Genomic DNA, 144179 nt, shown 5'->3' on the forward strand with positions numbered 1-144179 from the left:
AAAGAGTTGCTACATGTTGCAGATAGGAGAAGCCATTTGGATAAGATGAAATTATTTTGGTCCTTTCTGAAACTTTTCTGAATCTTAAAGAGAAAGGCGTGGGATATTTAAGCATTGGGAAAGTTAACTCTTATAGTCCTTTTTTCAGAATTCTACATTCCAATCAAGAGTAGGGGGAAAAAACCTACTGTTTGTGGGAGACCATACAGTATAACTATCTATATGATGGGTTTTGGCTCAAAATCCTCAGGAAATGACTCTCCCTTATGTGGGACATTTTGCCTTTTGAGGATGGCTTGTTCAAGTTTTATAAATAGGAGCAGTCACGGTGATTTTCCAAGTAGATGCCAATTTACTTTAAATTGCATATGCTAATTTAGATGCAAATATCCCCCTCTTGGATGCACACCTTAACATAGTGTGTGAGAGGGTTGACATGTCAGATGTCAAAAGCAATGCCACGAGGAAGCCAGACTTTCTCATTAGTTTGGTGTCCTAGCAGTGGCTGTGAAAGCTGGACCATAAGGAAGGCTGAGCGCAAAAGGATTGAGGCCTTTGAACTGTGGTGCTGGAGGAGACTCCTGCGAGTCCCTTGGACTGCAAGGTGATCAAACCGGTCAGTCCTAGAGGAGATCAACCCTGACTGCTCTTTAGAAGGCCAGATACTGAAGATGAAACTCAAATACTTTGGCCACCTAATGAGAAGGAAGGACTTCCTGGAGAGGAGCCTAATGCTGGGAACAATAGGTGGCAAAAGAAGAAGGGGATGGCAGAGAATGGGGTGGCTAGATGGAGTCACTGAAGCAGTCGGTGTGAGCTTGAGTGGACTCTGGGGATGGTGGACAGGAAGGCCTGGAGGAATGTTGTCCATGGGGTCATGATGGGTCAGACATGACTTCGCGACTAAGAACAACAAGCAGTGTCACCAAAGAAAGAATGGTCAGAGCTGAGATGGAACATAACAACAATGGGTGCAAATTTAGGTGTTTGTTGTTACATGCTATTGGGCCATCTAGGAACTGGGGTGACCTATGAATGAGCACTCTCCAAAATGTTCTCATGTAAACTCAAGGCTGTGGCTTCCTTTATGGATCCAGTCCATCTCATAGTTGGTCTTCCTTTTCTTCTGCCTTCATCTTTTCCTAACATGATTGTCTTCTCCAGTGAGTCTTGCTTTCTCATGATGTTTCTGAAGTACGACAGCCTTAGTTACATCACTTTGGCTTCCAAAGAAAGTTCTGGCTTAATTTGATCTAGGACTTCTTGTTTGTCTTTCTAGCGTCCAGGGTTTTAGCAAAGCACTTCTCCCCAGTACCATGCTTAAATGCATCAATTCTTCTTGTCAGTTTCTTTACTGTCCGGCTTTCCAACCATGCAAAGTGATCTGGGAATACAATAGTGTGGGTGTTCTTGCCTTGGACTCCAATGAAGCAACTTGCTGACCTTTCTAGTTGCTTCATTGCTGCCTTTTCAAGTCTCAGATTTCTAATTTATTGGCTGCAGTTCTCATTTGAATTGATTAAGCCAAGGTATGCAAAATCTTTCACAATTTCAGTTTCTTCATTGTTGACTTTAAAGTTGTGTAATTCTTTTACAGTCATGATTTTTGTTTTCTTAATGTCCAACTGCAGTTCTGTTTTTGCACTTTCACTTTCCTTGGGAGTCATTTCAGTTCATCTCTGCTTTCTGTCAGTAGTATGGTATTATCTGCATATCTTCATTCTACAATTTTCACCCTTTCTTCCTCCAATCTTAATCCATCTTTCCCTACAATACATTCTAAGGGCAGATTGAACAGATAGGAAGATCTTATGGGCACCTTATCTGATGCCTTTGTCTGTAGGAAACAGTTCTGTTTCTCCATATTCTGTGCTAACAGTAACTTTTCATCCACAATACAGGTTACGCAACAGGACAACCAAGTGCTGAGGCACAAACGTTTCTTTCTGGGCAAGCCATAGTCAAGGGCTTTACTGTAGTCAATAAAGCACAGAGATCTTCTTGGCACACTTTTGTGGCATCTATATTTGTGATATGATCTTGAGTGCCTCTTATTTTTGAGAATCCAGCTTAAATGCCAGGCATCTCTTACTCCATATAGGGTAAAATTCTTTGATGCAAGACCTTGAGCATTACCTTGCTTGCACTGGAAATTAGTACAATGGTGCTAGAGCTGCTGTATTCCTTAACATCTCCTTTCTTGGGGACCAGCATGTATAACGAATATTCCAATCTGTGGCCATTGTTTTGTTTTCCAGATTTGTTGGCATATTCTTGTTAAGATTTGGACTACTTCAGATTCTACTTTCAATCAGTACCCTATTGGTACGCCCTTGCATCTTCTTGCTTAGGGATTGGGAAGCATATTGAAAGTTCCCGGTCTGTGGGCCACTTTTTCCATATTATAATTTTTATATAATTATTAAAATTATATAATTAATATAATTAATATAATTATACATATAGTGAAAATTTCCATAGTGTGAATGATGGTGTCTAGGTGATTTGCTCATTCTGTCCAATGTAGTTGATAGACAACTTCAAGACCCAGCTCTTTCTTCTGATGATTCATTAAGTGGACTTGGACTGGAAATCAGTTCAAACAGAGGACACCTTCCAAGGACAGACTGCTAGAAATCCTTCAAATAGAGGGATGGCCTCTGTAGAAGACTTGACCAACCTAGAGGTAAAATTCTAGAAAAGTTAGTGAACCCCACTGGCCTGCATTTGTAGTCAGAGTGTATTTGCCCTCTTAGGATGAATGGAATCTTTCACTGCCATGAACAAAAATCCACTGAGAATTCCTATTGGGATGGGGATAGGTTCTAGTTACTGTGAATTGACTCTGGTCCTACTTGAAAAGCAGTGCCCAAACAAGCTGGAATAGGATTAATTTCTTCAACTGCTACTCTGTTTATTTGGGGTTTTATGCCACTCCTATTTTCAAAATATTTGAACGCAAAACAAAAAATGGGGCCCAATTGCCTGAGCATCATACCGATTTCAAAATCCTAATATTCCAGAAATTTTTCTGCCCAGTTCATTGTATCTTGACATTCTGATCACATTCCAGCCCTCAGAAATATCAGGAGTGACTTAGATTCCCAAACCCTAATAACCCCAGATTTCCACCCAAACCCTAAAATAGGGACCAATTAGCCATGTGTCGGACCAAATTTGATAATCCCCCACTTTGCAGAGGTTTCTCTGCCAAGCTCATTGTATCTTGCCATTTTGATCTCATTCTTGCCCTCAGAAACAGCAGGAGCACATTAGTTTTCTAAAGCCGAACCCTACCCTGGATTTCTACTCTAACCCTAAAAGAGGGCCCAATTGCCCATGCGTCGTACCAATTTCAAAATCCTAATTTCCTGGAGGTTTTTCTGTGTAGCTCATTGTATCTCACCAATTCGAAGGACTTGCAGCACTCTGAAATATCAGACACACCTTAGTTTCCTGAAGATTAACCCTACCCTGGATTTCCAGCCTACTTATAAAATAGGGCACAATTACATTTGTGCTGCACAGATTGCAAAATCCTCATGATCCAGAGGTTTTTATGCCCAGCTCATTGTATATTGTCATTTTGATCATGTTCCGGCACTCAGAAACATCAGGAGAACCTTAGTTTTCCAAATCCTAACCCTACCTGGATTTCCACCCAAACCCTAAAATTCAGTTGCCTATCCCATGCATCATACCAATTTTAAAAATTCTCATTTCCTGGAGGTTTTCCTGCCCGGCTCATTGTATCTTGACCTTTGCAACCCATTCCAACCCTCAGAAACATCAGGAGCACCGTAGATTATCGAAACCTAACCCTTCCATGGATTTCCACCCTAACCCAAAATTAGGGCTCAATTACCCATGCACCGTACGGATTTCTAAAATCCTCATTTCCCAGAGGTATTTCAGCCTGGCTCACTGTATGTTGCCATTCTGAACCACATCCAGCCCTCAGAAACATCAGGAGAACCTTAGTTTTCCGAACCCTGCCCCTATCCTGGATTTCCACCCTAGCCCTAAAATATGGCTCAATTACACGTGTATTGTACTGATTTCAAAATACTCATATTCCAGAGGTTTTTCTGTGTAGCTCATTGTATCAGGTGTTCTGATCATATTCCATCCCTTAGAAACATCAGGAGCACCTTAGAGTTCCGAACCCTAACCCTACCCTGGATCTCCCCCCTAACCATGTAATACAGCCCACTAACGCATGCTTCATTTCGATTTCAAAATCCTCATATCACAGAGGCTTTTCTTTCCAGCTCATTGTATGTCACCATTTCAAATGTTTTCCAGCCCTCTGAAACATCAGGATCACCTTCATTTTCCAGACTAGAACCCTACCTAACCCTAACCCTAAAATATGGCCCAGTTACCCATGCCTCGTACCTATTTCTGAGGGCTGGAATGCATTCGGAAGGGCATTTTCCTTGTGAGTTTGTGGGTTCAATTTCATGGACACCTAGAGAGAGGTAGTAAATGAAATCACGTAATGGTGTCAATATCTCATCAAACTGAAGAAACTTTATAACATTCTGAAGCAAAGAAGATTAAAGTTAGACATCCTTCATTTACCAATTGTTGGACTAGAATACCTCCATGGTGTCTTCCAACTGTATGAAATAAAATTGATATTTTTTCTTTGCCCACCTTTTCTGCATGGCATTTCATTTTATTTTGAAATACAGTGAAAATCTAGGCAACACAAACACACACACACAGAGCTACAAATCAATAATATGGGGAAAATCCCTCACTAATTATAATGCTTGGAAATTCATATTTATGGTTCTAGTAGAGTAAAACAGTCGAAGAAGCAGCTCACTAACCAGTGAAACAGTGGATTTCCATCTTTGTCTCCTTCACCATATCTGTCTCTCCAAAAATCTTTCTGGAGGGGACCAAGCTGAAATCTGAAAACTGGCCTTCAACATCTTACTGATACAACTTTTCAAAGGCATCTCCCAAAAGCATAATGGGGAAACAGTGGTGATGACCAGTGTCCCACATTCCCCGATGCCGGCAGAATAGCTTTTAGCTCAGTCGGAACTTCTCCTTCCTGAAGTGTTGGAAAATGAGCAGCCACACTAGTTTCTGGAACTGGTTGAGTCAGCAGAGTTCTCAGAAAGTTGCTCTGCTGACTTCTCTTGTTCTGGGCTGGACATTTCTGTTCATTTCTGGGGTTATTTCAGAAACATGTACTTGTGTTTGCATGAGTGGCCTTTTCTGCAGAGGCCTGGCGAAGGTCTAGTGACAATGTGGGATACTGCCCCACATACTACCAGGCATAGGGCACTGCCCAGATGGTAGGAATGAAGGTTTTAAATTCCAGTGCTTTTCGTGGGAAAGGTTTAAGCACTTACCTCTGAAATTAGATGTCAGTGGAATAGTTAAGGCAGTGAGAGAGTCAAGTCCCTGATCTGTTTGTTTTTATTAGTTTATGGAGATATATGTACCCCAAATTTCAGCCCAGAAAGGGAGCCTGAGGCTGCTCACAATTGTAAAATAACTTAGTACTAGAATCAAATGAAACCCGATCAAATGGGGCAGAAATCACAGCTAATGCCTAACAAAATAAAACATGTGCTTACTGCATATCGAACTCTCAAACCTTTCCCACTGAAATCCCAGTGAAAAATGACTGCAGTGCACTCTGGCTTTAATGAGACAACATTGTGCAAGCAGAAATGAAGAGCTTCATGCTGGTCTCATCAAATGGCTAGCTTGCTTGTGGAGAACCAGAGAAATGTAAAAGATCCACTCTGAGGTTGTTCCTGATCCAGGCATGTCAATACATGGAGGAAGCATCTGTGCACTGCTAGGGGCTGGGTGGGACACATCTGTCATCAGGGTCCACAGAAGGATTATACTGCTTTGTGAGATGCTGACCAGTTGCGAGTCTACCTGGTATAGCAAGGGATGTAAACTTGGAATGAATAGATTCCCTGCCTGGAGATCTTGCATCTCAGTTCTACAGCCGAGCAATACCAGTTTCATTTTCAGTGGATGAATAGCAAAAGAACATCAGGTGACAATGTGAAGGCACATTGTTCAGTGGAAGAAGCCTGTTTTGCATGCAGAAGGTTCAGTCTTTGGCCTTTCCAGTTAGTGCCAGGAAAGGATCCTGCCTGAAACCCCAGTGAGCTGATACTGGCCTGGGTTGACCACACTTGGCTTAGATGGACCAGTGGCTTGTTCCATCCTAAAGCAGCTCCCTGTATTCCTATGGCATCTCTTACTTCCATGCCCCTTTTTAGTTTGCCATATGAATGATGTCTTCAAGCTAGTGCTTTCCTGGATCTTAGGATTTTATGGCATAAAGTGGCACCATTCAATTCTCCACATGAGCTTATCTGAAAAGTGGACAGCCGTTGAGGGTGTGTGTCCAAGTTTTCAAAACAAGGCAAACAGGTGAGCTGTGACCCACAAGCAAAGAATCATAGCGCTGGGGCATCCAGTACAGCGAGCACAGGCTCTGCTCCTATTTCAAGACTTCCTTCACTTATTTCTTGCACCTTGACCACATTGGTGCAACACAAGCAAAACTGCTGTCATCCAAATTTTAACAAACATGACCAGGTGGTCTTGCTGCTTTCAAACTTCATTAGGCACCTCATCACCTTTTCTGGGATATTGGTCAGGTCAGCACAAAACTTTGCTCAGCTTTGCAGGCTGAACACCAGGAGGGAAAACAAACCAACAATCAACCCCTCCCCAAATTCAAACACACCAGCTGGGGTTGTGCGGCTTTCCTTTCTTCTAAGTTGCTAAGGCTTTAGTCACTTAGATTTTCCAATCTGCTCAGTGCTCTAACAGCACTTGTACACTTAATTCTGGGAGACTGGATGGCTCGGGGGATTTGTAATGGGATATGGCACACTTCCTTTCTGTGTTGCTGCCTTGCATTTGACCCCAGGTTGTAATGATGGAAAACTATTACCGGTAATGGCTGTGTAACTTTTTTTTAGATAGGAGCACATGCATGGTGGTCTTAGCCTTGTTCCCTGCAGAAAGGTAACCGACTTCATATCACAAAACAGTCACAACCATTGAAATTGACTAGTAGTCTCAACAGATCTGGAGGGCAAAACGAGAAGGCAATCTGAACTACCATCTCCGCCATCCACCCAATGGCCCGCTCTGCCTCCAACAGTGTTTTTGGGAAACAAAGTAGAAAAGCATGAATGCACTGCTAGCTCTGCAAATGACAACAGCGTGCTGATTTACTCTCAGCATTAGCAGATATCACCCACCCTGTTTGTAGCAGAGAGGACAACAAAGCAGCAAGGGAAAGTGATGCATCATGCCCAAAGGCAAGGTGGGCAGAAGGTAGACTGGATCTGGGTATAGCACTTAGGGATTGAAAGTAGACCAGCAAACAACTTCTGGTTGTTTGCAATTGCAACAACTAAAGGTTCCCCCCCTCCAAAAAAACAAAACAAAACAAGCCCCCAAACAAACACCTGGTGAAATGAAGCTGGCATAACCAGGATTGCAAAATGTGACCTTGGTCCAGCTTAAGCACTCACTGTAATTTCCTGGGCTGAGATTTCTTTACCTGTAAGTATTTCTTCTGGATGGGGTCAGGTTCCACCTGAAATATTTGCTTTTGGATCCTACCCTGTTCCTAGATCCTGTGGACCAGCTTCGCACAACAAGCTGCAGTTCCTGAGCCACTGTGATCTAGCAACTGTTTTCTGCATCTTGCTTATTTCTTGGTTAGACATTGCATGCAGCTACCCTTGAAAAACATCTGAAAGCGGCATTTAGTTCCAAATGCAGCAGCTAAGCTGGTGATCAACATGTTCTTGTCACTAGAAGACTGAAAGATCCACACTGATTTCTGATCTTCAAGGCTGTAAAATGTAAAGCTCCGATGGGCTTAGGGCTGCCTATCTCAGTGTGAACCTGCTTTTTTAACAAGCTCAACAGGAAAGGCCTGTTTAGAGCAGCTGCTTCATCAGCATCTGGAAAAGGTCTTGCCTGGGTTACTTCCAGGCTCTGGACTGAGCAACAATTGGCCCCTCAATCTTTTTGCATTCTGGTAGAAAGGCAAGATAAATCTTTTAGTTTGGCCTTCAAAATTGCCCTTATGGTTTTCAAGGTTGATTTAAATGTTTTACTATGTCTTTATTTGTGCATGACTTTTGTATTCTGATTTATTTGTGGGGGGAAGAGACAGGGAGTACATGGCTCTGACTGAGTTTTCCAGAAAGGCAATATAGGAACATTGCACATACATAAAAAAAGTGTGTCTTGTGCACAAGGCTTTGGTTGGTTAATCTCACAGTTTTAACAGAAAAAGAAAGTAGTTCCCAAAACTTCTGAGGTCTGCCCACCCTTGACCTAAGAACACCTTGGATAATCAAACACTAAAGAATATTGAAATATTTTATTTGAAAATGAAAAGCATTGAGCATGTTTGCATGTGATGCCTATCCAGCTGGAAATAAGCCACGGGAGGTGTGTTGTGGTGACACAACCTGTGGTGAACCTGACCAATGATGAGCCCACAACCTCACATTGCTGGACTTTATCTATTAAAGTTTTTCCTATACCATCATCCATTAAAAATCTCACGGTGGTTTACAAAACCTTCTCTCCTCATCATTCTTCTGGGTATACCAAGAGATAACCCAGGAGGAACAATCTTTTTCCCTGTTCCCCACCATGATCACAAGCTGTTTGGTCTCACCATAGCCTTTTTACCCTTTTGCTCTCAGAGGCTGAGAAAGCCACTGTTGTGTGCATGCTTGGATAAGATTCCTGGGTGCACATGAGAGATGGAGGGCTCTGGTGGGAATGGTGGCTTAGACTCAGAGGAGGGGGAGTTGATCGTTGGCCCAGGAGTGGCTCAGAGCTCTCACTCGGATGTTGGAGTTGTTGAGGCTAGTGAGGCCCAGTTGCCCAAACCCTCCCAGTGAGCCAGCGCTGGATCAAAGCACTTCAAGGACAACCACTGAGTGCCCTCCCACTCCTGATTGTGAGAAAGAAGCCAGAGGAGAACAGGCTGGGGAGGCGTTCTCAGGAGAACTTGACATCCGTGGAGATGTGGACGCGTGGACCTGTTGACGCACTAACCGGCTGGACCAATTAGAAACTTGATGGGGAGAACGTCAGCGTGCCCACTTCCACAGCGCACCCCCTCCAGAGAAGAGCCCCGAAGGGTTCATAAACAGAGCTTTGGGTAAATGGGCTCAGAGCAAGAGGTCGACTTTCCACCTGGAATGTATGCTACAGAGTTTGTGAGTACTTTGATGCTGTATGAAATGAAGACTCTTTTAAATTGCTGAAGTGCTTGTCTCATTTGGGAGGGGATGCCTGCCTCATGACAGCCGCTTGTCAAGCCAGCTTTCCCAATCCCATGGATCCCTGGAGGGGATGCCCACGGCAGTCCAGGCTTATTTTTCCCAATTTTGTTTGCAGAAAAAATATGCACAGAAGCTAACTGATATTTTGTAAGGTTCTCAAGCCACAACTGTGCCAGTGCAAATGATCGCAGTTCATAGATGGCCTGCTGCCCAGGATCAGCAGATGTCAACCCTTGACATTGCCCAGCAAAGACTCCAAATGCATTTGGCAAGCTACTGTGGGTAGAAGAGCCCCTCAAACAAGCCACGGGTTCTTGGGGTGGTTTGTTACCCATGCGCAAGCCACCCTTGGGAAATCAGTCCCGGATCATACGGCACGGCAACTCACATGATGTGTTGTCAGATTCTGCGAACCAAGTCCTTGTGTGAAACGTAAAAAGACATTTCGGTGGGACTGCAGGCTGTGCAAAAGGGCGCACAGTGGTCCTGCTGGGACGGAAAGAAATGCCAGTGATGAGAACTGCAGGAATATTCCGTGCTGTCTAAGAGACTATAATGGCAAAGACTATACACCTCCGTTGTTCCCAATCAAACATGCTGATCTCAAGGTAAGTTGTGCCAAATAAGTCCTAGGAGCCTGAAAAATGTCAAGTCAGCAGGAAGAGCTAAAGAAATGAACGACCAAAATTGCAGAAGATTGGTGCAGTTTGGGAATAATTGGTTTTTGTGTTAGTGATGGTGCTTGCCTCAGGTTTTTAAAGGGAGTTGTCAGCTATGACTCATACTCCATAGGTATGCCAAAGTCTTCCCCTCAGTGGGGAGAGTAAACAGAGGAAGCGATTTAACAGTCTTCTATTGCATGATCCTTTTCTTTCTTCTTCTCTCTCCAACATCTGGTTGTTTTAATAGTTTGTAGCATCCAACACCATTGCATGATATCTTTACATGTTCCCCTTTGCTCCTGTGAGATTTGGCATTAAAAGATGTAACAAGAGTCCATCTCCAATCTAACAGTAAAGACATGACTTAGGTAATGGTCTCTGATCCCATCAATAAGATCCTTCTGGAAGTGGGTTTGCAGTGGGAATAATAAAACTAGGAGACACAACCTGAAAATAGCTGTGCATGATACGGGTGTATGAGGCAAAGGTGAGCCGGGCCAACACTGTGCTCAGTCCATCTTCAGCCCTGTGAAGCCATCTTCAGATGCAGCACTCCATGTAGCGCAGGGGCCTCCTGACCCTTCCCAGGGGAGTGGCAATATGTGATATGGATTTGAGCCTCCTTCATATTTGGAATAGTGACCTAAAAGATGCCAGATGAGGTATTCAGTCTGTCCACCACTAACCAGTTTCTGCCCAGAAAAGGAATCCATAGAAAGCCCAGCCAAACCAGCCGATAAAGCCTCCTTCCATCACCAGAAAGATAGGTGGATCAGGCAACACTTTCTACAGCAGGGTTGTTTACTAGTCTGAGCAACGAGGATACCTGCTCTGGGATAACACAGAATGTCTTTAGGGATTATAAAAGGTAAAGGCAACGGTTCCACTGCATGTGTGTTAGCTGTGTCCAACTAACAGGTGGGGCTCGTGCTCATCTCCATTTGTGAGCTGAAGAGCCAGCATTGTCTGAAGATGCTTCCCTGGTCACGTGGGCAGCATGACTAAATGCCAAGGGGCACAGAATGCAGTTGCCTTTCCCACTGAAGTGGCATCTATTTATCTACTTGCATTTGGATGCTTTCGAATTGCTAGGTGGGCAGAAGCAGAGACAAAGCTGTGGGTGCTCACCCTGCCACGTGGATTCGAACTGCCAACCTTCTGATCAACAACCCAGCAGCTCAGCCATTTAACCTGCAGTGCCATGAGTGTCCCTTTGGGAATTTAGCTCATGCTAAAACCTGTGCATGACATGCAAATGGTCCTAGGTCCTCTTTCAGTCAAATATCAAGTGGTGGAAATACCTGAACTTGTTGTAGACTGGGAGATGCCTGAACCTGTTGCATTAACTTGCGGTATTGTATTTTTGTATGTTACTGTCTTGCATGAGTTGTTCCCCACTCAGAGAGCTTCAACTATAGTTGGGTGCTATAGAATGTGTTGATAGTTGTTTCTCCTGATGTCTTTATTATTTTTCTAGCTCATCTTTTTTATTTCAAGGAACAGAGGTGGCTTACACAATTCTTTTCCTCCTCTCAATCTTATCCTCACAAGAGCCCTGAGGACTGATCATTCGTGACTGGCCCAAAGTCACCCAGTGAGCTCCATGGCAAAGTGGGACTAGAACCTGGATCTTCAGAGACCAAGCTCAACAGTCTTAACTACAACACCACACTAGCTTTAACATCCTCTGATGCCTTTAACATCTTCTACTTTTCTATAAAGTAGTTGTAAATAGAAGATACATAGACACTCCTTAGATTTATCCGTTCTTTTTTCAGTGAGGTCACTATGTATAAGTTTCTCAAGTGGTGTTCAGGCAAATACCAAGCACTGCTGACCTTCAATAAGACTGCTGTGACTTGGGCCCTGGAATTATGAGAGCCCCTATAGCTTGGCTCAGACGCATATTAAGAAGAAAGGGAACAAAGTCCATACATGTTACAATCAATTTCCAACTGTAGAATGCAGCAACTAGACTGTCGGCAGAAGATGTCGGTTTGGTCACATAATGCTATTATTTTATCAGTTCCACTGGCTACTGCCTTTGAGGTTCAGTTCAAAGGTGATAGTTATCACCCCTGTGGTTTTAACAGTTTGGGATCTGGTTATCTAAATGATTGTCTCTTCCCATACAAATATGTTGACTTGTTATTAGGAAGTTTCTGATCTGTGTTCATTCATTGTGCACTGAGTGGTAGGTGGAGATGTTGGGAAGACCTTTATCATCAATGACTGCCAGGCTAGGCAGTGCTTTGTCCCATGGCTGTCCCCTAATGATTTCTCCTGTTATGTCCAGGAGTCATGCCCAGATCATTATCTGGACCTATGATCTATGAGAATGTTAAACCTAAATGCTTGTATTGATGGTGAATGACTTCAGACCCTCCAGATGGTTCATGCTACATCTTCCATCAGATATATAATAGAATAGACAGTGGCGCAGAATCATGGGAGTTGTGGACCCCAAAATTCTATAGGGCCACAAGTTGTCCATTCTTGGCATACTCCTTCACTACACAGGGCCCTTTCTATTTTCTTTCATTTATCATACAGTATAGTTTCAGGGTAGTTAAACAAAGATTTAAAAAACCACACATCCCATTCATTCTCTATTCCCAGATTTGTATTAGTTTTTATTATTTAAATATACATGTTGTTCAGTCTTATTTTTTCCATTACAAAAAAACATGAGCAGGACAATAATCTGCTTTTCTTTTCTTTAGACTGTCTCATATTTATGACTGAGACAGAAAAATAAAGCACAGCTACCCAGGGACTTTCTGGCATGACCCCTTTTGAAATGAATGGGAGCTGCGCAGGAGCTCAGATTCATTTTGGTCAGTATTATGCCCAAGAAGGTCCTTTGGGTCATGCCTGAGTGCTGGCAGAGGAGCCTGCCCTGGGAAGCCCAATCGCAGCATAATTTTGCCACAACAGGGACCAAGGCATGTCGGTTGCGCAGGGCCTTTCGCAGCTTTTGTCTGTTTGTATCAGTGTTTCCCAACAGGATGCCCTCCGGGTGTTTTGGACTCCAAATCCCATTGCTCCAGTTGCAGAGCCTGTTGGCTGGGGACGATGGGCTTTGCATCTGCAAAACATCTGCAGTGTGCCAGCTTAGAGGTTGTGGGGAGGCTGGTTTTATATAAAACCTCAGGTTTTACCAAAATGGCAGCAAGCCCTCCTGCCATGAATGCTTTCAGCAAAATTCCACTTAAAACAACATGTGAAACAGATGTAATTGTTTCTCGCTCAAGTGAAGCATCTGAGGCATTTCAAATGGAAGCCAAAATAGTTTCATTTTTAAAAAATAAACATTTATCAGGGATTTTACTGTCTGCACATGCCAGAATTGTTTTCAGAGTTCACCTAGAGCAACATTCAAATTGAATATGGAGGTTTCCTTCTCCAGTGAACCATCAGATGGGTTTTGGGGGTGGGGGGGATAAAAAGTTTTGGAAGTGTAGGAAATTCTTTCAGTCCCCCCCCCCCTTTAGCCCACCTCTGTTTACCCTCAGTCAGGTGGGTGGGTGGGGGTTATATTTTTCACTTTCAGCCTCTGTGAGCAGCAGTAGGTTTTTGCAAGAAGCTTTTCTAAGCATTCTGAAATCCCATAATTATGAATGTTTATAAATCCCCCTCCCCTGCCGGACCCCAAAGCAATGCTAACGGTTTTGTGACATGAGAACCTTATTTGTGCCATAGATGCTGTTAAGAAGAGTGGTCATCCAATCCTTTATTTGCCAACGAAACATTTAATTTTTGTTGCGGGTGGTCCATCATGCCTTGTCAGATGCAATTATCACTTTGAAAAAACAAAACAAAACAAAACAAATGCAACACAAGGAAAGTTCCTTCCTAATATGACAACAAGCATTTTGCTATTCAGTCTCAAGACACCGTATTTGTTTTCAACACTGAAAAACCCATGGTTGGTAGTTTTACATGATTTTAAAAAACATTTTGTTCATCCACAAGAAAAATTAACAATATATGTTATCCATATCCCATCGCATTGCATCTTCCATGTCACTGGACCGAACTGACTGGAATGCTCTCCTGGCCATGCTCTGATGAAATGAAGGGAGCTGCACAAGAATGATTCTCCCACACAGCGCAGTAGGGCTAGCGCAGGAGAACACCTTAGCAGATCATGTCCTCTTAGGTGAAATCAGGCCTTATTGATTTATTCATGGGTTAGCAAATACAGTCTGAATATTCTGTTCTTTGAGGAGGAAAGATTGGGCAAACAACAAGCAAAGCAGACCTGACATCAAGTTCAGCAGAGCCCTCCTGGCCTTCCTCTCAAGCAACCTGGAGCAATCCTTGCACCCAGATGAAAGAGAGGTTGGGTGTGTATGGCAAGATGAGCAGCTGGGTTCTGCTAGCTCAGCCTGGAGCCCTGCAAACTCAGCAAGCCACGTTTCCTTTCATCACCAGCCAGCAGAGTAACTGGGGAACCAGCTGGGGATGGTGGGAGTTGTAGTACAGCACACTTTCAGGGCACAACCAATCTCTCCCATGCTGTGAAAAAGGATATTCATTCCTTTTTCCTTTCTTCACAAGCCTGACTATGAAGCGCTTGTGAATTCTATGGGGTTTTGTAGGGATTCAAATAAATTAAAACAGATCACAAAATCTGTTTTGTAGAAGTTACATGGAGGTGCATTTTTTAAAAGGGATCTAATTTGCAACATTGCTGTACCAAAGTACTATTTCCAAACCATTATATTTCCAAATATATTTCTGTTGTGACAAAAAAGATCAGAGGCAAATCTGCAGCATCAATACAATCCCTTAAAGTATTTTGAACAAAATTAAAATCAACACAACTACTTCTGTTTCCGGCTACAGACACTGCAAAGAAGACATACTCATTTATTTATTTATTTAGTGGAATACAATGTGAAGAGAGTGGTACATGTTGGTTTGATGTACAGTTTTCTACTTAACTTGCGCTAACAAAATGAATCTCATTATGGTTATACTGATGAACTATCCACAGCTTTCTAATGTTAAAGAGGAAAAAAAGCAAAACAAAAACAATATAGGTTTTCTTCCTTCAGATTGAACAAAGTTGATAGTATGTTTAACTTAAGACTGCATTTATTCAGTGTAAGCTGTGAAAATAGGAGCGCTCTCTTTAAAATGTGCCAATATTGCATTTTGGAGCCATTGTATATACTGTGATAAATGAAGAAAGATGTTGCTTTTAGATTGGCTCTCGAAGGTTATATACACAAAAGAGTAATAGTGGCTGTGAACCTCAAGCCACTGACTTCAGAGTACATCTGTTCCTCCAGTGTGATTATTCTAGATAGAGCTGGAGTGAGCCATGACGGCACGGCAGAGCGTGTCTACCTTGCCTGTGAGGGGGTCATAAAACATTCATCTCAGGAAGACAGAAGGCATCGTTTCGTTTCTACTGGGCCTCATGCCTAACTTTACACGGACAGCAGATCATGTTGTAAAACTGTTTCCGGACTCTTCTGCCTCAGACCATAGATAGGAAATTGCTTGTCTGAACACTCTCCTATGGAAAAAAGCAAACAACCCCTGTGCATTAAAAGCCAAGAGGGGTGATTGTAGGCAGAACCTGTCTCCCTGGCATTTAGAATTTTCTAAACAGAATTTTTTTTTAAATGCTGGCAAGTGCTCACATATAGTCTGAATTCCACAGAAGAAGCATTTTCAGTGTCCCATTTTTGAGTTTTAAGTTCAGTGTGATCAAATACTTAAAAATATATAAGTCTAAAAATTGCGTGGAAATTTGTATGAAAACTTCTCTGCTTTATTCCTGATACATGTATTTTAAATGTGATTTTGCCTAATAGGAACACTTTTTCTTGATATCATGTGTTGTGATTGCTATTTTCACTGATAAGTATGTACATTACTTTAATATACATGTTTGGATTTATTCTTTGACTGGAGAAGTCGATTGCAAAGATGTGAAAATCTCAAAGGATAATCAAGTTTTTGGTTTCTGTATGAATGAATTGAAAACATTGAATGAACTTGTTTCCCATCCCTACTACTGTCCAGGAATAGTTTTATTACATGATCTGCTGTTTATATAAACTACATGTGATTTCACTATTCTGTTTATTTCTGAAACAGCTGAGAATAAGCTTTGCCATTCCTTCATGTTAAGGCATAATCAGTTAAGCAAAATGGAGCAGGCACTGTCTCTTATCAGATTATAGAACTCCCATCTGTGTAGTGTACATTATATTGCTATCGTGTTTTTTTTTTAAATTACAAAAATCCTTTCCAGTGAAATAGGGGAAAAGATAAAACATTCCAAAGGTATAAAGCAGATAGAGTACTCTTGCTTTATCCTGTCTGAGAAGCAAAACTAAGACTTCCAGCTAGTGCTGCTTTAGCAGAAAAACAACCCTTGCTTTAGCTAGTAGAACCCTGGTGTTTTTAGAAGGTGTTGCTCATTTTGCATCAAAACTTTGTCGGCTGACCACTCCCCAGACATCTTTAGCTCTGACGGGTGCAAGCATGCGTTTGTTGTTCAATGTGCTCGTGCGATGGGAAATACATGTATCTGATGCTTAGCCCAGTCCAGTATCTTCTGCAAATGTTCTCAGTTGTAACTGTAGGGTTGTAGTGCAATCTAGTGCCAAGTCTGCCATGTAGCAACAATGGTACTTGTACTTCAGCCTGAGCTGTTACTATGAAGAGCTTTAGGGAATTCCCAAACACTATATAGGGACACTATATAGGGTGTATCCAGACGTGTGTTCTTTGTGGGGATGTACTTATGTTCTCCACAGTGAGACTTGTAAGCTGGACCCAATAGGAAACACATACATTTGTCCAGGTGGAAATGTAAAAGTTCCAGGTCTGGATGTGACAGTGGAATATAATTTTATTCTTATTTATTTATTTGAAAGATGTATAGGCCAACGTTTGGGGAAATCATTCCCTCAGCTCCTATGTAACACTTGAAATTGTTGCAAATTAAAGCTAAAGGGTTTTCAGGTCAAGGTTACAGTTTTCAACACAAATTGAAATACGCCATAGCTAATTTGAAGTTATTTGACCAGAATCAGAAAAATGGAAGCATTTAGTTCTTTTGGGTCTTACTTAGCAGGTGGTGGTGGAGCATTCATGTTAACACTGCAGATTTAATTCAGCTTTGTTCTGAAACAATATGATCCCACCAGTATAAGATACGCTTGGAAGCATGGGTTTGTTGCATTTAACTGAAATAAGCTGGAGATGACCACACATTTGAGTATCAGTTCAACTCTGTCCATATCAAAACAGCAGCAAGACTTTTCAGATGATGCATCATGGGAAGTTTATTCCTGTGTGTGTGGGGAAAGGCCATCAAGAATGCTGATAAAGCAAGTCACAGTTCATGTTGAAATCCCCATGCATATCTGATCCTATTGATTTTAAGTGCAAAAAATTTTTTTAAAAGAATCCCAGTTTCAAGAGGGGGAAAGGGGGGGAGGGGACAAGATTTTACACAAATCACAGCCTTATGTTCTTTAAACCTTATGCATTCTCTGCTTTTTGATGTCTGTGTGAGACTTCAACATCTGATTTGGTCAATCTTGTATAAAATACTGAGAAAAATAAAAGAATAATTACAAAACAGGAAGCATCTGAGAAAATCCTTCAAACAAAAATGCCCCCCCACACACACACAAAATGGAGAAGAAAGATATTTAACATCCTATTAAATAAATAACTTAGGGAGAAAAACAAAGGCATGGCGTTAGCATACAAGGGGGTAGGAATCATACTATTTATTTTGTTAGAACAGTTTTACTCTAATGTGCTTATATTTCTTAATCCTATTCATTTCTTCCATGAGACCATTCCAGAATCTTCTTTATTTCTGCACATGATCCATGTGCTTCCAGTAAATGTTTGCGTGCCCAACTGTTCATTGGATCATTAGGCTTGAATGAGCAATGAAGGTCTTTGATATGAGTTAGTATTCCATAAATAACTTTCGCCGAACATCATTCCATACATTGTCTCCTGTCCTTTAAGTTCTACCAGCAAGATAAAATATAAAAATAATAATAATTTGTTCACACTGGAAAGCGCTCCCATCTCATTTGATCCATCTTGTGTCTTGATTATAAGATATGACACAGAACTAATTAGAAGTACTTCATGTGCCAGCAGACAGTACAAAACCTTCAAAGGCTTACCCCCTCTTTTCAATCAAGCAGATGTCTGCACTGTTTCTGCCCTTCCTCTTCAAGAGGATTACCAAGTATTCCTGACAAATGATCTTTGGTTCAACTGCTATCAATAGAACAGGTCCTTCATCTGAGGCTCGACTACAATTGGGAGAAAATGAGCTGTGGTGTTTTTCCTCCTGGTTTTGTATCCTTTCCTGGGGTTTCCTCTTCCGTTCAAGGCCACAAACATTTGCCTTCCGTTACTTTTCCAAAAGGATGATGCATACGTATTGTATCCATTTTCTTCTATTCTCTCCTTCAGTTTACAGTCATTGTTAAACTCTCTCTGTTGAAAAGTGAAACACAGAGATACAAGATCAGAATGCAGAGAAAAGAAAGCATTAAAAATAATTTGGTAACTTGCACATTCTTTCAAAATGGGTATTACATGAGATTTGCTATCAGAGCATTGCATCTGCTTCCCAAACTGCACCTTTAATCATCCTGAATCATGGAGTGCCTAGACAACCCGTCTCTTACATTTTGTTGTGCAATTTACACAACATAGACCAACACTCTTGACTTTCTAGGGCATTGCCAAATTTAGGGCAGTAAAAAAATATCACTCTTCTGCCTGTTACAGTTTTCTATATATTTGCCAAAACATGCCTGGGATAAAATTGTCCCAAATTTGCATAAGAAAAGCTTTTATGGGATACTTTTGGACCCCAAATAAAGGCACAAATGGAGGTTAACCACAGGTCATCCTAGTCTTTTCTGAAAGACAAGAGTTGCAGGTAAAACATAGAGGAAAAGGCTTTTTATGCTGATTTGAATTTTGCAGGACAAACTAGTATTATGCAGCTCAAAGGAGAAGAATTGTTATGCAGTTTTTATTGTTATGCATTGTTCCAATAAAGATCAGGTCTTAAATTACCTGTACTAGCTGAAACTTGAATTCCATTCTTATGTTGATTCTAACTTTCTCAGGAAAACATTCAGTCAAACATATGCCCCTTGTATGCATTCTTTGCCTTGCCAGGGGCAGCTTTGTCCGGGGTAACAAAGTCACCCCAAATATGACTAATGCTAGGTTTCAGATTTCTCAGGATGAAGGTTGTTTGCAAGGAAAGGTCATGTTAGAATGAACATTATCTTGCCATTTCCATTTCAGGCAATGGTGGTATGGCATAGGGGCTGTTCATGCTGAACTAGTATTCATGCACAGAAAACAACGTAAGCGTTGGCTCTCTGCGTACTTATGCAAATGTGTGCCTCATCGGCACAGGCCGCATTTTGGCATCTCTCTGGGAATTCAATTCTTACAAGTTATACAACATTTAGTAGTTTGCTTATATTGACCTTATTCTAAGTTTCCTTGATATCTCAAAGTGAGTCCCACATTCTACTATTAGAATTATATTGGCTAACCAGTTTTGTCAACAAGATTTTTGTTTCTTACAAGGCATGCCCCTAATGCTACATCTATGCATTATACTCAGTAATGTTGTTCTGCTGATAGAAACAGTTCTATCAGTGTAATCAGGTAGGGGGTGATTTCCCTGCTCTCCAAAAGCCCCTGAGCACTCTCAAAATCTGCTCTGGAATGCTGGAAAACCCTCTGAAGCAGATGGAAGAGCTAAAAGAGGAGAAGGGAGAGAATACCCTCCCCTCCCACAATATGTGGCAGCTTACTGTACCATTAACGTTTCCTTTAGGAAAACAGGAAAAGGGGGGGAAAGTGCTATGAACCTACCTAACATGGGAATCATGGAGAGAATAGCACCAGAGGAGAAGGTGAGCAGGTTCTGAAGTGGGACATGGTGGGAGTGGTGGTGCGGATTTTTCTTGGAATTGTGGCTTGGGATGGAAAGGTGAAATCGTATTTAATTTATTAGATGTATATCCTGCTTTTTCTTATAACAAACTCAAAGTGGCTTATATCATTCTCCTCCTCCTACTCTCCATCTTATCCCCACAACAACCCTGTGAGGTAGGTTGGGCTGAGAGTCTGTGACTGGCCCAAAGTCACCCAGGTGGCTCCATGGCCGAGTGGGGACTAGAACCCAGATTGTGTGAGTCCCAGTCCTGTGCTCTTAACCACTGCACCACACTGGCTCTCCTTCTGTGCTCCAGTTAGTCATGAATGGAGCACTTCATTTCTGGTCCTTGTCCCTTTTCCATGTATTCACCTCATCCACAGATATTCCTTGTTAGAATTAATCTGCAAATTATAATAGTGATAAAAGGTTGCCTCTTTAGCTCAAAAATTCTTTCTTTCTTTCTTTCTTTCTTTCTTTCTTTCTTTCTTTCTTTCTCATGTAGTTGTGATGCAACATTAAAAGAAGTGTGAAATTAACTGTATAGCCAAGTCCTGATAACTGAGAGGTACAGATTAGGTTAGTTTGTTCTGGAATTCCTGAAGTAATGCTAGCTGAAGTCCCAAAAACAACCATCCAACTACAGCTGCTATTGAATCTATTCTTTGAAAAATAAACCTACTGATGTGCTTTCTAATGATTTGTTCAGCATCGTGTATGGTTTGGCTTTGAGATCTTGTTTGCATCACAGGGCATTTGCTGATCAATTCAGCCATGGATTGAGCAGGAGGTCTACCTGGCACAGCCCCTCTTCATTTTTGATTGCACATAGCAAATGTATGAATCCAAAATAAGTTATTTTTATTCCATTTACTTCCTTTTTTGATCTTTTGAAATCAGAATCTGCTCTGGCTTCACTTTGCTTTTGGAAGAATGGGGACACATGGGTCATGCTTCAGGACAGCTCTACGGGGTCTCAATTCAGAGAACTTTGGCTATGGGAGGTACAGAAGCAAGCAAACAAATGAATCCCGCAGATGGCTCCTGTCATATTCAAAAATAGTGACACAGTGTTTCTTGGGAAAATATATATTGAGGCTACTTTCATACCCATCTACATATAAAAGCCAGACTGTTAGACCACACTGATCTGAGTCCAACCACGGAAGGTCATTTTTGGAATGAAAGTTCTGACCAGTACATTCTGGAAAGCTTTCAAATAGAACCCATGTTAATCATGAGTTTGGTGCTAGAGTACAAAATGTTCCTTCTACCAGAACCAATGGGAGAAAATGTTTTACACATTGTTATTTTGATCTCAATTTCAAACATCCGTAGTAGATTATGACAGTGTGGATCCCTCTGTTGTTGCGGTTCTGGATATGATGACCTCAGGAAAAACACACATTTTCAAAGCCCTATTTTGTAGGCAGGGATTCTCTACTGAGCCAACCAGAAGGTGAAAGAAGAGTCTCTGATAAGATTGTTTTGTATAAACAGTGGGTGCTTTGGCATTGTTTTAAGGGCAGCAAACTTTAGGTTTTTGAGAGCTGACATAGTAAGTCAAAAGGTGGGCATAAAAGTATGTTATGAGCCAATGCCTAGTTTGTAGGGCCAGAGCATAACTGAATAACTTGATAATATAACACATTAAGACTGCAAATCTCTAGAATATTACTTTTGATAAATAGAGGGATCCAAGATCAGAGCTCCCCTTTTAGCTTATGCTAGCAGGGTGAAAGGAACGAAAGAGACAATTTCACTTCCTGCCCTTCCTAAAAGAACCCCAATCAGTTAGAAGGACTTCTAAGCCTGTGCAGCTCACCTAGCAGTGATGGGTAGGGATAAGAGAAGAAGTGGTAGAATACTGTGGCTCCCAGCTTCTCCTGTTACTGAAACTCTTCTTTGCTCATTCCTTGAACAGCCATTGCAGGGCTTTCCACGGTGGGTGTGCAAAGGCAACAGAGGAGGACTCTGATCTAGATTATCTCTCCTGAGGTCACAGTTTTATGGCCTCAAAATGGGACTCTATCCTATAGTCTCTGGGTGCTCCTCCAGGGACCACAGGATGGCTCCATAAGTTTAATGAGAATGAGTCATAATAGCTTTTTAATACTGTTTTGTATGCCTTACAAGAGGCCCTGGTATATATAAATCCCTCACAAGGGCCCCAGTAGGGTTTATATAACACAAAAAAGGAACCACAAGCATGGAAATGCAAATGAAAACCGTAAAATCAGAAGGAGCAGAATGAAAACCATCAAACACGGAAAGCAGGCCCATTTTCACTGCATGCTTAAGCAGGAAGGCCGTGATGGGACCAGGGCAGCCATCTCTGGATGGAAATTCTTGCCACAAAAGTGGTCCCATCTCACATTCCCACCAAGCAAAACTCCTTTGGTGTTGGGCCTTGTTAACAGCCTGAGAAAACATAAAGATCAGTATAACCTTTTAAAATGGTATATAAATGGAAGTTCACAGAAGTTAATACAAAGACAAAATGGGACATGGCTGGAACAATTAAAGAGAAAATGTCCAATGTATCATGCATTGAATCATCTGTAACACTGAAAAGTGGAGGCGATGAATGAATGTCACACGACAAAATCCAACTCACAGGAAAAGCAAGGGACTTAAGAGTGCCCCATGTTGTGTTAGATCGTGGTTTTCTTTTATTAGGTTTTGTTGCTAATTGGAATGATTCAAATCCAGCTATGTTTTTCCTTAATTCGGCAAGCTCTGTGAAGTTTGACCCCAAATCCAAATTAATCCAAATTAATCTCAGAAGTTTGTGAAAATCCTCCACCCTGCCAGGCTGCTGCACAGAGGAAGCAGGAACAACAGAAGGAGTTTTACTTTCTCTCCTAAAAAGGAAGCTACTATCTGAGTCTCTGAGCCCATTCAGCTCACCTATGGGCAGTAGATGAGAATGGCTGGTGGAGAGGCCATAGGATCTTTCCCTTGCCTTCCCCCACTTACAACACCACCCCCTTTGCAACCTCTACAAGGTCATCTGATAGGCTCAGAAGGTAGTGGCAAAAGCAGTGATGGCTGCAAGGCATTGGGAGAAGCAGGGGCAGGAACACAGCACTAGCTTCCCCCTCCCATGGGCACAGAAATGTCTACAGTTTCAGGAGGGGGTCTCCAATATTTAATGTGGTTCCTGAAACAGACCATAGAAGCACTCTCAGACTGACTGCTGCATATTATGTGGTTATGCTGTTATCCTCAAGAAAACAAAGCAAAATATTATTTTATTTTTTTCTATGCTGCACAACAGCTGAAGCTCTCTGGGTGGTTTACAACAGCACATAAAATACAATATAAAATACAGACAGCAATAAAAACATCATGAAATGATTGCCATAGAGAATTTAAAACCAAATTTACAACAAATGTAAAAAAGCTAGAAATACCAGAGGAAGCTTAGCAAAATGGTAAAAAGAAAACTGCAGGAATATTAAACATACCCCTGAGAATTTACACACGCACTGGCACACACACACACACACACTACAGCTGCACTTCAATTTTATTTAGAATATAATAACTTTTGTAGACTGAGTAGCTGAGCCTTCCCTGGTGCCCTGCAGATGACTTGGACTGCAATTCCCATCATTCTAGCAGGCCAACACATCTGAAAGACACCCATTTGGGTAAGGTAAGTAAAGCTTCTGAAAGACCAAAATTTATTTTTATAGACATCCCTGATGTTTATATGTGGTTATGTTTTTGCTTTAATCAGGCAGCAAACATAGAACATTTTCTGAAAAAATTAAGACTTGTTTTCCCAGGAGGAGCTGGCCTTGGAGAAAGACCACTGCCTCCAAGAACTCATGGGAGGTACCCCTGGTGGGGCTTTCCCTACAGAAGGGGAAAGGGGTTAGGGTTTGAAGGGATTAGGAATCTAGCTAGTGGTCGAGTGTTCCGATTGCATGCGGGTGCAGAAAACTCAGGCTGCCTTGCCGGCATCTCAGTTAGTGACTGGGTTCAGAAAGCATAACAACTCACACTCATGGGTTGAATACGGTTTGAGCTAGGTTGCTGTTGAACTATGGGTTGTCACTGAAACATGGGTATCATGCTGTCTGAACCCAGCTGTGATAGCAAACTGTGGTGAACAAACTACAGTTCACAAGTCAACAACAGAGCAAGGTTCTTTCATTTTTGGTTAAAAAGCCATGGCTTGCCAGGTCAGCTGCGTTCAGCCAACATGACAACCCATGTTCAGTCAGAGAGATCGGGTGATAGGAAAGATCTCTGCCCAAGACCCAGAGAGTAGATATTACCAGAATAGTTACATAAATAGTCTGCCCTATTTATGTGACTATAAAGCTACTTCATAGTTAAAGTAGGGCCATCGCACAATGGATGCTTTGTCTGTATAATTCAATTCCCAGGTTCAATTCCTGTTATTCTCCAGATCAGACTGGGAAAGACTCCCGCTTGAGACCGTGGGTTCCATATGGCTTTGACCCATGAAAAGAACATCTCCTCATTCAGACAGCATCCAGAGAACCCATGTTTCAAGAACAGCCCATGGTGCAACAACCCATGCTCAACCTGTTCTCAGCCCTTGTGGTATTGCCTGAACCCAGCCACTGTCAGTGTTCACATCGCAAAATTGGAAGGGACAGTGGTCAGGCTTGGAATGAGGCATCAGGCAGGAAAAGGGATAAACCAATAATTTCTGAAAGTTAGAAAACAGATTCTCTCGTGGTTGAATCCCCTAAATTTCTTTGCTCAGCATTAAGTCTTACCGAATACGTGAGGCCAGGCACATGTGGACAGCAGAAGCTAGGATTAAGGAAATGAAATATACTTACGGATCCGTAGACTTTTCCATTTTTGTTCATGGCTAAATAATAGTTGCTGTTAATGGATTTGACTGCCACAACTCCAATTTCCACAGATGTAATTGCCAATATGCCTAAAATATAAGAAAAGAAAGGAAATGAGGGTGGCTCAGTTCTAAAGCATCATACCTTATCATTATGGAGTATGTTGTGGGCAGAATGGAGGATTTTCTGGATCAATGTAATAAAAAGCTAGAATTAAAATGGATCTGTACAAAACTTACTGAAAGCCTCTTAATATTTAAGACAAGCAACCAACCAGCTTCAGAAACATTCACAGCAAGGATATACACAAATGCTGTTTCAATTAGTATGTTTCCTTTCCTATCCCTGCATCTTAAACTCCATAAATATTGAAACAGCTCAACTCTTCTTAGCATAGATTTTCACTGCAATTTATCAAAAGAGACATCTGAACCACGGCATTAAATTAAATCTGTAGCATATGTCAATAGAATAGCAGATTCATCCCAATGAACAGAAACACGGGATAGCACTTTAATTCCTTCTAGGCCAGGCAGATAAAAAGTAAGTACCTCTGCTGAATGACGCTGATACACTCAGACTAGGCAGGCGAGTTTGATATTCTGGACTGGAGTATGGCTAAACTAAGTCCAATACCTCACATCATCTTGGCTTCTCAGATAACAGAAGACATGCAGCCACTTATCTGCTTGCAGCAATGCGTGTTTAGTTTCTCTGTCTAAATAACTATGGGAAGCTTTCGACTGGGCTTATAAGGTGTATGTGTGTCTTCTGCTCTCTGAAATAGGCACAAAAAGCATATTAACTCTGTCTTCCTTCCAAACTTTGCAGTGTATTGGCCAGATATATTGGCCAAATTTCTAAATACCAATTTATAGATCTTTGGGTGCACAGTGGCTGTTGAATTGTTGCACGTGGCCAACGGGCCATGCAGCTTGCTAGCACCAGTTTCATGGATTTCCTCTAATCTGCATGTGGTTCACCAACCGTGCTGCACAAAAAGCACAATCCTACATGTGGCAGCAGCTGCATGACGTTGGGCTGAAAGCAGAGGGTTATGCACACTGCAACTTCAATTACACAAATAAATCATGGTAGGCTTTAATAAATGAAACAAGACCTTTTGCATCACTCCATTTAGCATGTAGTAGCTGATGGTGAAGGTTAGGTGAGAATGGTTATTTGATGATTTGCATTTGCCTAATATAAGGTGGAGGGACACGGCTGGCACAGTAAGTTAAACCATTGAGCCACTGGGCTGTTGATCAAAAGGTTGGCAGATTGGATCCGCGCAATGGGGTGAGCACCCACTGCTTCGTCCCAGCTCTTGGCTACCTAGTGATTCGAAAGCATGCCTGTGTGAGTAGATAAATCGGTACCACTTTGGTGGGAAAGGTTACAGCATTCCGTGTACCTTGGTGTTCATTCATGCCTACCACATGACTACGTACTCTTTCGACAACGCTGGCTCTTTGGCTTACAAATGGAGATGAGCACCGGTCCCAGAGTTGGAAACAACTAGCATGTAGGTGCAGGAGAAATTATTTTCAGGTGAGTCAAAACTGTTGCTATCATTCTGTATTTTCTCTAGTTTAGTTCATACAAGTGCAAGTAGCCATGCAATGTGCAGGTATTTCAGCAACCAAAAAGGAACTTGAGTCTTTCTGTAATAAAATGTGCTTACTGCACATTGTATAACGGCTATGGGAAGAGTTTCACATGTCTGGGAAATGTTGAATGCAAGAACTGGCATCTCCCCATACAGGGTGGGATGCGTAGCTGCCATGACGTATGTGTTCAATACGTCTAAAACTACAGGGCTGCTGTGATCACTTTAATTCCAGCAGCTGTGGGTGATGATGCCTGCCTCAAATCCCACTATCAGCGTTTCTGCATAATCCTGGCCGTGATCCTGCCAGTAGCTCCCATGCTCCCAAAGGTCATTGCATGGCTGGCTGCCAACTGTATGAATCAGCCCAATGTCAGCTGTGCAAGCACACATCTTTTTTTTTTCCTGATCAAGGGTGTGATTAGCTAGAAATTTCTATAGACCTGAGTTGCCATTCTTCAACCATGTGTGTTTTCATCAACTGCCTTCACAATACAAAAATGTGGTTGGGCACATGACTGTAGATTCCAGGTCTAGTTATTCTGTTGGGTCACCAATGGAATTGAGCAGATCCCCAAAGGGATTGTGATGCATAGAAACCACTTCCAACATAGCTTTGCGCTGGCACTTGGGAAGCCGTCAACATAGCAGCTACATATTCCCATCAAGAGCAAGCGCACTCTCTACACAAGAGAGTGTGTCCACATATACATTGAGCAGCTAGCAAATATGGGCTTGCCTAAGTTGCTGTCACATGATTGTGTTCTTGGAAGCTTCCAGGTTCCTTAGTATAATCTGCCTACTGGGTATTCATTTGTTTAACCATTAAACAGCAAGAAGTGAACAAAAAGCAGTTTACTTATTTATTTGTTAGCTTTTTATACAGTGCAATAGCTGACATTTTCTGAGTGGTTCACAGAGATTAAAACCACACAAGAAGATAGAAGATGTACACGTTTAAAACTAGAGTATCAAAATTAAACCCCAAATAAAAGCTTTCAATCCTATGGCCCTCTGATGTCATCTGTAACGCCATAGGATTCTTTGGGAGCCCAGTTCTGAGAGACTGTGACCTCAGAGCCATGACTCCAAAGGCCAATCCCCCCATCGCCCGCTAAGCATGGAAATAACAGCTGCCCTTCCTGAAGTTGCAGCTAGGCTTAGAGTGGGAAATAGGGCCTTATGCGTATTCCAGTGGGCCTTACCTCCCATTCCCTAGCACTCAGTTTAGATGTCTGGACGTGGTAGTCTAGAGAAAAATACCTGTGAGGTGCATGTAAGGCACAGTGGCAGTGGAAATTGCTGCTGTAGCACCTTGCATCGGGCATAGCATTTGCACCCTAACAGCTTCAAAACAGCAATGTAGAAAACTAAATAAGAAGAAAAGAACGCCAGGAGATGCCAGGCAAGCCTCCTTGGAAAGCTCATTCCACAGCCAATTCCTGGACAGGAAAAACCTCTCCTCCTAGTAGCCACCTCCTTGGCTGGGACCCCCAGAGAAGGATCACTGGAGATGTTCTTCTGGGCTGAACAGGTATATATGGAAAGAGATCGCTCTTCAGCCAATCCTGACCCAAGCTGTTCAGAGCTCTAAATGTTAATGCGAGCACTGCGAATTAGGCTGGAAATGCACTGGCAGCCAGTGCAGATGGACAAACAAGGGCATAATGTGAGTGTGCTGGCCGGTTTCTGATAACATGTCTGCTGCCCTGTAGTTTCTGGATGATGGGGAGGAGCAAATCAGGATGAATTGAGCTTGTCAAAGCTTTTGGAGTTCCATCTCACAGGCTGTCCCAGCTCATGTCTGTATCACATCGCAAGCTTTGTTTTTCTTTTTTCATGAAAACTTATGCATATTTTCATTAGCATCTCCCAAAAGGCATGCATCAATTGCACCCTTTTTAAAGAGTATATATTTTCTCCAATTGCTGAAATGATAGAGTTGTATGTTTCTTAAAAGTATGCTTTTTTCATGTGAGTTTTTCAAAAGAATGCTTTTTCAAATGTATATTCTTGGTTTTCCAAATTGTGTTGCTTGGAAATGTATACAGTTTGAATGCAGAGTTTGTGTTTGGTTCTGTGTTTAGTTCCAAAAAGGGAGAACTTAATACTTGCTGATTTGTTAAAAATGAACAAAGCACTTTTTCATATATCCCAAAGAAACAATTATAAAGAAGAGATTACAATTTTTTCAATCATGGTATCAAAATTATTTTATACCATTGGTGTCTTGCCATGTTAATCATCTTTTCCAAACAATGAAAATCACATTATATTTAACTTTGGGAGACATGCATCAGGAATGGAAGATAGCCTTTCTGTTGTCTGCCCCACAGTCATAATTTAAACTGCAAGTTTATTGGAGCAGGGCTCTTGCTTTTTTATTTCAGAGTGTGACATAAATTGATGCATTTGTAGTAGTAGTTAAACATAACAATTAATGCAGAAATTGGTCCTGACTGTACCACATACCAATTCAACAGCAGCATTTACGGCTTACTAGTTTAATGACAAAGCAAAAGAAGTCTAAAAATGAACTGAATGTTGTTTTCAGTAACATTCGGTATAGTATTCACACTGACAACAGATGTGTGTGTGACTCAGTTTTTATCCTTGAACAATAAAATATCCGTTTTGACAGGCATATGCAATTAATGTGGTCCACATGAATGGGAACAGCCAAAATATTTTCTCTCTCCTTCTGCCACAGGATTTGTGAATGCAGCACCATGCCTGGCATTTAATCAATATACAGCATTCAACAAGCCAACATACACACATATACACACAGTTTGCTCCAAAACTGTTGGCACACTGATGTGAACATGCTGCTCCCAGTGAGCATGACTTTCCCTGTTCCTAGTTGACTCTGATAAGTAGGGTTCATGGGGGAACTGTACAAATGCCAGAGCTTCTAGTATGTGCAAGCAGCATCTAGAAGGTAGTACAACATACTCAGCGGGTGGGGTACAACAGATAGATTAGATAGGGGAAATCTGGGTTCAAGCCTCTTCCTAATCTTACAACTCACTAGATGGCATTAAACAGGTCTGTATGTAAGACTGCAGATGTTTGAAAATCAAGGAAACCTTCTCCTTCATAAATTATTTTTATTCAACTAGAATAGAAATGGCCAGTCCTATGATTGACGCTGAGACCCCGAACTGCAACGGAAGCAATAAAACCCAGCTTCCTTTGCTGCATTGTTTTGTGTTGCGCAGCTTTTCCATGTACAATCTATGCTGGTGTGTATGCATGAAAGATCAGGCCCAGGGGTCATGGAGTACACAGTCTATATACCATTTTTTTGCCTTGTGAATGAAGTGGTTTTGGTCCTCTCCTTGATAGACAGCAATGGGGAACAAGAGGAACTATAATTTCATAAGGACATGTTTGTTTGTTGTAGCTTCTGTTGCAATGCCAGGTTGGATTAATTCTTCCCTGCATTAGCATTTTCAGGGAATTTTATTAGTTTATGCTCAAATGGTTTAAAATTGAATTACATTTTTATCATATTATGCTCGTAAGGATTGCAACACATGAAAATAAACTGAAGTTCTATTGACCAATAAAGTATCATTTTTCAGCACAATAAGTCTATGAAATATTTGGGTGCTTTGGAGTTGGCCTACAGATTTTTCAAGTAAAAAGCTGGCAACTGTTGGGGATCAGAATTAGCCAACAATTTATTTTGTTTGACACAGTAGTTTAGAAGACACAGTTTTGATGCGATATATTGGAACACCACACAGTATTCTAGTAAGGCTTAGCCTCATTCTCACATTTATCTATTATATCCATATAATGGAGCATGGAGTTGGAAGCTGATTGAAAAGTGTTGCTTAAAAATATACAGATATTAATCAACTGGCACAATTTTCTGAAAAGAAGAAAAGAAAAATGCTCTTATTGTCTGAAATACTGGCACATAACCAGTGGGTTCAAAGGATATGTCTTAAATAGGTTCAGGATTTTCCACAAAGTTTATTTTGGGTTGTCCACTGACTGTGATATCTAGGAATGAAAGAGTTAACTTTAACTTTTTGCTTTACTGTTAATAGCAAAGCACAATCTTACCCCTAAGTCCCAGTTCTATATCCTATATAGAAAGACTTTCAGCCCCCTGCCTGCTTAATTGAATCTATCCAATCTTTCACATGGCTGCATCCTCAGGCCTGGAACCAGTAAGGTGCATCGTGGAGAACCTGCAAGATCTCATTTCAAAGCTTTTCTTGGCCATGAAGCTCAGCAATACTGTTCATCACCTAACATATCTCACATGTGTGTTGGGTACATAAATTGGGCTTACTCCTTGTTCACAGTGTTGAGCTTTTTGAGTGAAGGTTGAGGTACCAATGCAGTACACAAATAAAGGATTCTGATGAATCTCGAATGAAGAGTAATTTCATAATCACGAAGGAGAAACAGGGTACATAGGGTTGGGTAGATCCATCCATGTTAGTTAGTTTCACTGCATATACATTTCCATTACTTTAATGTATTTTACACTTACTACTTTACTGATTTAATTTGTCTCCTGCCTTTCCAAGCAAATGCTGCAAAATGTACTCAAATGTGCTTTTGCCTAGCACTAGAAAAATGATGCATTTTACCCCAAACTATACATTTTTGGTTTGCATTTTAGCATAGAATATGGCATTTTATATGCATTTTAGCTATATAATACATGTTAGTGTGAATGCAAAGATACCTCATCACGACTGGCATGTTAGTTTAGGAAATATGGATTATGTTAGTTTCTTAGAGAAGCAGACCAAACAAAATCCTCAAGCATCCCTAGGTAAAGACACAAAATAGGATATATTCAAGGAAGAAGAATGCCTGTTTGCAGATGCTCTTCATCAGGATGTGTTGTGAAAAGAATCTAATTATTGTTCTTTCACAGCCCTTCTCAACTGTGTGCTACACCCTTCTGTTTTGCTACATCTGTGAAGCAGCAACCAAAAAAGGCTCTTGGCATTTGACCTGCTCAAGCACGGTTGCATTAAATTGGTGTTTCTGATTGATTTTAGTGATTTGAAAGGACACAGCTTCTTAGACTTGGAAGTCTTTGGAAAGGCTCAGATAATGAAAAAAAGGAACACTGAAATGCAAAAAGCATTTACTTCAGCAAGATGCGTAAAACATGACTTCGTCATTAAGGATGAGCAAAACAAAAACAAACAGTCCCCCGCCCCCGCAGCAAGAACAAAAAACAACAAAAGTTTTTTGGTGATTCTTGGCAGTGATTGCTCAATACAAGTTTGCACCCTCTGGAATGTTTGAGAACACACCCTTGTGGTCCTCATAATTGTTTGAAGGCAGATAGCACACAGTTTTTTATTTTTTTCATGTTTGCAGTCAGGACTATGTAAACTGCAACAATTATGGTTAATTCCACTTGACCACATCCACTGTAAAAGCCTGGTTCTCAATGTTCAAATCATTTCCAACTCATTATAATTAGAAACATTCCAAATATCAACATGAGATATGCCCTGTAGACATGACATGTGCTCGCTTTATAGACCCGCAAGTCAGAAGCATATGCTCCAAGGGAGCCAAATATACCTACCTTAAAATCAACTGCCCTTTTATAGTTCAAGCAAGTACTCATTAGACAAAATGACAAGGGAGAGAAAAAATGGCTGACCATCTCCTCTCACAAAAAGGAATCATTAAGAAGAATCTGTGTGGTTTTGTACATTGTTTCCTAACCTCTTTGTGCTCTCTAAATACAAAAACAAAACAAAAGATCCCCCCCTCAAAAAAAGCACACACAAACTAAACATATTTATGAATAATCACAGAATTATTGAAGGAATCAACATTGGTGCAGGTAATTAAAATGGCACATGACTATGAACAATGATGGCAGTATCAGATTTGAAGAAAAATATGTATATATTTTAAAAAATAGAAAAGTTAGTCAAGGAAGAATATTTCCCAGGGTCTAGAAACAAATTCTTCATGGCTTGCACCAGAATTTTGGAAGGCAAAGAAGACTCAAGTATTCTTCCACGAGTCACAAATGACTGGCGCTCGTAACAGGTGGTGTCACATGCAATACTGCCTATAACACCACATGCCTAGGAAAATCAGTGGTTTGCATGGCTCCCACAAAGGGGGAATGGTAGCCCTGGTGGTTCTGTATATCCTTTACCAGTTTTTGGACCTCATTGAATACTCAACCTTCGAATACTTAACCTTCCAGTTTACCAGCACCAGCTACCTCAGTGTAGGGCCAATCCAGATTACGGAATTGTGCCTTCAGAAGAGCCACAAGGTTAATCAGTTCTGTTGAACCACAAGATGGCTTGCACTGAGCAAGTTATACTGGTGAGAGATATTCACTCAGGTAAAAGAAGAGCTTCCTTTGATAATATGATGTTTCTGGGTCAAAATACCTTGCAAAGAGCCTGGTTTCATTTGTAGTTTAATTCACATTTCAGATATGGGTAAAGCTGTAACACATCCTATATTATGGAACAGGCTTTCTGGTTTAAACAATCAACGTGACAAGCATGCATGTCTGAATGCATCCGAATATGGTCCAAGGGAAACCTTTACCATTGACTTGAGAATACAGTAGAACCTGCTCTTCTGTACTTGATACCTTAAGCAGGAAGAGCTTCTAACTATGGTTCCTTTCCAAAGTTTTGCCAGCGTGCTTTGTTTTCCAAGTGATTCTTCCAAAATGAATATTTGGTACTAGGGTCTGAAACTGGCTACCCCTCCAGCAGCTACCTCAACTGAAATAACTCTGTTACTGCAGGTCATCCCAACCTGAGTATGCTTTTATTTCTGAAATGGATACCGTCCCCAATAGCTGTGAAAGCAGCTTACCACAAAATAAAGTGGTCAGCATTACAATGAAAGCAAGCATAAAAATAACACTGTTGGAGCCACCTTCTCCTCGTTCATCCCTGCATCTATCACAGCTGACTAGCAATCTGGTATAAAATACCCAGTGCATTGGTGGTGGTTATGCAGTACAATGGTCTCATCAAAAACTCATCAACTCATCCATGGCTCTGCTGAGGCCGGCAGTGTTTATTCATATAGACCAGGACTCCCCATTTTAGGCTGCTGAGAAAATCTGGAATTTTGACACAGTGCCACGAATGGGTACTGTTTGGTGGGGCTGGTCCAGGCATAAAACAGCTGCCGTACTGGGCATCCGTAGTCTCAAAATACTCCCTTCCCAGGCAGCAAACTGATGGGACTAAAAAAATCTCCTTCCAAACCTAACAAGGCAAACTGGGTTCTGGTCTCTAAAATACATAAAAATGGTTCTAGTGGGCTGTTCTTCATTTGGTAGCAGGATACCCTTCCAGTTAAACAAAAGTAATTTAAAACCTTAAATGAAATAAAACCAGTTTACTGAGAGAGGTGCCTGTGGGAGCGCTGGTGCCTCTAGACACCATGTTGAAGAGCCCAAGCACAGAGACATCTCCCCTGCTAACTGATGGCGAAATAAAGCCTTCAAGAACCCACCATGTGCTCACTTAAGGTGGCCGATGATTTGCACCTAGGAGGTGTGATAAGTTTATGCGGTGCCATGATTAGAGTGTTCAATTCATATATTGTTGGGTCACGGATGTCTTTCTTGGCCAGCACATTTTCAAAGACATGTCTTCACTATCTCTCTTGTTCTCCTGGTAACTGAGATTATGGTCTATATCTAGAGATTTATATAATAAATTTCAGATCATTTTTAAAATCTGGAATTACCTAGATGTCATCTTCAAGACCATGCATGGACTGGAGGCAATCTTCCATCAAAGTCCATATATTTCCAAGCAAAATAAAAAGTCCAAGCATTTCCAAGTCCATACATTTCAAGCAATGTGGTTTGTGGACCAAAACTAAGTGTTTGGCAGCATCTGTACATTTGAAGACTGTGCACTGAAAAAATGTGACCTTTTGAAAAATGCATACATACATTTGTTAGGATTTAATGAATAAGTTAAAAAGTGTACATTTCAAATGGACACATATACTGATGCATACATTTGGGAAAAATATGCATGGATTTTCACACAAAAAGATGAAAAACTACAACAAAAATTACCAAAGATCACTGTTGACTGCAGTTGGAAGAGATTTCGTGATGGAATTTGGAGAGCTTTGGCAAGATCAGGTTTTGCTGATGAGCACATCTGAGGATCTTCTGCAAGCATTATAAGTTCGTTTCTTTTTTAGTTGACTTTTGGTGGCTAGGGCTAAGCAAGAATTTAATACTTCTGAGGTGCTACTCATAGTTGTAAATGGCTGGTTTAGGGTAGTTTTAAAATGTACTGTCAGCTTTAGGAGATGAGGCAAGGGGAAGCTTCAAAAGCAAATAAGAAACATCACCTAAGGCACTTGTTTTAGAAAATACCTGTGTTGTTCATTTGAATACCAGGAGAGTACCAAGGAAATATATGGACTCAAAATAAGATGTGTGCAGTTCCTAGCAGGTTTGCAGGAACCTTGTCATAGCCATTCTTGTGGTGGGCTTTAGCAAATATTTTCTAAGATATTTGGTCCAATAACTTTAGTTCTCACAACATGGCTGTTAGACGTGTGCAAACAGATTGAGAAATCCTGATTGATTTATTTCTGAAGTAATTTTATATGCTGTGGAAATCTCCACTTTTGTGTCTTTATTTTTGCTTTCTTTAGAAATAAGAAGTAAGAGTTGTCTCTGTACAAAGGCTAGAAAAAAGTCTGTCCATCATAACACAAGCAGTGTGGAATTTTGCTATCTAATGAATGGATCGTGGATGAACACAGGCACGTTTGCTCTGCAAATATAAACCATGCTTAAGCCAGTTTGGAACTGAATTGCGGTACTGGTGGCTTGCAAAGCACCTAGGAAATGGTTTGGTGAGTAGGCTGAGAATTTTCTGGGGAAGTTCCTTATGTATCACTATCACCAAATTAGTTCATCGGTGGCCATACTTTGATTTTGCTTGCATGCCATGATCCACTAAAAAGGACAGAGAGTGTTATTTATAAAAATGTTGCCTCCTCATGCCTTGGTGTGGGTTTGCTTAAAGACTTTTGGGCTGGGAATGAGGTAGCGGCACAGAAGGGGATCTGCAGGCAAGAAGAAAAACTTGAGTACTGTGTACTATTCAGAGATGCCACCTATTCCTTCTACCTGGGTCAAATGTTGTACCCATGCTACAGGTTCATCTAGTCCTTAGTTGAGAGCTGGACTTGCTAATTAGGTTTAGGTTTAAGATTAGGTTTAAGATTGCAGTACCGACATGCCCTGTCAGGACCTAACTATCAGGATATAGTGTGCTGTAGTGATTAGTGTTGGATTAGGGCTGGGAAGATCTCTCCATTTGACTCTCCGTTTTACCATGCAGCTGACAGGGTGACTTTGGTCAGCCACTGTTTCTGAACCTATCCCATGTTGTGAGGATAAAACCTAAGAAGACAAAGATCCTATTTGCCACCTTGGGCTCCTTGAAGGAAAGATGAATTTTAAATACAACACAGAGTGCAAATTGCCCACTGTTTCCTTCTCTATTATCACCTTACTTAAAAACCCAAGGGATTGCAAACATAAAAACATGCCTAACCTGCACTTTATATTTTATTTGCAACACTGACCATAAATTCCTCAAGCCCTTGCTGTTAACCATGTGTTCATCAGACTGATCCAACTGAATGGTGATCCGGTTGAGCACTGGACCAGAAACCTCCCTTCCCTTTGAACAACTAGGTGACAAGCACCACTGATAAAGCAGCCACCGCATTAAGAAGTCGAAAGACGGGCCCCAGTTTGAGAGGATCCAGGCAGGTCTGCTGCAGCAGAGCTACTTCAGGGCGGCTGTGTTATCAGCTGTCTCAGATCACTACATTCTTAGTCAAAACTCTGTTATCTCACCAGATGGTCACCTACTAGCTAAGTATTTCAGGAACTTAAGGCAATAGTAAAAACTGAAGCCTTTGGGTTATTTGCCAAAAGGTTAGATGAAATGAAATCATTCCAGGCTTCTGACTCACTGCCATGGTCAGGAAGTATGTCAGGGGATTTTGTTTACCTAGAGCTACTCTGACTCTTCTCGCTACAAAAGACTTAAGTCTTTTGTCTTCATCGGAACCCTTTCCCTTGCCTCAAGACAACTCCTGTGCTTAAGATCAGTGCTGATTAAGTTGGATGCAGATCCAGTATTAAAAAGGACTACGTTACCAAAGGAGTTGCCACAACTGAGTTTGTTGTTGTTGTTTTAGTTAGTCGTGAAGTCGTGTCCGACCCATCGTGACACCATGGACAGCATTCCTCCAGGCCTTCCTGTCCTCCACCATCTCCCGGAGTCCACCTAAGCTCATGCAGACTGCTTCAGTCACTCCATCTAGCCACCTAACTGAGTTTACCTACTCAGTTCAGTGGCAAGTACGATTTGTCAGTAAACTGATGCATAGTTCTGTTTGCCTGCTCTTGTCTGTTTCTTTCAGCTTTATCTGTTTCCATGGTTAATTTAGGCTTCCATGATTAATCCTTTATCTGCTTCCATGGTCTAAGCCAGAGATGGAGAACATTTGGCCCTCCGGATGTTGTTGGTCTCCAACTCCAATCAGGCTCAGCCAGCATGGCCAATGGGCAGGGATAATGGGAGCTGTGGTCCAACAAGATGTGGAAGGAAAGAGGTTCCTTACCCCTGATCTAAGTAATGGGTTTGGCCACATACCAGTATAGAAATATTCCACCTATTTCTCTTGGGGTGTGTGTGTTTAATTCCGATGCACAATATTTGGCAAAGAAAAAACAAAGGGAAAAGTGAAAAGGAAATCTTGGATGCTTGTGGAAAGTCTCCTATTGTTGCTCAACACTTTTCAGAAATTATAATTTCCTTTATTGGGGCTGCTTTTTTTTTTTATAAGGTGTACTGAAAAGACTGCCCTTCATCTATTCCTTCCATAATCACATCTCCCCTCTTGCTTTGTGCACAGTATTCCTCACCATTCAGCTGAAGGCTAATAGGAAGTGTCTCTAATTTAACAAGGACAGCTTTCAAAGGAGGAAGTATGCCCCAAAGGAAGGTGCATTATCACAGAAGCCTGTCTGTCAGGTACACGTGAAACAGGGCAGGCTGCTGACTCCTGAGACACATGGGGCTCCTGAATCATGGACACTTTTCCTTTGAATTTTATACCAGCTATCCATGGTGCTAAGCTCCATCTGCCAAATGGGTTCATCACCACTGGGCATAATGCTTAGCTCCTAGAAAAAGCTGGAAAAAAGCTTGCAGTGGATCAGGAGGCCCACTGAAATAAGAATCCTTACCCCACACTTTCTCCTGTGCTGTCTGCAAACAGTGGAATGTCTTCCCTCTGGGACCATCCTCAGTCTCTCTGGATCTAAACTTGAGATGTGTCTTCTTAATTCAACCTTTTAAAATGCATAGTTTTATGGATGTGCTCACATCTGTTTGAGACTGATGAACTTCCTGGCTGCTTCTGATCCAACAATTAGAAGTGGATCAAATCAGGTTTATTCTAAAAACTTCCATTTATAAGCTGGGCCACCATTTGCAAATTTTTAACTCCTAAGAAAATTTTAGCAAATACTTCTATTTGTGGAATTTGTGTAAATTTATTGAATTTGCATGAATAGTGATATTTATACAAATGTGAAGTTGAAACTACAAAATTTTTGCATAATTTTCACAAACTGTGCTAAAACTGCATGGTTTTAAACTTCTAATTTCTGCCACAAATAGCATGATTTGTGCAAGTGCCCTTGGTGCTTTTGAAAAATGCGCAAACCAGGGCATATCTTAGGAATGAATTTCCCTGAGCTGGCTTGACTAACACAACAGCAAGGACTAATGAAACAGATTCTGGGGGGCTGAATCAAGAAAATATTGGATTTTGGGTGTTGCATCCCAAACGTGTCTGGAAAGCACAAAGTTGGCAAGGCTGCACTACGTCATACTGATTTTCTTTTGACATAGTCAGCTCTTTCCATATAGATAGAGAGACATATCCAGAAATAAATATATGTATGTTTGGAACAGGGTGATGGAAGTGCATTGCCCTTGAATTGTGTGTTTTGTGTGGCTAATATTTATTCAGCTAAATTCCCCTTTTAGCCACATGGAAAGATAGAAAAACAGCATGGACTCAGCTCAGATTTCTTAAGGTTTTCAGGATCACAGGTTGGCTTCATATCTGTTTTTCACAAAGTCTCAGGGCGATGGTTCCTACATAAATGAACCTATGGCTTAAATCCGATGAGAAATAAGCTCGGTGTAAAGACATTCAAAGAAGGAAAGTTTTCCCATCTCCTCCTGCACAATCTGTGAAGCCTCTCTAGATGGAGGGACTCTCCTGAAAAATATGGAAGCTTCTCTTTTTGAAATAAAGATCTCTGAGTCTTTCTGGTTACATTTGGCTTTTACATGAGAATGTGCTGAACTGGACCAATGGTCCATCCTGTCCAGCACTCTGTTCACATGGTGGCAAACCAGCTACCCTCAAGGATCCTTCAAGCAGGATGGGTATAAGATTCTGCCTGCCTAGCAACTGATGTACACAGGCCTACCGCCTCTGATGGTGGTGGCAGCACACAGACAAGAAAGCTAGTAGCCTTTGATAGCCTCCTTCCATGCATTTGTCCAACATCCTTTCAAAGCCATCCAAATTGGTGGCTAAGTGCTAGTTTTAGAAGTTAGCATGGCCAGACTCTGTAATGCAAACCCAATAGACAGCAAACTAGTTGGTATAATCCTGTACATAGTTATTGAGAAATAGGGCCAACTGAGATCAAGAAAACTTACTCTCACCTAAGATTGTTTAGTACTGCAGGCTGGATTATTTTACAACATCCTTTGAAAGATACTGAGTTGACTCTACTCCAGAATCATGCAGATCACGGAAAAGAAAAAAAAAAACCTCTTTGCTTTAATGAAAGGAAGGAAAGGCCATGAATCTGGTTTCCTAAACCCACTTACTTTGGACAAGAGGCTGATTAAGGGGGCGCTATAAACCATGGTAGACAATGACATGTAATTTCTAGTTCTCTCCCAACATGTGGATTATGTTACCATGCGCACAAACTCCAACCTTTCATCTCAAGCCATTGCAAAGATGGAATCTTGTCAGGTTCATTCTTTAATTATTCCTGACTTAAAATTCACCTACATTAGAGTGACACAGCTAGAAAGTCAGGTTCTGTTAGATGTGCCACCTTTCACTTTCCCACACATCTGGGAAATATTCAGTTCAAAATCATAACCTTGAAGTTTGCCATTAACTGCCTAAAAAGAACAAAACATTAAGATATTGCCAACAACTTGCCTTTGACTAGGAAAATTAGAAGCATATTCAGGAAGTAAACACCAGCATGCCAATAATATTGCTGGTAATATTTTAAAGGCTATGCCTTTGTTATACGAGAATAAAGCAAAGTTGACATTCTTCACTTATACCCGTTCCTAGTTAAAGCAAGATAAGAGAATCCCAAAGGATGGGGATAGGAACAGAAGCATGAAATTCTCCAAGGGAGAAAATGTGATGGATAATGGATGCTTTGAAGGGAAGGCCATTAAAATAAAATGAAACAAGAAAACCATTCGTAAATATCGGTAAAAGTGAGATGTCATGCTATAGATCAGAAACAGAACAACAACAACAAGAAGACTTCTAAGGACAGGATCCTAGCATTGCTCCACCTCACCTGACATGGACGGAACTGTGCCAGGTAGCTGCCTTCCTCACTGGGTCTCAGAGAGGGCAAATAGGAGCATGCTGGTGCGTGGAACTGTGTGCAAATCTGGTGGCTTACCTGGACTGGCCTCTAGTGCTTTAAATGATACAAGCTGATAGACATATGCATAATAAAAGTATTTAAAAATATCTCTATGATAATGCTAGAGGGAGAATGACATTAACTCACTAATGATATGTTGAAACTAGGGATGTTGGAGAAATCCAGGATGGGTTCAAATGAATTCAGACTTCTGTGAAACCAACACACATATTCTGTAGCTGGCTTTTGCTGGATCACTCGGATTTCATGAGTTGCCAACCATTTTTTAACTTTCTAGAATTTTATGCAAGTTTATTCATAGAAAACACATACAGTAATAAAAACCTGTCCCCAAAGGTACACTTCCCCCATAGGCTAGAGCATGAAATAATGCATATGAGAGGATTCCCACATTTGGGAGTGCAAATGTGCACAAGTACAAATTTGTGAAAATGTGCATGAATGTTGAATGTGCATGAATGGGACATGGGGAAAATATCCAGTGCTACTGATGAGTGGATATTAGAATGAAAGGCACCAGGTAATCTGTGAATCACAGACGGGATGGAATCAACAAAACTGGAGATGCCTAGTTCAACTCTGCATGAGGGAAGGCACTAGCTGGTTCCCCGTGGTGCTGTCGGGTTTGCAGGCTACACCATCTGCCAGCCACGTATTCACTGTGAAGGAGACCTATTCACCATGTAAGATTTCTCATGTGAAAGGGAGTCCCAGTCTAATAAAGATTCATTCCCACCCCACAAGGAGGAATGCTCTGTACATATGTTAGTATGTTCATAGGGCTCTCTCACACCACTGCAAAAGAGCAAAATATGGGGTGGGGTTGCCATCTTGACTCAGTGCCCCCTCAAACATGTTTTCAACATATGCGGGACTTGTGTGGAATCCTTTAAAATGTGGAATAATCCATTGAAATCCTTTGGAAGTAGGTTCAGGACATACAAGACAAAGCATTCCTTCACATGTCACATAATCCATCTTTGCTATGGGGGAACAATCTGAGGTAACCAGGTGGGAGAGTATATGGAAGCTGTCTGAAGGCCTAAACATATGTTTTGGAAAGACGTGACACAAATAGAGATAGAATTTAACGTTGGAAGCGTCTTAGGGTAGAGCTCCTTCACCCTGAGGATCTGATGTGAGGTAAATGATCTGCTTCATTTTGTAGGATTGTAAAATAACAAAACAACACAAAAATGCCGTAAGTCCAGGATTTTCTTTCCCTCCAAAGAAAGTTTGATAGGGTAGCATAGCTCCTGGGATCTTTCACTGATCATGAAACTGAGGAACACCAACTATTAACAAATGGCAGCAACTCAGCAATTAAAAATATGACAGGAGTGCATGAGATAAACAAAAAATAATTTTTCTGAGGAATCATCAAAATAACTTCAGTTTGGCAGAAAAAGGGAAGATCTTTGCAAGCTGGCAGAAAACCACCACAAAGGGAGCAACTAAATAAGTGGGGAGTTCCACAGAGTAGACAGAACCATAGATAGATGATTCGTAGATTCTGTCGCTAGTGACGAGAGAGCTTCTGATGAAGAAAAAGTTTCTCTGGTAATTCTTAGTAAGTAGGCAGATGCATATGGGGGGACACACAACGTTAGATTTCCTGGCCCAAAGCCACAAAGCTAGTCCTGTTTGCAGAGAGCTGAGTAAAGTGCTCCCAATGGTGAGCTCCCTCCCACAGTAGCCTCAACAGTCACGTCGTAGAGCATTGTGGGAAATTAAAACAGTGGGACCGAAACCCAGCTGGCCAGGATGGGTGGCATGAGACATTCCTACTCAAGGCATTGTGGGAAATTTAAATGGTGCTCCACAGACCCATGTTTTTGAATTGTGTTGCTGGAGAAGACTTCTGAGAGTCCCTTTGACTGCAAAGAGATCAAATCAGTCATTCCTAAAGGAAATCAACCCTGGCTGCTCTTTAGGTCAGGTACTAAAGCTGAAGCTCAAATACTTTGGCCACCTAATGAGAAGGAAGGTCTCACTGGAGAAGACCTTGATTCTGGGAACAATTGAAGGCAAAAGGAGAAGGAATGGCAGAGGTTGAGGTGGCTGGATGGGGTCACTGGAGAGCTAGGTGTGGGCTTGGGTGGACTCTGGAAGATGGTGGAGGACAGGAAAACCTGGAGGAATGTTGTCCATGGTGTTGCAAAGAGTCGGGCATGACTTTGTGACTGAACAACAACAACAACCACAGACCCACTGGCAAATGTGGAGAGCCAGGGCAGGTGTCAGCACAGGAAGCTTGCCAGCTCTCCAGGAAAGCTGCTGCTGCTGCTACGCCCTCAAAGCCATTTATGGCTTCTCTAAGACTGTCAACCAGCACATCCAGTTGCAACCAGAGCTCACTGAAACAGCATTGCAGAAGCTGAAATCAGGGAGTAACATGCTTCCAAGATCAGGATGGAGCACGCCACAGAAGACTGACATCTGGGTAGGTTTTGATTAAGAATCTCTAGGAGACTGGATGCTATTAGCTACCCGAGCCTTGAAAATGTTACAATTTGGAACAGAGACAGTTTCATTTTTAGTTTTTTACTGTCTGGATTTTACAGCACAATGTTCATCTCCCAGTATATATGCATTTTATAGTTGTTTCCATATCTTTTGTAGTTGCTTTAAGCCTTATGGTGTTTCTGGCTGTCATTCCCTGGAAGAGGGCAATCCAGGCTTCGCTTGTGGAAAAGGAGAAGTATGTGGACTGTGTATGTTTAAGACCAGCTCTTTATGCCCATATGTGCGAGTCTGGCAACCCAAAGATCAGTGTGTTCTAAAGATGAGCAATTGCCAACCAGTTAAGGATTCTCCTCACAACCCTACGTCCAGACCTTAGACCGAGACTTTCCTCAGGCTAGTAACTTGCACAATGCCAAAATAAAATAAAATAAAATAAAATAAAATAATAAAATAAAATGGAAAGAAGAAATGTAGCACACAAGAGGACAAAAGAGATACAGATTTGCATAAAATGTGCATTGCCTAACTTATAGGAAGAGATGGGTTTAACAATAATGGTGATAATTTAAATAGCAATGCAATGCACTCAGGACAGTGAAAACTGGAGTCCAGATGAACCGTAGGCTTTCTGTCCACATGCTAAACACGGAAAACGTTTTGACTAAAGAAAAGGGAAAATGCTTCAAATAAGACAGACAGGCAAATCATGGAGCGGCAATCTCAAAGCCTCTACCTTTTCTCTTTTATGTTTTAAAAAAATCTTTAGGCTAGACTTGAACAGGACTGTCCTTCAAAGAGAAGGTGCTTTGAAACAGAGGACTTTCCTCTGTGAAGTAAGATGAAAAATGGCCCATTAAACTATGCTAGAACATTCATGTCATGGTAAAGTTATGGGGGGCTGTGACACAGTGGCAGTGCACAACTGAAAGTGTCTGTCATGGCATATGCAGCTTTCTAAGTTCCTATGTTTACTGTGCGGTTCACATAACTATGGCTTTATTCAACTGGGTAGCATTTATTGCAGCATTAAGTGAACTAGCATTTACAGATGGTCTGGGCTGGGGTGAGGGACAATGCCAAGAATTCTCCAGCAAGAGAAGACGTTCTCAAGGGTTTCTCACACTCTGGGGTCACCATTGGCAGGGGTTGTAGCCCAGCTTCTTTCCATTTTCCCTAAGGGGTTTGGTTTTCCATGAGGCCATCCAAGTGGTGCCAGCACCAGAAGTATTGGCAGGCTGGCCCTGTTTCAGTCATCTGGCATGAGGTGGAATTTCAGGAAAGGTGGCTCATGGGATACATACCAAGAATAGGACAAATGAGCAAGGATGATAGAAACTACGCTAGAATAGAAACCACTTGATTGTCTGTCAGGCACATCCAGGCAAAAAATTGCACACCATGGAAACCATATAGGGTTACCCGTAGTGACATGTGAAGCCAGCCACTATAGAACTGTAATGTAGGATAGTACAAGATATGATATATGAATCAGGAAGCCCTTTATCACCTCTGCCATCAGCACTCTGGTACCCCTAATCTTCTAGTTAATCCTCTCTTTTTTAAGACCCTTTCATCCCACCACTATTGGCAATATGGGGATGATATTACTATTGCAGAATTGTTGTAAGGATTACTGATATAATCTATGAAAAAGATTTTGAATATTCCAAAGTATGTATGGAAGAGAATAGGTTCAGTTTGCATTTTAATGGGAATGCAAACTGTGTGAACAAGAAACTCAGTTATTCAAAACGTGCACGTCTCTGAACTTTGCAAGAGGCTCCAGTAAGTACATGCATAAATTAGGGGAAATGATGCTCCAAAATTACATTACATTATTTATTTATTTATTTCATTTATTACATTTATATGCCACCCCATAGTCCAAAGGGCTCTCTGGGTGACTTACAATAAAGACAGCAACAGCAAAAGCAATAATAAAAACAGCAATTTTTTAAACAGGTGTTCCCTCCAATATCCTGGCCCCAAACCATTAGAAAAAATGCTTGCAAGAATGGATAAATTACACAAAAATGTCTACAAAATGTATGTATTAGGAGAAATGTGCATCAAATGTTTCTGAGTTTTCATGGAAACTTAACCCCCTGCTCCACGCATTACATTGTCTCAGTAATCCGTGGCATAGTTTGTACCTGCAAGGGGTAGGGGAAAACCACCCAATCAGAAAGTCAGTCCCACCGAAGTTTCAAAAGTTTCTTTCCAAGGATGGTGCTTTAAATGACTCTAAACAGTCCTTTTAGGGATGAAATAAAATGTACAAATACACTGAAGAATTTAGGAACATAAACAGCTGTCTTACATTGGATCAGTATCTGGTCTTCTAGCCCTTCTAACATTGGCTCTTCAAGAGCTCAGGTACCGGCCTTTCCTATCATCTGCTTCCTGATATTTTCAACTAGAAAAGCCTGTGATCAAAGAGGGAATCTCCTTCCACAAATGTTATTGTATTTCACCCTCATTCACTACAAAATCCATTGTTGTTCTTTAATGCCTACAGGTTGGAATTCCCTGGTGCTTGAAGGATGATAATTGGGAGGGAACTTCCCATGCCCAACACTGTTGGAATTATCATAATGGAGAGTGTAAGGGAATTTTGGAAGCACAGCAGATGCTGTTGCTATATGGTTAGGACTTCCGTATTTCACTGTACTCCATAGCTCCATTCTGTAACTAATTTGTTCTAAAGGAAAAGATATTAAGGTAAGACCATGTGTTAATGAGGAAGGGCTATTTCTAAGCAGTTGGGTGTGAGGTTTAGATTTAATAGTTGGTACCTCCAGTTAAAAGGATCTCAGGTAGAACTGGTGGGGAAAACCCTCTGCATAAGATTGAGAAGAGCCTCTATCTCTCTGCTTCCTGATGCTTAGAGCAGTGTAACAATGGAGCCAATTACCTTGGGAAGTTGTGGGCTCTCCTACACTAGAGGCATTCAAGATTGGACAGCCATCCGAGAGGAATGGTTTAACTGGGAACCCTGCACTGAGCAGGGTTTAAAACCCATGACCTTCCGGCTCCTTCCAAACTCTATTCTATGATTCTGTTTTCTAACAGTTGCTGCTATTGTTTTCCTTTTTGCTGATGATAAATAATCATCATCCTGATATCTGTCTTGACCACCTTCTGCTTCTGGATGGACACATTTTTAGAAACAGATTATTCCATTAGTTCTCAAGAGGCAGCTGTTTTCTGGAGGAAGAATTATGTGCAGAAAGATATTTCCTCATCTACATACTGAACAAAATGAAACCGAAGAAGTGATTTTGGCCAGCTCTCTCTTGTGGAAAGGAAGTTGCCGGGAGAGCTTGTCATAATCCTGCACTGTGTAATGTGGCCCCACACACGGTGACTACGCTGCATTAGGGTTAACCTTTGGAGTTGATGAAGTACCTGGCAGCTCACATAACCCTGACAGATAGAGAAGGTGTCAAATGCTCAAAAGCACTCGAGAGCAGAGGCACTTTAATCTGTCAGCGGGTGATCATTATGCTTATGGTGTGTGACATACTTGTGATCACAGCTCTTGCTTTAGAGTCAGTTATCTGCCCTATGGACAGCCATTTATAATTTGCAAGGAGAGTGCCAGATCAAATAGGGTTGTATCAAGCAATCGCAAAACTTGTAGCTCAAGTTCAAGATCTGAGGCAGAGATTTTGTCACGCTGAAATCTTTCTTCTGAACGTTAACATTATTAATTACAAGTGAGAAGATTTGTTATGACTGTAGTGGAGCTTTGCCTCTGGCTTATATTTCGTTCTTAAACTGGCACTGCAGCTGACAGGGCATAGCACAGGCAGTGGCAGTCCAGGCTCCCCAGTCATGAGGGGCAGGCCTTACCATTAACCAAGCTTCAGAGAGAAGAAATACGGACGGGGCAGAAGTCTTGAAACTACCTCCTGAATGAAAATATGCTAAGTATACTCATTGCCAGAAAATCACGCTGCTCCCTGCTCCATATTTCCAAATTTCTCAAAATTGTCTCCAAAATTCTCAACCCTACCAGCCTTCATTTCAACCATGAGATGGATTGATTCCATTGAGGAAGTCAGTTTTGAACTTGTAAGAGCTGAGCAGAGCTGCCATGAATAGGGGCTTTTGGAGGCTGTGCATAAGTCAGAGGCTTGACGGCACATAATAATGCAAGAGCCTGCCTTCACGGGGAGGAAGGGTCTGATGAAGGCTCTTTGCCCTTCCAAAAAGGGTATTTTTTATCGACTGATGTAAGAGATGACATCAAATTCTGCTGCAAGCATTTGAATTCACAAGTTCTTCTTCAGGAATAGACAGAGATCTCACATGGTCCTTCTGACACACACAGGTGTTCTCCATGCAACCAGGTGTGGACATCCAGGGGCCAGGGCAAGGGGTGTGCCCGATGCCAGGGGATGCCAGGGTGGGGTGTGGGGGAACCAGACACATACTTAACTCTTCATTTCAGCTCCAAGGAAAGTATTGCACATGGTTTGTGGTTCTTGTTGGATGATATTCGATTTCATGATATTGTGAAAGTGTTGAGACTGCCCTGAGTATTGCATAGGCACTAGAAAAGTGGAACAGAAATCTCTTCTAAAGCGACAAGGAGTTCAGAACAGCTTTGGGCTTGTCTAATGCTCTGAGTCTGCATCATTCCTTCAGCAGGGTATACCTTGATGATATGAGGCTGCCTATCAAGAATCGAACCTTTGGATTATATATGCCAGTACAGTCTACTCTTCTCCAACATCTTACAAAGATGTTGCTGCTAGCATGGAAGCCAAAATATAGATGCCTGGACACACCTTGTAGCCTTTTCTCTGCAGAGGAAGCTCTCTGCGACAGAACAATGTCCCTTCTCTTTTCTGAGATCATGAAAGCCCTTTTTGAAATCTTTTTTCTAATTGGGAAAACAAGACTCAAAATGTTCCATTTAAAAGAGGGAGAGGTTAAAATATTTGTTACCCACCACAGAGAAAGTTTAGGCATGAAAAGGCTGATGGGCCCTTCTGTTAGGATCATTGCTTATATCCAGTGAAATTACATTTTAAAATGTACTGAAAGCATTTATTTCCCACCATTGAACTTTGTAAGATGTCCGGCTTACAAAACAGAATCACATATCATGGAAAAGAATATAAGATTCATTTTTAAATGTATCATAAAACTCTAAGTTGCAGACTAGACCAAGTCTGCTAAAAAACAGATTCCTGTCTTTAACAGAATTTATTTATTTATTTATTCAATTTATATTCCACATTAAATTAGTCTGAGGACTCTCTAAGAGATTTTCTCTGAAAATATGTTCTCATAAACATATTTTCCTATTCTAAGAACAATTAGCTGAGTTTTTAAACAGAATATGCTTACAATTTCATACTGAGTGCTGTGTCCAGTTTTGAGCACCGCAGTTTACAAAAGATCCAGAAAAACTGGAAAAGTTTCAGGGAAAACAAAAATGACCAGAGGAAACAAAGTCCATTACGGAAAAACTGGGGATGTTCCTCCTTGAGAAGATATCATAGAAACACAAAATCACAGAATAGTAGAGTTGGAAGGGATCAAGAAGGCTGTCAGGTCCGACCCCCTGTTGATGTGGGACACTAGCTTACACCATCCCACTCAGATGGCTGTCCAGTTTCTTTTTGAATGTCTCTAGTGTGGGAGAGCCCAGGACCTCTCTGGGTTGCTGGTTCCACTCTCTTATTGCTCTGACACTGAGGAAACTTTTCCTGGTATCTAACTTGAATCTGGGTTGTTGCAACTTGAGTTGATTATTCCTTTCTTACACTCTGGTATCAGTGAGATCTTGGCCTTCCTCTTTGTGACAGCTTTTGAGGTACTTATATCATGATGGCATTCTTCAAGTACTTGAAAGATTGTTACACAAAGGAGTGCTGGGATCCTTTCTTTATCTTCCCAGGATGCAGGACATGGAATAATGGGCTCAAGTTATGGGAAGCAAGATTCCTGCCTGATAGAACAGTTCAACAATGGAACCAATTACTCAGGGAGGCTGTATATGCTCTGCCATAGTGGCAGCATTCAAGATGCAGCTAGACAACCATCTGTCAGGGATGCTTTACCTTGGAGACATGCATTGGGCAGGACATTGGACCTGAAGGTATCCTTTCAACTTTACTATTCTATGATTTTATGATTCTCGTGGGGCATCACCTGGGCAAGACTTTTTATCCTTTTGGCACAGCTGAAGACCTTTTCATTTACCCAGACGTTTAGAAACTTTTGGTGTGATGAATGGTTTGATTCTGGCTTTGCTTTCCCTTTCACCAGTATGTCTGATTTACTCATGCATTTTAAAAAGTACAATCCTGCTCTGAAAGCTTTTTTTTTTAAACAATCAAAAAAGCATTGAAAGCAAAAAAGAAAAAAGAAAAAAAATCAAATTCTGCCTGTTTAGGACTGACCATTGTTCAACTGGATTTCAGAATTGATGGCAAGTCTTCCTTTAGCTCAACATTTAGGCTAAAGAAGATAACAGGACCTCTGATGACATTGAAAGGCTGGATCAATGTAAGATAAGCACCAAAATTGTTGACAGATTTGCTGTTGGGACCTACATGAAGTTAGCATTTATCCTGTTGGGAGTCAAGTTAAATAATCTGTAGATTAGGACCAAGAACTTATCTGTCAAAGTATGGCTTGATCCTATTATATCTATCTCTCACCTCTAGACACAATTCATTAGAAACTGAGTGAGAAAAGACTAGGGATGGTGGGGAAAATCAGTAAAGAAGGGTAATGCCAGTGACCTGACCTCAAGTTGTCAGCAAAACCTAAACAGCTGATGAGGTCCAAGAGGAAAGCGAGGGCTTTTGCCGAGATAAAGATGTGTTCAAAGGAACAAATGCTCTGAATTGTCAAGGGCAAGTTCAGGGTCATGCTGAAAATGCAGCCCAAAATGTAATGATTTGTGCCTGCTCTACTTGTTTATCCATTAAGGTACTCCCTGGCCTGTCACCACCTGGATGTTGTGTAGGTTTGACATATTGTCTTCTGTGATTATTTTTATTCTTCAGTTGTTACATTGTGAGACAACTTCATTTTGGAAAGTTACCACTAGGGTGGACAGGTATGAATCACCAAAGAAGAGGAAAGACATAAAAAAGGAGAGAAAGGTGATGTGCGCAACATTGGCATGTGTAATGATTTAGAAATCATCATTGCACACCTTGCTGCATTATGGAAAACTGGGACCAGGCGACCTGTTTGCCTGTCTATCCAGGTGCTAAGTGTGGATGGACAACCCTGCTTATGGTGCATTGTTTTTAGGCTGGAACTGGACCACATGAGGAAGCTATCAAACAGTCAGATAGCAAACTGGCCATTCTAGGTCCCATTTCGCAACATTAGCCAGAGATTGAGATTGTACATAAATCACATATTAAGAGGCCTTTTCTGCCACATTTAGGTTTTCAAAAACTCAATGAATGAAGTACCTACAGTAATTAGGGGATGAACATTGCATCATTACATTGAAAAACCACTTCATTTTTCTTATACTGAAGACAGATTAATGTTATGAAAACACAGAGAAGTGCGTTTTTAATGCTTTTTTTAAATGATGTCTATTTCCTCACAGCAAAAGGTGATGTGAAAAGCAGTAGCTCTTTTTCAGAAGGCAAAGACAGGAGCTAAACATCTTAAGCAAGTTGGCTGCTATCCTATACCTACTTACCATAGAGTGAACCCTGCTGAACTTGGGGGCGGGGGTTATTTCTGAATAGATATGTATGGAATCATGCTGCTAAGCTGTCTGGAAATTTGAAAAATTATTTCAATTAAGCTTAAAATCAAAATCAGACTTTTCTGGAAAGTTTGATGAGCATCATGTGAACCCAAGTGCATATTATCTCAGGGTCAGTTCTTTTGGGTTTTTTTTGGGGGGGGGTTTGGAAATTTGGAATTGGCTAGCCTTCTTTTGTGTAGTCTCCCAATGGAAAGATGTCCAACATTCCAGTTTCAAGGAAAAAAAATACAGCCCAATGGAGATAACATATTCTTTGAATTCCAAACAGGATGTACATTGGTTTGAAATCACTGCCTGTGCCCATGCATAGCGTAATTTTTGGCTTATTATTATTTGTGAACAAAGCAGGTAATAATATACAAAAAGTAATGGCTTAAAATGCCACGATGTGAATGAGCAGCATTCTTCTGCAGGTAGCCCATTCACTCCCTCCTTTGTTGAACTGTGTAAGCAAACCGGGAAGGGATATGTTTGTACAATGTCTGGTTAAGTGTGCTCACATTTAAATGCAGTCCAGGCTCCGGACAGCATGCAAAGCTCTCTTTTCTGGCATGATTACCCACTTACATGAGAAGAGCAAATGGATGGTATGCAGCTTCTGCACATTGTGGCTTATTAGGCCATCTGTTTGGGTTTATCATTGTGGACCGCGGTGCATCGTCGGGTGGCGGTTCTTGATTACTTACTGCCATCCTTTGTCCACTGAGTGTCTGCTCAGCTCAGGGTTGGCCTTGCATAATGTGCAAAGCAGCTCTTCAGCAGTTGAGCTTTGCATGCAATAGCATGCAATATTTTTAGCAATATTGTACAATATTTTTGTACAATAGCGTAGCGATATTTTTTCAACATTCAACAGCAGGATTAAAATTAGCATTAATACTGAATCCTTAGCTGAAAACTCCCTGTCTGCTAAAACATTTGTTTTTTATTTGGGCACCTCCCTGTGTTGGATTGCACTTGGCACAATCTCTGATCAGCAACAGTCTCGCTTAGCAGCTCTCACTCACTCATTTGGAAAAGAGCTTTTAGGCAGACAGCAGGTTTGCATGATCATGCAGTGAAAATAAGGCATGGTGCACGCCACTTAATTATCCTTACCAGGTGGGTTATTGTGTTGTCTGAACTCAGTGAAGGATGGTGGCTGGCGTGGTTTCCAAACCCCGAGACCCATGGGATTCAGGGTGGCTTGCTAAGTTACCCAAGTCACAAGCCCTTGCCTGGTTTGGATGTCACCAGAACAGGCACTGGGCAAAGGTAATTATGCTAATTAGGCCACTACCTTTGTGATAGTGTGAATCTGCCCACAGAACATTTAGGAAATTGTGAGTTGGCAGACATTGACTGTCAATGCACATGTTGCTACTTGGTGCAAACCAGGCCACTGAACAGACTGGAGACTTTCAAGTAGGCAACATGTACATGTTGGTCAATTAAACCATAGCTTGTCATGTTGTCTGAATGACAAACCATGGCTTATCCCTGGGTTGTTTCTGATGCTATCCATCTTGAAACAGAGGCATCTAAAAAAAGGGATCTGGAAATAAAATTGCTCCAAAGTTTGGCAAAATGAGTCGGAGAGAAACAAAGTTGGGCAAACAAGCCACAGTTTTTTGTGCTGTAGCATTATGGGTGAGCAAGGCCACAGGAAATTCACACCACCCAGCAATGGTACTTCGTTTGCTACCAGTTCTTGCAGGTCTCTGCTTGAAAGGAACGGGAAGATTTATATTCTCCCACAGCTAAGGAAAGTTATTAAAATATATGCATATTTTAGGGTTCTATGCACAATTCTGTAGTTCTGCCCTTACAGCAGACCCTCCCTACCACACACGCATTGTGGCTCACACATGCATTTTTAACATCACTAATTGCCATGAAAAACCGGAAGTGGCCCAGCTGCTTGGATAGTCTTCTATATATGGCTCAATTGCCATGTTTAGTTTGGTATATCACAGACTGTACAAGCTTGGCAAGATCCAGAATCCAAAAAGATTCTGTAATTCGAGCTGTGATAGCTAAAGAACAGAACTGATCATTCCTAAACTGGATCTATATCAACACCCTGGGATGTGATTTGTGGAAAGAATTAGGCGAGAATAACCCTACCCCTACCCCTTCCCTGACATAGTAAAAATATAGTAATAATACATCATATCGCCAACCATTTCCTGCTTTTTCAAGAGACCCACAACTGGCTACCCGAGATAGCTGCCTCAATCTGGCTGATGGCAGGGTTGGCCCTCCTAAGTGTGCTCCCAATTGCTATGAATTTTCCGAAGTAAATATGTACTTGTTGAATATACAGGAAAAGGGGGTTGAGGTTCTGGGAGTTCTGAATGCACCGATGCTCTGAGACGAAGCTCTCCTCACGTGCTGCTTTATCGTATGCTGATGTCAGTGGGCCTCCTGAAGCACACATGGGATGCCCTGGAGGCCCCAATTCAATGAAGCACACATGAAGGCACTGCCAACAAAAACAAGGCCTCCCTACAGTTTTTTCTTCAGATGCTGAGAGCTGACAGATCTAGGAACAGAGTGTCCCGGGGAAGCCCATTTCCCACTCAGTTCATGAGGCTGATTAAAGTGCTGCTACTCCATGCCATGCTAAGCCCTACTAAAATTTTATTGCTTCCTGTGCTCCTGGAACATTAATTAGTTTACATTTTCAAAGCTTTTACCAATGCAAAGTGTAAATGCTCAATATAATTAGCCTACTGAATGCATAGGACTGGCCAGAAAGTCACGCATTCCTAAATGCTTGATAGAGCCTCATGAGAAAGTTTTCTGTGGAAAGTCCTCATAAGGTTATATATTTAAGGATGTTAAATACTGCAATGTAAGAAAAGGCCAACATGTGGAAGAACAAATACCGCGTGTTCCTGCCCTTGACATTCATAATTTGAGCTACTGCAGGGCTCCCACTGGCTGCAAACATTCCTGAGCCATTGAGATACTAATGTGCGATGTGAATCTTTCAGATTTTCCCTCAGAAAGTTGTTGGGTTTTCAAAATAAAGATGATGATTCAAAGATACTTTGCTGTAATGTGAGAAATTGGAGCTAAGAGCTAACCCATGGACAGGTTAAAGAAGTGATCCCTCACCTCAGTTGTTTTATTTATAGTTTGAGGTTACCTGGGTCAAGGAAATGTCACCTAGAAAAATAGTAAAAACAAAAATAGAAGTGATTATATCCAAAATGCCTCCAGTTTATATGCCTCCATACAAGATTCATGGGAGGCAATGGGCAGTGGGACAGACTAATGACCCAGAGAAACATATAGAGGAGGTATCAGTGTGCTTACGAGAATGGGCCTGGGACTCAGGAGATCTGGGTTCTAGTCCCCGCTCAGCCATGGAGCCAACTGGGTGACTTTGGGCCAGTGACAGACTCAGCCCAACCCACCTCACAGGGCTGTTGTTGTGGGGATAAGACAGAGAGCAGCAACAGGAGGCTGATACAACTTGCTTTGAGCTCTTTAAAAAAGAAAAAGGCAGGATATAAATCTAATAAATAAATAAATGCAATCCTTTGTCACAGATATAAACTCCTATTAACCTAACAGGTCCCTTGTACTCGGAGGCAATGTATTCATACCTGATAACCACCATGGGCATATGCTTTGCTTGAAGAATTTCCTAGATTCAATCTTTGGCATCTCCAGGTAGGTCAGTACAAGAAAATTTAATAGTGGCAAACTCAGATACCTAAACCAATCTGGTCACAAACCAATCTGCTTCACAAGCTCCTTGCAGTCTCAGGATTCCTCACCCCATGAATCCTCTAGCCAGAGGAAGCCCAGATAAATCAGCATGAAAGAGTGCTCTGCTCTGGGTACCAAACAGCCATTAAGGTAAATCCAGACTAGGCTTCTACCACACCATTGCCCAGCCTCACACATGGAATGTTATGTGTGTGTGTGTGTGATGTTAACAACTGCTCATAATCCTTCTGCATTTTCTCACAGTTTCTTCTCTCTTTTTTTCTTCCCAGGAAAATTTCATTAGAGAAGAAAAGACAGAATAGCTGTTGTGACTGTCAGTGCTAGAAGCCTGACCCACATTTTGGAAGCACTTCAAGGTTAATATGGTTGTCACAATAATAAGACTAGCAATATTTCTCAAGGTGTGCAGTGGGAAGTTATCTAAGGACTGTGGTTTTTAAGAAAGCTGAAATGTCTTAGTTATCTACCTTAAACACCACCATATAAGCAGCCAGTCTAAACTGCTCTGATATATTTGAATGGTTTTAAAGGATCTAAAAAGTCAGCAATGATTTTTCAGGAGCAACACCAAAAGCAAATTCAGCTGTTTCCTAATCATACAAAAGTCAAGTGGAACCTGAGACATCTCTGGAGGCAACTGAAATCAAGTTATGCTCAGTTAATGCTAAAGATTCTTTCTTGGTGCAAGGAAGAAGAAATCATAAAGCAGCTAAGTCTGAAGAGAAAATTTATGAGGGATGAACTCCAGGGCTACTGGCTCTGTTATTGCTTGCCCCTCATCAAGCCATATCCACTCCATAGACAGATGTAACATATTAACAGTCCAATAATTAGTACACATTCCTATCTGCTGCTTGGAAGTTGACTCCCAGATGTTACTTTGGTCTTGATTTCATTATCTTTGATGATTTACCACACTTGGTAATACCGTCTGCTGGGCTGCTCATCAAGCTTTGTGGTGGTTGGTTAGAATGATGCTAAGATGAAACAGTTTTGTAGCCAGAGCATTGGACTTCAACTAATCAGAGTCGTGACCCGCAGCTGGGTCTTGACCCAACCTAAAGTATGATGCACCTGGGCCATTATCATGCTTGTCTTTTCTTTAGTTTCTTTTTTAAAACAAGGAGAAAGAGAAAGATGGAACTAAAAAGATGATGAGAATAGGAGAAAAAATGGGTGGGGTGGGGTGGGGTGAACCTGGCAGGAGAGACTGACACATGTGATAAAAGAAAAAGAAAAAATGTCAAACTTGAACTCATGTTGCAAGTTGGAGTCCCAACTCTAAAAAGGTGTTTTCATTCTTTTCATGTTACGGACACCGACTTTTATATATGTATTTAATTTTCTTTTGCTTGTTCAACTGAAGGGGCTTCTGGAGCACCTTATGGATCAACAGCCTACAGTTATTTTATAATCTAAAAGACATGGCACAAAAGGGAAAAGAGATGGGGAAGGAAGAGGAAAGGAAATGACTGAAGCATCCATTCTTCTTGCTCCAATGTTGTGATCATAACCAGCTGGGATAGAAAGGGACTCATTCAAAATCTGGCCTCAGCATGCTTCTGAGAATTAGCCTGGTGACCTGGCATTTCTGAAAATGGTTGGTATTAGCTGAACATGGCTGATCTTACAGGGTAGGGCCTCAGCCCTTTGAGTCCTTGCTGGAATTTGCCAGTGTCTTGTCCCTCCCGCTGTGGCAGACAAAGCCCAGGAGGCCCACAATTCAGCCTCCCCAGAGCAGTTGCTCTTTCTCACACACATTCTGTACATGTGTCTTCTGTATAAGGACAACCCTGCATTGGAAGCACCATCTACATAAAGGGCTCTTCAGTCCAACTCTACTTTAAAATCAAGAAAACAAAGGAAGGGAGCATCCACAAAGTTGCCCACCAATGGTTTTGTTGGTCCTTGGCTTGGGTCCTGGATACCTGAAGGAGTACCTTCTTCCCTATGTGCCCTCCCAGCCCTTGAGATCTGGGGTGGAGATCATTCTCCAGGAGCCCTCTTTGAAAGAGATCAGGAGGGCGGCTACCTGGAGGAGGGCCTTCTCTGCAGTGGTGCCCCAACTGTGAAACACACTCCCCAGAGAGGTTTGCATGGCACCAATGCTTCTTTCCTTTCGGCACCAGGTAAAACCCTTTTTATTTTCCCACTATTTTAATTGCTAATGTATCTTAATCCGTGGCTTTACATTTAATATGGGATGCTGTGTTACTTTTACTTTTGATCTTATTTTATTGTTGCTATTGTGAACCATCCTGAGATGTCTGTGATGGGACGATATACAAAAGATTTAAACAAGCAAACAAATAAATAATTTAGGTAACACACTAAACTGGAGCAAAGATCATTCACTTCCAGACTTCCTACTCCGGTGCAAAGAATTCAATTATTATTTCAGTCATTGCAATTATTTCTGAATTTGCATTGATGCACTGGGAACAAAAGAGGTTGAAGAACTAAAACAACAACAAAAATGTGGAGGGATCCTACTAAATCATAGGAAAGATACAATGCACTTTGATGAACTAATACAATCCTTGTTGTGCTTTCAGAAGAACCTTACATATCAGAAATCCCTGCTGCAACTTTGCAATATGAAAGTGTTGAGGTCTAGCCAATCTGGGGCCAAATTAAGCTTGCAAAGTAAAATTTACTCTCCGAGTCAGTCTTGCAATACCCTGTAGTGGACTATTTTTGTTTGTTGTTTGTCTGCAGTTTCTTTCCTTTTTGGTATACACAGGATTGTACAGGGGTAAAAAAAATCACAAAAACAGAAGAAAACTATTCCAGTGTTATTGAACTGATATAACCACATGAAATAGCATTTGTGGTAAAGTAAAAGGCTAAGATTTTCCCTACCCTCTTTTGAGAAATGACTGGGGTTTTTTTTACTCTCCCATTCAATTCATTAGAGGTAAATTTGTCCCCTATTAGCTTAGTAAGGCCATGTGAAAATAAAAGGTGCTTTATGTAAACCATAAACAACACAGAATAATGGACCACATAAGTTTTGAGGAATATATACAATTTGACTTGTCTGACCTTTGTTTTTCAAAAATTACAAATATTTTAGACAGCAAACATGTGCAGGATTCTGCTGTAAGATCATTCTGTTTTAAGTGATCAATTGGATACACTTTTTGTACAGGAAGTGTCCGAATGATACAGATACAGTTTGTGTCTGAATGGTTTATCTTCACGCAGCTCCCCTCATACATCCATGATAATTAAATTGTCTTGATTTAAAATCAGTCCACTCTGCTTTAAGAGCATGCATTTGAGCGCCCAAATGCAACATAACAGTCATTGGGATAAGACCCTAAGGCAGCCTTCCTCGATCTTGCACCCTGCAGATGTCTTACACTACAAGATCCATCATCCCCACCCAGCACCATGGTCATCATGGATGGTGGAAAATGTGTTCCAGCTGCAAAGCACCAGGTTGAACAAGATGGCTATAGGCACTGCTCAAGAGCTCACTTCAGGAACCCAAACAATGCCAGATAGTAGTGGATGTCCTAGGAGAATCCATGCCAACAGTTTGTCATCTGCTGTGTATGGCTCACAGGTCCATATGTCACATCTTGCTACTGACTCGAACATCCTTATCATGAGCTGCCCAATTGCCTGATTTGTTTCTCAAATGGATCTCTTTCCATATCATATGCTGATGGCAACACGGAATCATAGAATAGTTGCGTTGGAAGGGTTCAAGAAGGCCACCCTGCTGGGGCAGAATGCCAGTTCCACCATCTCACTCCAATAACTGACTATTTGCTTCTTGGATATCTTTTAGTGTGGACGAGCACACAACCTCTCTTGGCAGGTGGTTCCATTGTTGTATTGTTCTTACAGTTAGGAAATTCTTCCTTGTATCTGGCTTATACCTGGTGTACTGTAGTTTAAGTTCATTGTCCTGAACTTGTTCATCTCAATCTGAGATGAGTGAGAATAGATCTGTTCCTTCTTCTTTGTGACAGTCTTTGGGATACCTGTAGAATGCAATCATATCACCTTGTAGGCTTCTTTTTGCAAGGCTGAACATGCCCAGTTCTTTCAGCCTCTCAGCATAAGACTGAATTTGCAGTCCTTGTATCATCTTTGTTGCCTTCCTCTGAACCCTCTGCAGGTATCAGGATCCTTTTTAAACCTGGGTGCCCAAAAATGAAAGCTTATTCCAGGTGACTAATGCAGAGTAGAAGGGAAAGAGCACTTCTCTATTTCTGGAGAAATTTATGCATCCCAAAATAGTGTTTGCCTTTTTTCAGGCTGCATCACACAGCTGGCTCATATTTAGCTTGTTGTCTATAATGACTCCAAGATTCTGAAACATGTAAAAACAAAGCCAAAAAATGTAGAAAGATATAAAGTCTTTGAGTTCTGGCTCCACTGAAAATACAACGTTTTAAAAGTCTGAGCTACAGATTGTTGACAAATGCAATCTTTCTAAACCTGGACAGGAAAGGGCTTGATCCATGTCTCTTAAAGTAACACATTGACTGGAATTTAGGGTGCAATCCTATTTATGTTTATTAAAAAAAAAAGTCATACAACTCCCAGCATTTCTGAGTCAGTGAAATCCTATGTATGTTTAGACAAGCCCTATAGCCTCTTCCCGACCCGCATGTCTTGGTTGAAAAATGCTTGAATTTGTAGGGCACTTCTTCATTATCCTCATCCTGTTCTAAACATGCATTAGATTGCACCCTAAGTTAACCAACAGCTTTGGCACTGACACTTTCAGTTAAAAGCACATCTCAAAGTGCATTAGAAAAGCGGATTAGGTGTACGTGTGTATTTCACAGAGACAAGTAGAAATAAGATGGAACGGATGTGTGTGTAAACATAAGTAACAGTGATTTGGAAACAGATTTGTAGTCCTCTCTAGATAAACCATCTGTGCCATTAAAACTCTCAGGTCTATCCAGCCTCACCTTGCTGCCTCATCACCTGTGGAAGATGGACACCCAAAGAAGGACCCTGCCCTCCGGTGACATCCAATGTGTCTGTAGGCAAGCTTTGCTCTCACTGGAGGTGCTTTTCTTACATTCCTCGCCGTGACCCTCTCAGGCTTACAAGGTGCTGCCTAACTCTTTACATGCTCCACTGTACATTCACTCAATTCATTTATTTACTTAGCTAATGCACATAGTTATGTTCACAAAAATAATCCTCTGAGCCAGAGTCAAAAAGACATGGCAACTTTAGAAATCTCTTTTTTCTGGGGACAGGGAGCTTTCTATACCTCTTGGTCCTTACTATTTAAGAGGTACTCATGGGTATTTGTTACCAAAAGTTTTCTAGCTATTAAACATACATTTCAGGTCACCTTCCTCCTCATGTGCTATTTCAACAGGTATATTTGCATGTAGGTTTCCACGTTCAGGACAAAAATTTATATATATGAGTAGTTTTGATGAAAATGGAGAAAGCTTATGCACAATCCAAAGTAGTAATTACATGTTCAGTTCAATTTATTATTGTTTTTCTAATGGCAAATACCAACTAGATTGCCAATACCCTGATCTAACCTAAGACATATGAACACTTGCTTGGTCAGATCTCCATCATATTAATTCTTCTACAGATATCACATATGTTTAAAGTATGTTTACACATACTGCAGTCTGTTTTGGGATCCATGGAATTCTTCCCATGTCCTGCTGTAGCTTGCCAAAACAAGCACAATCTTAATCAAACCCAAGCCTCTCAAAATCCTCACTTGAAAAGTAATCGAGTGATGCCATATTTGCTATTTCAGTGGTAAAGCACTGAAGTAAGTTATATGTAAGATGCACTGGATCCCTTGCAAGAGGAAAAAAGGTGGCATATAAATATAATAAGTAAATACAATCTGGAAATTCTGCAATACAGTTTTTTTCAGTTTCTTATCCCCATGGCTGGTTATAGAATTTGGCAGGAAGGGGTAGATTTCTGGCCCCAAATACTCCTTCCATTCAGAAGTGGACAGCTGCATTCTTCTGTTTGTGGTCTGCATCATGATATACCATGTACTTTGAAATCTTCGCCCTAGCTCTCTAGATGTAATGGCTGATTGGTTGACGATTGATTGAGATGAAGGAAGATTCACTTATGTGAGTCCCTGTCTGAAGTGGCACAGTTCCCAAACAGAACAGAACCACCATTAATACCTGTTTCTGCTGTTTGTAAGATTACCCAAATGCTTGTTACTGATGTCCCTGAATGAGGCCAAGGACTTTGGCAGCATTTACGGTGGTGGCTGATGGCATTTATTTATTTTCAAATGATTTATCTGTAACATTTCTGCCCCCAAGGGCTCCCAAGGTGAGCAGCAATTGAATGTTTAAAAAAAATCAAAACAACAGAATTAAGAAGAAGAACAACCATGTTAAAAAGTGAAGACCAGCATTAATTATATTATGGATGCGTGCTGCTGTTCAGCATTTTCATGGTGTTTGTTGGCAGGGTCAGTTCTTAAAATGAGAGACTGCAGCATTTTAATCTGCAAATGAAATCACCAAGGCTATTTCAATTAATTCAGAATAGAGCTGTTTCCTTGAATAGCATGAGATATAAACCCAAGTTCAAAGCCATCTGGCCAAGACTGTTTGATTAATGATTTAATTAGCTCAACTACCTAACTTTCTTCTTACACAACACATTAAAATGTTTTAAACATCACTTTTGGCATTGAAGACTTCAGTAAGAAAACTAAGTTGGACAACACAGTTCAGCATTTGGCTATCACCCATCTTGGATTTTGTACACAGTAATAATGTATAAACAAATGTAGACACTTACTGGCACTCACCAACAGCAAAACTTGCATTTTCTTCTTTTTTCTCCCAAATTCACAATACCCTGCTGGCATTTGCTATACATCTCTAAGCACATCTCGACAGCAAGAAATGTCCTGCATTATTATGCTCAACATAATTACCCTTTCAAAATATATTTTAGTTGCAAAGTTCATTTCATTTCTTAAACATGTACTCCTTATTTCTGCCAAGGAGTGCCTTTGGGACCTGGCAGGGGGGAGGAAATCTTTTAATTCTGTATGGACTGGGACTTTTCCTCCATAAGCTACTTTAGAAAAAGCTACTATGTGAAAATGCCAGGTTGGCTCAAATTGCATCAGCCATATTAAAATATTTCATGGTCCCCAAGCGGTAGCAACTGCTCCATAGCAGCCATTACAGGGCTGGGAAGGAGACAATGCCATAGGCTTGTGGTGTCTTTTTAACGTAATGGTTCCTTTAGAGATGCTCAGGGTGAGTGCAGCTGGGTGAAAGTAAAGAGAGAAAGGCACATAGACTAGGCTAGAAACATAAGAATATAGGAAGGTGTCCTAGACCTTAGATCAGACCCTTTGTCTTTAAAATAACCTGCTAGGTGAGCTTTTTTAACAATGAATGCTTGGAATTAAACCTGGGACTTAAAAGAATGCTGCAGCGAGCCACCTGCTTTAGCACTTCCCCAATCACTTCCTAAAGAATGGAGAATTATTTGAGAGGCTTCTTTTCTGAAGAAGCATATACAGTATATTGGGCATATATGTTTACATGGCATGGCCAGCATTTATGCTTGCATGACACAAGCACCCATTATGTGTTAAATAACTCTCAAGGAGCAGGCTGACATTATGAATATGCAAACCCAAACCAGGGATTCCCTTGTCATTTTGACCCAGCCAATGGGTTCTATCTGAGAGCTAAACACGCTTTGCATAACCCAGTTACTGCAGACTTATGCAAGCGTTGTTTAGCAATCAAGCAACCCCACCAGCTTAGTTTGCATAATATGACAGCACACAACAAGCCCCAACCAAGGATTGATTATTTATAACAGCAGGTGCTGCAGTTTTTCAAGGGTTATTTACCCATGATGGGGTAACTGAGTCGGTGCTTTCATTGGCTGACAATTGCTTCCGGTCAAACAGGTTCTGTAGGTTTTTGAAACAGGAGAGAAGCCCACCAAGCCTGTTTGCCAAAGGCTCAAATGTGATCCCGCTTTCATAATACCTTTCAGATCCCACTTTTAAAATATTTTCAGTTCTGTAAAGGAAAATAAATACCTCCATCTCTAGTCTTTAAAACAAGAGACTACAAAAGCAGCAGAGGTTCACGCAATTTTACTCCTTGTCAGCTGGCTGCAAAAATTCTACCCATGCTTCTCTGGCCATAGCAGCCAGAATGCTGGCTTCAGTTCTCAGTCTGGCACAAAGACTTGAATTTCACTTCTGGATTTAAGAACATCTACTGGACATCCATGTTCATGAAGCTTCAGCTTTCTTATGTACACGCCTAGAGATGGTATCTTTCCACTATGCATGATTTAACAATATGACCTTTACTTAGTGCTAGGATGCCCACATGTCCTGCTTTACAGAGGACAGTCCTTTATTTGAAGGCACCCTCTACCTGAAGGGTCCACAGTAGCTTTTGAATTCCCATCAACTGCTACCATTCAGGTATCAGACTGATCACAGATACATCAGTCACCTGGGAACTGTCTTCTAACTACAGGGAGATGAGGTAGATTTCTGTATAGATTATATTGATTCGCATCCACACCTGTAAATAAACATATGCACCTCTCATGCAGTGCCCTCTTGAATGCTCTTTTGGCTGATGGAGTCCCTTTGTTTTGGTGATACAGAGGAAGTAGCCACCCAGATTATCAGGGGAAGGTGGTCCTACCAAGTCAGGTCAGGTGTCAGGTTTTGACTAAATCTAGTGAACTTCTGTTCATCCTTCACCTATTCCTGATTGCAGGCTGAAACAGAAACTACTCCAAGACCGAAGGGTCATTCTTCAAGTTTTTATAGCTTGCAACACATTCTTTCGAGCCTCGGTCCCCTTAGCACCCTCCCAGCCACGCAACACACACACCAGATGCCTAAGTGGAGCCTACATAAGACAGCCATGGTCCCCTACAGCACATGCCGCCCCAGGCCAGCTTTCTGGTTGAATGGAAGTGCCAAAAAATTATAGGCCCCCAAGGAAAGAAGGAAAGAATGCAGAAAAGAATGAATTATTGGGATGGGGGAGAGGAAAAGGAAGGAAATAATTCCTCTGGTGGGAAGATGGTTGCTGAACTCTCCGACTTGAATAGAGAATGGGCAGCATGCGGAAATGCTTAAAGTGTTGGACTGTGACTTAGGAGATTTGGGTTCAGATCCCCACTGGGCCACAGAGCTCACTGGAATCTGGCACATTCAGGAAGGATAAGGCTACTAGTCCTCATGGCTATTTGCTACCACCAGTAACAGAAAAAGTACGCCACTGTATGCTAGTTGGGGGGTGGGGTAGCACGAGTAGGAAGGTGCTGTGGCATTCACATCCTACTTGGGGGTCTCCTGTGGGCAGCTGGGTGGCCATGGTGTGAGCGGCCCTTCAACCATGGCTAGGGGCTAAAGGGCACACACAGTGCCAGGGGACGGGGATTCCTGATGGGGCCCTGGCTCTTACCACTGCATTGAGGGAAGTTCTGTGCTGAACTAGGGGCCCTCTGTCCAGAAGTGCCCTCAGGGGACTCTGGAAAGGGCTGTGTGGTTCTAGAACTCGTTTAAATTTGGAAGGCAGGTGTGGCTGTTGTCTGTGGAACTCCCTGGCTCTGGAGGTCAGGCAGGTGGGCACCCACATTGCAATGTTTTTGGTGCCTCCTGAAAAGAACTTTTCAGAAGGCACCTTGACTGACCAGCCAGGTTTTTTTCCATTGCTGTCTTATTCTTCTTATCATTTCACTTTGCATTGCTGCAGAATATGCTTAGATGTGAGCTTATATATAGATGTTGCAAACTAATGAAATAAACTGCTTTTGTTTTCGACAAGACAATTAACATTGTTTAAAAAACATTCGGACAAGCACTTCATGGCATTTTGGTCTAAACTGAGGAGAAGAATAGCAAATTGCAAGTTTACAAGTGAGATTCAGAAGGGAAAGAGAAATAGGACAGCACGGGATGTGTGAACAACATAGGGTGAATACTAGAAGGTTTATATAAGCATGGGATGCACAAAGGGAATACCAATAAATCAGCCTCAAAATTCAACCATGCCCAGTTACCTGGCTGGCTAGAGGACGTAGACTTTCCCAATCTAAACATAGAAAGGATTATGCCTAAACTGGTTTACATTCAGGTGTTTTAGTTCCAACTGACTGTGAATCAGGCTGTTCTTTTGCAGTTTGTTATTAATAACCTACTGTAATGAAGCTTAACAGCTTGCCTAGAACTGTTCCACATAATGAAACGCACATGATTTCAACATCACACATATTGTGACCTCAGTTTCCTGAATCTTGGTCCTTCTACAGCCAAAAGCGTGTCACCCACACACAAGTGAGAGTCATAAAGAGGAGTGAGCAAAGCGCAAAAAGATTTAGAAAGATCCAGAACAGAGGGTTGGCACCCCAAAATAGCCAAATGAAGACTGTTCATTGGCCACAGGCTACTGACTCACTGTTGGGCAGGGGTGAAATGGAACAGAATGACATGGGAGAACATGAGTAAGCAGTGTAGTGAGTAGGCTCCATGTCTTACCTCCATTTCCAGCGTGCCAGTGCCAGTGTCCCAGCAAAGCAGCAGCGTCTAGACATGCTATCTCAGGATGAATGAGGAAACGGCATGCCTTGCAGAATTAGAAAGAGGGAAGGGACATCCTAAAGGAGGAATCCCCAAAACCTGACAATCAAGCATTCTCACAGGGCAAAGAATTCTGACTGCTGGGGCAGGAAAAAGAAAAAAAAATATGTGGAACAGGAACTGGAATGGTATATGATTTCAGAAGGTGTGTTTGGCTGTCTGGAACCCTGAACAGGAGCATTTCCATATGGAAGTGTTCTGCTGGTGGCCCCATTTGCATTTGCATGCTTTTTGGTTGTACTTTTTAAAACTTTACTCACATTTTTGGTTGCTTCATTGTTACTTACACTTTCCCTCTTTCTTCTTCCCATGAAACAATGAAGAGGGAAAGGCTCATCTAAAATAGTAGTATACAATTGTAAAACCATAAGAAATTGAAGACTGTGGATGATGCCACAGCCAGCCTCTCAGAATGGGGCTAGTTCCACAGAGTGGCAATGATGGGCATCTGCAAGGGCCCCGAGACTGGCAGAGGGCTCACTGCCCTTACAGTGCTAAGATTAACATTTTGTTCAGAGTATCCAAGAAGCTGATGCAGCCCTGGAGAATTCTCTGCCTACGCGATGCCTAACTCAGGATGTTCTCTCCGGTGGCTACGCCCAAAGTTGCTATGCTCTCATGGCAACACCTACACCTACACTATGGGGAAGAAGAGGTTGAGAAGCCCTTTTTTCCTTCATGCATTCTTTAACATGCTCTTTACATGCTGCTGACAACACCACACTGGATACCTTAAACCAGGGCACATAGAAATCCAAACTTGTGGTATTTTGGAGGACAGGAGAAAGACCTTCTACTTAGCCATGTAGCTTTAGGCACAAGTAGCCAAGCACTTGGATGAAACCAACACTGGGAGGTAATCCGTGCTATACAGTCAATTCCAGATCTATTATGTGAGTCAAAGGAAGCAAATCAGAGAATAAGAAGCAGCTCAAAACAATCTTCAAGCTGAGGAGACAGTATAGTGATACAATTTCTGATGTAAGGCATAGCATCCCTTTTTTGTGCTGAGATCCATGGGATTCCTTCTTAGTAATCCTCAGAGCAAACGGAAACAAACAAATAAATAAATACTACAGTTATGTCCATTTTATGTTCTGTTCAATGAGGAGGGGTGATTGGCATGGGTGAAGCAGCCATTACATCATGCGAGATCCTGGGGCTGGCCAGGTCAAACATTGACATATTCCGTGGATCCCATGGAAGCAGCTTTAGAAGACGCACACCTGAGGAGCTAGGACAGGAAGGCCTGGAGGAATGTTGTCCATGGGGTTGTGATGGGTCGGATGCGACTTCGCAACTAACAACAACAACAACACCTGAGGAGATACCCCTATTCTGAATCTGCCTGATGCTCGTTCACTTGGCTGTAATGGAAGAAGCAGTCCTTGCAAGGTAGAGAGAATTCTTAACTTGACAGAAAGGTTGAAAGTGGCAGCACCATCACAGACCTCCAGATCATGGGGTCAGTTCAGGTGCAGCAATGCCTGGGGGACGGAAGGCCGCACTTGTTCCATGGAAGCCATTCAGCCTGTGCCCTACCCAACTAAAACTGCTGCCAAATTTGTTGCAGCTGATTTTAGAATCATGCCCTGGGAGCAAGAAAAGGGAGCACAAGAATTTCTGTGTGGGGGGGGGGGGGGGGGGGGTATTGACCTGATATATGGGCACCAATTTTTTATTTTTCAGTGAAACCCTTATGTCTGCATTCACTATGGTTCACACTACTAAACATTTTCTTAAATGTATGTAAGCTGCTGTGCAGAGATACTTTCCAAGACAGCTAGCAAAAAGGACCCTCACCAGAATGTCTAGTAAGAAAACACGTGCTATTGATTGATTGATTGTGACATGATATCATTACGTGCGTTTTCCTATCTAGAGGACACAGCAAGTGGGGGTGAACTTGGAGCATGGCTCTTTTGGACAGCAAATACAAATTTAAAGCAAAATATTTCTTGTTATGAAGTGGCCGGAAAGGGAGCTTGAATCCTAATAGCTCCAGGTCCTCTGATGTGCTTAGAAATGTAAAATGTCCATAGTCTGGTCCTCTTGAATTGACCCCATATAATGCTCAGCATCATAGCAGAGAGAACAAGAAGGAAAAAGACAGAGGAAGGAAAAGAGCAAGGGTTGTGGGAAGGGAGATAACAAAAGGAAACAATCTGCTGCGTTTCAGCCTTGCCTAATGCCCTTCTTGCCAGGAAACGCTACAAAAACTCCTTGTGGTTCCTCTGGTGTGCTGCCTCTGAGACTCTAGGTAAAGAACTGGAAAAACGTTCAGCAGACGGTTGCAAGACCCTTATGGTGGGAGGTGCAAAAGACTGGGGGTCGGCAGCTTTGTACAGTCAGAGGCGAGACCTGGGCAGGCTGTGCCCACACACACGTACAGACGTGCGTGTGCACACACAAGCACAGTGCAGGCTACAGCAAACGGAGCGCTCCCCCTTTCTGCTAATAACAGCCCCCATGTTGTTTATACAGCTTCCTGAGAGTGTCAGCTGCTGTAGATAGCACTGGAAACCTTCAGGCGTAATTAACTTCTGTAGCCTCTTAATGCAGTTCTACCTATAATCCACAGTTATGTTCTACAGAAGAGCGTAATGGTTCTTCCAATCCAAGATTGCAACATTTCATGGATTAGTCAATGATTAAAGCCAGACACAAAAATAGATTTAAAAAAAAAACCTGACCATGTGGTCTACATTATCTGCATACATCAGTTGTAATAGTGAACACTCTACTCATGACATAGTTTAAAAGTCAGTTTGCTGAGAATATCCCCTGTTGATACATCTGTCAGGAAAAGTGATGAACAGATAAAGTTCCACACCCTGGCCTCAGGAAATATTATATTAGAAAGATCTGTCACAATAGGGAAACACATCTATCAACTTTTTTAAAACCCCCTCCAGGAACACAAGTATAGGTGGGTGTAGAGAGGATGTGTCTGCAGGAAGATGAAATTTTGCTAAAACATGGGTTTCTTTTGCTTTAACTGCTGCAAGGAGCAGCATACTAAATTGCATGTGGAAATTGCATGTGTTTCAACGGGTAAGTTGCTCCCTGTAATAAAAGAATAATGCATGCAAGAGCCAGATATTAAGGCAGCAAGCTCATACTTTAAATTTAGAATGAGATGAGGGTGCACAAGATGGAATGCATTCACAGTGATCAGTGTTCAAGTGAGTGTCAGTGTTAGAACAATGCAGGACTTCTGTTTCTCTCTCATTTCTGTATGTTCCATAAATGTATGTAAATAACTTTAAAATCATCTTGGTCGAGACAGAGCAAAAATACAGTCGTCCATTGTAATCAGGTATGGACAGTTTCAATTTTGGTTTGTAATTTCCTGCAGTTTAAACATTCTTCTTCATGACTTGCAATGGATTTGTCAGGGTGTGCGTGAACAAACTGCACTTTGTGATGACTCCAGCCCAGTTGCTCATGACCAACTGCGTAGCACGATATTCATGCTCTGATAGATTAAGGGTGCAACTCTCAGCAGGTTTAGACAGAAAAAAAAAAGTCCTGTAATGCCAAGTTTACTCCTGTCTAACCCTGCATAGGATTGTACATGGCACATTTGTGTTGTGGCGGTAAGTAGGCTTCTAAAGGAAAACAGTGTGTGTATTATGTAATAATGCATGCGTCATGAGAAATGCTACATTTAGTCTGTAGTTTAGATCTACTACTGCTTTTGTTTAACAGGCAGACTTCTGGATCTTAAGATGCACCCATTGAATGTGCTTCTTTGGAGCAAACATGATGCCTGCATGTGGATATTAGCACATCTGAAGATCTGGTAGCCTTTATGAGGCTGTACATATCTTAATTGCATTTTATTATGCTTTCTTTTTTTGGGGGGGGGGGTGAAGTTGGGCTTATGTAAACTACCCAGGACATTTCTCTTGGAAGTGCTGCATTTGCTGTTGGTGTCACATGCTGACATCTCCAACTTATGGGGACCCTCTGAATCACTTTGATTTTGATGTCAAAATGTCCTGACCTTGACATCGCTGCTCAGGTCTTGCAAACTCAAAGCTGTACAAGAGCTACAATATAATACCGAGTGGCTTGGTACCAGTCGTTCTGGCTGTGAAGTGATCAAGTTATACAAGTCATTCAGTCCTACACATGCCTCCGTAGAAAAAAGCATTCAGTTCAGCTTTCTGCTATGTTGAGGTTGCGGCCCTTTCCTGTCTCTTGTTATACCCTTGTGAGCGAATGGATGAATATTGAAACACACAGGTCATCTATGGCAGGAACACTTGTAAGATTCAGTGAAGGCATGTAACCTTGTAATGAGCAGGACTGGTGAGTGTGTTCTACTGCCTGTGGCAATGAGTTCTTGTTTTGCATACTGCAGCAACTCCTTATTCATAACAAAGACCTATAACTCATGTGCCAGTCACTAGCCCACTACTAGCAAAACTCTTCTGGACTGGGTGTGTTGCCTGTAGAACTTCTATGTCTCTTCCTGCCAACTGGGCAAATGAGCTTCCCCCAGTAAGCTGCCATTAGGAGGGAGAAATGGTGATTTCTGAGGGATCACCCCATGGTAATGCTAACCCACACTTCACAGAATATCACAGAACACTGTAGAATTTCAGAAAATGTAAGCAGCAAAGACAAAAAAAATTATGACAAATCTGGTGGCAGACCAAATTATGTGACAATTTACTATAGCATATAACTTACTTTGCATAATCCAAGAATAAAGTCAGAACAACTCACATGATAAAAACCTCTTTAATTATGTTTAAATAATGCTCACAAAATATGATACTAGGTGTCACAGAAATGCAGGCACAAAAACACAACCTGCAGCAACCGTGGAAAAGAAAACAGTGATTTGGACTGCATGAGTATTGATTGTGGCATTGCAGACAACAATTGCTAACACATATGAGAGTTGCAAAAGATCAGGTCAGATGGACAACAGCAACCAAAACATGTCCATGTGATGTGCCTCGGGAAGATCTCCTGCCCTGTGTGCTTTCGAATGGGGAACAGGATTGAAATGGCCATTCGCAGTATAGGTACAACAGCTGCTCTGCAACAGCTGCACAATCTACTGTTGTTTTTCCCTCTCCCAAGCAGGCAATTACAGCATATGCTAAATACCTGCAAAATTAACTGAACTGGCCTCATGCATCCCTGTCACAGCACTCATTTGGCTCGATGCCAAAGTGCCGGCATCCCATCATTTGCTAATCCCATCATTTGCTAATCACAGTAGTTTGCATGTGGGAATAAGCCAGGAGTCCTTCGTGTGGTGCCGTTCGCTTGACACCAACCAGGCCACCCTCCACCCCGATTTTTATACTATTTCTTCAGCATTTAAAAAATTAAACCTATTTTGAAATGAGTGGCTGGCTACCGGCAAAGTGGTATGATGCCCTCCAGTGCCGTCCTTACTCTCATTCAAGAGTGCTTTTGTGTTTTGGAGCTCAGGCCTTAGCTATGCCTTGTGCGTAGCTTCTTGGGCAATTTACTTTTCCTTTTGGGCTTACAAGTTTGCCATCTGAAAAAGGAGTGTTTTATGGTCAGCCACACTCTGCATGGCAGCCATTTTCTGAACAGGCAGTCCCCCCTCAACGGCAGCCATTTCATGAGAACACCTATGACACTCAACATGTCAAATAACCCAAAAACGTCGGGAATCCCTGGAATAAAGCATCACGGTCCGGTTATATGATTACTGCACATCATCACCTCAAACTCATTAGCTTGCCCAATCACACAGCAAATTAACAGGCCCAGCAGGTAGAAAAAGATACCACCGGTTGCATTTTCCCGCTTCAGCTGGACTCTCCTTTCTTCTCCGTCTTGGCAGCACTTCTGGGCACATTCAGAAGTTTCAGGGAAAACGTGTAAGTCACGTAAAGGTAACACTACGGGATGGACAGACGGTCCTTTCTCACTGCAGGCCCCCTGACCAGTAACTATGAACAGCTAAATCTGGCCATTTCAGTTTCTCACTTCCTCAGTCTTTAAATTTGGAATTTCCTCATTCTTAAATGCAGTATATTCCAAGTTTTGAAATTTTTTAAAATACCACACAAAAATTGGTATGCATTTTTGTGCAAATTTCTCCTAATACCTTTCATGCATATGCTAGCAGCTCTTCTTATTTGTTATTTCCTCCGTACACTCTTTCCCCTTTCTTCAAGTATTTTTCCTTTGCTGTACTCATACGACTTTTAAAAATAAAAAGAGGCATAAAAAGTATTTGAGTTTGATGTGTATAATAATTATTTTTCTAAATTCTGGGTCAGCGCCTCAGGAGGCATATAAGAGAAGAACAAGGAAAGACTGATTCTATGGTGTCTGAGTCAGTGTTGCAAATCAGTTTTGCAATTTATCTTTCTACAGAATACACTCAGAGACATACAGCGTGAATTCCTACCATGGATTCCATTCAGTTCTCAAGAGAACTGCCATATTTGGGAAGAGATCACATGTGCCCCCCTCCCCCACCACTATTATGGCATGATGTGTGCCAGAAAGTATTCCTTGTGTCATGTTGATGTCAAAAGAGTAATTGCTATAGCAGATTTTATTCATTTTATTTCTATACCTCCCAACAGCCAAAGATCTCAGAGCAGTTCACAAGATAGAGGTAAGATACAGGGTGATCTCGATAGGTTAGAATGCTGGGCAGATTACAACGGAATGAAATTGGGTACGGACAAATGTTAAGTCCTCCACTTAGGAACAAGAAACCAAATGCATTGCTACAAAATAAATACAATAAATAAACAATAAAATGGGGAATATTTGTCTCAACAATGCTGCAAATGAGAAGGATCTTGGGGTTGTTGCAGGGCAAAAGCTAATATGAGCCAACACTGTGATGAAGCTGCAAAAAGGGCAAATTCTATTTTGGGCAGCATTAGAAGAAGTTATCACTTCCAAAACACATGAAGTACTCGTTCCCCCATACTCAGCCCTAGTCAGACCTCTTCTGGAGTACTGTGCCCAGTTCTGGGCACCTAAGTTGTAGAAATGCGCAGATAAGTTAGAAAGTGTTCAGAGGAGGGCAACAAAGATGATTCAGGGACTGGAGGCAAAGCCCTGTGAGGAAAGACTGAGCCTCAAGAAGAGAAGACTGAAGGGTGATATGATAGTACTCTGCAAGTACCTGAAAAGGTGTCATGAAAAGGAAGGACAAGATCTCTTCTTGTTCATCCCAGAGTGTAGGACATGGAACAACAAACAAGTTAAAAGAAACCAGATTTAGATAAGATACTAGGAAGAATTTCCTCACTGTTGAAGCAGTATGACAATGGAAGCAATTACCTGGGAAAACTGTGGGCTCTTCCTCACTGGAGACATTCAGGAAGTGTCTGGACAGCATCAGAATAGGATAGTGCAACTGTCTCCTACAACAGTTGGACCCAATGACCTTCTGGCCCCTTCCAACTCTACTGCTCTATGATTCTCCAACATGTTATGATGGATTTTATGAGGCAAATTAAACAGAAAAAGGGAGGGGTTGTCCCCAGTGGGGATGTCCAAGATTCTTAAATGCAGAATTTAAAACTTCATTCAGATATTATTCTATGTTTGTGGTGAGTGGGGAGATGGAAGGAACACTACACTTTCTCTCTGGGCAAACCCCTTAAGACTGGATTTTGTGCATGCATTTGCAATGGAGGTGCGTGAACGAAAAATGATAGCTGTAATACTGCTTTATGAGAAAGAATCGCATGCCTTTTTAAATATAAAATTTCAAATATAAAAATGATGTCTATTCCATGGATTTGGAGGCACAGAGAGTCCTGGAGTTGTTGGCAATATGTCCAATGTCTACTAGATTAACTAAGGCAAAAGTCCACACTCACATTAAAACAGGGTCCTTTACACATTTTTTGTCTATGAACTAACATTTTAGTTCTCCAAAAAGTCAGAAAATTAAGAGATCAGATCTCAACAAAGCCATCGAAACCAACTTTCCCACCACTGGTACCCTGCAGATGTGGTGGACATGCTGACAGGGAATGGTAGGAGGGGCAGCCTAACACACCTGGACAACGCAGATTGGGAAGGCTCACTTGTGCCTTTAGCCTGCTTTGGAAATTATGAACAATTATTACTGGGCAACATATTCGGGGTTAGGGACTTCAAGAACAAAATGTTGGCGCTTCTAGGTGGACCTACACCCAGAATTTCATTCTGTAGATTAACTCCAATCCATTTTCCAGGCAAAGGTGCTATCATAGCTACCGATAAGGGCAGAAAGCACTCTCTTTAGCTCTGAATACTCATTATTTATCTATTTACGCATTTATTTACAGCATTGATATTCTATTCCATATTGACACACGTTTTGGTGAAAAATAGAACAAATGGTGAACAAACAAAGATAAAACTGATAAAAAGTAAAAACTATGTGTTAAAAGCAAGATAACATTAAAAATATGGCTGTCAGCAAAGATGGTTTCCCAGAACAAAGCTGGTGCTGCAAAGAACACCATGCCAGAACCTGCTTGACCTCTAGAGTGAAGCTGCCATACCCAAGGCTCTTTTCCTGGTGGATTCCAGCTGGGTCATGGGTCTGTATGGAACACCAGGCGAATGTTCTCCAAAGATGTCAGTGGTTGGTAAGGCAGAAAATACTCCTTCAAGTGTTTTGGTTCTAGTTGTTTAGAACCTTAAACCTGGCCTATTAGTGAACAGTTCCTTCAACAGAGTAGTTGTATGCTGACCACTCCAGAGAACAGCATGCTGTGAAAGCTGTAGTTTCCTGAGCAACCTGAAGGGCAGTCCCACCTACAGCACATTGCAGTAGCCAGATCTTGAGGTCCCTGGTGCCTGAATCACGATGGCTAAGCTATCCTAGCTTGTCAACCCATTAAAACAGGTAAAAGGCACTCCAAGCCAATGTGGTCACTTTGGACTCCAGTGCCAGCGATGGCTCAAGTATCCCTCACACTACAAACCTGATCTCTCAAAGGGAATATAATTCCATCCAGATAAGTCTGCACTTTTCTCCCATGACTCTCTCAGCCATGATGTTTTAGACAATCCTATACATTATCCATGCCTACTGTACATATGAATTTAATTCACATTAGCAATGTGGAAAAAGTATCATAAAATGCATTCACTAAAATGTAAAAAGCATTCTGGAACTAGCATCTCTGAATTCTTCTTTGCTCCAAGAACCAGCTCACTGGTTGCTAGCCAGCAACTCAAAAGACTGCCTCATTGCTTCTGGGTTGGGACAACCACCAACTGCGTACTATTCAGTACGCTTCCTCATCAAATAAAGTTTCCAGCAAGGAGACAACACTTTCAGTGGCTACTAGTCGTGATCACTAAAGGTTACCTCTGCTACGGAGGCATTTGTGGTGCCTATGAACACCAGTTGCTGGGAAATATGGAGCAGAGAAGCCTATTAAACTAGGTGTCTGTTTTAGGGGTTCCCTTAGATATGAATGCTGGCCTAGCCTTTAGCCTCATCCAACAGGAATGCCCTTCTTTTCCTGAGCTGGGTCCCTCCCCATAAATACAATAGCAGACCAAATAGGTGCGTGTGGGGCAGGGCAAAGAAGGACATTACCTAACGCCAGAGTTGGCCTAGAGATGCCAGATGTTGGCCAGTTCTGCATATTTTAAGCCAGTGTCAGACGCAAAACTGTTGAATGACAGACTGCTCCAAAGCACAGAATGTTCCTTTAGCAGATCATCGGAAATAATGTGTATCCCTCCTCTTCCTTCCTTCTTTCCTCCCATGTTGCCCCATTACAACATTTAGTACATGTATTGCTGGTAACTCCATTCTGCTACTCTTGCGACTTTGGAACACTTCCCTTCCTCTCTTTCTCATTGGGCCAAAGTACATTATCTTGAAGCTTTATGAAATATGCTGGGTAGATGCTAAACTCTCAGCATGAGCACTTTAGTTCCTTTCATTTGCCAAGTTCAAAGTACAAAGGAAGAATAAAAAAAGACAGAGATTTTGGCTTGGAACATTGAAATATAGGGCCAAGCCCACCCTCTCAGTTCAAAGCTCAAGTCATATTTAAGATTATTTTAACCTGAGTATGCCACATAACCCAGTTTTTGCTTTCTACCCCTGGGGTTCTTTTATACCTGTTTTTATCCATTACTGGGGAAAACAGGAAATGCCAAAAAGAATAATCAAAGTACTACAACATCTATGTTGTCAGTGTAACAGCCTAAGGAATTGGAGTTCAGTGTCCATAACCAAATAGGATGTCAACTACAAAGCTAAGGAATGCCCTGTACACATGGAAAAATCCCCCAAACCCTTTATTTTGGAGCCATTTTGTAGTCTAAGCATTCATGAATTAATTCTTTCCAAATGTTTGATTCAGAAATGAACACTAGTACATTATTTGTGTTCTTGAAATTGTACAATCTATGCACCCTCCTGCTTCCTTTTGGAGTTTGCCGCACCACATCAGGTGGCTTCAAAAAGGAATTAGGCAGCGTATCAGAGGCAGATGGCTACTGTGTGTTGCTGCCCAGTTCAGAGAGAACGTGATTATGTGTGAAAGTAATTATGGGACAGGACTGCCATCTTCTAGCCCTCCTTGCTGGCTTCCCAAAAATGGTTGGTCATCGTAGAAAGCAGGATATTGAAGTAGACGGACCTTTGATCTGGCCTAATGTAGCTTTTTCAAATTGTTCTTACTTTGTAAGGGCTCACAGGGTCCGGACCTGGTACGCTCAGCCCCATTAAGTATGACAAGAGTGAGAGGTACAAAATGGTGTTTTATTCTTGAGAATAATGTTCGATCACAGTGAAATAGCAATCAGTCCTAAGTGCATGGCAGAGTCCCCTTTTATACACCTGATGACCAGGTATCAATGACAGCTGCTTCTTGGATTGAACTTCCAGCTCCTATCTGGGAGGCTGGGCTGAGAGCATTTGGCAGGGGATTGCTCAGTCTCTGGCCATTCTGATTCTCTGATTTACTTGAACAATGATTGAGATGTGACCAGCCAGCCTGGGCTTAATGCTGGCCAGTCAGGTATGTTCTACACTTCCTTAAATATAGAAAGAGCTTGTGATGGTAAGCAACAGACTTGGGTACCTTTAAAAAGTATTTTTTAGGAAAGCAATAGACCCATCAAATTTGCCCCTTTCCCCAACCCTTTTAATCTCAGTTCACCCTTTAAAACCAATAAACATGACAAAATCCAATTATGCTTTGAAAATATGCACTTTTCCAAATTTTGCAGTGCATCTTTCCAATCAAAAGATGGGTAAAATACATATATTAGGGAAAGTGCATATGATGTGTAAAATGCGGTATATTAGGAAGCTTGAAAAGGTGTGTACATTAAACAAAAATGTACAGAAATGTACAGAAATGTTTGTATTAGGAAAATGTAGATGGATTTTCTTGAAACCTTTTTTTAAGTCTTGGTGTTCAAGAGAAACTGAATTTTAATTTGAAAAACTGAACAATGGAAAGAAATAGTAATTGACAGTTCCACTCACCTCAAGAGAATATTTTCCACAATAAAGAGCTGTGCAGAGCACCATGGAACTTGGGATCATTCGCCATGGAATTAGAACCAGTAATCCTCAAGGAATGCCTGATAAGTTGTGACTAATGAGCCAAAATACTTGCTTACAATATAGGCCATCCATGGAACGGGGTAATTCTTAAATAACTAGGGAAGCAGTGAGGTATTGCATTTGAAACAGATCAAACTGATTAGCTATTCAAAACTGAAAACAGAGTTTGAGAATAACAATTTGACGGACTGATGAGAGAAGTCTTTATACAATGCTTTTAAGTTCAGGGCTTGCTGTCAACACCCGCACCGTGCAGAAGGGTGTCAGTGTGAGCTGCTGTAACACAGTAGTGCAGGGGGAACTGGGGAGGCCTCCATTCCAGTCCCCGCTCTGTCCTGAGCACACTGGGTGGCCATCGGGACGGCTGTTTGCCCAAGCGCATGTCATGCATTGGTCTCAAGGCCCTGAAACGCCCGCCTTTCCCGGCCAGCTTGGCCATTGGTCATTTGGGCTTGGAATGCCAGCAGTTGCAATCCAACACATTGGGAAGGCACCAGATTGAAGAAAGCTGATTTTGCATCAGTCCTGAACCGCAAACAGGTCTCTTTATCGCCATATTACAAAGATTAGTAAAGGATGCTGAGATGAAGAAGACACTCTTCATGGGCAGAGGGGAACTATCTGAGCTCCTCTATTTCCCTCTCTCCTCCGTGTGAAAAAAATGAAGAGGATGTGGGATCACAGTTTGGGATGTGAGAGGAATTGATTTGGCAGGTGATGTGCCGTCAGCTTCCCTTGGCCTGGCTCCCCAGACTGGAGCCTACTTTCTCTTGGCCGTGAGCCCGAGCTGGTGCCAAGTGTGCCGAGCGTTCCCATGGGTCCTTGACAGGAATTCAAACCCCACAAACATGGCACAGCATTGTCCCTCTTCTGCGTGAGAGACTTGCGGCCTCTGTTTGTGCTGCATGTGCTGTGGGAGAAGGTTGCCAGTTGTGGCACCAGAGTGCCCTGAGAGCTCACAGGCTTCCTCCCAAATCGGCTCACGTGCCAGGGCTGAGCATGAGAGGTTGAAGAGAGTCAAATGTCAAGTGGATTGTGCAACACTAACCTGATCATCCGTCAGCTGCACTGTGGGTTGTTCGTGCAGCCCCCAATCCAGTGTGACCTACTGTCAGGATGGGTTAGTATGATGTGTAAATGCACCCAATCCCCGCATCATTTCTGGCAGCTTTCAGGGCCTTCAGAGCTTGTGCTTCTCCTCCTCCTCTATACTGAGGGTGATTATTTTATTACTATTACACTGAATTTATATCCTACCCTTTTGCTTGCAAGGGATCCAAAGTGGCTTATGTAGTCCTCCTCCTCTTCATTTTATCTTCACAACAAGCCTGTGAGGTAGGCTAGGCTGAGAATCAGTGATATAGTTGCCCAGTGAGCTTCATGGCTGAGTAGGGACTAGAACTCAGTTATTTTGAGTCCCAGAATAATCACCACAGCAAACTGACAAACTGCATGACCCCTTCACACACAACCCAATCTCAATGCGACTGCAGGATCTGCTGTAGGAATTCCATTCACTTCATTTAAACATGTTAAATGAGTGTGTGCTCACATTATTATTATGATCCCCTTCCTCATTATGGATTTCATTTCTGTAACACCCACAAGCCAAAGCTTTCTGGGCAGTTTGCCACGTTACAGCGACAAGGGACCAGTTCATCAGTCATGTCTGCAAAGAAATGGGGTGATGTGTAACCTTGGCAAACACAGATGCCTCAAACTGCATATACTACAAGAATGAAGTGGTGGAGCGAGCATTTGTGGGAGAAAGGCATGAGTGCAAGATAGGGAAGTCGAACCCTTTCTGTGCCCATTTATCTCCCTTGCAATGTTGCCTTCACCATGGCATTAGAGGACCACTCCTTCTCGATACTGTTTTGTTAGGATGCTAATGCGGGACTGCTTTGTAATTAAACAGTTAAGCAGAGCACCTTCACCACCCTCTCCTCTCCTCTCCTCTCCTCTCCCTCTTTTTTGAGGACATTCAGTTAAAGTGCAACAAGTCAATTACTCAGCTCAGTATTATTTTTTAAAAACTGCACTGTCTGTCTATTAACCACCAAGCTATCAACATGATATACAAAGCCTGAAATGACTGGAGATCAGGATACATGGGCTTGATTTCTATAAACCCAGCCAACCCTTAAGATTTTTGGAGGAGGCTTTCTGTAGCCAATGGACTGTCACTGGATGGTATTACATGACTGAGCCTGCTTGGTGGTGGTACCTCCTCTTTGGAATACTCTCCTGAAATTGGTTGCAGAGGTGGAAATGACAGCAAGTTTTACACATTCTCCTGACCTGTAAGCAGAATCTGTTACTACCATTTTTATTGTTCTTGTAGTTTAATGTATGAAAATATTTATAATTTTTACATTACTGTAAAAGGGATGCTAATATATTACGGGCACAATCCTGTGGCCTCCTTATATTGCCTGGGGGGCCACAGGATTCTTTGGAGTCCCAGCTCTGAGATCCTGCATCCTCGCAATGCTGGTACTCTGAAGCCTGACCTCCTGCCGTGCCTGCTCAGAGGCAGTGTGGAAAGAAGCAGGCTGGCTGCTCTTCTCAGGCCTTAGGAGGGGAAAAGAGGGGCACAGTGGATAGGGCAAGAAGAAACTGAAGCCATGAAGTTATGCCAACCAATTCCAGTTGGTGCTCTGATGTCTTAAAGAAGCATTTTGAGAGGAAATACAGTGGGGACCACCTTCAATAGGCTTTGCTCCTGCCACTGAAAGCTTGCAAGCATGTTACAATGCATTTACTGAGTTAATAGTTAGTACTATTGTGGGGGATTACCATCTGGGTATTCTGTTTAGGAATAGGTAAGGAATGTGTTTTGAGGATGGGGATCTGGGCTCAGCTCCCCGGAGTCCAGTCCACTTTGTTGTGGTGGTGAGTCCAAGGTCCTGACGAGCACGCCAGGGTTCAAAAGAGAGCCCTGTGAGAATTGCACACATAATGTTCCTTTCTGTGTCACATGAAGTAGCCTTTCTCCCTGCTGCACATGACATTTTAGAAGGTTGCCTATCGTGTACTCTTGATTCTGTGAGTGCTTGCAGACTTCCTTTTGGCTTGGCTTGCTTTCAAAGATCGGGCCAAGCATGAGAGGAGGCCTCCGAATGCTAGAGGGACTGACTCTAGAGAACTCTGTTTCAGCCCTAGTTCTGCTCTAGGCTGCAATCCTATAGCCACTTTTCTTGATAGAAAGTCTCACTGGACTAAGTCATCTCAGTTGAAATATGCAGGATTGCAGAGTTTGCTACCAAAATGACTTGGATCATCTCAATCTGTAAAATACAGTTGTAGAAGCTATTATTGGAAGACATCTTCATTTTATACATTGGTCTAAGCCTCCTGACATGCTAATTATATCATTTTGTCACTTCATTTTTGTTGTTGTTGCTAGTTATTTTAAGTTGTTATTTGGAACAATTTTCAGTTGACTTAATGGAAGTTGAGTCGAATAATGAGGGCAAAAGGTTAGGTATACATCTGGTCTTTCCATTTCACATTCAGGTTTATCCTTTTTACACTGAGCAGACAATAATTTAGAGGGGAGGGGAGGGGAGAGAGGGGAGCAGTGGAGTTAACTGGCTAGAAACTTCCCACATCCTTTTCTATATTTTCTCCCCTCTGCAATAAGTAGATATTCCATTTTTTCTTGCATGTGTGACATTTGAGAGATCACAGGCATAAAAACATCATAGTTCATATTTAATGGCTGAAGCCAGAAAAAGAGGAGGTGAAGAAAGAAGGCAGGACTTGAAGAGGTTGACACTTTTTAGCGTCTTCACCATGGCGGGCATGGCTTTCATTATATTTAAGTGAATTAGGCTGTTTCCTTGATGGAGAAGATATTAACAAGCCACCGAAGGCCTGCTGTGGGATTCTGACACTTTTAGTGGTTTCTGACATACGATTTGTGAGTACCAGGGCCCCTTCTCAACACACACTAGAAAACAAATCTACTATTTGTAGAGGGAATGTGAATACCTCCCCCCCTTGCCCTACCCTGCAAAAATACTGATATAGGGAAGCAAAGTCATTAACAGAGTATTTGTTGGAGTAGGAAAAGCCTTCATCTGACTGAAATTTGGGATTAGTTTTAGACATCCTGTAAGTCTGTGGAATATTTGCTATCACCTCATGTCAAACACGATGCAAGCTTACCAGGGCAGAGGAAAACCGTGTGTCAAAAGGGTGGGCCAGGCTTATCTCAACAGAGAAAGCTTTTAGCTCAGTGTTCCATGGGCAGCAATTTTTCAACCCCTCGTTTCAGGCTGTTCTTTCTAATAGACTTCATACCAGGACAGTTTTGCAAACAGGAGGACCAAGGTTCAATTATACAAAGTGGATTTATTTTTATTAAGGACTGATTCTGTTGACTTCAAGAGAATTGTTCCAGAGATTAACATGAACTATCCAGATGTGCATGAACTGGAACCTACCAGTGAATCTGAGGAAGCTTACAGGTCTATGGTCTTAGAAGGCCTATTGTTCAAGCAGAATCTGGCAGAGGGTACTGCAGATAAGACTTCTAAAGCAAGGGTGGAGAGCCACTTGCTCACCAGATGACTCTGGTTCTCAACAGCCTCAGCCAACATGGCCAATAACCATGGCTGATGGGCACTCTAGGAGTCCCACAAGATCTGGTAAGCCACAGGACTATGCACAGGGCTCCGCAGCTTTTGCTACCCTTTGCACTTCTGTGCATGTCCAGGGCAATTCAGAAAGGGCTCCAGGCACCCAAGCCTTTGCTTCCATAAGCAGCTTGCCCTTGCTGAACTGGAGCAGCTGCAGTTTAAAAGTCCTGCATGTTGTCAGTGGTATGAACTGGATGCTAGAAGTAGCACAAAATGGCATCATAGAGCGGCACTAGGCCAATTATAGCATTAGAAGTAACTTAACAGGATATAACAAATTGTCTTCTTAAGCTCCATAACAAAAAACAAAAAGAAACCCCACTAAAAAGTTTATTCATGCATCCAGCCACATTTAGTTTATTAGATTGATCACCCCACCACATCCCTTAATACTCTGCAGATTGTAGCTAATAGCAAGTGCGATAAACAGCCAAAGGCCCTTAAGCACATCTGATTAATGTTGTTGCGTAACTGGAGCTGTACAAAACAATATTTGCAAAAGAAAATCCCACTTTCCTTTAAAGCAGAAATGATATTGCCTATCACATATGGGTTCTATATGGGATCCTTTCGTGACTCACTCTTTATGTTAAAAGCATAAAATAAACAATTGACGAGCACTGAATCCAGCCATGAAGAACTGGAGTGGGAAATGGAGTCCGCACCTGTTTAGTGACACCTCTGTGTAACCCCAGATTATTTGGGCAATGCTGCTGTTAGTTCAACCCAAGTTTCAGTTCCCACCCATCTCTGCACCAGAAAACCTGCAGCTGTTTAGCATTTTGCTTTGGCCAGTTCAGTTCCTGGATAGTCTGTTGCTGAAAACAACAGAACAGAATTGCAAAACTTCCTTCAGGCAGCAGTAGGACTGGCCTGTCGGGAAGGAAAGCGTGTCTGGTTGTGGTAGATCACACTGATCTCTATATATCAGGGGTGACGAACCTGTGGTCCTACCAATGTTGTTGGATTCCAACTCCCATCAGCCCCAACCTATGAGGGAAGACTGGAGCTCCAGTTAAGCAAAAGCTGGAGAGCCATAAGCTTCTTACCCGTTAGAGATGGAGTAAGATTTCTTCAGGATAGGAGAATGTGGGTGAAAGCAAGGAAAATCTTGAGGAACCAAGATGGCAGCTGCCCAATTTTGCCAGCTTCTGCCTTTCTTGTTCCTGCATCTCAATGGTGGCTCCAAATTATGTTCTGAGTGTAGGCCACTCTCCTTTGGCATCTGTTGGTTTTTCTTCTCTTGTAAGCATCCATGTAACATCATGCATAACCTCCTTGTTGCTGCTTACCTCAGCCTAGAAGGGAGAGCAAAGGGAAAGCATGCAGCTCCGCTAGTTACCTTGGTGAGGAGAAGGCGCCCCATGGCTATTAGGCATGATGGCTACACCTCCAGGCTTGGAGGCAGTGTGTCTCTCAGTACCCTTTGTGGGCAATGTAGAATCATAGAATAGTAGAGTTGGAAGGGGCCATGAAGGCCATCGGATCCAACCCCCTGCTGCTGCAGGACACCAGTTTACACCATCCCATGTGAGTGGGAGTGCAGCACTGAACTTCTTGTGGGCTTCCAACTGGCCACTGTGAGAAAGCCAGATTGGCCTTCAGTCTGATCCAGGATGGCTCCTCTCACGTCCCTAACGTCCTAAATGACCAGGCTGTATGTGAAATGCTTGCGGCAACCAGATGATGCACTAAAGGGAAAGATGGGCAGACACCTTAACCTGCAGTTTGATGATACATTCCTAGTTCTTTGTTCAAACACTTGGACTCTCCTCCCTGTGGTGTGCTCAGTGTCAGAACACATGCACAGAACTAAGGAAAGGGATCCTTTCATTTGCAAAATATTATTCTTTCTGCAGAAGCCCTCTCTCTGCATTCTCCCGTCGAGAACCCTTTACCATTGCAAAACACTTCCTGTCCCATAAGCAGAATCAGCTGTGGGCTCCATTTGCAAGTGTCTATGTGGCAGCAAGAGGGAAGCCCAGCCCAAAATCTGGATGCTGCTTTCTGGGCTGTTTGGTGTGTGGTCTGAGGCGTGAAGCCACTAAGAGTTTTTGCTAGCTGAAGTGGATTTCGTGTTTCCCCCCAAAAACTGCAGTAGTGGAGATTCAAGCAAGGTGACAGAGAAGTGACTGCACAAAGTCACAAGAATGTGCTGCAACTTTAATACATCACTCCCCTTTTTATTGTTTAAACTTTTCCTGACAGTGTCCTATGATAGCATTAGGTTTTTATGATGACGCAAATGGGCATAGAATATCCCAGCATCTCCAGGGTTGGAAAAGCTGCACATGTATGTTTTGCATAAGGATCTTTCATAACAGGCTTGGAGAATGTACTGGAAGACTCCACAAACCCATTCATAAACTTACTACCCAGGGTTTATTCTGCATTGTTGTCGCTTGCCCAAAGGCAGGACAGTTTGCACTCATGGGAAGGCAGCAAAAATGGTTATCCGATACTCCGACTGTAGGCTGTGCTGAATGTGTGCAACTCAATGTGGAATTTTACCTGTCTGCATCTTCAGAGTTGTCCTTTGGTTATATTTATCAATCATGCCTCCCCTTCCTCCTAGGAGAGGAAGAAAACACTCTGCAACTACATTCAAAATGCCCTGAAGTTGACCAGACAACACTGACCTCTGAGCTGTTATTCCTTAAGGTATGACCGGGTAAAACAATATTATAGTTCCTCCCACATCAACCAAGCAAATGGATAATCAGAAGAGACCTTCCTCTGGACTCCTTTCATAAGGGGAGTATATTTAACATCTACAACAGACAGGGCCTTCTCTGTTGTGGCACCCTCATTTTGAAATAGCCTTTTCAAAGGGGATACAATTAATACGAATACTGTTCCCTTTTTAATGGCAAGAGAAAATCTTTTTATTTGCACATGTATTTTAAAACAAAGATTCATTTTTAAGCATATCTCTTTTTAGCTGGCTAAAAAGTATGCCTCTCAATTTTTAATATTTCACTTGTTTTTACTGTGTTATATATTGCATTATTTGCAGATCATATCATGGAATGTAATAAATATAAAGTATAGATGTATTGGATGATAAACTTGACCTAGAGCAGAAATCAATTACTGTACCCTGAAATCTTTTTGGAAGTCCCCCTCTCCATAAAAGTAAGAAAATAAATAAATAACACGAAGAACAATAAACTGGGTATGGATTTCCAAAATCTAGGCTGTCTTGACTACTTGACTACACAGTCAAGCTAAACTGTTGTTTGATGCAGCAATATTGTTAGGGGTGCCAGTGAAGCATCACAGAGCCTTAGAGGGCTGCTTCTCCTATTATTGGATGATTCTGCTAGGTAAAAACAAAACAAAACAAAACAAGGTCTGAAGCCACAGCCAACAGCCAAAGTATGATAGCAGAACAGAATATTTTCAGGTGACCTTGTCCAAAATGGATCAATTGCTTACTTGGAAATCCTATTCTGGGTTAATTTTCTAGTTCAGAACACACCTGTGAACCAGCCTATGGAATGACTAACAAGCAATAACAAGAGAACCATATATTGACCATTTTGTTTCTTTTTCTCATATTCTGCAGTTTATTTCAGTGTCAAGTTTTCTTAAATTAGTTTCTCCTTTATTACTCCTGATTTGTGTGAGTACAGGTTATGCATTCCCAGTCCTGGCATATGTTTGCTCAGCATACAAAAGATCTTCAAGAAATTTTACGAGGTTCATTTCTGAAACAAATGACATTCTTTGCTTTTCAGCACTATTCTAGGCCAATGATTCAACTTTTATTTGATCTCCAACTTAGATTTATTAATGAACCTTATATAACCCTACAAGAGGGGCCTCAGTGGTGAGCGAAACTTCTCTACTACGTTTTGTTGTGTTCCTTAAGGTAATTATCCAATAGAGATTACATCTCCACCCTTCACTCTCAGAGATCTTTGGGACTCCTTTTTCCCTTGCTGAAAACTCTTTTTGCATTCTTGAAATATCTGTGTGTAAAAACAAATTGCAGCATTAACAACAACAACAACAATGCCAAACCAGATCTGTTTATCCCTGTTAGCAGCGTATGTCAATGAGATGAGACATTTATAGCATCACACTAGACTTGGGAAGAGGAAGATTCAAGCCCCTACTCAGCCAAGAAGTTGAGTTACGGTCTCTTGTAATTTACCTCACATGGTGAGGACGATAATAGACCATGAGGAGAACATAGGCAGAAGAAGAATTATGAGCTCCTTGGAGAAAGGACAGGACTAAAAATGTGATGTAATATGTGGTAAGGTAGACATGTTGGATGATGGATCTAGAATGGAGATAGACCATTTTTTTGTTCATGCGGACATCTGGAAATTTCAGAACCTGTTCTAGGCACCACCATGAAATGGCTGCCATGGGAAGCATGGTAAAGTACAGATAAATTGAACACAAGGGGTTGGGTTTGAGGCTCAACTAGAAAGGTCTGGAAATGTTAAATCTGTTTTGCTTGTGCTTCATGGATTTCCAGGTGTCTTTTCATTCTGTCATCTGCTCTTTGATGGAATCAGATTTTGTTTTAAGGTTGTATGAGGATTCCTTTCCACTTTTGCTAACGTGAGTGCTGATTCATGGTTGTGCTAATGCATATTGCTTTTAATTAGCATAAGTGCAAGTGTAAATTAGTGTGATGTGAATGTGCACACATGCCCCCAGACTTACAAGCTGGTCCATAAGATGTGGAATCCAAAGCCAGATTTATAGCAATCCAAACCCACTTGAATCTCTTACAGATTTTTCCAGCATCCCTAGCACACTAAGCAACTCCTTTGAACCTGAGGTTTTTAGGGTCAGCAGAAATTTTTCAATTTCAGAAAGCAACCCCACCTGTGGCTAAGAAATGAGGGAGGGGGAAGGCATCTTGGTGGGTGTGAAGAAAGGTGTCTAGGGATCAATGGTGCCTAGCCCTCATCTAAAGTGATGGGGAGCCAGAAGAGAAGAGGAGGAACAGAACAAAGGACATGATGAAGTTGTGCAAAAGAATGCACTAAGATGGGTACCAGATCCAAAATTGGTTGCAAGCTCCTGAACTAATCTCCTATGGTAAGCACTAAAATAATCATTTTAAATACCATCAGGGCAGAAATACAGACTGTTGAGTGATTTCTGGCAAGAAGGGTAATGAGGTTTTCAATACCACATTCCCCGTCATGGACAGAACACATTTTTAACTCATGTCCTTGCATTCCTTGTTTTCTCAGGAACAATAAGAAAATGAGATACAAAAATGAATCCAATTTTGAAGTTGCGGCTGTGAAGAAATTCTTGATAAAAGAGAAAAAGACATTATGGGAAAAGGATTTACAGGGACGTGCAGAGGCTGCTGTTATTTACATGTAGGATTGCCCTCTAAGTCAGGATCTAAGCCATAAACAAGTCTCCCCTAACCAGGAACCCTGCAAATAAGTTGGACTACAACCACATCATCCTCAGCCTGCTCTCTGCATGCCACTATGTTGGTGTTCCAGAAGCTAGCATAATAATTTTCAAGGATACAAACTGCGAGAAACTGAATTGTGTCAAATAGCAGAGTCCACAAAACATGTTTAACATCATTAAGTGTGAGCTTCTCAGGGGATCACTGATTTTATGACACTGGAAAGACCATTATGGAAAACAGCAAGATGCCTCCCCCTTTCAGGTTAAAGGCAACACAGGTGAGTTTCTGTCACTAACAACATGGTCCTATGAATGTCATCCCGGAACTAAACAGGGAACTGGGCTTATTCCCAGGTTACAGTGTATTTATAACATTTATTAAAACTGTGGATTATTGGCTATGGAAATTCGAAATAAAAAAGCGATTTAGGGGTCAAAATGACAGGTGGCTAATTGAGGTGGTAAGGAAGTACAAATGCAGTAACAAACCAAGCTTCAGACAAACTCACTCCACGTGGTTGCTGCTTGTAAATTAATGCATAACTGTGTTCTAATCTCCCCCCCTCCCCTGACAACCACCTTGGGCATGACTATCCCCTTCCACTGAAACTGTAGGAAAAGATTATATCAGCACCATTGCTAGCTCTAGCTAAGGCTGCCAAGGACTGTTCTCACTTAACAATGACCTGCAATCAACATTGTGTTGTTAATTTTAGCACCCAACATAAAACACAATCATGTGCAGGCTGGACATGTTTGTGAGGGGAGAGAATCCACTCCTAAGATGGGAAGGGGCTGCGTGACCTGCATGGACAGTACCACAACCCACTCTTCCTCTCTTCACTGCAGTTAACAGGAAGTCTGGCCCAACACTTTGTGTCTGTGTACATACGCATGTGGCTAAATCCATGCAAACGTGCCTAGGGAGAGGCTTCCAAGTGGCCACCAAAAAGGCACTGGGCAGAACTGATATGGGAATTGTATTTTTTCCTGGCGACACAGCATGACTTTGCAATATTTTCTCTGGAAAGCAATATTCTCTCTGGAAAGTATAACAGAATATGACAGTTGCCCAAGGGAAGGTAACTGACCAGGAAGACATTATTAATCCATTCCTTTTCTTGCATACCATACATTTTTTAAGTGTAACCACAAAAAACTCTTCTGTGAAAAAGGTAAATTAAAAAGACAGTGGCTTAATTTCTTTGGACATGGTGAACAGTGTGCCATAGTCCTGCGATTTGAAGGGCCCATTGGAAGAAAGGAGAAACAAGGAAGAAAGTCTGAATCAGAAAGCTATTCCGGCACTTTTGTCCTCTTGGATTGTTCAATCCACACATAGCAGTTTTTCTTGCAGGCCTTATGGTAAAAGTAGAATTGTCCATAGAACACACATCTAGGTGTTGTTGTTGTTTTCCCTATCCTATTATATATACATGCAACAGAGAATAAAGGATCAGGTGGAGGAAACATTTCCCTGACTCACGTCTTCCCTGTTGCAATGGTCCCTTAGACCATTCGATTGGGGTCTTTTGTCAGCCAGACTCCACATTAAGGCTAGTATGGGGGCTGTTTGCAGGAGCAAATGAATGCATGCAGAAGAGGTAATGCAAAACATTTCTTCCATCATCCCATCAACCATGCCTTGCAAGTACCACCACATTCTCTCAACACCCATCTGGGTAAGAACGTCTGTTTGCCTAGACAATGGAACATGCAGTTGGCAAGATATCGGGCTGTTGTGGACATCATAAGCAGCCAATGTTCCAGAGAAGCCTAGTTTATTGGGGCTGAGCTGTATGCTGGTGCATACCACCCAATTCCCATTGGATTCCTTCTGTAACTCCAACTGGTTAAACAAGTCTGGGCCGCTCCATCTATAGTTCGTTTAGCATGATGTCTGAACTGCAGAGTCCAGCTTTTCTCTCTCCGAACAAGTCAATTTAATAAGCAAACAACCAGCCATAGCCTGTTTGAGGGGGAGTTAGTCTGCTGCTGCTATTGCTAAATGAAATCATTATTTGCCACTCTACTGCAAATAATCTAGAGATCTATTAGTAGATTCTTCCCTCTCCCACATAGCCCTTTTCTAGATAACAAGTGTGAAGTGACTTGATTAACTCCAATATACTGCTGCTAAGTCTGTTGTGTTATCTCTGTGATTGCTCACTCAGGGTCCTCACCAACTGATGCTGCAGAGATGAACTTGCTACAAGTAAAACAGTTTCACAGAACTGTCACACAACCTCATCTAAAGTAATATTTTTTTCAGTGCAGATAATACACATGTTCCTGAGAGGCATCAAGCATTTCAAAATCAAGTGAAACACAAAATCAAGTGAAAGAAACAAAGTGAACTAGCTCTCCATTATGTTATTTATTTATGAAATTATTTCTAAATTTCTTTTCAGCTGAAAGACGCCCTAAGGCAACTTGCAATTTAAAAGTTTAAAACAACATCATAACACAGTAAATTAAGAACAGAAGTGCTTTCTTTTTTTCTTTTTCTTTTTAAAAACCCTCTGTTGTTTAATTAAAAGATGGAATATTGAACCATGCATTGTAACCTTAAAAACTGTATACAGTTTTAATCAGATGTAATGTAAATTAAAGGTATTCCCTATATTTTAAATAGCATTTCTCTTGTAGTTTTATTGGTCCAAGTTGCACTGGAGGCCAACTCTCTGGCAGTGCACCTTCCCCTAACAGGCATCCTACAAAAAGTTGTAACAGGGGCTGAATTATGCCCAGTTTTCAAATAAATCCCAGCCCCCACTATGCTGAAACATTATTACTTAGTGCCAGAACTGGACAGGGCTATGTCAAACATTGTTATGTTGGCATCTCACAGGCTTCCATGTATGGCAGGATAAGCTGTAGGTTTCAGCTTGCCAATTTTATATGTGATACACAGTTCTGAATATTGCTTTCAAAATATTGTATATAATATTGATGTATTAACTAAACATGGTTTAATGGAGAATTTCATCTTAATGTTTGAAATGTCTGAGTTTAATTGCAGGGTAGTTCAAGCAAAAATATAACTTGTTGACCTATCATAACATTTAATTAGTTTGCTTCACTAAAAACATGTTATAAAGCCTGACTGTTTGAAAATCCAGTAAAATGGCCAACTGGACACCACCATCCTTGGAGCATGTATATACTTGATGTTGTCAGACAAATGGAGACATTTTGACTAGAGGAAAGCAATGCATTTGGGTTTCTCCAGTGCAAATGCCTATGAATTACGGCCCATTCCACACATCACTTTTTCTAATATTTGGTTTAAGCACACACCTAAAAATAGAATATGCTCATGTGATGAATAGACATTTAGGAGGAAAAACCACATCATACAGGCACACTTATCAGATTTTTGGCTCATGCAAAGCCTTCCTCCAAATGCTCCTACCAAATTACATGAGAGAAATGACTACGAGCAACAGAGCCTTCTTAGTACTTGCACCATATCTGTGGAATACCTACCTCAGAAAGCTTAAACATTACTTTAAAAATAAAACAAATATCTAAGTGTTTTAAGAACTGTTTTTAGAGTTCTTAGATGACTGCATTTTTATTGCTATTGGTTTTGCATGCTGGAGTGTTTTTACCCTTCCTTGCTGATTTTATCTTGTGGTTATTACTCCTTGCTTACCCATTGTGTTATTTCTTGTATTTTATGTTTTTAATGCATTTTATGCTGGCCAGAGAACTTGAGTTATTGGGCACTATAAAAGCATGATAAATAAATAAGTAATTTTTCTAGGGCTTTGTGTACTTCTACACATGTGTGTGTATACACTTAACAGGGACAGATTGTTTACATTGTGTTAAAGAGCCATAAGTTTGTTAATGTGTTATGCCAACGCCCCCCAAATCCCATACTAGAGAATTCATGGGACTGAGCAATAATCCCCAGAATATTCTTGGAGCCAACCATCCAAGTAGGAATGAAACCACTGCAATGCAGTAGCTCCTTCTCTCAGCTTGGAAACCATTTCAGAAGCGTACTATAGTCAATGGTATTAAAAGAGCATAATCAAGCACAAATCCTGCTGTCTTTCTTCCAAAAATGGTTGTCATAGAGAGTTACTATGGCTGTTTCCATGATAACATGGCTTGAAGCCTGACTGCAATGGATCCAGATAACTGGTCTCATTCAAGGTCATCTGGAGCTAGCTGGCAGTCATTCCCTCCAGGAATTTGCCCAGGAATGGAACACGTGACCTGCAGTTATTAAGATGCCCTGGTCCAGGGAATGTTCTTCAGGAGGACTCACCACTGCCTCCTTTGGGTGGTCTAGAACCATCCCGTCTCACAATGAGGCCCCATGAGCTATTCCCTTCCTGCCAGGTTTTATAAGCCAATAGGATAAAGGATCCAATACAGAGCTGGTTGCATGAAATTGTCCAAGCACCTTCAATGTCTTTGAGTTGTACTACTGAAACTTGTCCAAGAAAATTGGACCAAGCTGTGCTCTGCATATCTCACTGGATTCACCTGCTGCAACAAAGGACTCTAAGCCCCAGGAGATCCGAGAGATTTTATGGCAGAAGTGCACAGCAAATGTCTTGCACAGGGCTTCAGATGGATCCACAGAATTCTATGAGCTACTGTGTAACAAGTCCTAGGTGGCCCTGCAAAAGCTCTGTTGCGCAGCAAACAGAGAATTCAGTAGAAGCAGCATGATATTGTTTCTTCACTGTCCCTGAATATCTGTGAACATAAAGCGCACACCTTTGTTTGACTGCATCTAGTAGGAGTTCTTCTTCATATGCCTTCAAAGCCATCTCCCATTTTAAAACACTGCTGTCAGCTTTGGAAAGAACCCTAATGATCATCACAATCACATCCATTGGCCAGATCAATTCTGCATTCCATTGGGCCTGATAGGAGAGCCAGCCATATCAGCTGGAAAATCCCTTAGAGCCCTCTGAAAACTACCCAAATCCATTAGCCTCTATAGGCAGGCCATCCAAATAGACTTCCTACCTTGGCAGAGGGGGAAGCTGCCACATGTTCAAAGTTCAGCAGGTAACAAAGGGACCAGTTCAAAGGTCCTCTATCTTCAGATCACCTTTCTTATGTTCAGCTGAAGAAGATCAGCAAATCTCATGAACTTATGTAGGCCACACTGAATGGCTTAGCATTATATGAATTGCCCAGTGCTATTTTTAAGGGATTTGGTGTTCCTTTCAGAGTTTCGTTGCCTCCAGGATGAGTTGAAGCATGCCTCTAACTTCTAATTAACAGCAGCAAGAGAGGACCACTGCCTTCATGGCCTGCTTGTGGGCTTCCCCAGAGGCATCTGGTTGGCTACTGTGGGAAACAAGATGCTAGACCAGGTGGCCAAAGTCTTTATCTACACCAGAAATGTCAACAGACTTGTATGATTTAAACTGCTATGGCTTGTACCAAAAGTCCTTGGAACCAGAGTTAGGAGAAATGATGATTTGTGCAAGATCACTACATCAGAGATGGCAGGTTTCATGCCCCTGGGGGACACATATGATGCTGGCTGGGTGGCTGAGGCAGTGGGCACGGCAAGAGCTGGCATAGGGTGAATTACCTGGCTGGTGAATTACGAGCATCACTTCCTTTTCTTTAGGTTAGTGCAGGTAATGACTCATTGGGGAGCTGGTAGGAGTGCAGTTATAATGTGGGGAGGGTCACTCCCACCCACCATGCTTTTCCAGAAACTTGCTCTCAGGGAACTTACCTAGGGCACATGTAAGTGGCAGTGCATGGGTTACGCATGCGTGCCCTACAGAAAATTCTTTGGAAAGAAGGAATGAATGTTTAAACAGCTCAAGTATGTAATTCCTTAAAAGGACTCAATAATTACTATTCCATCAACCAAAGGTAAATGCCAAGAAACCTCAAAAAGAGTGTTTTTGACTAACTCCAAAAAAGAACTAAAATTAGAAAAGTGGAAAGTAAACAGGGGCATTTTCATTGAAAACCAGATACACCCAGGATCCCAGCATTTCAGCAGAATTCCTCCTTCCTAAAACAAAAAGGAACTAAACAAGATATTTTCCAATATTCTGAGGGTCTTGGAAGGTGGTGGGATCCACATTTATATTAAAGGTGTTTTCATCTGAATGTGGATGACCAGGTCTCAGTAGTGCTGTTGTAATTAGGAGAAAGGTTGGGCTAGATGTTCTCAGAGGTTGCTTTCAACTAGATCAACAACATATCCAGAATTGCAGGTGAACTAAATATCTAGAAGAATCAGAAGGTGCACACAACATTTTTCCAGCAGTTATCATTAGGACAACTGAAGGAAAATGTGGAAATGCCTCTGGCCATCACTTAAGCCTCATAAGGCAATATCAATGATGGACTTTTCTTGGGTTCTAATGGTTGAATTGGCAACAACTAGCATGGCCAGTGGTTAGGGGTGTCAGGAACTGTTGTTCAAAACATCTGAAGGGAACCAGACTGAGATAAGCTGAACTAGAGAATGTAACTATAAATAAGTGCCCACATCTAAGAAGCTGTTGGATCAGATCATTCTGGAGAACAAGGTTTACCAGTTGCAGTCGGGGTCACACATGAGTAGTGAGCAAGAAACATGTTGCTATGTGTGCAATCTTACTTAATACATACTATACTCAGAAAAATCAGAAACAGACCGTAGTGCTATCTAGTCTTAAGCAAACATGCATAGAAAAGAGCCAAGTTATGTAAGAAGAACTGCATGATCTCATAAAGTGGGGTAATAAAGGGGGAATCAACAGTACAGACTGAAAGTTAATGGATTTGAGAGGCCAGGAATGGAAGGAGAAAGGACAGAAGACCAATGACCTGAGGTTTTCGACTGACTGGGCATGAAGCTGCTGTTTTCCACCACTGTGATGCGCCTGCAAATCAGTTGTTGAAAGCATTCAGCCTTGGCCTGGATCCACAGCTCTGTGGGATCCACAGCAGGTATGCATTAGAACCAACTAGCTTCAGTGCCATTTACATGCACCACATTCATATAAGTGTCAGTGCCAGAGGGAAGCAGGGCATCTGACATTAACAGAAAGCAAAATTTGTAGAAATGGTGGAAGAGATTCAGGGGGAGGAAAAGGAAATAATATTGGGAAAACTGTGCTACATGCAATAAAGTCTTGCTTATCAAACCTAGAAGTTATGTACCAAATTAAAAACATGAAGTGGTTGCTTGTGGACCTTGCAAGGGGAAATAAAAAACTCTTCCCAAACACTATTTCCAGGCCTTTGTCTTCCTAGCTCGCAAGGATCTGAAATGAAATACCTAGTTCAGAGATACAGAAGGAAGAGATCAGCAAGAAGAATTTCCTTGTGTGTGTGGGAAGAAAGGTGTCAATACCTATACCTTTATTTAAAAGATATAGCTATCTTTGGTTGTGTTCTTTTGAAGAGAGGTAGGTAAAGAAAACACAAAACAAAGCACCTATCTAGAAGTGTGGCCTATTTTCTTTCATTTGTGACCCTAATTCAACAACTTTTATGGCATTCAGAGCTGCTCTTCCAGAAAATACTTGTGTAAAGCTATACCTAAATCTGTGGATGATTTTCACTTGAATGAAGGAGGAGAATGGCTTTAATGGAATGATTAGACAAGGCCTTGTTTTCATACTGACATCATGTGTCTCTTAACAGGCTATAACACAATGCATTGCACATGTCAGCAGCAGTAAAAAACACACAGCCCCGTTATCCACCTTACATGGGAATCTATTCCCCATACCCTCAGTGATTTACTGTTCCAATGAGAACAATGTGTTCAAAGAAAGAACACCAGCGACCCAATTTAAAAACAAAGAATGCCTATAAAACCATTATTTGAATGTGTGACCCAAGCCACATTTTACATGTCCCCTTATCTCCTGGATCACATTTGGGTAAAAAATATGGACAAATGTAATTAACCGAGCTTTAACAACCCAATCACTGGAGCAGCAGATACAGAATTCCTAGAACTTCAGCCAACCTCCTGAACTTCAGATTTTTTGCTGATTTATTCCAAAGACTTAGTGTAGTTTACAGCAAACTAAACAAAAGTGAAACACACACACACTCTCAAAAAGATAAGCTTTCCTCATGTTGTAATAAAAGCCATCCTGACCCCATAATATTCAAAAAGTGAGGTCTTCAAAGATCATTTTTGTCGTGTGACCATTTAGTAGGCTGGCAGTGGGTTGTATAGATTGATGGATGATGGGTTGGGGAATTTTGTGCCAGTGTTGGTCGTGGCGAAAATTGGTGGTTTCTGTGCACAGGGTTGGCATCCCTCTTGCCTTCTTTTCTTCCTCCCACATGCCAAAAACACACAAACACACCATGTTCCTCCATTCTGCTATTTCTCAGCCATGCACAAGCCTACTCTTCTCCTTAAAACACACACACTGCTCTGTCTCTTGCACAATACCTTCCTCACACCCAGAAAGAGAAAAGCACAAAGCACACAAACTCACCCCTCCCGCACCCTAGTAGCTGGCCTTGATCCCACCGTGCCTCATTCCTCTCAGCGGCTCAGCTGCCCTGTAACCATCAGGGGCGCAGCTGGAGGAGTGAGGAAGCGGAGACAAGGCACAGGAGATGAGTCTCCCCAGCAGCTGTGTGGTGAGTTGGCTGGAGCAGGACTCGGCCTGGGGCTGCAGTTCAACTGGAATGGGCAGGAAGGCACGAGGGGAGGCCCTACTCATCTGCCTGCTCCCCATTCCAACTCTGTTCCAGTCAACCTGCTGGCCACCTCAGCAGCGACTGCATCGAAAGGGAGGAATTCAGGGACTTAGGGACCACTGGTGTGCTGCCGTCAAGACCTCTGGGGGCCATGTATCCTCCGGCTCCACTTGCCTACCTGCTCAATGGAGTGAAAGGCTGATGCGCTTATAATATTTCTTTATTCCTCATTCATTTTTAAATGTTCCTCATTTATTTCTCCTAGGTAAAACCGCCTCTGAAATGTACTGCAACAAGGATGAGCCAACAGGCTTTTGAACCATAAGGAACTCTCACAGCAAATCAAGTACAGAACAGGTGAATAATGAGAAGAGGACCATATGATGAGCCCACATCCTACTTGCTGGTTTGCTGTATCTTCTGTCCAGGTGGCTTCTTATCGTGCACTTGAAAACAGTACAGCACACACAGAGATGCTGCCAAGTAGAAAGTTGCCGGTTGTAGCTTCGGGTAGAGAACTTCAGGGCCCAACAGAAGGCACCTATGGGATGCATGCTAGGCTAGGAGAAGAAGAGAGGTGAAGTCGTCTGGCTGAGGAGCAGGAAGGGAAGGAAAAGGAAGTTGCCACAACAGCAGTGATTCTCCCAGTGTGTGGTTTGCAGGGATTATGCTTAAGAAAAATGCTGTTGAGCCTCTACAGCAGGGGTGTTGGGAGAGAGAAAGATGGCTGCTTTGGGCGGACATTCTCCAGCGCTCCTGGCTGGTGTCCAGAAGAATCAGAATCAGAAGAAGGGAGAGAGGCACAGGAGGGGAGTCTAGAAATGTGGGCCACCCCAAGACTCTGAGATAAGAGAAACAGAGGTGCTTATCTCAAGACCAGACTTCCCAAGTGGGCAGGCCGTCTCTAGAAATAACCAAGATGTACAGGAGGGGACTTGGAGCAGGGGACCTTCTCAGACACAGGTGAGGCTGTGGCTCTTGACCCATGGGCACATCATTATCATCAAAGGGGAATCCAATTAGAGGATCACCATGCAGAAAGGAGGCCTGCTCGTTTTCAGAAAAGGGCCAGGGCTAGGCATGCTCATAAGGAGAGTTCCTGCAGGCTCAGCCTAGATTGGGTTCAACAAACAGCTCTGTGCACGCTCAAAGATTTATTCTGGATGTTTGTGTGTTTGTGTCAATGCAGAATGCTTTGCAAGAAAAGCTCTCTGACTTTAAAGGTGCAAAGGAAGACAGCGGGTAGAGGAGCACTTTCTGGCCAAGCACCTAATTCAGCCTTGGAGAAGTGGTTGGGTGCCACATCCCAGTGGCAGGTGGAACTAAAGGTGGGACCCAAATACCTGCCTATTTCAGCTTAAAGTTCTTATGTCAGTAACTAAACCTTAGGAAAGGCATTTTCTTTTATTAGAGTGGGGAGGGGAGGGGAGGGGAGGGGAGGGGGAGTGTGTGCAAAAGCTGAGAGACAACCAAATTCTCAGCAAGTGGGCATGGGAGAGGAACCAGGAGATAAGGTATGATTATATGGGGTAACTCTGAAGGGCAGGGTTGATAATCAAGGTAGGCTGGCTGGGCTCAAGGGGCCGCAATTTTACAGGACTTTCCTGCGGAACAGCCCACAACAAACACGCGTGGAATAAATGCACAGAGTGGGACCCCTGCAACATGGCTTGTCTCTGACTTGACCGCTTTCACATGGCTTCCTAAGCATGGGCAGGCCATGCATATTTAGGCAGGTGTGAGAAGCTGTAGATGATGAAAAAGCCCCCTGGGAGACACACCGATTCTTGACTGGGTAAGCCAGTACACTGAATACCTTCAGAGAACACTCTCTCCTTGCCCAGTAAAGTCAGCCTGAAACAACAGGAACTGGGCTGGAGCACCAGGCCATGAGAGATACACAGTCTTAATATTGGCAAAATTCCTCTTACAAAGAGTAACACTTTCAATGCACATAACACATGCCAGGATCTGCGTGCGCCATCATGGCCACCTTTTTGCAAAGTGAGAAACATATGATGTTTGGCAAAGCGCCTGAGCATTAGTAAATTTACTCAGAAGTGGCCCTGAGTTCAAAGTGTAGTTTTCTTTCTAGTAGGTGTGCTTATAATGGCAACCAGTATGTGCAGTGCTAACCGGACTGATATAGGATTAAAAACCTTTGACGGAGAAGGATATGCTTACTTTGAACCTTGGAAGTCAAGGCAGGGACTTCTGAATTAACAGTGCGGCAAAAGTTCAAGAAAGGGAACTTCTGCCAATTTTGGGCTGGGTGTGCTCAGGGCTGAAATCTACCAGCACTTTCCTCATTTCTCTGCTACTGGTGGAGCTCCCCAGAATTCATGGCCCATCAATGAGGGAGCAAAATATGGTAAATAATTTCAGCTCAGATGCTGGGCATGGACAACAAAGAGACTGTAGAGCGTGCATATATATGTACATGGTGAGAGAAGCGTGACCCTGTATTTTAGCTCTGTATGTTGGCATCCTTCCTACACCTCCAACATCCCCTTGGCCAAACTCTCTTCAAAACGTCCAGGGAAAGGGATACCACATTTTTTCCTTGGCAGCTTGAATTCACACATTTTTCCTTTTAGGCGTACAACTAAGTTTATTATGCATACACATTTAGATGTATGCCAAAAAATGATAATGTAAATGTGGCAAACATTTGACAAAGAATTCTGGCAGGGAATTGGAATGAACTAAAGCTGCCTGTTGTGATAAACCTGAATCTGTTGTTGTGCAAGGTGAATGCTTAGGAATCACCAGAAAGGAGGGAATGAAGCACCAAAACCAAAACAAAAGTGGACAGCAGTTTGTATAACATTTGCATAGACAAATCTACATGTTCCAATGCAAATGTAAATAATTGCTCCTATTTAAATAGAAATACAGTAATGCACAAGACTATTAACAGGTGAATTGAGGACTTTTTTGCCTGTTGCCCAGGTGCTAAACCTGGATGTGCAATTTTTCTTGTGGTTCTTTGTATTGATACTGGAGTTAGGATAGCCCTTTAAACAGGGGACACCTTCAACTGGAGGACTGTCCTCTGTAAAACAGGATCCCGGGACGCCTTATAAAGTGTGTTATGTGAAATGGACCTGGTCTGCTAAGGAATGGCTCTTAAACATAATTCATTTTTTCTCAGTGTTTGAGTCAAATTTAGCTCCCGAGCTGTGGCTTAACTTTTTTTTTTTTTTGCTTCTTGTCCCATCATCCATGAAGAAATGGTTCCTTGGCTCCTCTCAGATAGCCATTAAAAATGTGTAGCAACTATGGCGTACTTTCCTCTCCCGCACAGGCCGCCTGATCCTGCCCATGATTTCTCAGATGCAGGGACTGCTGTGTTTAGTGAGACTAACTTCTTAATAAGTGTACAAAGGATTGCAGGCGTCTCACTCTCTGTGCCAAACATGCCTGCTGGAATCTGTTACTGAGGCATAATTCCCATCAAAATGTGTGTTCTTTTCCCTAGAAAAGACAGTCAGCTGGTTGAACTAGTGTGGGGCGCTCAACCTCCTTTGCGCCATATTCCTCTTAGGCTGTCGGGGTCTTTCTTACCAAATGTTTTCATAGCCATCTCTAGCAGGTGGCTATAAATCAGATTTATGAAGACAAAGACCCCTTACAACTGTATATTTTAATAGATTTATGATATAGCTACAGTTATGTGTGTGGAGGGTCTACCCAATGGGAACACAGAAAAAAGTAACAGGAGAGTGTCATGTAGACACTAAAGAATACAATGCCTTCCCCATTCATAAATCCAAATGCCCACAGTTTTAAGTCACTGGTTATAAATTATGTAACCTAGCACCAGGAATGACCAAGACTTTAAATGAGAAAGCAGTTGGTGTAAAAAAAAGCATACAACTTTCCCACCCAGGAAACAGGAATATCTGTTAGAAGGCACTATATAATTTCCCCATGTAATTTTTAAAATCTGTCAACAAGTTGCATTGATGTTTATTAAAACGTGAAAGGCACTAATAATGGGAAGACTTACTTTAAGAAAAGCAATTATTGTTTAATGTTAAAAAATCCCTTGAAGAAACATTCAAAGTGACCTTACAGAATTGCTTCTATTCAGTATGAAACAACACGCCCTACTTCTTCTGCCTTAATTCTACTTGAGGTTCTGAATCTGTATTTATTGCGCCATAATCTCATTTTATAAAATCAAAAAAATGATTGTATTAATCTTTAAAGCAGCTAAAATCTGATTATCATGGTAAATTAAGAAAATAAAAATTAAAAACAACCAAATGCTGGTTTTATACAATATCTCTAATCACAGATTAGATGCATTTGCTAAACCATCTAATGGAAAAATATGTAGCTATGTTTTACTAAATTTGACATATTCACCAGGACACTCAGACAACAGTTAGAAACCCGTATGCAAGATTTTTAAAATGAAGAACTGAATTTCTACTCGAGATGCAATTAAATTAATGGACATTTAAGTTTTCTCAGAACTTTATCAATATAAAAAGCAACTTATTATTTGCTATAATGAAACAAGTCCAATGAAATTAAAAGTTCAAAATTAAAGTGTTGAATCACACTTAAAAGAGTCCCACTGAAAATTAATTAATTTTAGGACTAGATTGTCCCATTGATTTTGATGGGATTACACTAAACACAAACCCAAATATGTTGAAGCTGAGCAGAGAGCTTACAATAACAACCAGCAACAACATCCAAACAGCAGATATAAATAATCTAGGAAGGTTTATTGGAACGAGTGTCTCGTAATCTGGTGCTGCATTGGCCAGATGCTGAGCTAAATGGCAATTCTGTTGCAGTCAGCTGGAATTTTCATGGTATCCCATAGAAGGTGTTAGTTCAAGCTCACCCTAAATGAAGTATTCCTGAGCAGTGCGTTGTGTAAAACTGGCAGTAAGCAGGGAACAGAATACAACTCTAGTGCATGAAGATACTGGGATAATGGATCTTTACATCAGTATTTTAGCAGGAGGATTATATTTCCTATCCAAGAACTACAATCAAGTTAAAAAGATTGGTATCCAACTTTTATTTTGGTTACCTGTTCTTGTTCACAGAACCCTTCCTAAAGATATAATACAAGGACTAGGGACCCTCGAGAGACACTGACATTTTTATATAACCCAGTCCTACGAAACTCTGTATAACCTGAAGTGGGCAATCTGTCCCTTAATCCCCAACGCTGGCCGTGCTGATTGAAGTTTATGCAAGTTTGTTTCATTTCACTGGATTCACTGTACTTTTAAACTGTCCAATAACTTAAGTTCTCTGGATGGTGTTCATCAAAAACATGCAATATGAACACTAAAACAAGAAATTTAAAATGCAACTTAAATCCAAGAAAAATCCAGCAGCAAAGCATAAATCCTTTACATCATAAAACTAGATTAAAAACAGGAGCAGAATACAGTACTAAAGGGATTTAAAAGCTGTTCTTAAAATGCCTGAGAGAGTAAAATAAATAAATAAATAAATAAATCTTCACATAGTGCAAAGGAAGCCTTTCTGAAGAAAACATTCCACAACAGGGTGCCACCACTGAAAGTGCCCCGTCTTTGGTAGCCAGCTACCTTGCCTTGTTTGTCAGGGCCGTCGGTATGAGAGCATCCAACAATGTCTAGGCAGAAATAGCATTTTATTCATTATTTAGTACATAACATATAAAAACATAGTATGAAAACCTTAAGTTTAAAGCAAAATAAAACTAAAGTTAATACCATATTTAAAGTACAAAAGTCTAAAAATGCACTGAGAATGCCTGGGAAATAGTCTTTACCTGGCATCAAAATAACATAATGTAGGTACCATGTGAGCCTCTCTGGAAAGGTTATTCCACTAGTGTGGTGCCACCACTGAAAAGGCCTCTTTTACCCACCTTACCTCAACTCACCTGGTGAGGTAACTTGAAGGAACAGATGAGTCTAGCCACCCAGTTCACATAAATGTGTTTAACAATACCCTGGCAGATGCTTCTTCTAGGGAAGGGCAGTCAAGAGGGGAGTAATATGGTACAGGGTGTGTGGGCTAAACCCCTTTTCTTTCTGTTGCTGTTCTACAAATATTCCTTCCCAAGGAAGTTCTTCCCACCAGAGTTCTGGATACATGTTAAACTCAGGAGGAGAAAACCATATGGGATGTGAGGAGTTACAGTGGGAAAAATGGCTTCAGGATTCTGTTAAACACATTTATGTGTAATGGGTGTTTAAGCCCATCTGCTGAATAGCCCCTCTGAAATTCCTGGGACTTATGCAAAGGCTCTAGTCCTCAAGATGCTTATTGGATAGCAAAAGTGTACAAATGATACATACTTCAGGTTGTTACAATGAAGATGGACACATTTTTTTCACAGGTAGCCTTTATCGTAAAATTTCAAATATAGCAAAACTTCAGTCCTCTACATACTTATGTAGGAGCAGAGCCCAGTGAACTGAAAGACTGAGGAGACTATGCAGCTAGAATGGTAACGTAAAATTAAAATAAGCACATTTTATTCTGAAAAATCCTATTTTTAAAAAGGTGGATCCAGTCCCCAAACATTTCTTGGGTAGCCTCTAGATTGAAGCTGGAATATTTAGACTTGACTAATTGTTTCACACATGTTAGTGGCCAGAGACTTACAGCTGTTTTATTCACTCCTAGAAATGAACCTCAACAGCAAACTTTTTTCAGGGGGACCTTTGCAGCTGCAACACTGAGGTAAGAAGAAGTGCTGAGTGGTCAAATTTCAGGGCAAAGCAGTAACTGCAAAGAAAACAAAACAAAACCCAAACCATCCTACGCATATCTAGTGACAGATATACTCCAGCAATAATAAATTATGCAAGCTGCTGCAGACTTTTGACAGAACCACCATAATTCACTCCCATTCCTATTATCCTAACGGTATAGAAAAGGCAGAGGCAATAGCTCTGGGTAATGAAGTTGAAAACATTTGCCAAAGTAAACCTATATTTAGAGCTTAATATACAATATTTATAGAGTAAACCTGTTATGGAAATCTTGTTGATTTAATCAATGGCGTACAGGTTATGTTTCCTATCCTGCTTATTGTTTTCAGTTCTGTTCCTCTCATCCTAAGTGCATTTAGGAAAGCAGGTCCAGTTTAACTGTAGCTCTAGATAGAAAAAAATAATACTTTGCCCAAGTGGCACGGCACAATGCCCACACCTTGTTCAAAAAACCAGACTCTTCTTCACTATGTGTGCAAAAGTAGTACCTGGCAGGCTCGCACTGCATGGATTCCCAGGCCGGCAGGGCTGCGCGTGCAAAGGAGGAGACCCGTTTTAAAGAAATGGTCATGCGACAAGCAGCTAGGATCTTCTCGTTGGCCTTGCATCATACCCTGACTTACTCTCGAGTAAAGAGACTAGATGAGGGTCAACTAATCCACACTGCCAGACCAAGTCACGCTGGCACCTCCTGCTGAGATGGCTCCTCCACAACTGAGTGTGTGCTACTCGTGACAGCGTCCACTCCCTGCTGCCCAGCTGCCCTGCACCATGCCAGGGCCAGCCCTGGTCATCCATCTGATGGACTTGCCCCTTGAAGCCAACTGCAGCAGGATCTGCCATCGGATCGTGGCCTGACTGGAGCTGCAGCAGCTGCACTATCATAGTGCCAATGTTTGTGCATCAAATGGATGTTGAAGAAGGACGGGAGCCGGGTCAATGAAAACAAGTAGCAATTCTAGTGCACACTTTTTTCAGGGCCATATGGACAGGGGAAAAGACAACATTTGCTTTCAGTGAACATCCTCAGGCTGAATTATTCAAAGAGGTGGGGGCACTGGAGGAGGCAAAGCGCACCTGGGCAAAAAGCTAGCTAATCCAGGAGGATCAGATGGAACAGAGATCGTCAGTGCCCCATACCTTTATTTCAGCAAGTGAACTGCAGGCTGGTGGGGCAGATGCCTCCCTCTCCTCAGATATGTTTGAGCTTCATAAGAAAGATTACATATATATGGATTTTACATATATATGGAGGGGATCTCCGTGGGCACCAACTGATCAGGAAAGAGGTCTTAGGTTTGCGATGGATTACTGGATGAAAATGCCAACCTGTGTTTATCTCCTTTGGAAAAAAAAAGTAAAATCCATCTCAGAATGGTTAGGAAAGGGATAGAAATAATTCTGACAGTATCACAGTACCTTTCTATAAATTGATAGTGCACTTGAGTGCTGTGTAAAATTCTGCTCACCGCAAGTTAAACAGAAGATTATAGAGTTGGAGATGATGCAGGAAGAGGAAAAGCAACTTGCCTGTGAGATGGCAACATCTAGGGCATTTAGGCTTACAAAAATGGTAAGTGGGGGAAGTGACAGAGGTGTATTGAATTGTGCAAGGAGTAGGGGGAAGTACACTCATGTAATAATAGTACCGGTGGCTATCAAGTACAGCTGAATAGATAACAAGGAGAAGTACCTCTGCAGAGCCTGTAGTCTAACTAGTAATCGGCCAGCCCAAGATGTAGGGGTGGCTACCTACCTGAACAGATTAACCTGAACAGGTAGGAAGTGCTTGTGGCAGGGCATACTGCTTCCAGTGTCGGAGCGCCTTTGCATTTGAATACCAATGCCTAGGGCACAGGAGCTGGAAGGATGTGCTGTGCTCCTGTACTGCTTGTGGGCTTCTCATCGGTATCTGTGGTATTGGCCACTGTAGCAATGGTGAGCTAGACTGGCCTTTGGTTTCGTCCAACATGGTGCTCCATAGGCTCCTCTTACGTGAATGCACCTGTTTTGAACAGCGCTGTCAGTCAACTTAATTTGGTAACCTGCCCTTCTAGTTTTATTCTTTCTGGGAGAGGGGCAGATGGATGAAGGGGACACCAGATACCTGTTCCTTTTCCAGTTCTGTTCCTCCTGCTTGAGGGCCATCTTCTACCAGCTGCCCTGATGGTTGTTGCACTCTGAAAATTGTTTATTGCAATGACATTATTTTAATGTTACTTGTACGGCAGCATATGAATAACTGTAATAAATTTTTAAAAACTGAAGTAGGAGAAGAGATGAAGAAAAGAATCTTGGCAGGATAACCACAGCTGACTTATTTTAGAGTAAGGTGATGACAGATGGCAAAAACTCCAGGATAAAGATAATAAAAATCCCACACAGGAGGGTGGGGACCCCCCCCCCCCAGGTACATTTTCCCACAAAGACAGCAGTTAGCTGAGCTCCAGAAGAGAAGGTGACCAAATGAATAAAGGTAGCAACCAGATTTTTTTTTTTTAAAAAAAAAGGTCAGTGCACTCAGGTTCTTAGTAAATGTTTAGTAAGGGCCCACTTCTGCCACTCCAACACAGGAGTAACTGTATATGCTCCTTAAACTCTCTGTACAACACAGACTGAACAAACAGATATTGTGGTGTTGGGGACCCTTCAGCAGTGTATTTTCCTGGTGCACAGCAGTCAGAAGAGATGTGTAGCCAGAGCCATCTCTGCAGGGTACTGAGAGCCGGTGCCTCTGCAATACCAGCCTGCTTGCTTTGCACAGAGCCCCCAAGATGGCAGGGTTGTTCAGACAACCAAGGCATTTTGCTGCCTGAGGCAGAGCAAGAAATCTGCCCCCCCAGCCCGGCCCGGCCCGGCCCTGCAACCTCTGTCAAGGTACGTAGTACCTTTTCGTGGCACTCCAAATCAACTGCTTGAGGTAGGCAGACTGGTAGTAGAATCTTTCTTCAGTGCTGGCAATGCAACTGAAGGCATCCCACTAGCTTTGGGGGCTGAAAGGCAGAGTTCATGGCACCCAAAGCTTTTTTCTCAGCATCCCGCAGCTACCCCCTTCACCCCAAATATTTTCCCTAAGATGAGTGATTACCTAATGACAAGGCTGGCCCAGCAGGTCTACAAGGACAGGCCCCAGACTTTATCCACAGCAACACACTAGACAAGTATTTACCGTATCCCCAGTGCTACTACGACTCCCATATTGCCACACAGGGCCAGAAAAAGCACCTACCCGAAACCCGAGACACCTGCAGCAGCTCATTTTCAAACCAACACTACGGAGCTGACCTGATTTCACCTGATCCACCAATCCAAGAACACATATTGACCTATGATCGCTTTCCGGTGCTCTCTTTTCATGACCCACGAAATAAACAACACCCTGGACATCTATTGGCTTGTCCGCAAGGCGAACATGCCTCACTGCACAAACCGCCACCTGTGATCAATGGCACAGGCCCCGGCGGGAGGAAAGAGTCGAGTGCAACTTGCGAGGTGGGGTCACAGCACAGAAATGCCGCACTGTCAAAAGCACAGCCGCTTTACCTAACCAAGGGCAAGTCCATAGGCAGGTGAGGCTAGCTTTATAGCAGGTAAGACTAAATGTGAATAGCAAATAAGAGACGGGGCATCGTCCACACTTGCCCACCAACTGCACATGTTCAAAGGGTTTAAATTAGTGCTGCCTGTCGAGTGCAGGTGGAGAAGAGGCTTGAGCATTTTCTCAGGTGGTGCCCATCAGGTGGAGTCAAATTTCACGTGATTTATGGTTCAAGACTGGATTGTACTTTTCATTTTTTCAAAGAGAGACTCATCCAGTACCAGACAGATTGAACAGGACCAATATTCACATGCCCAAGCAACCACCCACAGGAACCATGACAAGAAAAGCAGAGAAAATTCGACTAAGCCAGCCTGCAATTCTTAAGGAAAGCACTGGGGCCAGAGGAGCTCACAAGGAGACCATGAACAGTTACCTGGCAGTAAATTCCATGAACACAATGGGGTTTAATTCTGAGTAGTCGAGCATAGGCTTGCTCCGGAGTCACCAAATACACACCGAGCCTCAAAGGCAGTCTAGTCCCACTAACGAGTCACCATCGAGATGCAATAAAGCAGCATGTTCAGACTTTTGCCTACCAGGGGCTTCCTCGGCCAGAACGCTGTTTATTTATTTATTTTCAGCAGGATGGAGTCACTTAAAATTATAATGAAACAGGCCGTGATTTACCGCAGTTGTTTCTACTGAGACTGTGCAGGCAAGAAAAATGACTAGAAGGTTACATTTCTCCAGTGCAGCCAGAGAAAAGAGCTACACGTGACTATATATATATATATATATATATATATATAGAGAGAGAGAGAGAGAGAGAGAGAGAGAGAGAGAGAGAGAGAGAGAGAGAGAGAGAGAGAGAGAATATTTGACTTTCAAAAAAGTCAGCGAGATGTGTGTGAGGTCTGGGTGACTCGGCACAGCCCCAGATGTTTTCAAGGTTCTCTCACAGATGCAATCTGAGATTCTTAAGCAGGGTGAGGGGGAGAAAGAGAGGACAGGATGCCACGAAGTTACACACACACACACACACACACAAACGCACACACTACTATGAATAGTGCAAAACTCAAAACTCGCCTAAGAACAAGGTGCGCCAGAGAGGTGTGAGCTGTCCAACTCGGGAAACTGATGGCGAAATGCAATCAGAAAGGTGTGCGTTTGCACGTGTGCGTGCGTGCTCGCGCGCTTTTAAGTATGCACCCGGTATGCCCAGGGCCTACAGCACGAGACCCGCAAGATTTATTTGCAGCGCTTCTCGCTTCCCCTTGAGGAGGTCGCCCTACATTTCTAGCGCACGCATCGTCTTCCGGCCGAACATCGCCAGAACAGCCCCACCTGCGCTGTCCGTCCCTCCGTCTCTCGAGTTGGAGAGATCGGGCGCTCGCCACTTTCCCATGCAAGGCTGTGCAGAAGTGCGAGAGGAAGCGGACGGACAAACAGCTACGGCGATCTCTCCCTCCCTCCCTCACCAGCCCACCCCCCGTGGGAGGAACGGCGTGTTTGGGCAAGACGTGCCGCTGCGGGAAGCCCTGGGCACGTTTGTGGGATGGATGCTGCGAACCCGGGGGAAAGTCACGCTTCCCGTTATTGCGCCCCCCCCCCCGCCTGCCCTCCTCTTCCAGCGCGACTCTTTCCGCTCCGAAAGAGCAGGGAAAGTGCCCGGGCGAGGAGCGCGCGCGCGTGGCGGCGGCGAAGGGGGGGGGGAGGGATGCATTCAGAGGTAAGTCAGGGCGATGCAAAAGAGGAAGACACACCTTTACCAAATCAAACCGCCTCACCTTTTGAACAATTCCCTTTAGCAAGGTCTAGAACCTACCCCACGCCCGCCGCACCGGAAGGCAACGTTCCAGCCCTTGGAACGTCCCACTGGCGAGAGGGCCTCTGAACGCGTGCAAAGTGCTTCTCTCCTTCCCTTCTTCAGCAAAGCAGAAATCACGACCAGCTCCTTTGCACCGACCTCGGGCGAGAGAGAAGAGTCCGAGACCGCCGCCGCCGCCGCCGCCCCGACCCGACCCCCCCCCCAAGTGTCTTCTCCCCGCCTCGGCACTGGAAGGAAAAACAGAGAGATGGGCGAGGGGTCAGAGGGATCGCAGCGTACTTACTGTACGGGCAGTTATCCTTCTTGGTGCCTTTGACGCTGCCGTCCTGGCCGATCTGGAGGAAGAACTTGTTGTGGGAATAGAGCTTCCTCCAGCGCACGTCTCCGCGGAGGTGATCGTAGCTCCGCACGTGTCTGCCCGCGCTGGCGGGAAAGGAGGAGGCGGCGGCGGCGGCGGCGGCGGCCGAGGAGGCGTTGGTGGCCTCCAGGAGCGGCAGGTCCCGGCCGTGCTCCTGGCGGGGGGCGGCCAGCGACGACATGACGAAGAGGAGCAGCAGGGGCAGGCAGCGGCAGCGGCAGCGGCCCCGGCCGGAGGGCGAGGAGGAGGCGGAGGAGCGCGGGGAGGAGGAGGAGGGCAGGTGGGCGCAGGCGGAGGCACTCCGTGTCAGTCTCCATTTGCACATTGTCCTGAAGCTCTGGGCGCTGGGAGATGATGCCTCATGAAAAGAAACATACTGGACGGGTGGCCACCGGGGAGGGGCGCGGAGACGGCCGGTGCGGAGGTCTGCTCAGGGCCCGCGGAGCTGCGATCTGGCCTGGCGGGAGGGCAGCGACTTCCATGCCGCAGGGGCGACGCCGTCCAGGACTCGCTTGCCTCCCCCCACCTCTCCCTCGGCTTCTTCCTTCTCCTCCTCCTCCTCCCCCTTCCTCGGCTTCCCTCCGCTTTGCTCCCCTCGGAGTAATCCTGCGGATCCTGCAAGAAAGGCTCGCCGGCTCGCCTTTTCCCCTGGCGAGCGGAGCCCGCCGCTTGGATGGCGAATTCTCCTTGCGCGCTTTCTCGGTCTCTCTCGCTCTGCTTGGTTTTTAACCCCAGGACACCGTCTCCCAGTGGGGTGGCCGTGGGAGGTTATTTCGCTCTCTTCCTCACTCTTGTCTGCACCATTTTCTTAGAAAGGCAGGCAAAGTCTGAAATAGAAGGAGGCGGAGGAGGAAAAAAAGAAGGAAAAGAAGAAAAAGAAAGCGAGAGGGAGAGGTGACAGGCGAATGAGCAGCAACGCTTGTAGCAGGGGAAAGGGTGAGCAGGGAGGGCTTGCTTTGCTTTTCTTCAAATCCGAATCAAACGCGGCAGCAAACGGAGAAGACTGGAGGGTGCCGTCCCGCACGCACGCCCAGCCCTTCGAAGTCCTGCACCTTGTTCTCGCCAAAGGCCGGCAACGCAGTTCGTCTCAGTGACAGCAGGCAGAGTTGGTTTCTCTTCTTCCCTCCCTGGAATCCTCCATATATATTTATATATATATATTTATATATATTTATATATGGAAATAAGGAGGGGGGAAATCAGACAAGTCCTTTCCTCCCCTGTCCTTGGGTTGCCAACAGGTTGGAAGCTGTATCCTAAATGCTCGCGATTACGACGCGGAGAGGTGAGACGTGCCTCTGGTGGTCAAGTTTTATTTGCAGGGGGTCAAGCAGCGGTGCTGGGACATTTGAAACCCCTTTGCAGCGAGTGCCTGCTGGGAGGAAGAAAGACACAGAGAAAGAGACTCCACCAAGTTCTGCCTTTTTTTTTTTTTTCTGCTTCCCCTCCTGCAGCAGCAGCAGCAACAACACGCAGTCTTCAGCTAATTGCCCCTGAAGCAGTTCTTCTGGCCACCAGCATGGCTTGGAGACTCATTCTTTACTAATTTCCTTGTCTTCCAGGCTCAGCCAATCCCCTCTAGGGAGCCCCCTCCTCCCTCCTTATTTTAAAAAAACTTGTTTTCTAGAGAAGGATTTTTATTTTATGTTTTTGGCAGCGAGCAGTTGAGAGCCACCTGGTACTTGCTGCTTTGCTGAGTCTCTCTCCCTTTCTCTCCTCCCCTTGAAGAAAGGAGGTGGGTGGGTAAGATTTGGAAAGAGGAATACAGTGCAGGCAGTACACATCCTGAAAAGCAGTTTATAAGTCGCTCAGCATCTGTCCGTCTTCTGTCTACCAATCGATCCATACACCCGCATCAAGCGTTCCCTTTGCTTCCTCTCCTGCTAACTTCCCTGGAGGTCTCCCCCCCCTCTCTTTTCCCCTCTCCCATTTGGTTTATAATACATTTGTATTTTCTGGCTGAAATAAAAGGGTGGGAATCACACTTTTAAAGCATATTCTTCTTTTTGGCATCCCAAGATTTCTCACTCCCAGCTCTCCATGAAATTAGGCCCTAAAATGGCCAATTTCTAATTGCTAACACGACTCAACTTACCGAATCACGCTTTCGACTTCAAAAGAAAATAACAGGGGAAAGGGGGGTGGGGGCTTTTATTGGCATTGCAAAGGTTTGGCCATAAACTCTGTCTGTTTCTTTTTTATTTATTTTTTATTAATGCAATTTCCTTTACCAGAAAGAGGCACATTTTCCATTTGATTTTTTTCGAAGTCATCTATTGTTTTGAAAGGGCGGGTGGTGATTTATTTTCCGCAGAAGGTGCTGTTATTATCCACCCTTCCCCATGAATTTGTCATGTTCCGCAAGAGCTATTATGACAGATATACTAGTCTTTTCCTGTGATGATCCCTGTTGTTGCCAACACTTAATTGGGCTCCTAGGGTGGGATGTGCTAGATTTGAATACCTACCTCTATGCTAAAAGGAGATGAAAAATTGTCTCTCTGGACTCCCTGCCAATCCCCAAGGAAGAGGACTTCCCAATTACACTCTATTTGCATTTAACTGATAGAGTAGGTTACAAGTTGCAGCACCAGAACGTAAAAGCTATGTGCACGTTCACCAGTCAGCTATTGCAAGATGAGGACCAATGATTTCACGGTCTACAGAAATGCTACAACAGGAAATAACAGCCCTCCCAAAAGAAGAAGGAAAGAAGAATCCAATTCTCTCATCTGTAAACAAAGGATTTGCTTGGAAGAAAGTGTGATCTAAAGAAAATGCTACTCGGTGGAATGCAATAGAAAAACAGCCAGGCCATTATATCGTGTGCATTTGGAATCAATCTTTCCTTGACTAGCAGAACATACGTTCAGAACAAATAGTTCTCAGATTGGATTAATTCATTAGCTTATGTTTTAGAGTATATTGGTAATGCTGCAGTAGAAAATTAGAAATGATTTTCTGCAATTATGATAGGTACTGAGTGAACAAAGACTCATTTCTGAAATGTATGGCGCTTGATTCTAGTGGAAACATTGCAACAGCCTTCAAAAGGAAAGAAAGAGAAGGCCAGCTCTGGAACCCATGTCTTCTATTACATGGGTTGTGCTACTCTGAAATATGTGCTCTTCAGAGTGGAAGCCTGTGATAAATCCTTTTGAAAGTGGTGAGCTTGCATTTGACAGGGCATGTTTGGTTTACGGAAAATAATAACAATTGTGAAACATTTGTCAGAGGTACTTTGGGGAATATTTATATGTTTGTAATTTTTATAATTATTTATTGATATAATGTACTTCCCAATAACCAAGGTTCTCTGGATGGCTTGCATGAAAATCATGCAACTGCATAAAGGCATCAGAAATTATGGCATGTCTTCTCTCACCTTTTTTATTCAATGATGTAAATCATTGCTTTATCCCCAGTGGAACTTACATTTCTTGATATGCTTCCTATTAAATATTTCCACCAATATTTCAGTCCAGGGAATAGAATGACCCCATTTATAAAGATGCTTTTACCTTAAATCTAGCAAAAACAAAGGCAACCAGTAGAATCAAACTTCTGCATATGCTCATCCATGCACCTAGATGTGAGTTTGGACATGTAGAATGATTAGTGATGTTAACTGGATTCAAACAGCATGACAACTGTGTTTGGTATCAGGGGCTGTTTTCAGACAACATGCTAACTTACACTCAAGGGTTGACTAAGATTAAGTGTGGGCTGTTACTGAACCATGGATTGTTATTGAAAGGTTCACAACCTGAAAGCAATCAATAGTTCTCTTTACGGGCTGTTTCTGGTTAACAAACCATGGTTTGTTAATGAGATTGTGTTCTATCAACAAACTATTCTGCAAACAAAACCCAACACTCAACCCCTACTCAACCCTTGCCTGAATGTTGCCTGAACCCAGTCAAGGGCTGAATATGGGTTGAGTTTGGGTTATTGTTGAAACATGGGTTATTATGTTGTCTGAATGCAGCTGCTCTGATAAGACATGGATTGTTAACCAGGAAAAGAACTCTTGGTTTGTTATTGTATTGTGAACTACAGCCTGTTGATCATGATTTGTTAACTTGACTGAGCCAGATAACACAATAACACATGTTTCAACAACAACCCATAACTCAGTGACCACCCACCCTTGACCCTTGAGTGTGGGTTATGATTATGTCTGAGTTCAATGTTTGTGCAGATAGTATAAAACTGATTAGTGTGTTTTATTTAAACAAAATCTATGATGCAGTTGAGATGAAAATGCATTTTGTTTATTAGTAATACTAATTTATTAATCACCACTGCATTTCATTTAGCAGTCCTATCCATGAATGTTTTTTGGAAGTGCCATGGAATTCAATGAGACTTAGTAGGCATACATAGGCTTACAACCTCTTGATATGCAAAATACTCTCAGGTTATCTGTTGGCAACATATATAATGTCTAATTATGATATTTACAATTCCATTTTTTTAAAAAAATTAAACACTATTGATTTTTTTCTTCCTAAATGGATCTAGGCAGAATCAATTTACAGTTTTGCTTTGATTGTATGAAAGAAATGCTTTACTTAAAATAACTTTAGAAACTGTTGCATCAAATCCAGTCACAGCAGGTGCAATATTTGGTGAAGAAACACTCATAGGTTCCTTTTTTCTCTATACTGTGTGATGACAGGATGGGCATTTACTAAACAGAGGCCCAATGAAAAGCTGACGCAGCTCTTTAGATTGTATCTTGCTCCTTTTTCCTCCTTTCTGTATAGCCTTTCTTTTACAGCACAGTTGAGTCCCTAAGTCCCCTACTTCTCTGCATTGTTAGCTCTCATGTTAGCCTGGAAAAGCCTGAGAAAAATTGCAGAGGAAAGATGCACTATTTAACGGAATTCAATCTGTCCCAATAGATCTGAATCACTAACATAAATGTATGAATGTAGATTATATCTCTGTAATGAGGCCTGAATCATTCTCAGTTACTTCAAAGCACTGAAATTCAACCTTCCTTTCTAGCTGCAACAATCAGACCTTAATGGGTTCCTTTATTAATTGTTCCTCCTGCTAGGTTTGAAAGGGAGCTATCTTCAATCCAGGCCTAGGTTAGAAGACGTACTGACTATCTCTAAAATTATTTTTTCCTTTCTCTCTTTTTTCTCTTTTTCTCTCTCTTTCACTCTCTCTTTCTTCAAGGCCATTGAATACTACATATCTCAGTCACCTTGATGCTCTCTTACAAATGTTTGGTAACCCTGACACCTCCCTATTGTGGTGGGTTTATCCTATGATGTAGTAAACAGAAAATAGGCAATGCAATTTACAGATGATCAGTGAGTTTCAGTGTTGCTGTTCTGACATAACATTGTTAGTTGTGCACTGCACATAGAAACAGAGTGCGTCAGAGGGGGCTCCTGGGCCGTCTAGTCTGATCCCCAACTCCAGCTGGCTCTGCTCGTGACATGCCTACCATATGTATGTCCAACCTATCCTTGAACACTTTCACTGATGGGGGCTTCACCCACTTCCTGTGGAAGCCCATTCCATACCCTAGGGCCATCTAAAAGGAACCCTCATAAGACCATTAGGGCTTTGTTGTTGTTGTTGTTGTTAGTCGCAAAGTCGTGTCCGACCCATCGCGACGCCATGGACAACATTCCTCCAGGCCTTCCTGTCCTCCACCATCCCCTGGAGTCCACTCAAGCTCACACCAACTGCTTCAGAGACTCCATCTAGCCACCTCACCCTCTGCCGTCCCCTTCTTCTTTTGCCATCTATTGTTCCCAGCATTAGGCTCTTCTCCAGGGAGTCCTTCCTTCTCATTAGGTGGCCAAAGTATTTGAGTTTCATCTTCAGTATCTGGCCTTCTAAAGAGCAGTCAGGGCTGATCTCCTCTAGGACTGACCAGTTTGATTGTCTTGCAGTCCAAGGGACTCACAGGAGTCTCCTCCAGCACCACAATTCAAAGGCTTCAATTAGGCCTAGGATCTAAAATTTCTTAGCTGCACTGCTGTACCAGGAACAGGAGGCTGCCTTATACCACAGAATTATAGTACTAGAGAATTCTAGAAATGGAAGGGGCCAGTAAGGCCACCAGGTCCAATGCTTTGTTCCATGTAATTCATACAATTGCTTCATCCTTAGTCCATTAACGTTCTCTGCATGAACCTGCTTCCCAGAAGTATTGGACAGCAGCATCCCTAGCCAACATGCACAATGGCCAGATGGACTGGGAGTGATGGAAATTGTAGTCCACTTGTAGTGGACTACATTGATGGTAATCTGGAGTCTTGGGAAAACTGTTCTATGCTGATGGACAGCAGCTCTTCAGAGTTTCACATTGCGAGTCTTTTCCAGTCATTCTCAAACATAGACACGCAGAAACAGGGCAAGTGAGAAGGGCCATCTGGGCCATCTAGTCTGACCCCTGGCTCCAGCAGGCTCCACTCATGACATGCCTACCATGCCAAGGTTTGAAACTCAGCCTTTTGCATATATAGCACATGCTGTACCATTGAGATATAGAGCTTCTGCGGTAAAAAGATAAGTCTGTAGAACCAGCAGGAGTCTTTATTATGTATTTATTTTATTTATTAGGGTATTTCTATCCCGCCCATTATGGCTCGTCTCTGGACGGCTTTTGTGTAAACAATGCACATATACCCAGTGCATATGTGTATCTGCACTGTGGTGCTCTTCCATGCCCCACTGAATTTCCTAGATATAGTTTTGGATATGTAGAATGGGGAATCTTCTGCACAAATACCATATCTTGGCTGGCTACCCAGCCATACTTAGATCCATTATTGGTTTGAGATTCTTGGTTCACACCCATGGTTTCTTTCCCTCTTTCTTACTTCTGTGACTTCTTACTGTATACCAAGACCAGCTTTCCCCAGGCTGTTGCCCTCCAGGTGTTCTGGGCTTTACCCTCTTCAGCCACAACTAGGGTGGTCAATGAGGATGTCACCCTAAACGTCTGGATAGCACCAATTGTGGAAGACTGACAAAGAGACATGTGATGCGAATGAGCGCAATCCTGCTCCTGTCCAACTGATGGGAAACTTTCCAGCAGCTCAAATGAACTGCTGAACATTTGCTGAACTGCTGGACAGGTCACTGAACATAGGGTTGCATCCAGCATTTGTGCTACTCAAGGTAGATTCCTCAAAAGCAATGGGATTGGGACTTAGGTTAGGCTAACACTACAGATGATCCATTGGGTGGGCAAAGTTTTACAATGGACCAAAGATCGCTTAGACATGGTGTGTTATCACTTGATGCATCAGGTTGTGCATGTTCATACCCCACTTGATGACTCCATCATGAACTGATGGCTTGCAAATGTGACCATCACAAAGAAACACTGCTTCAGTATTTTCTGGACAACAGCTGGATTTTGTATTTTTTTTTTAATAGGGGTCAGGGAATCTACAATACACTGTTATTTATTTGGCTCAGGAGGTTCCCAGGCACAACCTGAAACAGTTTCTGTTCCTAAAAGAGCCTAATTTTGTAGGTGACTACTTTCCACCTAATGACCATAACAAAATGCTGACTCCTTCATCTGGACATGAGCCACGCTTGCCTCCACCAGTGCTCTTGCTGCTGTGTTTACCATCTTGCCTGATGATGTTAGGGAAACAGGAAGACTTTGCGATCTTCTATTGGCCTGGTAAAGTGATGATGGGGCAGGATCCTGCACAACTGTTGCACCTTCACTAGTTTTCTTGTGTGAGCTGAACCACCTGCTTGCACAACAGAGATGAGCGGTTCCCTTCTCTGCATCCTGCTGACGTGTTCTGCCCTGGAAGCAAGCACTGCCACTTGTTTCCGAATGTTTCTGAAGCTGCTACATCCTGTTGCTTTAGTGGTTAGTTATGCTGTACAAGAGAAACCAGCTTGATAGGTCAATGCCTTCCCTTAAAATACATTGCCTTCTATTGTATTCCCATAGAAAACACAGTTTGAATCACCTGGGGTTTTTGTGTATCTGTCACAGGGTCTACATACCAGCCCTGCCATGTTCTAAAACAGGATGTATGTATCATCCGTCACCTCTCTCATGTTGCACCGTCATCACTGTCATGCCATTGAAATTTATGGAGGTAGCAAAACAGTAACACGAACACAGTCACACTTAGTAACAGTAACAGTAGCAATGCAGTCAGTGCGTTCCCACTGGATTTCTGTGGCAAACCTCTGCAGGAGGCTAAAATGGACAAATTCAGCTCCCTCCTCTCCCAGGCCAACCACCCATGCTCTAAGATCTGGTGAAGAGGTCCTTTCCTATGTCCCGCTTAGGAGATGAGAGAAAGGCCCAAACTGTGAATCTATGCAAAGAGTGGCTTGGTTGGAGCCCTGTTTTATGATTTTCACTGTTTTAGTAGTTTCCCCTGCTCTTTTAAATCCACTAGGTAAGTTTTGATCAGTTGCTTCTGCTTCATCTGGTGCACCTGCCTCTGTTATTATGAATTTCTTCATATTTTATTAATTTTTTTTGGACAATGTTTATGTTTTCTGGTCCATTCTAATAGGTTCCCTGAGTAGTCTGTAATGGTAAGAAGGGAAGACTATACATTTTCATAGGAAGGAAGGAAGAAGGAAGGAAGGAAGGAAAGGAAGGAATACAGTTAACATAACTCACCAAGGTAGAAAATTAGGCTGTGCTACAATGAGGATGGAAAAAGTGAGAAAACAGGCTCCCATACAAAAGCAGTTATGTTGCATTTCCCAGTCACTCAATTCTGTGCGCATATCTCAACTCATAGCAGGACTACAAGTTATGCTGACCGCAGAATGGCGACCCGTGCCATCCTGCTGCTTCCTTGACTGGGTTCTTGGACAAGTGGCCTTTGGAGATTCGTAAGAGCTACCTGGGTTCTAATTTGAGAGAGCTCTGTTGCCATATGGTGCATTCTTTGCTAAGAATCGGTGGGTGGGCAATCAGCCAATCCTTATTTTATGGACTGGTGAATCAACTATAATTTGAAGAAGAGTACTGAAGTGCATGCAGAGGCCACAGCTCACCTCCCAGCAGTGATATTTCCATCCCTTGTATCCCTGTAAAGCTTAATTATCCACCGCCGCTGTAGGCCATATGGCTTGCGCTGGACCCTAATGTTGCAAGTTAACTCTGGTTATAATAATCTAATTAAATTGTGGGAAATGTCGGGATGAATCAAAACCTCCAAATACTGAAATGAATCAGGATTTAGCAAATTGCCGAGGCCTTTACGGACATCAGAGCGCATGAGCAAACCTTAATGATATGGTATCTTCTTTCGGGCATTATTTCAAATTCATCCAGCATGTTAAAGATTTAAGTAAAGCCTTCTGAAGTCTAGTCATTCTCTCTTGCCCAGCCTTTGAGAATTTGGCCACACAGAACCAAATTGCTGTGGCCTCGCATTGAGTGCCGAATGTTACATTCTCTTAAATGTGCCACCAAGTTGCATGCACATCTCATCACCTTGCAAACAATGGAACTGATCTGCTCATGCTGCCTTTTGCATGCTAAAAATGGACAAAAATGGGGTCTTCCTTAGCAAATCATATAATTAAAAAGGCAAGAGGAGTTTTTCCAGGGTCCACCGGGCAGCTCATCCAGTGACTGTTGCAGTAGCTTATTCTGCCAATGGACAAGGCACGGTCCTCCATGGCAGTGCGCACTGGGGATGCGTTTGACGAAAGCAGGATCATTCTAACCACTCACCAGAAATGAGGCCATGTATATCACAGAAAATCTGTTGGGTTCAGGGAAACTTAAGTAAAAGGAAATATCTCTATTTCCTTTTCTTTGCTAGAACATGTACTGCTTTTCATTGCTCTGCCTTGTACTCTTCATATGCCATTCCTTTTAGTTTGGCCATAACTTTTACAACAGATGATTCACCCTTTGTATTATGCCCTTGTCCAGCCCTGGACTGAGCTGCTGGGTTTGTCTTCTGTATATCAAGATAAATCAATGTTCACTTCTCCAAGATGGCCAGCCAGTTATGCATGGGAAGCCCAGAGGCTGGACATGCGGTGAGTAAATCTCTCCCACTATTTCTGCACAGCAACTGGTATTCAGAAATGTGTTGCAATCAGTACTCATAGTCATTGGAAGCCCTGTGCTCTATACATTTTCCCCCAAGCAATTTATGCAATGCACAGCTATTTATGTTCACTTACTAACTCCCAAGTAATTGTGCATAGGATTACAGCTTTAGCCACCAGACTGCATGCAGCTGAATTGAATGAGGCTGAAATTCTGAAGCAGCAAGGCTATGCAAAGCAGGACGTGCTGTACTGTGAGGCCTGGGAAAGATGGAGTGTCTCCTGCATTAATGCTGAAGCCACAGGTTGGGCTCAGGCAATCCTGTGTCCTGCTGTGTAGGAGATCCTTAACCCCAGCCGGATCCCTGCCACTGCTCAGAAGTGAGTAGGCAGCTGATACAAGTCTCTGGTCAGCAAGAACATATGAAATGACAGTTTGTTCTCTCATCTGTTCAGTAATGGACCAACAGTTTTTCATTGGCTTGTAACACTGAACTCATGTGCACTTGTACACAGACAAATTTGCCCTAAAGTTAAAACACAAACAAAACTGAAATCTGTCGAATCTGCAGAGCTCATAAATAGCCTGCCCAATGCAGGATACACAGATCAGATTCATAGAAATCTGAACTCACTGTAACCCACTGAGGATTTCTCCTTGCTAGCTTTTGGACTAGGCTAGGTTCTAACGCTTTTTGGGAGTCTGTCAGGGTAATGAACGTGCTCAGGATCCTGCTAGTCCTTCACCTACCCTGCTTTTGACTCCACCACTGGCAGAACCTTCCATGACTATCTAAGGAGGTCTGGGGTCCACTGGAACCAGCAATCCCTCAGCCAGTCTTCCTGCAAACATTGCTGGGTTGTGTCCTTATAGTGCTTCAAAGATGCCTGTGTTTTGTGGATTATAAGGTGTCGTCTACCCGTTGTCCATTAATTGATGGATTCAGATTCCATTCCATTATCTGTATATCACAAATACTGTATGATTGGTACACAGCAGAGGCTGGAGGTGGATTGCATGTAGATGTAGATCAAGCCAGGACTTTCCCCAGAAGCAAAAATGACAAAACTTTGGCTGTCATATCTGGACACATTATGAGAGCTCAAGACTATCATGAGAAGGCTACCATGCTAGGAAAAGTTGAAGGCAGAAGAGGAAAAGGAAGACCAAATAAGAGTGGCATTGACACCATAAAGGAAGCCACCGCCTTGAATTTAGAACAGCTAAGTGTGGATATCATGGATAGGACAATATGAAGGGCTTTCGTTCATAGGGTCATCATAAGTCAAAGATGACAGCACATAACAACAGAGAGAGAGAGAGAGAGAGAGAGAGAGAGAGACAGACAGACAGACAGACAGACAGAGACAGAGTTGTTTAAGAAACAATGCATGTATGTTTCTGCATTGCACAGCAAATTTATTAATTTTATACAAAGTAATTTTTCAGAAGGTTAAAAAAGGGTCCACACTATTTGTGCAACTTGGGAAAGTTTTTCTGCTGAGGATTTTGTGGTCGCATTCACAGATATCTGATATTATTTTGACCCACTGCAGATTCCTCTGACATTAATAATCCTAACTTTTAGCCAATATTGAGCTAGAGTAACAGACGACTTAAGCTGGTGTAAGGAACTTCTGCCATGCCTGTGCCAAATCCTGAGGTAGTAAATCCAAATCCTCACCACTGTTCCAAATGTTACAAAAGACTTTCGACATCGTATTATTTACCTGCAGAGAGCAAGCAAGCTGATTTCTTATGGCCCTCTTTTATTAGTCTAACATTTTATATGCCATCAGTTTGGAAGAGCTGGGAAGCAATCCTGATCAAAATGTTGGCTACTCAGCAGGACTGATTAATCAAAGGCTGGCTGGGAATTATAGGAATTGCAATCCTATGAGGAGAGCAAGAGCTTCGGGAAGGCTGCTCTAACCGTTGAACACTGGCTATCATAACAAAAGATATGCTGACACATAACCTTTGCAGAAGAGAATTTTCGAAGGCCATTAACCATCTTGTGGTTGTGCAATGGAACATACAGGAGCGTACAAAAAGGCAGAGAAGGAAATATCTGCAGAAAAAGGCTTCATGTGAAGGATGCTGTTCTCCCCTCATGAAGAAAATAGAACAACCCTCAGTAAAATGCCGAGTTAAACATCTCATGTAGAGGAGCCCCAAATGTCTAGCTGTTTCCAGTTACCAACATTGCACTGCCAGCTAGTTTGATCCAGAAACAAAACAGAGAATAGTGCTATGCAAGGCTGATCCAATAGTCCTCTGGATTCAAGAGCAGGGGAAGAAAATTTGGCCTCCACAAGAGCTCTTCCATTCATTCCTCTAGGGAAAAATAAACTGTGCTCAGAGTCTTGTGCAAAGTGCTGGCTAGTCCAGTCTTTGCTGACGGGTCTTAAAAGGAGTTGTGTACAATGTGTTCTTCTACCATGAGTAATCCAAGAATTCTGGCCACACACAACCTCAGCTATGGCATTAACAAGGATGTTGCTGGTAAAAAAAACATGGCCTCTAAATTTTTTGTCAGCTTCCAGAGAGTACTTTATTTTAACTGAGGTAGGACCATTGGTCACTGGTAAAGAACAGGTATTAGAAGTCATGAATTCAGTCTGTGGCAAAATGAGCCCATTTTGGTGCCTGAGGCAAAGTACAAGATGAGAACTCTCTCCCAAAATGTTATGTATAGAAGCAGGATGGGGGGACAGCATCCTGTACCTCTGAAGGGACCACATCCTCTTGAGAAATCAGGTTAGCTTATTCCTCTTCTCTGTTCATGTTTGATCAATTAATAGGCTACTTGTCTATATCTAAAAAGGCATCTTGAAGTAGTTTACGAAATAAATATTTAAAACAGACCCATGCTTAATTTTAAGACAGAGAACTAATAATCTGAGAACTAACAATCAGATCAGAGGATGAACAATCGACAAGTTGGGCACCACAATCAGTCAGGGAAAGCTCAAGAGAAAAGATAGGTGTTGAATTGGTGCCTAAACCTTGCCGCATTGTCTGTTTTCTACATACCAAGAGGGAGGCATTCCACAGAGAAGGTGCCACCACTAAGAAGACCTGTTACCAAATTGCTACCAGGTACAGCCATCAAGGAATCCTTTGGAAACTTAGTGAACAAATCCATTTCTAACGTGGGAAGGCAAAGAACCAGGTAACCAGGTCCGAATTGTTCAGAGCTTTTTTACATGGCATCAGGAAGATCTTGGAGCAGCGGTGAATAGGCAGCCAGGCAGTTGCTTCCACCTTGCAGTGGTCTGTGCTTGGCCAAGTATCAATGTTGCATCCTGGATGCTGCATCCATGCCAGCTGCAGCCTCCCGGGCTTAGGGGGCACACCGATTTTCCCTCCCTCCGACACTCCACTGCCACTTGTCACCCACTGCATTGGCACACCTATGCTAAGGCCTATGATCCAACTGGTGCTCATCCCCGACAGCTCCCATTTGAAAAGGTGTGGCATGAATCTTCTGCCTCAGGTCCTTGAGAAAGGCTGCCCTTGAGATGTATCACAGACTGATGGTGACACTCCCTTCCGTGTCAAACAGTTGGCCACAGGGGCAACACTTTCTGGGAAACCTGCCTCCCTTAATGTCAAGACCTACCGGGCTCACATACTTTGTTCAACAATTCTTTGGACTGTAGCCATTGTCAGGCGGTACTGTGCTGTGAGAGCCAGTGCCTTCCTGATCACAGGGGAAAGCTGGGCCCTCTTGACCTCCGTAGGCTTGTTATGTGCAACGCCTTCATATTTCATCTGCCAATATGTCCCGACCAGAAGGAAGATCTTCACCACTGACATTTATGTCCCCTTTGTTGTTGTTTCTGAGCAGGCAGGCACTGCCCTCCATTCCTTGCTCAAAAACTACCAGAGAATTAGACTGACAACAGGACTACAAATGCACAACAATTCTGTTCCCACCAGTTCAGATCCTAAAGCTAGTTAAAGTTGCAACTAACAGCAAACTCTTTTTTGTGCATGTGTACAGATGGGCTTTATTCCTTTACCTCTTCCTCCCGCTGCTGTGGCCTTGATGGAGATTGCCCTTCCATGCCCACATCTTCAATTTATTTAATGAATTAATCAAAGCAACTGGCTTTCTGTTAGGAAATGTACATTGCAGATGTAGAGCCACTGCTGTGAATCTGGACTACAGTGGAGATAAGGACAGGGAGATAATGACAGAGGTTTAAAGCTTCTTACTCCACATACAACCCTAACTCCTGCTTAGGACCCTGCAATTACTCCAGTGTAATACAGGTTACATGGCTAATTGTTAAGGGTTTTGAATTCAGATATACATAGGGAGGAAGAATGGGATCACGACTAGGAACTAGACTAGAGATCTCAGAGAAATCAGCAATAGATTCAGATTTGACTGGATGCCTGTGAGTTTGGTCTGTGTATTCTGTAGTCACCAGCTTTTTCCAAGTCGAGATTGCACAGACTTGCATGCTGGTGTTTTACTTTCAGAGGGATTCATGCAGATGTGCATTAGCACAGCAGCCCATCCTCACACGTGCACCGATGCGTATTAGCATCGTGCATATGGTATGACTAAAGCAAAATCCTAACACTTTCCTTAACACACACACACACGCACACACACTCCACCAATGAACACACAGCAGAACAGCAGAAGCCTGATAAATAAGTGAAACGCAGTTGGAGCAGGCTGAGCAAATCGGTCCATCACTCTCCTCCATGCCGCTCTTTTGTGTGTACATTCTTATTGAGCATCATCGCTGAAACAGCCTCTGTCTATAAAAATTGCGGTCTCATGGAAAAGATATCCTGAGCATGGGGATGGGAGTTGGCCTCTGGAACAAGAGCTGCGGGTGCCTGTCTGATGCTCAGGCTTGGGGGTGAGCTGCCCAGGCACGGCCAGTGTGGGCAGTCAGCTGGGGGCGCTTTCCATTTGGGGTGATACCACCCAGGCGAAGTCTGCAGAGCTGCTGTCCTTACTGCCAGGCACGAGTGAGGACGGGCAATTCGTTCGGTGGCACTGCGGCTTCTACCTGGGGGGATTTCTTTTGTGCAGACATGGGGAAGGGGCACCTGGGCTAGGCAGGGGTGTGCTGGGAAGGGGGTATCTCTGTCTAGCCTAGCCTCCCTTTCCCTGCTTCTGCTTGAAAGAATGAAGCAGTGCTGTACAGCTGCTTGCCTGTGTTTGGGCGACACAACAGGCCATCCTGGCTGGGAGAAACCCTCGAATAGACGGCTGTTTCTTTTCATGGTTCCCACACAGATAACTCACCATGAATGTGCTTGGAAAATAAGACAAACCACCTGTGACAACTATGGTAGCTTGTTGTGTCACACAAACCCACCCTCTGTGTCTGGGGGAAAGGTAGCCAGAAAAAGTAGTGGGGAACATGGGAGAAAATTTTGTTAAGCAGTCTTTTTTCCCTTGGGACTGGGGAGTGAGAAAAAGAAAAATCACAATAGCTTTTGCAGAAAAAGTTATTTTGATAACATTTGGCTGAGCACTACTTTGGATAGTATGCTATTGTATTTTGAAAAGTAGGGCTTTTATATGCAGGACATTTTCTGTGCATTTTAGTTCACAGAATCCTAAATCATGGAGACCCTGAAGACATTTTCATGAAAAATGGGTTTAGGGTGCCATTCTGTGCAGGTTTAGAAACACCCCCTGCAGCTTCCAGCTGCGAGCTGGAAGTTGTGGGTCTTTTTTCTGTCTAAAGTTGAATAGGATTGTGCCCTTAATCCATTCACTTGTGAATGTTAACAATGGGCGTCTAACATATGGCAGAAAACCATTTTTTAAATTGAACATACATTCGACTTGATGTAGCTGATTCATTTTCACTGTGTCTGTGTGGCAGATATGCCAAAAACACATTATTTTGGGAACACAGTGGGACTTAGGTTTGTTGCGGTTGTTAAGTCCCATTCCATTGCTTCCAGATTGGACTTAGTTGTGACTAACAATTCCTGGATTGTGCCTCACAGACTTACTGCCCAGAGGGATTAATCAGGGAAAGAAATGGTGAGGCAGTGCAAATCTGAGACATGTTTGCATTGAAGCAAAATGTAAAAATGGCATCCATCCCGTTTCTTTTTAAAACACAATGTGGAAACAGAGGTTGTAGGTGGAAAAACAGCACCCTGGCTGGAGTCTACTGTCCAAAGGTGAGGCCAAATTAAAAAGAAAAAAAAAAAAAAGAAGAAGAAGGAGAGGCATCAATCCAAGGAACAAAAGAAAGGAGAAAATCAAAAATGCAGAAGAGACAAGAATGTGCAGCTGTTAGCAAGCAGAGCAAGCAATTTGTTTTAATTACCTTCTCCTAAGGGACAGCATCAGTCGTCCCTGGGAAGGAACCTTCACTCTGAAATGCAGCAGGCTGGAAAGCAAATTACACTGAGTTCTGGGCACCATTTAGGTGTCCTTCTTTAGGGTGGCCCCTTAGGCAACCTGGGTGCCTGCTCTGTCTGCTGAACAGGTGTTAACTGTTGATGGGCAAGTTCAAGGACCAGTTCTCTTTAGCTATTTTTTCTTTAAACCAGGTTTGGATAGCTCTCCTTCAAATAGTAGGGATGCCTTCAAAGAGAGGACTAGCCTTTGAACACCCTTCAAATTGAAGGCAGTCTTTCTTACAGGAAGGTGCATGGCCACCCATTCGTGATAAGACCATTCTAACAATGAGTAAATCCAGCAGTCACTGAAAGGACAAGTCCCCAAAGACAATTGTACTTCCATGCACATAAAATGCTACTTTTCAAAATATTTGGGAAGTATCTGGCTCAATTTATGAAACCTTCACAGTCATTTCAAACTAGCATGTTGTTGTTTTTTAAGCATTTCGTGTTTCTGGACTGTCTAAAGGGCAACATTTTGTGCTACCAAAAAGCAAACAGAAATTCATCCATTTTATTGTGGCTAAAGGACTTACCAAAATGATCCCCTACTAAGAACCCAGCCCAAACCCCATCCGCTGTGCTGTGGATAATTTTAGACCTTGAGAAGGAAATTGGTCAGCTCTGGGGCCACAACAATTATAAATTCCTATCTTCTCTAGTGGTTTAGACTCTCTTTCATCTGAGGTTAGTTAAAAATGAATTTGTGGGATTTTGCGGTGTAGGCGTTTATTTTTGTATGAAAACTTGAGGTTGATTTGACTACACATTAGCCATCATGGTTAAATGAAACGTCAGATGTTCAGAGTCATATACTACTACATACTAGAGACAAACAACTGGAGAGAATTCCCTCTGTACCTTGCTTCTGACCTTCCCCAAGGACTAAATGGACCTTTGGATCAATGAAGCAGAATTCTTCTAAGGTTCTTAGGAGTAATAAGCTCTAGCATGACAGCTGCTGCATCCTTGTCCTACTTTTCTTGCAACTGGAAAACAGTTTCACTGAGTCTGATGGCCTTAGTGACATATAGATGCAGCTACAAATGAAGAGGAGCCATTAGTTTAGACTTCCTGCCATACTTGTCTGGTGGTAGATTGCCTTCGAACTGAGAAGATAAGGAAATATCCTTTTTGTCCCTTCAGTGACATGCTTAAAAAGAAGGTTTCCTTTTCACCTCCAATGGGAAAGCTAAATGCTTCATAAATTCTATTTTGAATTTTTAAGTTTGCCAGGAAAAAAGGGAATAGGAAAGGAGAAGTCAGAAGTACCATGTTGAGGGCTGACATTGCTTTCCCAATAAGCAGACACTGAGTTAGTCAGCACATATTTTTTGCTTCCTTGTGTTGGGGAAAGAGGAAATTTTAAAGTAAAAATGGTGTTGTGGTGCCACATTCATTCGTGTGCTATTCCCCTTTCTGAAAGAATTGCTTTTCCAACAGTTGATTTTAATTATAAAAGAAAGAAGAGATGCCTCAGTGCATTGTAGGTTTTGGAACCGAAGCCTAAAAGCTGAATATAATGTATTACTTTTAGAAGATATAATCCCCCCCCCCCCCTTCACAAAGAAAAGAAGCCAGGCCAAACACATGCTCAAGTGCCCATTCAAATGGTCTGTTGTGAAAAGCAAACAGGACTGGGCATAAGGACCCTGGTAGTTAGGTTTACCGATGATCCAGCGTTTTACTGGTCTGTGCAATAAAACTGATTTGTGTTGTGTTAGATAGCCACTATTTGGGGGTTGCAAAATCCTAATCCAACATACTCTGCCATGCTTTACCCACAATCCACCACATTCCTCTATACTCTCCCAAAGAACCAATAATGTTTGAAGCTAAGAACAGGCAGAGCTGCTTGTGCTGGTATAAGAGGGTGAGCTTTATTGTACACCATCTCAGGTCAAGGCAGTACAGTGTTTAGAGCATTTGATTTTGCAAACCGTCACAAGGTTTCACAGTTTGCAGGATTTGCTCATTTAAAGTAACATTTTTTTTCTTTATTGTATTTTATTCCATTTTTCCTCAAGGACTTTTGGATGGCCCATATAGTCGAGATTCCTTTTATCCTCACAACAATCCTATAAGGTAGGTAGATGGAGAGAGGGAGAAAGGTTCATGGTCACTGGCAGAACTTCATGGTTGCAAAAGAATTTGAACATGGATTTCCCTGGTCCTAATGTGATGTTCTAATATCCACACCACATTGGCTCCAGACTACAGTTATACCTAAGGTACTACTACCCTTCTGCTACACCAGCCAAGGACAAGCACGCTTGTGATGGCAGAGCTAGGATGCTATCTTAGCCAGCATAAATGTGCTCTACATTCCCTCTCATGCTCATGCTTCCACCAAGGAGCTTATGGAGTTATCTTTTTTTCCCTGCAAAAAACTTTAGTAGAAATGGTGACAAAGCAACATGAACTTCATGGCCGATCAGGGATTTGAATGCTGATCACCCTGGCCCAAGCTCAAAGTCTGTCTCAAACATTCCTAAACAACTTGCCTCCAGAATTGTTTGACTATAATGCCCAACATCATAACAGTTGACCAGGGATGATGGGAACTGTAACCCAATATACCTGGAGAGCTCCAGCTCGAAGAAGGCTATTTGGTCCATTTCACAAAAGAGAGACTCTTTCCTTCCTTGGCTCCCATGTATTTGCTTTGGGTCCCTAAACCAGTTGCTGGTACTTTCCCCTTCCCGTCAAGCTAAGCTCTAGCCCAAGGATATCACCTCTGGCTTGCTGGGTGTCCCATCGATGCCCTCTGGAGCGGCCCTGAGGGCCGTATCCTATTCCACTGTCCCCATCTCTTTTTCCCAATTGCAGATCATTGGGTGCTTCACTGGCTTTTGCACCTTTAACCCATTCTAAAGATTGAACTGCCTCTCCTAAGGCTTCGGCAGTAAGTTGGTATATTTGCTCCCATCCTTTTTTCCTCTCCCTCTGGCACTTTTGCCCAGAGGTTTTCCTATAATTCGATTTGGTCCATGGGATGAAAATGGTTTGATTGCTCTGTGCCAGCTGACTGTAGTCCTTACTTGTGCAAAAGGGCAATATACAGAACTGTGGCTACAACACCATGTCTTTAAACCTGCCAGCATTATCACAGGGCTATATTTGGGTTCACACATATGCAGGGTGAATTTCCTGGTCCTAGAAGAGCAGGGTCCCCCTGAAGAAGCTTATCCTGAACAACTAGGAGGCCAAACAGAACAATGCCCAAGCAGGGTTGCTACCTTGCAGGCCTTCCTACTTGTGCTGCTCCATCATAGAGTAATGACTGCACCGAAGTTGTATTTGGCTGTCAGGAGCTATGATCTTTGGACAGCTCTCCCAAGTGTCAGGCTACTGAATTTCAGGTGGCAGCTTCCCAGGGGCAAAAGAGACCTTCCTGTTCAGGCTTGCGTGAGGAATACAATCTGTCTGAACTTTAGCACGCACTGTAGTCTTGGTTGTTCAGTCCTGCCTCCTGGCTTGCTCCCCAACCTTGCATTCTGACTTGCCTTTCAGGCTTGACTTGCTCTTTAGTCCCGGCATCTGGCTTGCTTTCTGACCCTGCTTTCTGCATCTCTCTTTGATTCAGATTTGCTTCTTTGGATGTGGCTTCTGGTTTGTGTCAGGGCTCCTGGTTCCTGTCTCCTGCCTCACCTCATGTTCCTGGTTCACCTCACAATGGCCCAGCCCTGACAATGGCCACTTTTTATGTGTGTCCACTTTTCTCTATTAGCTTCTAAGTTTGCCTTTCTGCTGAAGTCACTGTGATCTAAGCATTCAGACTTCTGATGGCACACATTCTTGCAGACAATTGGCTCTTTTACATTTTCCATTTTGCTGCCAGGAAATAACTCTCTTCCAGCAACATCCACTATTTTTGATGGGACCCCATATTCCAGCAAAAGAAACCATCTGTTTTCATTCCAATTATTCAGAGAAAACAGTCCTACAACACCTAAGTGATTGGTTTCCTCTTTTCTGCCCTCCCTTGAAGAAACACCCTGTCATTGTATTGTCTCCACAGGGCCTCTGGCATCAAATCAGCCTCACAAGAGAGAATTTGCAGCAGTGTGGTGGCCCCTTCCCACTCTGCCTGTATGCTTTAAATTAAAAGGAGTTGCTTCCCACTGTTGATATAAAAGGCAGTGAAATGGCTTTTGGCAAATGCATGCAACTTTAATGCTGTACATTCTGTTCACAGTGATACTCAGCGATCTGTTCTTCGATACTGCGAAGTCTGATAAAACTTCCCTTAGGATGTCTGCATAGGAGAGTTGGATTTTGCAGCATTCTGGCTGAAGTAAAGAGGTTCCAGAGATGAAAAAAGCTCTGCTCTTCCGAAAGCCTCTCTCCAGGAGTAGAGAAAGGGATGAAGGAAAGAGGCAGAGATGACGGCACTTTCCCCCTCACCTTGTACATTTGCTCTTTGTGGGTCCTGACACTTGAACAGGTCTCAGAACAAATTTACACTGATTTACATCAGCAGTTGCATATATTGTGTTCAGGACCAATGTTAAACATTTCACATGGATTTCCTAAGTTCCAATAGAACCAGGTGTACACTGGTGCCTGTCGTTATCCTTATTTTTCCCCTGGGGGTGCTTTGTTTAAATTTCAGGATTGAGAGTGTCTGGCATTCTTGTTATTCAGGGATCAGCATTCTGCCCAGAGTCTCTGGAAGTTAAAAGGGATATTTGGACTAAGGGCTGGGGAGAAATTTATTTGGTTTACCTTGTGCAAATTTCTCTAATTTCACTTTCAAACCACTAAGTCAACCAAAACCCATTTAGCCTTTGACATTCACGCTTCTCCAAATTTTGCAGTGGATTTCTAGCAAAAAATGAAAATTAAGATGTGTATATGAAATGGAAATGCACAGAAAATGCATGAAAATGACATTAAAAAGCAGTGGATTGGGGAAACTGCTTTCAGAAATATGGATATTGGGCAAAATTATGTACACATCATATATACAAATTTTCATCAGACCTTTTTTTTTTTTAAAGAAAAAGTATCTCAAAGTTCAGAACCAATGAGAAACTGTCAGACCCCAAAATGGATAGATTTGCCCATTCTGAGTGAGAAAACTGTTCATGCTCAGCTCAGCCTTCCAAAGCAAGGCAAGCTGAGCAGAAGTCCATGAATGTATGCAGACCCACAGCTGCGCACACCCCCTAGAAGTGCTTAACTGAATCTTTCCAAGCACTTGTCAGCATCCTCATATACGTATTTTCTTTTACTAATTTTACATCGATATTCCTCCTAATATAATGCATCTGTGAACATCATGTTCACTAACGTATGCATTTTTACATGCCCTTTCTCTTAATATATGCATCTTTGTTCACATTTATTGATTTAAGAACTCCATTTTAAAATTCAGAGCATTGTGAACTTTGAAGGATAAATGAGTTTCAGTTCACATATTGGTTCAAACGAGTGAAATTAGGTAAATGTGCATTAAAATGAGAACCTTAACTATTTCTCCTCCATTCCTGCTTACTAGTGAAGTGCCCATTATGGGAGGCAGATGAGTCCTCCCCAGAGAGTCCCATCAGACACAGGAGAGCCACCTCTGGCAGGAGCAGAGAGCAGAAGCCTTCCATGTCACAGTGATCCAAATGTGCTGATGTGCTTTTCTCTGTGTTGGGGTGAACGTCAGCCCTTCACTGACACAGAAGCAAAATGTTCATTTGGAAGCTCAATCAGGAAGGAGGGCAGACCTGGCTGTAGGGAATCAAGCCTGTTTCTACTAGCATAGTGCTGCTCTTTCCAGGGTCAGCCCTCCCATAAGCAGGCTGAAGCTCTGGCTTCAGGTGGCAGAGAGGTTGCCTTACCTGGCTGCATGCACCTGCCTCACCTGGAGGCCTTGCCAACATTTTTAAACTAAATCCTTAGGCTGTGCTCCTCGACAGGTCAGGATATAATGGGGCATGGCATTGCCAGCTGTCAGGAAGGCATTCATATGCATTGGATTAATTTAAACTTTAGTTCATTGGCTAAATAAAACAGTCCTTTTGATGAGATATCCACTATCCTGATTGAGGATAAATTTTGCTAAAATACTACGTGGCAATTTTATTACTGTTAAGTTATATTTTTTTCAAAATGTGTTAATCACTATTTATTGTATAATTTTATAGGATATTATTGGTGGATGTATACCACCCAGAGAGCCCTGTTTGGTACTCTTGCATGTGGTTTTATAAATCAAACAAACAAACAAACAAATAAATGGTAAAAAAAAGGAGAGGGTGTATATTTGTATATGCTAATATAGTTGTACAGATTCAAATTTAGAAAGAATGGTGATAATTTAGCAAGAATACAGGGCATCTTACCCTAGAGTGGCAGATGGTAACCAGCAGATCTGTGAGCCCTTCTCTGTTTACCGTTCAGGTGCTGTTGATGGGCAATTTACAGGCACAGTTTTTGGTTTTTGTTTTTATTTTCCCCTGATGGCTCTCTTTCTTCATCTCATCCTTTCAAACAGAAGTCTGTCCTCTGTCAAAGATGACATTTAGCCTTCTTATCCTGGGTCTGCTCTCATCAGATGGCTGAGCCTAGGAAGCTGCCATTTTCCCAGATCACCTGGCATAGGGCATCATGACAGGGCATTTTGGGAAATTTAAAACCGTGGCTTCCTGACTTCTTTTCCCTAGTTAACCCTATGGCTGCGGGGGCTCACTGGCATTGTAGGGAGCAGCCGGATGACTGAGGAAGAAAAGTAGCTTGAACCTTGGCTAGGACCTTGGAGATGGTGTTCAGTGCTTTTCCGCTGGAGTTTTGCCAACCTGACCCCTCCTTCAAGCTGCTATTAACATACTGGCAGATGACTGCAGACGTTTTCTGTATTCTACTTCCTCTTTTGGGGCTGAAGAGGAGGATTAAACAGGGAAAACAACACAAGGGGAGAGTTAAACATGCCCTTATCCCAGTGCTGCTGATCAAAATCAGGCCTAGCGCGCACACAGCTGTTTAAAAGTAAACATACAGCACAAAACACACTGGGTGATCCAACTGCAATTTTCCTTCCTCACTTCTGTTTGCGCCTTAACTGACCAAGCACCTGGCTGTTGCTTAAGGAACCATAATAATTAAAAAACGGGCAACATTCTGTTCAGGTCCCAGTGCTTCTAAACCTGTAATCACTTCCTTCCAGATAGGATACAAGATCTGGATTTGGCATATTACATTAAAAATGCTTAAAACTAACACATAACCTCTTTATTTCCTAATGAGACAGTAAATAATGAGAAGTTAAATTACTGAGCCATGGTAAGCAGATGTTTATCATTAATATATGGGGCAGCATTTTTCATTCTTCATCTTGTTCATTTTGCATGAGTGTGGGACCTTTTAAAATAGAGAGGGAAGAGGCCCTGCTTGAGGAGACAAGAGTCCCACTGTTCTGTCCTCCCAAACCAAGAATGATTTAACTACATTAAAATACAACCTGATATTATGAAATGCAACTCCTCCGTTACTGTTTTACAGCAATTTTGAAAGACTTCATCGAAGTCCAGCTTTTGACATTTCAACTGTCAGTATGCTTTAAGTACAGACGTTGCACTGGCTAATACTCAGTTTATTAAAACAAGTCCTCTTTTTGCTCAGGGATAACAGCTCCATAAATGCACCCATTACACCAAACAGCCATTTTCATAAATTGTACACATCCATTCTGGATGCTGCACAGTTTCAAAATCCTAGATGGCACTGACAGCTAGGGAATTTTGTTTTAAACAGCTGGGTTTCATAATGCCAATTCTACAAGCTAGAAAATGGCATGTTAGAGTTATTTCAGCCTGACAGCTAGCGCATTCTAAGGGTGGGGGGAAATCACTACAATACACTTGCAGAAATGTTTCCACTATAGCTTAAGGAAATTTGCAATCAAGGCCTTGCAGCAATGCAAGTGGATTTTAGCTATATTACTGAAACACAGTAATCTAAATTTACCAGATCTTTCATTTAACTCTCCCTCTCAGCGTGTAACTTGAATTTCACACATGAAGTTCTATTATATGCTTGCAGAAAAAGATTTTTTTAAGTCTAAAAGTGTTACAATGTATTTTAACAGTTTCAGGAAAAAGAAATACAAGGTGCAGACATCTAAATATCTATAAAAGCAACCACCGACCTTGTTGAATCATCTGCAGCACAAGTGTCGTGTGATATCAGAACCAGCATTGCCCACATCCACAGGACTACTGTAGCATTAGTTAGCTGCCCTTCAATCTGGTATGGGAGGAGCGGGTATACCCCAGTGGCATGGAGCATGCGCTATATAGAGAAGATCCTAGGTTTGATCTCCAGCTTCTCAGAGTTCAAAAACTCCTGCTTGAAACCCTGGAGGCATGTGTCAGGCTCTGATGGATGGGTGGGCTGGTCCAGTATATGACTCTGAGGGGATCTCTTGGCGACATACAGGTACATGAGGGGGTGTCACACGGAGGTGGGTAGAGACCTGTTTTCCCCTGCAGAGGAGGGCAGGACGTGTTCCAATGGAGCAAAGCTCAGGGAGCCAAGGTTCAGTCTGGGTGCCAGGAGCTCAAGGGTATGGAATGGGTTTCCATGGGAGCTGGTTGAGGCCCCATCGGTGAGGGTGTTCAAGGACAGGCTGGACACGCACATGGTAGGCATATCACGTGTAGAGCCAGCTGGAGCAGGGGTCAGACTAGATGGCCCGGGAGACCCCTTCTGAAATTCTGTTTGTGTTTCTATGACTGCTTTTATGTTCTTGTGAGACCCATTCAAGTCAGAGGGACTTACTTCTGAGTAGGGATGTAGTGGATTGAAGTGTGAAGCGATGAGTTGCTCTAACAGCAAACTCAGTGCCTTTGTGGTGCAAGGCTTGTGGCCAATTGAGGACACTGAGAAACAAGAGGAAATTATCAGTATGGTTGGGTGAATCTTGACATGTGCAGGAAAAAAAAATGGTGGTGGAAAACTTTCCCTGAACAAGGGGTAGGCAGACTGCCCATGCATGAGTCTGCTCCAGAAAACCACAGAAAGTTGAATGTCATGTAGAAAAAGAAAATGGAAAGCTGAGGGGTGGGAGAAAAGGGTGAATTGTCTTGCTTGAGCCGATCATGCAGGGGTGGACAACTGGTGGACCTCCAGATGTTGTGACTCACAGCTCCTATCACTCTTAGTCAGCATTGCCAATAGTGAGGAGCGAGCCCACAACTCTTAGGGTACATTGAGAGATAAGTATGGCTTAAAGCACACAGGAGAGTACCTTTTAATGTCAGGGCATGGATCCATCTGGTCAAGGATGCTTGGAAATAGATTGATATGGTCACAGTCAGGTCTTTCCCAGGTCTCAGATAACCAAGCATTTTTTAAGGAGTGCAATCCTAGGCAAGTTGAGGCAGGAGCCATAGGCCTTTTTCCTGCAGCTGAGCAAGTTCCCCATGCTGTAAGCACAGAATATGGTCACCTCATGTTGACCTTGATCTGAGAATTTCATTTTGTGCAGTCTTAGTACAAGTTAGTACAAATAATGGTAAAGATGTCTAACCCTAAGAGTGTGCTTTGCTGCACTAGTTAAAACCCATCAAGAAGGGATCGATGAAACCATCTATTTCCAATCTGTGTCACATATTCAGTCATAAATTCATCCATATCAGTTTGCATATCAGTCTTCGGCCAACCTTATTAAATGCATTAAAATTTGCATCATTTTCCATGCATAACTTTCCTAATATATGCATGCTGTAAACAACGTAGCCTAAAAGATGCAGTTCTGTATTCAGATTTTACATACAGGAGCTGCATCACAAAAATTTGAGACCTGCATAAAATATCAGAAGTATAGCTCTTGTTCTGTTGAGTCAGTTCACTTAAAAATGCAGAATGAACTAAATTCTCCCCATCCTACCAACTGGCTGTCAATCCACGATTTGGCCATCATCACACACATTTGGTTATATTTTATGGGTAATCAAACATTTGAACTTAAATGTGATCATCTCAGCTAGAATCAACATGAGTCTGTGAATGAGTTTGTTTGTTGCCTCCTAATTCTGCATAATTTAGTTGCTGTGAACTGGAGAAGTGTTCATTATTCATAAATAACTCATGTGTGGATTAGTTTCATGGAAGTGCTAAGTAAATAAATAGAACTCCTCAAAAGCGTCCTATATATTATTAATTAGTGCAACAAAATAACTTATAATGGAGGTATTTAATGAAGAGTGTCCAAAGCTGGGGGCCTAAGAATAATTACTGGAATAATGATTGTAATAATACTAATAATAACCTAATAATAGCGGTGATTACAGTATTTTTCTAACAGAATGTCTTCTAAAAGTCCTGTCGACAATTATAGAATCAAAACAGACGATATGTTAAATGTGTGATTGTGGGGTTTTTTTTTTTTTAATGTGTCTTGTTTTTCTCATCTAAAGAGGAAATATTCTATGTATATTTAGAAAGGAAAAAAGGTGTACTACTTTTAGCATGGTCCAACCAGCCTGCTGCAGCTACAGGGGGGAAATATTCAGCATCAGGAGTTTAACCCTTTTGCTCTGCACTGCCATTTCCCTAAAACTCTCTCCTCCAAAGCTACTTTCCCCGCTTGGAGAAAAGCTGCCATTCAGGGTGAAATTTTTGCCTGACCTCTCCCTATGTTTTCTGTTTTTCTAGTGAAAAAATCAGACATGTAAAATAAAACTATATTAAATCTATTGTTAGTTTTAGGCCATGGTTCTTTTTAACTTTAGAGGTATTTGGAAAGGGAATGGACCTTAAAAGAGTCCTGTCATGCTCAGTTGGGTTGGAAGCTGCCACTGTAAATATCCCAGCATGCTCCATTTTAGATATCCCAGAATGCCCTGAGGATAATTTAGGAGGGAAATTGATAAGCTCTACTCAGACAGCAGCAATCAAGGAGGGACACCCCCTGTTGTGTGATTCTATGTCTGCATGTAGGCACTAGTTGCCTTCCTCCATGCTGTCTCTCGAACAGGCTAGTTTGGGAAACTAAAACAAATGTTGTCTCTAGCCTGATAGAATTTTAAAAGTTCAAGCAATATTCCTTCCTGCTGAAAACTGCAGCCCTAAGCCCCCAAAATGTGAAAGAGGAGAAGTGACTTTGCCTCTCTTTCACCGTCAAAAACCCCCGGGGTCAGTTCAGCTAAATACAAATGCAATAATTCCATAGAAGCCTTTAAACTCAGAATTAAATACTGGGTGAAGAAATCAGATGTTTTGAAAAATCATTGTTTAGCTCTTAAGTTATAGAAACTGGCTTCGGAATATGTGGGTAACACCTTCTGAAAAAGAGCAAGTACTGCAATGCAAGCAATGCAAACTTTGAAAAAGAATGCAGCATTGCTCAATTTGCATAATCAACCCAAATTGAAGAATGTGCCTACTCTTCCTATTGGATTTGGTCTGTGCAGGCAAGGAATTTAAATTTAAAAAAAATTCAGATCAAACAGAGCCCTGGTTAATACTCCTAGCATACTGTTTATAATTCCAAATGTATGGACTGCCTATTTTCCACCATTTTGCATGAAAATGTGCTATATCCTTGACTTTTTCATGTTGTCTTGTTCACCAGACTTGCACCCCCACTGATTTTCTTCTGCTAGCCAAACCTGATGTGCAACTGGTTCCCACCACATGTCCAATGTTGTGCTTTCAGGGGAACCCAGAAAAAGCAGTAACGCCCCTTTCTAGAAGGAGGCAGTTTGGCAGAACTCACATAAGGAAACTCCACTGACCTGCCTCTTCTGAGGAACAAATACTCCCATTCATTCTGGGGATGCCCTAAGAAGCATTAAATCTCCCCTCTTTTTTAAAAGAATGGGTTCTGCTTGCACAATAGAAAAGGCAGAACCCACAGCTTGCAGAAGGAAACTAGCAGGGGTGTAAGCACCCTGCTAGATACTGTCCAATGTTTCTCTTCTCCATTATTTCACATCGCTTAGCTAAACTTCCATATTATGCAATCTGGAAAAATAAGAGAGCACTCAAACAGCTCCCAGGGGAGGGGGAGGGAACAATAGTGGGCCACCAAGCAACTTGGTACTCTATGAGACCAAGTACAATTGATCACTGCCACCTTTCTTCCTTCTTATGCAACACCTCCCTCTCCCATAGATCCGGCTGGCTTGGAGCACGCTTGACATTCCTCCTCTTTATGTGTACCCCACAAATACACATTTCATATTCACAAAAATATCCCGTTTTCTCTCTCTGTGCTTAATTTTCGTAGAATCGCCAATCCACTCTGCTCCCACCGACCACTGTTTACTTCACCTCTGAAGCCTTCTTCCTTCGTTTCAACCCCCCTGTCCCTCCTTCCAACAGTCCCATCTGATGAGTTTCTCAACCATCTGCATGATTAGCCAAGACCCTCTCGGTCTGACAGATGAGCCAACATTGGCCACAGCCAGTGGAAAATTCTGCAACTTCCTTCAATAGCAACAGATTGGATTTTATTTATTTGCACACACATAGTAATTTTTTTAAAAACCCACTGACCAAGCATTCCCTGACACCTACTATCCTTTAAAAAAGAAAGCCAAAATAGCTTCATTTTTTAAAGGACCAAATTAATTAGTGTCTGAGTGAGCGTGATGCATTTATACCCTTTTAATACTCTCACTGCGGAGTGATACTCGCCTGGGGTCAAAGTGTTTTTGATTAACTCCCTGTGCTAATGAAAACCACGAGGAGAGGCGTATGCAGGAGTTCTCTCTTTCTGATGCTACACATAACATTGCGGAAGTTTTACAATATTTAACATGGCAGCCTCCCCCTGCTCCCAGGACGAAGGCACACTTTTCTCTCCCGCCCCTTTTTAAAGCCATTGCTTGAGCAAATTATGGAAGTGTTGGAAACAGTTTTCTCCCAAGAGAAGGCTGCACAGGCAAAGCGGACCTAAGGAAAACAGCCAGCCCCGTTCACAGGGGTTAAAAGGGAAAGCGAGGCACAATCTCAGAATGCGTCATCATGAGGCAAGCGGCCCACTGCTGAGTTACTATGCTAAATCATGATGGAAAGATCAATGCTGCACACAGATGCAAAAGGAAAAGCAAGGGGCGGCCGCAGAGTCTGACACCAGTGCGGCCTCCCTGTCCATTGCAGCTTTCCTTTTGAGCTTTAGGCAAGCTGTCCAGGGCGCTCTATGCTTGTATTTGGGGCATAGGTTCAGCACCATGGATAACTTCCATTAAGCTGCAAAGAAAAGTTGCATTGGATGAGGACCCCACTGACACAGGACTCACCATCCTCCACTAACTAAATGTTTAGTTATTTAATGAAAAAAAGGACCTAAGAGGATAGTGATTTATGTAAAATGTAGGTATGCTAATCAATATATGTATGGACACAAATTTAGAAGTAAATTATACTTTAGAATAAGAAATAAGATTACATAAGTAATTGATTTAAGAAAGTATACTTAAGAGAGAAAGAGGATTATGTTCACACAGCTGTGGAAGATTGTGAGTTGTACTGTCCAGGTGTGAAATGAATAGGGGGAACAGCTTTTATGGCTTGTCATCTGGATGTGGGTCCACTGGTTTGGATGGGAGAGCCCTTTAAATAGAGGAAATTATTTTGCCATGGCCTTTCAAATAGAGGACTGACTTCTGTAAAAGAGAACCCCTGGCCACCCTACAGTCACTGGCAGGGATAGGGAGGGGTTTTGTAGAATTTTCTGCTGCAGGTACTGAAATAATGGGACTAGCCTTGGGTATTGCATTCCTTGACCCATGTAGCTGGTGGTGTCATTTGCTGCTCTATTTCAGGTAACACAATTTTGGAGCCAGCCATGGTGGTCTCAGTTAAGCAAAGAACAGAATTGCTCGGGAAGCTGCACAATGATATGGAAACCCTGGCTAAAGTGTCAGGTTTCTTTCACAGAATTCATATTATAGAATGTTGCCTTTGAGTAAGGTGCAGAGTGTGCTGATCCCCAATGTTGAAAAGACCATTTCTTGTCCCCTCACAGAAGACAGTAAGAGCAAACCTCAGAAGATAGCAAATCAAGAGTAACTATGCCAAAGCAAATGCATAAGAAGAGCCATGCCGGGTCAGACCAAGGATTCTTCTCCCAGGGGCCACCCAGCTGCCCCAGAGGTCATGGGTGCGAGAGCGTTCCCCCAACCGTACTCTCCCCACACTGGTGTGCATTGGTCCTGCAGCTTTGCAGTGAGCCTCAGTCTTCAGGTCACTACACTGTGTTTGCAATTAGCGTCACTACTCATGCTTAGACAGCCTGTTCTCGATAGGCTGGAACTCCTCCAGGTACATAGCCTGGGAGTTCTCCCAGTTCCAAGCTGCCTCTGTGGGGGGCAGTGCTCATGGCTAGCTGCGGCTGGCCTGCCAGCTTCAGCCATTCTGAGACTGGGATAACAAGGCAACTGCAGTCTGTGCTCTGCTAACTGCATCACTGGATTCTTGCAATGCTCTCCTTGTGGGACTTGAAGACTTCCCTTGAAGATGGTCTGCGAGCTGCAGCCAGTGCAGATGTTATCTGGCAGGGCAGCACAATGTAAATATGTTATGCTGGCTTGGAAATCCTTGGAGTGGCTGCTTTGGGCTCCTGGGCCCAATTCAAGGTGTATGAAGCCCCGAATGTCTCAGGACCCAAGAGTCACCAGTAGCAAACAGCCTACACTTTGATAGTGTGCAGGCAGGCTTGGCCACTGGCTTTCTTGATTAATCTGGCCCATGGACCTCTACATGTGGCTGTCCCCTGGGTTGCTGCCATTGGGGCACCAGTTGAAAATGTCTATATTTGTGCAAACTGTTGTAGCCTATCTATTTCTCTGTTGTCTGTATTGATTGTTTTATTGTATTTGTGTGTGATTTTATAAGTATGATTGTAATCTTGTTGTTACACACAGGGGCTGAAGCAACACAGCCTCCTTTCTAAACAGTCAGAAATTTCTTCTAAGAAAAAAAGATAATTCCAGAAAGGGGAATACTTTATAGAACCTCCTCGAAAACAATACCATTATCAGTATGAATGCCCTTTTAAGGACACAATCTATGCATGTTTAGACAGAAGCAAGGCCTAGGACTCCCAGCATGCCCCAGTCAGCCTGAGGCATTTTGAGAATTCTAGGCTCCCTTTCTGCCTATGAGAACAAATGGCGTATCTACTTCTCTAAGTAAAGAACCAGAAGGTAAAGAAGAAACGGTTCTGAAGATATGCACGAAAGAAAAATCTTCAGTCTATAGGAACAAAATAAATCACTAACTAGAAACAGATCTACAACCGCTAAAGAATAAGACAAAATAAGCTGCAGTTGTTTGTATTGCTGTGCTTCACAATACTCTAACACAATTTAAGGACAGGGCAAACTTCCACACATTAACCACATAGTAATTTAGTCTGTATCTACGCTGATGACTTGCAGATCTGCTGGCTTGCCATAGTCTGGTCAGTTGTTCCTGAGGATGGCCACCAGCACTGCTTCCAGGGAGGCAGCACTGGCACTTTCTGATCAGCAGAGGCACTGATATCACCTACTGTATCTCCACACTGAGAATTGCCTGTTTGCTCTGAACATACCCTCACAGTTTTCTTGTTATGTGCTGTCTTCTCTGACCTATGACAACCCTATGAACGAACATCCTCCAAAACGCCGTGTCCTTCGTAGGCCTGCTCAGTGCTAACTCAAGCCTGTGGATTCACTTATGGAATTGATCCATATCATATTTGGTGGTCTCCTCCTCCTCTTCTTCCTCTTCCTCTTCTTCTGCCTTTGACATTCCCTAGGTGATTGTCTAAAGTACAACAGCTTCAGTTTTGTTATTTTTGCTTCCAAGGAAAGTTCTATCTTGATTTGATCTAGGGTCCACTTATTCATGTGTTTGTAGTTCCAGGGTATTTGCAAAACTCTCCATCAGTTCCTTGCTTCGAAAGCATCTGTTTTCTTCCTGTCAACTTTCTGGGCTGTTACTCTTTCACATCCATGCATAGTGATTGGGAACAAAATACTGTGGATGATCTTGGCCTTGGTCTCCAGTGAAGCATCCTTCCACTCAATGATCTTTTCCAGTTCCTTCACTGCTGCCCTTCTAAGTCAGTTTTCTTTTAATTTTCTTGGTCTCTGAATTGATGAGTGAGTCAGGCTATGAAAAAGATTTCACAATTTCAGTTTCTTCATTGTTCACATAAAATCTGTGTAGTTCTTCTATAGTCGTGATTTTTGTTTTAGTTTTATGTTCATTTACAGCCCTGCTTTTGTATTTCCATTTTTTACTTTTATCAGAAGTTGTTACAATTTACGACTGCAATTTAAAACACTCTTGTCTAATGTCTTTGTCTTACCGGAAGCTGTTCTGCTTCTCCATATTCTGTCGTAACAGTAGTTTCCTTTCCACAATACAGGTTACACATCAGGAAAATCAAGTCCTGAGGTGCCCCCATTAATTTCAGGACCATCCATAGGTTATCAGGACCCGCACAGTCAAAGGCTTTGCTGTAGTCTATTAAGCATAGATTGATATTCTTCTGAAATTCCTTGATGAGCTCAGTAGCCGATGAATATTTGCTATATGATCTCAAGTGCCTTTCCCTTTTTAGAATCCACTTGGCTATCAGGCACTTCTCATCCCATTTAAAGTAACCTTCTTTTATGCCACACTCTGAGCACCACTTTGCTTACATGAGAAATTAATGCAATGGTCCTGTAGTAGCTGTACTCCTATCACCTTCTTTCTTGAGGACCAGAATGCATATTGCAATATGAAGCAGATTTTGGAGCTCCAGAAGGCAGGGGAAGGGTTAATCCAGGAACTGACAAAATTCTAGAAATACGAGGTGCCAGCCCAGTGGGAATCTGGGGCCAAGGTCTTTGGGAGAAATCATCCCCCCATTTTGTGTTAAGGGAGTGAGAATTATGGCCTCAAGGATGCCAGAGATAACAGCAATGACTAGCTAAGAACCAACACCTGGGGTATATTGCTGGCCCCAGGGACTGGGAGATGGGCCATCACCCCACAGGTCAACTGACCTAGGCTGGAAGGGATAAACCCTGAAGAACTGAGCAGCCTTTTGTTCCTTGCTTGGGAGGTTCTGTCTGTTGCTGATTCTCCTTGCCAAAGAGTGCTATGGCATTCTGTATATCCTGCACTGGTAGAAGGTAGAGTTGCTATCTGTAAGCTAGGATAGAAGCTGTTTGTTATTTTTTGGTCCAAGTGGGCGAACAAGGCCCTAGGAGTGAGGTTACTTGGTTGGCCTTAACTTGTCTTATTGCTGCTGTCTCCAATTCCCCTCTCCCAACCTCCTTCCCCCTTTTCCCTGGCTTTATCCTCTTAGATTCTGTGTTTCAGTCCTTACAACCCCATATTTTAGTCTTTTAATAAACTTGTTTGTTCCCCAAGCTTGGGTTTGTCATGTGGTGAATCAGTGGCTGGTCCAGGGCTCTGGGAGCAGGGATATTCTGGACAGGAGTTTGCCCAGGTGGCCAGGGGAGTGGGGAATCCCTGATGGTTTTCCATTACAATTGAATGCTTCCAATCAGTGGGTCATTGTTTTATTTTCCACATTTCTGCCATATTATTGCAGGATTTGGACTGATGCAGTTTTTCCATCTTGGACTAGTTGTATTGGTGCCCTATCTATTCTTTATTCTTCCAAGTGCTTTCAGAGCTTTTTCTGTGCTTTTCTAATACTGAAAATTCTTCCGCAGGAAAGACATTTGTCATTCCTTCATCTCTTCTATAAAGTTCTTCCATATATTATTTCCATGTTTATTTTATTGCAATATTTCTTTTTGTCTCTGGCTATTGTGATCCAAGCAAAATCAATCTTATAAGCGCTTCTTTGCTTAATGAGCTTTATTGTTACATATGAGTCCCTGCACATACACAAAGTGAAGTGTTGAACCCTTTCTGCTGTTCATTTGCCAAAGCACTCATTATGAGCCCTTCGGAGTCTCCACCCTGTGCTGTGAAAACACGTATGCCTCTGTTCCTGCCATTGTGCACCTAACTGGGCTGCCCTTCAGTGATAAAAGTGAGCGAGCAGGTCTACAGCTTCAGTGGGATGGGACTTGGATAAACTTGGGGTGGGACATTGGATAAACTTCCTATTTCGATACCTCCTCCCTCTTCCTGTGATTCCTCAATGTTCCCATGGCTGGGTTGACTGGACTCCCTGCCTGTCCTTGGGGCAGTCTCCCCCACGGCTACTTCCTGCTAGTTCTCAAGACCTTGAACCACAGCTGGAGTCTGAGCCATTTCAAAAACAGTCTCATCCTCGACATCGGAATCTGAATCATCAGCATAACCAGCACAGGGAGTCTCCCTTGATTACACCTGAAGTTTGACAGGACACACATGCATGACACTGTGTGATTGTCACTATAAAGTTGCATTTAGGATTCTCATCCTATTTCTGCCACCTTTTGCTTCTGCTTCTCATCTATCCTTAGCAATCGTGAGTGTTTCTTTTGTCATCCATCTAGGTTTTTCCTTTCTTTTTGCTACAGAAATTGTCTTTTGGCATTCTTCCCCAATGTCTCTGGTTTTTCTGGCTCATGGTCAATTGAATTCAGTAATGCAAATCTGTTCTTTATGTGGATTTTAAATTCCTCAGAAATGTTACTTAAATTGTATTTGACACTATGTTTCTATTGGTGATCTTTTTCAACCGTACTCCAATTTTTGATGTTCAGAGTTTATGATCACTATCACAATCTGCTCCTGCTCTTGTTTTGGCAGCAAGAATACAACTTCTCCATCTTCTGCTTCCAATTACATACTCTATTTGATTTCTACATTGGCCATTTTGTAACATCCATATATACAGTCATCTGATCATTTGCTTGAAGTATGCATTTGCAATAAACAAATAGTTGGCTTCAGAGTCTATGAGTCATTCTCCTGCTTCGTTTCTTACTCCAGGCCAAATTCTTCCACAACATTTGATTCTGCTTTGTTTCCTCCTTTTGTGTTCCAGTCCCCCATAATGCTCAGCATGTCTTCTGTGGGTGTGTTATCAATTTCCTCTTGGATACTTACATAAAAAATTTATATGTCTTCTTCTCTGGCATCTGTCACTGGAATGTAGACTTCATTGATGGTTATGTTAGAATCACTCCTTTTCTTGAGTTTGTCGTTTCCAGCATAAAACACTTCTTGTTTGACTGCAAATCACTCAATCCAGTCCACTTTAGTCCACGTACACCAAGTTCTGTGATATTTAACTGTTCCATTTCTTGCTTTACAGTTTCTAGTTTGCCTTGATTCTCATGTTCCCTGTTTCAGTTGTATGCATTGTGCAGCACTGGACTTTCCTTTTGCTTCTGTGCCACTAGACTTTCTTTTGGCTTTGATCTAGTTACAACAGTGGTATTCATAATTATCCTCTGCTCTTTCCCAGTAGCTGGTTGAGTGCCCTCTGTCAGGGAGTCTCATCCTCTGGCACTACCTAGTGTTTCATTTTGAATTGTTTCATCACAAGGTTTTCAAGGTACACACATTCACCATTATTTATTTATTTATTATTATTTATTAAAACATTTTTATGCCGCCCCATTCGCCGAAGCCTCGGGGCGGCTTACAACAATAAATTAAAAATAATTATAATATTAAATTACAAAAAATATAAACATTAAATTAAAAATACGAAAATACAATATAAAATAAGCCGCCCTGGCCAGATAAAATCCAGTAATATTAACAGTTAAAATGCCACTTAAATAAAAAGGTTGCTTTTTATTGCTTTCATTCTGAGCATTCTGAGCATAACCATTGCTTTCTTCTGAGCATAACTAACATAAGAGCTAGCTTAAGTGTCACTGCTGTTGTCTGTGAAAGATCCACTGCCAGTGTCCCCTTCAAATACCATGGTTGCCTTGTAGCTGTCCTTCAGAAGTTTCTCCATGTCTGTCACCATTAGAGAGATCCATTCTCTTCTGCTGAGGTGACCATTTACTCCTCAAGAGGGTGGCTACATCTTAGTCTAGTATCTCAGCTCTGACCATTCCACCTTGGGTGACCCTGCTAGAAGACCAACCTAGTGAAAGAGGCTGGTCTCCTGGCAGCATTGCTGTTGGCTTCTCTGACACAATCAAACCCTCTCAGATACATCCAAGTTGGGGATTCTCATAGTTAAATGAGAATATTGCTCCTTGTTGCAGTGCACAGTATTTGGGGCTGATCTGGTCTTAAATGGAATTCATTCACTTTACAAAATATCTGCTTATTCTGGAGATGAAGATTAGTAGACCTGGCTTGTTGAGGTGGATTGTCACACCTGTCTCAGTT

At 42.4% G+C, this 144179-nt stretch overlaps 1 protein-coding gene across 1 annotated transcript; it reads right to left on the reverse strand.

The window, feature by feature from the left end:
- Window positions 1-14846: 14846 nt before the first annotated feature.
- Window positions 14847-108581, reverse strand: FGF10 (fibroblast growth factor 10). The gene is made up of 3 exons (XM_044446349.1): window positions 107426-108581; window positions 24782-24885; window positions 14847-18481 (listed from the first exon to the last, which is right to left on the reverse strand). The coding sequence occupies exons 1-3, from the start codon at window positions 107823-107825 to the stop codon at window positions 18263-18265; spliced, it is 723 nt and encodes a 240-aa protein (XP_044302284.1). The 5' UTR covers window positions 107826-108581; the 3' UTR covers window positions 14847-18262.
- Window positions 108582-144179: the final 35598 nt, after the last annotated feature.

Source organism: Varanus komodoensis, unplaced genomic scaffold (assembly GCF_004798865.1).
Source record: "Varanus komodoensis strain SLA01 unplaced genomic scaffold, ASM479886v1 scaffold5, whole genome shotgun sequence".
NCBI lineage: Eukaryota > Metazoa > Chordata > Lepidosauria > Squamata > Varanidae > Varanus > Varanus komodoensis.

Coding starts and splice junctions, on each gene's coding strand:
- FGF10 (XM_044446349.1), bottom strand. CDS start 107,825: ATGTGCAAATGGAGACTGACACGGAGTGCCTCCGCCTGCGCCCACCTG. Junction 24,886..107,425: donor GAAGGATAACTGCCCGTACA/GTAAGTACGCTG, acceptor CTTATATTTTAG/GCATATTGGCAATTACATCT. Junction 18,482..24,781: donor ATGGAAAAGTCTACGGATCC/GTAAGTATATTT, acceptor ACTTTTCAACAG/AGAGAGTTTAACAATGACTG.